Below are 144,179 nucleotides of genomic sequence, written 5' to 3'. Positions count from 1 at the left end.
TATATATATATATATACATATATATATATATATATACATATATATTATATATATATATATATATATATATATATATATATATATATATATATATATATATATATATATAGTATATAAGAGTAAGAAAAAAGAATTTTTTTAGATAGGAAAAAAAAGATCCCATAGAACTACCAAAAACAAATTTTGAACTTTTTTCATTCCAGTGGATATGATAACATTTGCCATGTTATCATATCCACTGGTAACTTTAACATCCTAATATATAAGATTAAATAATGTAAACTAAATTGTAACATATACCTTTTAATGGGTTTTTACGCAGATATTTAGTGGCTCAAAATATGTTCACCTAGACACTGATGATGGAATATGGATTCCGAAAACCTTTTGTCTTCATGACATAGCCCGTTTGGGTTTCTTAATTTATATACCTTTTATAAAGGATTTTAACAAACATTTTTTTTGTAATGATCTTTCTTTTATCTTAGTAGAGATTGTTAGCTGTACGTCAGTGGTAAATTTACTGGCTTCATTTAGAGGGTCGTTGGTGCCTAAGGAATTTTCGAGAAATGTTTCAAGATAATTCTAGAAAACCCTAATTTTTGTGTTTATATAGGATTTGAGTGCAGCTTTTAGTTCGAAATAGTTTATAGAAGAGTTTGGATAATTGGTATCTTGTGAAACTGAGCATGAATAAGGAAAAGGCGAAGGAAGAAAAGAGTATATATGGTTAGGTCCAGATTTGTTGCAAAACTTTTATTTTATAAGTATAACCTTTTGATTAAAAAAGGGATTGGATATTTTAAGGTTATTTTTTATTAACAATTTTTTTTTCAAACTAGACTTGGGCTAGTATTTGAAGTACATAAAGTTTTCTTACTTAATTAAATATCGTGTCTAAATTTGGCAAAAGATGAAGTAAAAATATACATAGAGCAGGAAAAATTAATAAATGCGAGAGAAACAGAGAAATTCTATTCATCATGTATGCTGTGATTAGATTTGACATCAGAAGATTTATCAGAGGATGCACTTATATATACTCTTGTAAGTCGGAGGTAGGCTGTTCTTTTAACTTTTTTAAGATTATAGTGATAAGGTTTTTTAGTGATCTTTTCCTTGTACCTATGTAGAGCTGCAATAATTTCTTTTAAATATAATCTATGTTGTAGGATTTTTAAGCTTCTTGTAGTGGGGTGATACATACAAAAGAGATCTCAAGAAATGCAATAAGTTGCGTGGAATTGAGCGTAAAATGAGTCGGATTATCTTAATAGAGATAAAAGGAGGAAAAGGACTTAATAGAGCAAGAATACCGGATGAAGATAGAATGGTAGGAGTATCAGGAGGACTCTCATTGAAGTGTCCTCTTTTTTGTCCTACTGCCAACATGAGCTTTGAATTAGTACGACGAGGGATGGATAAATCCATAATGGCAGCCAGGATGGGTGTGTAGTTAACGGAGATGGACTCAATTTCCGAAGATAGAAGTTCTTTTGATGAAGTTAAGGATTCAGGATTAAAGACTTCTTAGAGTTAGCTGAAAATGAAGGAGAGGGAGAAGCATTAGCTGCAATGAGTGTGTGATCTGGTCAACTGGAGACTTTGCGATCAAACTCTACGGTACGACCCGTAAGATTACAAAGAAAACACTATAGTCTGTCAGACAATAAAAATATGCTAAAGGATGTATTTTCATGGTTAATTAACAGAGAAGATTGCACTTCGAAGTCCTCCTTGTCAGGGATTACAAATGTTACCCTAGGACAACTCATGATAAATGCCTATTGATCATCTGATGTTCCGTATCTTTTATGGACTGTTCGATTAGTGAATGCGGGATGAAAGGATTTGAAATTGCATTTGAAATAAAGATTCTTTTAGTAAAATTAAGTTTAATTAGTTAAGTAATATTTTTTGGATAAACTATTTCACCAATTTCTTTAATATATTTAAATAAAACAGTATTCAAAATGGAGTGCATGACAATAACTTGTTCCCTTTTAGAAAACGAACGGGAAGGAGGTTTAGAGACTGCGGCAACGACATACGATTTTGGGTTGGAACTGAAGTTGTTTTGTGTAAATGTAAATATTTAATTGCTGTTCATGATGTGTAGTCCTGGTTACCCAGACCGTAACACAATACCTAAACGTGACTACCTAATGGACCCTCTCCCAAACTGGAAAGAAAGAAACAAAGGATCTCACCTATTTCTTGGGATTTTCACTGGTTTTCTTTAATTACACCAATATAGCCACAATTAAATTCGACTATTGAAATACAAAACCAAACTTGGTACTCGTTTTCTTATCACATTGTGATTAAAGAACTTCGCTTCGTATCGTTAACTCGTCGATGAATTAATTTATCTGTTTAACACTGTTTAAATCTTTAAAATCCATGAGGAACTTTAAAAAGGGTGTTTAACCTTTGACAGTTATTTGATGTTTTTTGAGTCGATTATTTGAAGCTTTATTTATAAACTTTAATATTTTATTAAACTTATTATTAAAAAAACAGTTTGCAAAAGTGCTTTTTAGCTTCTAAACATTTATACTACTTTTGATATTTTTCATGTCATACGGCTGTACGTAGGTCTAATGAAAAGCTGGTGTAAAAGCACAATTAAAAAAAAAGACAGAACTTTCCATAACCAATAACAAGAAACAAGCTAAGATATTGCAGCGGACAGATCTCCCTTGCATTTTTCTTTGGCGATATTTTACGAGTACCATTATTTTAATGTTTTAAAACTAATTTACTTCTTCACTGCGTATGTCATTTATAAATCGAATTATAAAATTTAGATATTCTTTTACAATGTGTTCAATTTTCAGCTCTTAATGTTAATAAACAAAGAAAATATTTGCAATTTCTTAAACAAGAAAAAAATGCTATTTGATTTCCTCTGGGCCATAGAAGGTTTTGGTTTTTTTTTAATGTTTTTTTTTATTAGCTTTATATTGAGCCTACAAAAAAGTATATGACATAAAAAAGTCAAAGTTATTAGAAATTTTTTATGCTAAAAATTTGTTATTCTTCAAACTGATTTTTAAAAACATTGATATTGATGATAACAATTTAATATAATCTTGATGTTTTTTTTAATAATTTAAAACGAAGCCATAAAAAATCAATTGCTATTTACAAAATATCCCTAGAGTGACTGTTTGGACAGTTGTTTAAATAATCGGTCTCCTGGATAAACAAATTGAATAACTCATAAACTGTATGGTCGTTCTGTATGACATTTAGCACACTTTAAAAACTCATTAACTGCCATAATTTTAAATAGTTGTATTACATATCGTTATGCAAAAAGAAAGTTATTAACATTTATAAATTATACTTTAAAAATAAGGGTTTTTAAATTATCTCGGTCAATTCTTTATGTATTTTAATTATAAAAATCTCAAAATTAGAGAATATTTTATGATCTATAACTTTTATTTTAACCATATATCTCTAACATGTATAAGAAACGTTTTATGCGCATAAACTTTTTTCACTTTTTACGATTGTTTAATAAAAAAGCAAAACAAAATTAGCTGAAGTCTTTAGATCATCAGCTACCCCTCATATACCTTTTAGAGACTTTAAATATCTGTTTAAGATTTTTTCAGCTTTTTTAGAGTTGTAGATCATAAAAAGTTATGTAACTTTTGAGAGTATCCAAATTAAAATACATGAAACTATTAATCGAAATAGTTACAAAAAAACCTTATTTTTCCAGTTATTTATAATTTAAAATAACTCTTTTTTGCCCAAAGACATGTAACATAGCTCGTTGAAATTATGGAAATTAATAAGTTATTAAAATACGCTAAATATCAATCACAGCAAATAGTTTATAGGTTATTTAATCTGTTTATAAACATTTATATTAACTTTGATATCGTTTATGCCACAAACTTATATAGAGGCTTAATGAAAAAGTGATGAAAAACACACTTAAAAAAAAAGAATCTTCTATGACCATTACGTGCCAAGAGAGCATTTTATATTTAAAACCAAAGCATTTTATTCTTAAAATCATACTTCCATTGTCTATTAACAGTAAGAGCTGAAAATTGAAAGGATTCTAAATAAAGATCTGAATTGTGCGATCCAACTTACAGATGGCATATGCCGTAAAGAAGTACAAATTTATAACCCGTTAAAATGATGGTATTCGTAAAATACCGCTTCGGAAAAGTAGAATGGAGAACCATCTGAGCTCCGTTTTTTTTTACATTTAAACTTTTTTAAAATGAATCGCGCTTGCAAAATTTGCAATATCTTGGCTTCTGTGGCACGTAAAACATAAATTTTTTTTTAACTGGGGTAGCTCAACAAAAAGTTGTTGAAATAATCGCTTTCAATGATAAACAAATCGTCACTATTTTTATTAGTTACATTATATACCATTATGCAAAAACAAAGTTATTAAAATTTATAAAGTTCTGCAAAATCAAGGGTTTTTTGCAACTATTTTGGTGAATTCTTTATATATTTTAATTTAAAAACTCACAAATAGAAGAACTTTTTGAGATCTACAATTTTTATTTTAACTATTTTTCTCTAACTGGATAAAAAACGTTTTATAGGCAAAATAATGACCTCTCACTTTTTAAAATTGTTTAAACAAAAACAAACCAAAATCACCTGTATGTCTTCACAGATTTATTGTTAACTAACCCTCATAAATCTTTTAGAAGATTTTTACGTGAAATCAATCATTTTTTCCCAGATGGACTGGTGTACAAATTAGTTCTCCGATAAAGATGAACTTATTTCTACTTTTCAATACTTTCAATTCAATACAAACTAAAAATAGCTAAAGAAATACATATTTAAATATCTAATAGACGATTCGACTCTGAACATAGTAGCTAATACGTGTTTTAAATCGAGCTCTCATAATTAATTTAAAAACTAGTGAAATACTAAAAATATTTTCGTTAATTAGCGATCCAGCAGTGAAATAACAAAAATAAACACAACAGAGATAGTAAGTTACTTTAAACATAACAGTTTTTACTATTATCAAATATTATTTTGGATAACCTACAAAATCTAGGACAGGTATTTATACCAAACCTGTTCCACTACAGACTAAGAAGGTTGTTTGCCAGGACCGTACTCCAGTTACAAATGATAATTAAAAATGGATAGTTCTATTCAATCTGAAATTCCTACAACTAACAATACACCAAACAGCTCCTCATCATATCAATTTAATGGATCACCTACATATTCTTCCGTAACCAATCAAACACCACAATCCAATATATTTCCATCAAGAAAACAAGTTATTTTTTTTGGACTCAATTGAAAATACCAAACTAGATGATTACTTGTCCGCTTTGAATCATCTGATACAACCAACCCAGATATGCTTCTGTTCAAAATTATCAAATAATAGAGTATGTATTTATTTAGCAAACGAAAAACTAGTTGAGGATTTCATAAACAGAAATGAAAAAATTCAAATAAACCATCAACTCTTACAAGCTCGTAGACTAATTAGCCCTAGTCAGCGATTAGTATTGTCCAATGTCTGTCCCTCAATCCCACACTCAGTCCTAATATCCGCATTAAAATCACATGGATTAAATCTTCTGTTACCTATAACATTCCTAAGAATAGGCACATCAACACCACAATTCCAACATATTTTGAGTTTCAGACGCCAAACATACATATCTCCACTAAATAACCAGCCCTTACCTGATTCTTTTCTTATCACATATGAGGAAACGACATACAGAATTTTCCTTTCATTAGATAACCAAGCTTGTCAAACATGTAAACAAACCAACCACTTAACAAAAAATTGTCCAATGTCTACTGCGATTACAACAGATAATTCAACATCAAATAATCCAGTTCCAAATATAAACCCAATTGAAAATACAACTAATCTATCAACTCAAAAAAGCCAGACAAACACTAAACAACAACAATCAAAAGAAGAAAGCACACAACAAGAAACCCAACCACAAAATAACCAACAAGAAAAACCACACATGCAGCTAACCAAAGAAGATTCAGAAACAACAAACTACCCAAAAATAGATATAGAAAATAAGGCAACGCATATAAACACAGGGAAAGCACAAAACAAACGCACAATCTCCCAAGTCTCTCCACCAGCTACTACATCTACAGAGGAACCTACTTTTATTACACCAAAAAATAAAGAGAAGAAAGTAAAATCAGATCAAAATGTCAACCCACAAAAAACACTAGAAGAAATGCTAAGATACTGTAAACCTTTATTTGAGAACCCAAATTCCAACTACCCTATAACTTACGAACAGTTATTAGACTTTTTCGAAAACTGTGAGAACTCACCAGACCCGTTAAGTGTCACCAAAATGTATACAGAAGAAACAGCAGAGGTTACAGATCTATTAACTAATATATACCCTTACCTAAAGGACCGAAAAATTAAAGTCAAATGCACTCGAATAAAAAATAAAATATTAAAGCAAATCAACTTAGACCTTCAAACAGACTTAGAAAGCGACGCATCAATAGAAAATTAATAACACATCATTTTCAACTCTCTAATTCAATGGAACATAAATGGGTATTACACCCATTTAGAAATGTTAAAATTACTAATTTCAAAACATAAACCTAGTCTGATATGTTTACAAGAAACCCACTTCAAAAACAACAAAGCTCATAACTTGAAGAATTTCAATTGTTTTTTTAGAAATCGAGAAAATTCGAAAATTGCAAGCGGAGGGGTAGCAATACATAAAAGATAGCTTTGACGCTAAACTGATAAAACTCACAACAACTATTGAAGCAATTGGAATTAGAGTCACAGACACAATTTCTTTTTCAATTTGCAATATTTACATTCCCCCCAATAAAGATCCCGATTCAAAAGAAATTTCAAACTTATTAAATCAACTACCTGCTCCAAGGATAATAATTGGAGATTTCAATGCACATAATCCGTTATGGGGTTCAGCAAAACTAACATCTCTAGGTCGAAAAATAGAAAAAATAGTAGAAGAAGTCAACCTAAATATTCTTAACGACGGACAACATACGCGCTTTGACACAAGAACAGGTGAAGGCTCTTGTATAGATCTATGTATTTGCGAACCATCAATTACACATACTCTTACGTGGGATGTGTTACCAGATCTATATGATAGTGATCACTACCCTATCATAATAAGTAATGAACTACAATCAACTACCCCGCAACAACTAAAATGGAATTTAAAAGGCGCAAATTGGACAGAATTTCAAAATTACGTTGAAAACAACCTGCAAAACCTAAATGACAATGTAGATATAGACAAAACAATATACTCTCTGACAAACGTAATCACAGAATCAGCAAAAAAGTACGTTGGAATAATTAAGTACGATCACAAACATCAGTCGGTACCTTGGTGGAATCATGACTGCAAAGAAGCATTAAAACAATCGAAACAAGCTTTTAATAAATTCAAACGACAAAAAACTCAAGAAAACTCTATAGAATTCAAAAAATTAAGGGCAGTCGCTAGGTATACCATTAAAAAAGCCACACGTGACTCTTGGAGAGAATATGTCACCACAATACATAGTTCAACTCCTATAACAGCTATATGGAAAAAAGTCAACAAAATGTCTTGTTCCAAACCCTATAAATCAATAAACTTTTTAACTCAAAATAACACTATTTATAAAAGCCCAGAAGAAATATCCAATATACTAGCATCTACTTATGAATATAACTCAAGTAACTTAAATTATACTTCCAATTTCTTAAAAATCAAAATAAAAGAAGAAAAAAATCCTATAGAATATTACGATCAAAACAATAACGATCTCAATATACAAATAACAAAGGAAGAATTAGAAAATGTATTTCAGAATTGTAAGAACACTTGTCCTGGACCCGACAATATACCGTTTATATTTCTTAAAAATTTAGGCCCTCAATCTAAAGAACACCTACTCAATATCTACAATATAATCTTATCCAGAAACGTATTTCCTAAATCATGGAAAAATTCAATCATAATACCTATTCAAAAACCAACTAAACCAAAATCAGATCCACAAACATATCGACCGATATCACTCACATGTAGCATAGGTAAAATATTAGAAAAGATAATAAACAATAGGCTTATGTGGTATTTAGAAGCAAACAAATTAATTATTCCAGAACAATGTGGTTTCCGAAAACATCGCTCAACTTTAGACAATCTCGTTGACTTAGAATCAGAAATCCACGAAGCATTTGCAATAAAACAGCATTGTGTTGGAATATTTTTTGATATAAGCAAAGCATATGATACAGTTTGGAAATATTCAATCATTAAAACACTCAGCAGCTGGTTAATAAGGGGTAACATATTAAAATACATTTCAAATTTTCTTGAAAACAGACAATTTCAAGTTCGAGTTGACGGAACATATTCTCAAACAAAAATTCAACAAAATGGTACACCACAAGGATCAAATTTAAGCACAACTTTATTCTTAGTAGCAATAAATTCGATATTAACACAAATTGAAAACCCCGTCAAAGCTAGATTATACGCTGACGACCTAGTTATTTTCTGTAGAGGAAAAAACATAGCAACGATTCACAATCACATTCAAAAAGCGTTAACACACATTGAGAAATGGTCAGCTACAAGTGGACTTCAGTTTAACACTACAAAAACGAAAGCAATCTGTTTCTCAAAGAGAAATCAAATCCAAACAAAAGAATTATATCTACACGAACAAAAACTAGATTATGTAGAAGAAATCCGATTCTTGGGTATGACGTTTGATAAAAAATTAACTTGGAAGACACATATTTAACAGCTGAAAAAATCCTGTCTACCTGGTATAAATTTACTACGATCCCTTGCCTTTAAAAACTGGGGTGCCGATTATTCAAGTTTAATACTTATTTACAAATCCATAATTCGATCAAAACTTGACTATGGAGCCATCGTCTACAACCCCTCCAAAAAAACACATTTGAAGTCACTGGATATTATCCAAAATAGATGTCTACGTATCTTTAGGTGCTCACTACACAAGTCCCATTCAAAGTCTTTATTGGGAAAGTGGAGAACTTCCTCTTTCTTTTAGAAGACAATATCTAAGCCTAACATATGCAGCGGCAGTGTCATCAAACCGAAATAATCCAGTACTGCATAACGTTTTTGCTGATCGATTTACAAATAAATTCCAACAAACACATCAAATTGATCATCCTTTTTACTTTCGTATAAAATCATACTTATCCAAATTAAATTTTCAATTTCCAAAAACCTATGATACCTCTTCAATCCACAACCCAGCACCATGGACAATATCTATTCCTGATATCGACATCAGTCTAACAAGCCTAAGAAAATCAGAGATATCATCAACCGTCATTAAACAAAAGTTTTATACACTATTAAACAGATATGGCAATACCTACAACGTATACACCGATGCGTCAAAAAATGAAGACAGAGTTGGAGCAGCAATTTATTCGGAAGACTCCTCAGTTAGTTTCAAGTTGCCATCAATTACAACCATCTTTTCGGCTGAATTATTTGCAATCCTAAAAGCACTATTGTTAATACAAAACAAAAACAAAGAAAGATATATAATAATCACAGATTCTTTAAGTTCATTATCCTCACTGACTCAATTGTACTGTGACAACCCCCTTCTACTTCTTATTAAAAAAGAACTTAAAAACATTGCAAATAAGAACATCCAAGTTTACTTTTTATGGGTGCCTTCTCATATAGGAATTGAAGGTAACGAAGTTGTAGATAAACTGGCTAAGAACGCACCAACTAACCCGATGTCCGAAGAAAGTAATATATTGGTACAAAACGATTTAAAACCATACCTAAAACAAAAAATAATTCAAAAATGGCAAGAAACTTGGAACAACACTCCATCAAGGCTATACGAAGTCAACAAACATTCACATCTTTGGAAACCAAAAATAAAAGACAGGAGAGAGCAAGTGATACTTACCCGTCTCCGTATCGGCCATACACGACTTACTCATGACTATTTATTACAGCGCAAAAATAAACCAGTGTGTGAAGTGTGCAACAGTGTTCTAACGGTTAAACATTTTTTAATACAGTGTCCCAAATATAATAGTGAACGACTCAAATATAACATACCCAACTCCCTAAGAGATGCCCTAGAAGAAAATACAGACACCCGAAAAATATTTTCCTATCTTAAAGACTGCCAACTCCTTCAAAAGATCTAAAACGAACATTGTAACACAAAGATATTATTATTATTATTATTGTAAACTAATGTATATTTTACTTATTGTATCTATATTGTAATAATCTAAATACGCTAATGACCCTGCGTGGTTGATGCGTTAATAATAAAAAAAAAAAAATATCTAATACTTTGTTTATGTTTATTAACTTGATATTTATTCACTAATTTGTTTTTCCGAAATTTATGATATCATAATTATATTACTAACGAGAACGTAAAATTCAAATTAATGCATCTCGAATATGACGCATTCACCCTGGCGATAATAAAAAATGAATGAAAAAAAAATAAACATTTTTTTAAGTTAATTACGTAAAGAAAACGGTGTAAAATAAAAGAATATAAAAAAAGTTTCTATTTACTTACCAGAGTGTAATATCCATGTTTGACAAGCCGAAGGATTTTTTGTCGGAACTCTGAACATTCTTAATCCATGAATTTTGTATGGTGATAAACCACATTTGTAATAACAACAAATATTTCTAACCATCTAATTATAACTTTGTGTTTTGAAAAGGAGTTTTTAAAAATTATTTTATTTACTTTTTGAAAATACAAGTTTACAAAAATTAACAAACAAAAGTTATGAAGCAAAAACTATGAAGCAAAAGTTCAGTAGCAAATTTAATCTTAAATTAATTGTATGGTGAGTGTTATTTTTACTAAAAATTACGTATTGAGTTTTTTCTGCAGAAAAATTGAATCCGGTTTGTAATGCCCAATTTTGAAGTCGATTTAACATAAGTTGTAATATATTTGTTGCTGAAACTAGGTTATTAGATTTGGTGTAAATAACAATATCATCCGCGTAAATGCTAGCTTTAATAGGAGCTCTGATTACATTTATGATGCTATTAAAAGACACTAAAAATAGGGCTGGACTTAAAATGGATCCTTGAGGGATTCCATTATCTAGCGTTTTTGGAGAACTTATGATTCCATTTATTCTATTTTGTATAGAACGATTACTTAAAAATTTTTTTATAAAAGCAAGCATGTTACCTTGAATTCCATAATTATTAAGTGTTGCTAATATAGAGTGTTTCCATGTCCTATCAAAAGCCTGGGTTATGTCAAAAAATATTGCAATCAACTTCTGATTGTTTGCAAAGGCTTCATTGATTGAGGTTTGCAGTGAAATATGATTATCTAATGTAGACCGTCCCTTGCGAAAACCACTCTGAAATGGGGTAAGGAGATCTTTTGTTTCTAAATACCATGTTAGACGGAGATTTAGAATTTTTTCCAGTATTTTGCACATGCTGCATGTGAGAGAAATAGGACGGTACGATGAGGGTATATCTTTGGGTTTATTGGGTTTAATAATGGGAATAGTTATTGACTGAGACCAGAGTTTTGGAAATTTATGATTTAAAAAACAGGTATTGAATAAATCTAACAATATTATTTTTGCTCTTAAAGGTAGGTGTTTTATAAATATTGGTGGAATATCATCATGTCCTGGGGATGTGTTTTTGGAGTTTACAATAGAGTATTCTAGTTCTTGAAGAGTTATGGTAGCATTTAATGGATCACCAGATTCCTTATCAACGATTTCGAATGATTCTATATTTTGCTTATGTAATAAGAATTCCGGCGTTATATTTTGGTCGCTAGAATTTTCTTGGTAAACTTCGGCTAAAGTTTCACCAATAGCTTTTTTACAGGTGATGATCTCATTATTATATGTTAGTGCATTGATATGCCTAAAGGAGTTGGTACCTTTAAGTTTCCGAATTTTAGACCAAATAACCTGTGAAGGTGTTGATGAATTTATGGACGATACGTAGTCTTTCCAAGTATCTTTTTTGCTTTTTTTCATAAGATATCTTGATTCAGCTCTGAGTTTTTTAAAATTAAGTAAGTTTTCGTCTGTATTATGTTTTTTAAGTTTATTAAAGGCATGTTTACAAGATGAGAGTGCTTTTGCAATTTCACTATTCCACCAAGGTACGGGTTGCCTTTTACAGGGTTTTGTCTTTCCTATATTTTCTAAAGCTGCTTCTATAATAATATTATTTAAAGAGGTGATATCATAGTTTATATCATTGGTTAAATGGAAGTTTTCAAGTTTATTATTGATATAGGATTGATAGGATGCCCAATTTGCATTTTTTAATTTCCAGGACTGATATATTGGGAAATCAAGGGGATGAATGTGATCTGATGTTATAGAAATTGGAAAGTGGTCACTATTATATAATGAGTTCAAAGTGTTCCATGATAATGTAGTTGAGAGTGATTGACTTCATAAGGATATATCAATGGCGGAAAATGAACCGTTATAAGAATTAAATCTAGTTGGATTCCCTGTATTAAGTAACAATAAATCAGAACAATCAATTAGGTTTTTCAATAAGTTACCGTATTTATCAGTTTTGTGACTTCCCCATGCCGGGTGGTGGCAGTTCATATCTCCTAAAATTAATTTAGGATGTGGAATTTGGTCTATAAGATTATTTAATTCGTGCATATCTAGATTACTAGGGTGTGGTAAATAAATGTTACATATGTTAATCTTTTTATGATAGGTAATAGAGACTGCTACAGCTTCAAGATTAGTACTTAGCGCGATCGGTTTAGCTTCCAAATCAGTTCTGGTGAAAATAGCTACTCCACCACTAGCTTGTTGAGCTATTCGATTTTTATTAAAACATTGAAAATTTTTTAAATTTATGTTATTTTGTTTAAAGTGGGTTTCTTGAAGACAAAGAATTAAAGGGTAAAGCTCGCCGATTAGTAGTTTTAACTGTTCATAATGGGTATAAAACCCATTTATGTTCCATTGCACTATAAATGAATTAGTCATCCGTTAATTATTTTTCAACTAGTGACGATTCGTCAGTTTCGTCAGCTGAAGAAGGGTTAGGGTTTATTTTTTTCTTTAGTCGGGTGATATTATTTCTTAACCTAGAATTTTGGGTGTAACAATAAACAAAATTAAGGATTTGAATTAGTTCCTCTGATTCATTGGAGTAATCTTTAGAAGTTAATTCAGGGTTATGAGAGTTTAAAACATTTTCCATAAAATCACATATTTCATTAAAGTTTAGTATAAATGGAGGTGATCTATTTTCGATTTTGTCTTTGATGGATTCTAGGGAGTGGATGACATCTTCGCGGGGGGTTTTGGAAGAAGTTTTGGGTTTCTTTTTTGGTTTATTTTGTTTAGGGGTATTAAAAACGGATGAGTCGGTTTTTGGGTTGTCATCGTTAATTTCAGGAGATGATATGCTATGTCTTTTTAGCTGTTTAGAATTGACTGCATTATTTAAGGTTATTGATGTTTCTGGTGTCGTAGTATTTTCAGTGTTATTTACAGCTGGTGCTGTTGTTTTGGAAGAAGAAGACGACGTGTTTGAATTATCTTTAGATATGTTTTGGATGATGTCGGTTTCCGTAGTATTTTCAGTGCTATTTACAGCCGGTGATGTTGTTTTGGAAGAAGAAGACGAAGTGTTTGGATTATCTTTAGATATGTTTTGGATGAGGTCGGTTTCCATAGATTGAGATATTTTATCATTAGGTTCATTAGGATTAGATAATGACGATGTGATTAGAGTTGAATTTGAGAGGGGAGTTGAAAGGGTATCATTAGGTTGATGATGTTTAGATAATGTTGATGTGGTTTGAGTTGAATCTAAGAGGGTAGTTGAATTAGTTTGGTTTGAAATGTTAGCGCATTCTGATTCTTGATGACCAATGGTTTTACATTTGGAGCAACTGAATCCGTCTATGAAGAGAAATACTCGGTAGGAAGTATTATCATGAGTTATGGTAAAAGAGTCAGGAATAGACATATTTTCCAGGGGTGTAATGAATGATTACCTTCTAAAGCTCAGAACATGACTGTACTCACTTTCAGACATACCTACTCGAAGAAAAGTCATTTTAGATACAGTGTGAATACCAAGTTTTTGTAATTCTTCTTCAATTATTTCGTTCGGGATTGTAGGACATGCATTAGATATTAGAAGTCTCTGGGCTGGAGAAATTAATCTTCTTACTTCGACTTGACCTCCATTTATTTCGATATATTTATGAGAATGAAGAAGAGCATCAACAGTGTTTTTTGAAGAGAGATATATGCATATCCTATTGTTAGCAATTCTTGAGGCAAAAAGTACATTAATTGGACCCACCAGTGATCCAACAGCTACGACGTAATCATGGATTTTTGTGCCTTCAATGCTAGAAATGACTATTGCTTGTTGTTTTGTTGGATGTTTAAAATAATTTACGACATCTGAGTAATTGCGTTTAACGGAGTTGTGTGTAGTATTATTGTTGTATGAAGTCATTTTAATTAATTTTCTTGATCAGAAGTTGAGCCGGTCCTGTGGCCGGTCCAAAAAACTGGTCAAGACCCAACTGGAATTTTTGTTATCTCTTTACGTAGGTATTATTTAAAGGTTATTTTGTTATTGTTACAAAAATAATACGAAAAGAAGTGCTACTCACTTGAGATAATATTTTCAGCACTAACTAATGCACTTAAATTTGTCGTAGAGGTATAAAATATTAAATTATGATTTGTTTTTACCATTTAAAATGACTATATTTCGGGACAGCCGATAACGTTGTAGATTTAATCGCTATCAGGGCCGAACTCCTATTTTAATTTAAAATCACTTTTTTCAAATATTATCGAATGTATGTATTATCCGGTAAAATTTATTTCTAAATACCTAATTTGTTCATTTCTCATACAAATGTTTTTTGTTTTAAACACATAGAATTAAAATGTTTTACTTACCTCGGACCAAATTTTTGTAATACAATTCCAAATAAAATAAGATATTTAAATTCTTTAAACATATTTAGATATAGGCAGATTTAGAAGCCACAGCACGTTTATGTACAATTTTAGTTGACACGATATTTACTAGTTCTATTTTAAATGAATAATGTGATTCATGGTCTGTCTTTTGTAACATTTTTATTTGTAAGTAAACCTGTTGCTACTATGTCAGTGAAATATTGCAACGCTGGTGAATTTAATTCAGGGGATCAAAAATGGACGTTTAGTTTAGTACTTTTTCACATAGCACCATCTAGTATAACGTATATCAAACAAACAATGGTATATTAAAATCTATTGAGACAGAAAGAGTGGTGACATCTCTTGACTGTCTCAATTAGAATCAAACAAATTTATACATTGCGTTGGCTAACTAGTCCTATTTAAACAATGGTATTAGCATTTTATTATATATCGTGGCTGAATGGATCAATAATCCAAAGCCATTAAAAAAAACAAAAAAATAACAGATAATGGTGTTATTTGATTAATAAATTCTTCCTCTAATGTACTGTCAAAGCATTTTGTGTTCGATATTGGTTTTCTGTTTATTTTCCTGGCTTGATTCCATAAAGTTGATGATGGAGTATTTTTATTTAGGGCGGAAACAAAATTTTTCCAACTTTGTTTGGCTATTGCTTTTAGTTTTTTCTTACCGTTTGCTATGGTCTCTTGGCATTTCAAGTAATTTTTAAAATTCGAATTATGTTTGTACATTGAAAGGGATTCTTGCCTCTTACTGATGACTCTGTCGCCGTCTTTATTCCACCAAGAGGGAGGGTTTCAAATTTTGTTTTTAAAAGGTTTATACTGTGGAATTAAAATTTCTGCTGCCTGGTTGATCCCAGCTTTCAAGAAACTGTATTTTTTTGATATATTTTCCATTTGGTACTGCTTATCAAAAAATTGTTCAACAGAAGATGCATATAAATACCAATTGGTCTTTTTTTATTCCACTTGCTTGCAGGATTAATCTTTTCAATTTTATTCTTGCAATTCATTTCCATGTTGATGATAAAATGGTTTGAGCCTAAAGTATCTGGATAGACGGACCAGATTATTTTACTAGTTAGTTCAGGCGAGGCGAAAGTTACATCGATGGCTGAAATATTTTGATCAGGTCAGGTAAGAATAGTTGGTTGGCTGTTATTCATTACTATATAACCCAAATCATCTGCAGCTGTTATAAGTTGTTTTCCAACTACGTCATTAAAATTCGATCCCCAAATTGTATGATGAGCGTTGAAGTATCCACCTAAAATTGCTTGTTTACTTACTTCCGAGAAAATATTCATCCAATCAGATACTGTGCTTTTACTTTTAGGCGATCTGTATATAGATAATATGCTTAATTTACTTTTTTCGTATTTAATCTTTGTACCACAAACTTGAATATCTTTATTAAAATTACAATTTAACTTTAATTCGCTAAAAGAAATTGAATTATGAATTAATATGGCAACGCCGCCAAAACCGTCGTGCCTGTCATTCCTGATAAGATTGTAACCATTAAATCTATATTGCAATTTTTTTTTTAAACCATGTTTCACTGAGAAGAAGAATGTCTATTTTTTCTTTGTTTAAATAATTCGTTAAGCTGCCTTTATTGGCAACCACAATAGCGTTCCACTGACTTATTTTAAAAAAATGTTTATAGGACATTAAAATTACTATTATCCATTGTATGAAATACCTGTTCTAAACCTGAAATTATTGTTTTATCGTCTATCGTTTTAATGTCGTCCAATGTATGAATGTTACTTAAAAGCTTGATTATAAAAGTTGACACATATTTAGCTAATTCATTTTTGTTATCAGTTTTTCTTTAGTTTGGTTTGTATGGGTTAGGAGGTAAGGGTTGTGAGGGTCCAAATGTGAACCGAAATATTGGTTGCTGTACTGTTGATTGAATAGGAGAGGATTTGGCTTTTCTTTTCTTTCCTGTAGGAAGATTTTCGCTGTCAAAATTAGTTTGACGGTGTGTTGGAATTTGAGTTTGTCTTATACTCATATTTGGGCGAATTATAGAAATATTTTTATTATTTACAGGGAGTGTGGAAAATTCTTTATCATAATTTGAAAGAACAGAAAAAGGATTGTGACTAATTTGGCCGAAGAATAAATTTTCGCAGTATAATTTTGCTTCTAAAAAGGTAGTTTGATGCTCTATCATAAAGGTCTTAATTTTTTTCTGCTTTTCATAAAAACGGCAGTTTTTAGATATTGTTACATGGTCAGTATTGTTACAGTGTATGTAAAACTTGGTGGTAAATATTGTACAACTCTACCAACAAATTGCTCAATGGGAAATTAAACTCGATTAAAGGCTACGAAACTGGGAAGAATATTTCCCTTAAAAGTAATAACTACAGTTTTCTTATCTACCTACTCTGTTGTTGATTCTTTTTGACTCTTACACTTTGTTCTATACATACTTAAAACTTTAGACGTACATTCAATATTCTCCATTAAATAATTAACATCGTACCGAGTATCTACGTCCCTAACTAACCCTATCACTTCCAACAAGTGATTTGGTATATATGCTCTTAAATTATGTTCTTTTAATGACTTATTATTAACTAATTCATTAGCATCTAAACGAGAATTTACTAGAATCTTTCCGATTCGATTCCGACCAATACTCTTAATTTCTTTTATATTACTAAGTTTTAATATCTTAAACAGTATATGTCCTACATCAATTACCAATGCACTGTTCTCACTTATCACATCCATATCTATTTCTTTCGTCGAAGAGGACATCTTTAGATTTTTATCAATCCCCAATGGGGATTGCATTCATTTGAAAACAAACAATATAGGTATATATAAAAATACACCCCAACACAAGTAAAAAACTGGAAACTAATTAGCAAGCTGTTAAATCGAAAACGATTAGTACGAATGTTCTTATCGTTTGAAGGTAAAATCGAGACTGGAATATTTCGTTGATGTGAGTAAAAATATAACATCAACTATTTTGCCATAAGATCCTATTTCCTGTCTCCCCAATTCAAAAAAATGTTTCGAATTTATTCTTTATAAGACCAGTTGATAAATCTGAACTGATTCAAACAATCAATAGTATCAAAAGCAAATCTTTCTGTATAGCTGATGAACTATCCATAAAAATTTTCCTAAATCTCCCAAAAATATGTTGGATGTTCTGGTCTCACTAATTAATGGTGCCTTTGAAAAAGGTATATTTCCAGAGTCCTTAAAGACAGCCATTATTATTCCTCTTCATAAGGGTGATGAAAAATCGAATGTTTGGAACTATTAACCTATTGCCTTACTACCAGTACTATCCGAAATTCTTGAGAGACTTATGTCCTGTCTCGTTGAAAACATTATCACAAAATCAGTTCGGCTTTTTATCTAATAAATCTACCAGTAATGTTATGTTTTCTATACTATATGAGGTATACCACGCACTAATAAATAATCTTTATATTGCCATTGAATTTTGCCACTATGCCAAAGCTTTTGATTGTGTAAATCACATTTTTATAAAAAAAACTAAATTTCTACGTTAATTCACGGTATTTCTTTGAATTGGTTTTAATGTTACTTGGGAAAGAGGAAACAACTAGTTAGAGCAAATGATACTGACTCTAGTCACAAAAGCGTTGTATATGGATTACCACAAGGTTTAATATTGGGTCCTCTAATTTTCCTTATATTTATAAATTCTAATTGTAACTTTAACATCATAACATATAAGATTCAATAATTTAACCTAAATTCAAATTAATAACATTTACCGGGTTTTTACCCACATATTTAGTAACTTCAAACATGTACACCTAGACACACTGATGATGAAATATAGATTACAAAAACGTTTTGTGATGTAGCCCGATAGGGTGTTTTAATTATATTCCTTTTATGAAGAATTTTTAAATAATTTTTTTTGGTATTTAAATTTTATAATAATAATTATTATTATTAAATTTTTAAAAAGAGTCTAATACCTACGCCACTGTTCAGAGTAATAATTCAACTTTCGCTTATAATATTGTTGCCATTTTTTGGCGTCTTACTCTAGCGTAGGAGATTTATTAGTACAATTCCTTGCCAACAGGTAGATAAAATATACTAAAATACCCTGGTAAATACAAATTTTATTGGTTTTTCCACGAAGATAATGAAGCAACAAAAATTCTAGTTAGTAAAAACAGCAATCTAAAATATATTATAGTACTAACTCAGTAAACTACTGCTACTACTCCTAGTACTCAGCTCTTCTGGACTCAGCAAGTCAAATGAACATTATTAATCGTTGTTTTGCGCAACGAATAAATGTACGTTTCCAAAAACAAAATGCAAATATTTCCGGTTCAGGTAGTAATAATTGTACCTATAGCGGAGAAGTGGTAGACATTACTTTCAATTCTCAAATAGCTCCTCATCTTATATTTAGTATACCTTGTACAGTTATAGACAAAATAACCAATAACTTACCACAATTTTCTATCTCTCCTTCTAATTTTAAAATTCCGGCTCACATGAAAGTTGAGCTTGCCGATTCTTTCTTTTTTGAATTCAGCCAAATATATATTCTGATTGGCTGCGATTTATATCATTATTTACTTAAGTCTACCGTGATTATTATGGGTGGTAATTTAGCGCCTTTTATAGACACTGATCTCGGATACGTCATAGCAGATCCTGCACCTCGGAAAAATGTTAATTCTTCTAATGCCAATACTTTGGCTTCTACCTTTTTAACGGTATATGATGATCAATCTGATCAACAGTTGGAACTCTTCCAGATTATGGAAAGTTTTTGGGAGCTGGAAGAAATCCCTGATTGTAACCCAAAATATTCAAATAAAGAATATGTGGAAAACTTATTTCAAGATACAACTCTTATCCTTTCTTCCGGGCGATATCAGGTAGATATGCCTTTCCTGTCAAATCAAAATAAAAAATTAGGCCGGTTTTGGTATGGCCACTTAAAGACTCTTTACTCTTGAGCAAATTTTAAAAATGATACAAAGCTTTTTTGCAGAGTATCAGAGTGTAATTTCAGAATATCTGACACTCGGACACGCTAAGATCATTCCTTTATCTTTTTATCATAGCTTATCAAACGAGTTCAAATATTTCATACCTCATATGTCGATAATACGAGAAGAAAGTGTGCCCAAAAAACTCGGGGTCGTGTTTGATTTTTCAGCTAAAACTGACTCTGGTGTGTCCCTTAACGACTTAACTTCAGAGGGTTATCAACTTCAGGACAATCTTTTTGACATTTTGTGTCGATTTAGATGCTACAAATATGTTATTTGTGCTAACATCAAAATGATATATCGATTTATAGACATCAACCCAAAACATAGACATTTACAGAACATACTGTGGAGAGACGAACATACTCCCGATGAACATGTTAAGTGTATTCAATTATCCTCTTCAAGTTTCGGTAAAAATTGTGCCCTATTTCCAACCACTCGTGTCTTAAAAGAGATTGCTTTAAATAATCCTGAGTTTCCCAAAGCACAGCATTCTATCCTCCATCAAACTTATATGGATGACATTCTGACAGGAACTAATAATAAAAATGACTAAATAAATAAATAATAAATAAATAAATAAAAAAGACAATTATTTAAAGAAAATAATGATAGCTTATACAAGCGACAAAGTATTTAAAACAATAGTAATGAACATAAAATTGTAAAACTGGTTTATACATACGAAACCAATACAAGAAATAATATAGTATCATAAGGCACCAAAATATTTTATCTGAGTAATATCAGTAATGTTACGTATACGATACGTTATGGACCGTTAATGGATTACATTTTAAGTAGGCGTTATTTTCATGTATTTGTCGTTAATTTTAATATAAAAATTTGTTGTCATAATATTATACATGTTTAAAAAAGAACTCAGATTCGGAGATCGAAACGTCAAATAAAATATGTATGTAAAATTAACTATGAATACTTCTAGCATACTTTCAGGGTTCTACACCAAAAATATTTAATTAGTTAAAATTAAAATTACTCACGTAGGTGTTTATTTTTAATGCAGCTCTTATCTATATCGGCAGCTCTTATCTATACGGTAGCTCTATAACATGTTATATTTACAATTCTTTCTGGAACGAGCTGTAATTTTTCTTAAATAACCATATTGTGTGGCTCTTTAACGTATTCGTCAATACTAATATCGTTTGAAAAAATTTTTCCAGATACTTCCGTTTTGTTACTTAATCTCTTATTTGACTTTCAATCTACTTTTAATGTTACTTTAAATGGTCAAGTAGTGTATTTGTACAGTCTAGTTATAAGCTAAATTAGGTGTTGTGATATGCCTACTTCTTTTATCCGCCATAATTGTATCGGTCTGTTCATGTGTATCCAGTGTACAGTGGGATATTGGATTCCCTAAAATTAAAAATCGACATTATTGAAATTAAACAGTAAAAATTATAATAATATTGATTTATAAATTATTGTGATTTAAATTTTACTACTTCATGAAACAAATATTGCACGTCATAAACTGTAGCAATCGTAAAGTTACTATCTCCTTGTTGTACAGAGTTTTCTATAATTTTATGTGGTAACAAATATTAGAGTACTATCACTTTCTTAAACTGTTACACGAAAACTCTACTCGATATACGAACATTTATACAATAAATGTTCCAGTGACATGCATTAAAAGAAAATACTAATGTATAAAAATGGAAACTTTTCAAGTTTATAATAGACGCTTACTTAAGTTTAAAAATAATTAAAGCAAGTAATATAAATTTTGACCTTGCTTATTAAACATAAAAGTAAAATAAAGTTATATGTCGATTAACATATTATATTATAAAATTTTTACCTACATTAGCCAAGTATCTATGAAATTCGTCGATAACTAAATTGATAACTAATAAAATTATTGGCAACATTGCAGGAGTTTAGTTGTGTACGCGAAAAGGTGCATAGGGACCCCAAAAATTTTTTTAACGTATTACGAAGTCCACTTGATCCTATGCGTTGGTCGGAGTCTACATAAAACGCTACTTAGATAATAATATATACGGTGTATATTATCCTGGAGTTCGTATAATACTGTTTTATCAGTATGAAGCCCACATTAACCGCTAGATTTAAATATAGAAAATAAATAAATAGATAGGAAATAAATTTGGAAAACTCCAATATAGTTATATATATTGGAGTTTTCCAAAACCATATTTTTAAAAAATATTTATTTAACACAAAATAGTAACAATACGTTGTACTATGATAAAAGCAGAATCTAGACTAACTTATAATATGATTTTTACACAGAATGAAATATAATAGCAATATAACGTTCCGAAGAAATAGAAACAAATCCAGTTTTGGGTCAAAATCCACACCGGTTTTCGAACCGGTGACAGGGCCGGACTTAAAATTAATCAACCATGACTTCGAATAAAACTATGAATACTACTCACACTTCATCTCACGTCTCATATTCCAGTATTGTCAACGCATTTAAAGATCCAACTGAGGAACAAGCTATAGTACTTTCCAGTATTGAAGGAACCAAAGTTCATGACTACATCATCGCCGTTGATTCACTAGTTGGTCCACGTAACGTATCCTGAATGCTCTAACCAAGCAAACCCCACTACTTCTAATGTACACTCAGAAACTTCTCAAAATATATTACCTACAGTAAATACATGTAATAACCAAACAGAACTACAAAGTTCTGACAAAGCTAATTCATCCACTGCTAGTGCACACCCTGAAACTTTTTAAAACACATTAATTACAATAAAATCCTCTAATAACCAAACAGAACAAATTATGAAAACTGGCAATAACCTGACAGGACCCATAAGTAATAGAAGTGAAACATCTTTTTTAAAAGCTTCAACATCATCAACCTCAAACAATATCAGAAATCCTACTCCAGTAGAATTAACAGCAAATCCAATTACTACAAACGTCCCTAATCAACTAAAAAGGTTCATCTCATTTTCTCCAGACATTAACGAAAATACCCCACAGAACGATTCACAGATATTAACTTCTCCTGTAATAAGCAAACCAAAAAAAAAAGTCAACCAGAAATTCCCGCGAAGAACTTTTACTTTCACTAGAGTCAATTAAAGACAAAATAAAAAACAGATCACCACCGTTTATCCTAAACTATAATGAAATATGTGACTTTCTAGAAAACATAATATATGCCAAACACCCTGAAATAATTTCAAAAGATTACTCGAATGAAACTGCCGAGCTAATTGAGATCCTTAATTTTGTTCACGCTTATACCCACAATTCAAAATTAAAAAATAATATAACTAGATTAAAAAAAAACTAAACCCCAATAATATCTCTTCCACAAAAGAGACAGATGAACAATTATCTCAGGCAGAATTCTAACATGTCCAATTCCTTTATTTTACAGTGGAATCTTAATGTGTTTTATACCCACTTAGAACAGTTAAAACTATTAATAAATGAATTATGCCTAAAGATCTTATGTCTTTAAGAAACTCATTTTAAACAAGTTAATATAAATCTTAAAAATTATCAATGTTTTCCAAAAAACAGAGTAGCTCAACAGGCCAGTGGCGGAGTAGCTATCATCGTAAGTACAGACCTAGAAGCTAAGCCAATTACATACATTAAGTACTAATCTCGAAGCTGTAGCAGTGAGTATAACATACCAAAAACATATTAATATATGCAACATTTATTAACCACATCCTAGCAAGCTAGACCTACAAGAACTAAATAACCTTCTTGATCAAATTCCACACCCAGAAATAATTTAGGGGATATGAACTGCCATCATTCTACATGGGGAAGCTCTAAAACAGACAAATACGGTAATCTAATGAAACATCTCATTGACTCTTCTGAGCTACTATTACTTAATACAGGAGAACCTACCAGATTTAACTCCTATAACGGCTCTTTTTCCGCCATAGATTTATCATTATGTAGTCAATCCTTATCAACGTTTCTTACGTGGAATATTATAAAATCGTTATATGACAGTGACCACTTTCCTATCTGCATATCATTAAATCAAATTCAATCTCCTAATTTTCCAATCTATCAATCCTGGAAATTAAAAACTTCAAACTGGTCGTCTTATCAAGATGACATTGAAAAGAAAATTGAAAACTATCATCCAAGTGATGATATAAACTATAACTAATATTATCTCCTTAAACAATATAGTTATAGAAGTAGCTTTAAATAATATAGGTAAAACAAAGCTCTGCAAAAGACCTCCAGTACCTTGGTGGAACAATGAAGTAGCATATGCTCGATCTTCTAGCAATCATGCTTTTAATGTACTTAAAAAACATAATACTAATGAAAATTTACTAAATTTCAAAAAACTCAGAGCAACAGCAAGATATCTCATTAAGAAAAGAAAAAGAGATACCTGGAGAGATTACGTATTATCTATCAATTCGTCTACACAAAAATACAATCGCAAAAGCTTTAGCTAATGTCTATCAACAAAATTCTAGCGACAAAAATATTTCTGACCAATCCCTACATCCTGACATACAAGAAAAACATAGAAGCTTCTACAATATCCATTAATAACTCTGACAGCCCCTTAAATGCTCCTATAACTCTTCAAGAATTAGAAGTTTCTCTCTCAAATATAAAAAACACATCTGCAGGACCAGATGAAATTCTAACAGTCTTCATTAAAAAGTTACCATTCGGAGCCAAATTAATTCTGTTAGATTTATTTAATACATGCTTCTTAAAGCATGAATTCCCAGATCTTTGGTCTCAAGCAATTATCATTCCCATTATTAAGCCTAACAAACCAAAAGACAACCCTACCTCTTACCGACCCATCTCTCTTAAATGTTGCATGTGCAAAATCCTAGAAAAAATTTTAAACTTCTGGCTTATATGGTACTTAGAAAATAATAACTTTCTTACTCCCTTTCAAAGTGGTTTTCGAAGAGGCAGGTCCACATAAGATAATCACGTTGCAGACTTCAATTAATGAAGATTTTGCAAATAACCAAAAACTAATAGCAATATTTTTCGATATAACCCAAGCCTACGATAGAGCATGGAGACACTGTATTTTACAAACATTGAAAGATACTGACATTCAAGGTAACATACTTGCATTTATAATTTTTTTTTTTTAAATGGCTCAATTCAAGTTAGAATAAATGGTGTTACAAGCTCATCTAAGATGGATCATAGCTCACTAGATAATGGAATTCCTCAAGGTTCGACTGTTAGTCCAACTTTATTCTTAATCGCTTTTAATAGTATTATGGATGTCATTAAAGCACCCATTAAAGCTAGTCTTTACGCAGATGACATTGTTATTTATACTAAATTAAATAATCTAATGACAGCAACTAAAATTATACAGAGTTTCTTAAATCGGCTTTGTAATTGGACGATAAAAACGGGATTTGTTTTTTTCTACTGAAAAAACATGATACATTATTTTTAATAAAAATAAAACCCACCTCACAACTAGTTTAACATTAAATAATTTACCTTTAGAACAGTCAAAAGTAATAAACTTTCTAGGTCTAACTTTTGAGAGAACTTTAAATTGGAATTCGCACATAAATAAATTACAGCTTTTCTGTCAAAAGAGATTAAATATACTCAAAATATTATCCAACAAAATTTGTGATGCTGATCATAAAATATTAATTAGGCTTTACAAACCGCTCATTAGAACTAAAACCGGCTATGGTTGCATATGTTAGGATGGTGCATGTAAAACCACTCTAAAAAAACTAAACAGTATTCAATCTACAGCTTTGAGATTAGCTCTGGGAGCTTTTAAAACTAGTCCGGTTAGTAATATGCAAGTTTTAACTGGAGAACCTCCATGACATATAAGATGACAGCAACTATCCTTGAACTACATGCAAAGATATCATCCCAGAAACAGAATCCTGTATTTTTCCACATCTGCAACCCTGGCCTTCTTCCTAACAATAATGCTAAAAACTCTACACCCCTCATAGAAAGTATAAAGCTCACAACTTTTGATTTGAATCATCTCAATGTATCGCTACCAACACGCTGGATGGACGACATTGGACGAATATCCAAGAAACGGCAACAAGAAGCACAGAACCGTGAAGAGTGGCGAAATATGGGAGAGACCTATGTCCAGCAGTGGACAGAAGAGGTTGCATGATGATGATGAATGTATCGCTACATATAAATGCAATATATCCCCCATGGACAAGCCACCCAGTAACTATTGACGTAACACTTACCAAGAATCTCAAATCAATTACAAATTCCACACTAATTAAATCTCTATTCATGGAGATTCTAGACCACTACCCTAAGTATTTGCAAATCTTTACCGATGTCTCTAAAACTCCCAATGGTTACGCTGCTGCCTACTACTGTATCTAAAGAAAATATTCTTATAGCATATCGATACCAACCAACTGCAGTATACTAACAGGTGAAGCTACAGCTATTTTGGAAGCCCTCATCTTCTTCGAAAAGAGTAGACCGATGAAGTGCATTATCGTAACAGACTCATTAAATTCATTACTGGAACTGAAACAAATATATACCAACAACCCTATTATACAGAGTATAAAAAACGAACTAGAAAAATTTCGATCGTTAGGAAAGGAAGCGGCTTTTATTTGGGTACCTTCACATACAAGTATTTACGGAAATGAAAAAGCAGATCAACTGGCTAACAAAAGTCGAATGAACTCAAACCATCCTGCAAAATGGAAGACATATCCGTATACCGATCTAAAAAACCTGGTTAAAATCCACTACATTAATACTTGGCAAAATTATTGGAAAAAATTAGGTACTAAATTAAATGTAATCTGCCCAAAAATAAACGATGTTCTGGAGACTCCTTTAAACAGAAGAAACCAAGTCATTATTAATCGTCTAAGAGTTGGCCATACTTCCTTAACACACAAATACCTACCTAATATCAAAAGAACCACTACCAATCTGCTCCAGCTGCTCTAGCCGACTGACTGTCAATCATATCCTGCTTGATTGTCCTCAATTCATGGAAATAAGAAGATCCCTCAGATTCACAGATGATGATCTCAAGACAGTTCTCATCAAAAAAATTTCAACGGTGTTAAGATATTTAAAAGATATCAAGTTATTCAATTTTATTTAATGTAATATTTCATGTATTTGGTATATCCACTAATAACCCTGCAAGGTTTTTTTTTTCAAAAAGCCGCATCAACCGTAAAAGTTTATTACAATATGGTAGTGTACAGATTATAAGGTTAGGTAAAATAAAAATTTATCAACTAAAAGAAAAATTACATTTTATGAAATAGGTTAATGTCCTTAAGATATTTGATCGTATTGGTTAAGTTACAGTTTAATATATTTTTAAGTTGACCTGGTTCTTCAGAAATGTTGTTGGTGCTTTGTTCATATGAGTAAAGTAGACAGTCTGTAAGTATGTGTTGGACTGTTTTTTGTCATCTACAGTATGAGCATTCTGGTGATAGCTGCTTCGTTAATAAGTGTTGATGTGTTAATGTTATATGACCACTTCGTAGTCGATTTATAACCACCTGTTTTCTTTTTTTTTCTGGAAGTTGGAGCCGGACACCGGTAGAGGGTTTAATTACTTTAAAATTTGAGTTATTTGAATCCCAGCATCGCTGCCAAACTTCTGTACAGTATTGTTTGAGATTACGGTAGATATCTGTGACTGGGATTTGTTTGATAATATCGATGCGCTCATTTGAGGTTGTTTTAACCGCTAAGGCGTCAACCTTTTCATTACCTGAAATACCTATATGTGATGGTATCCAGAGGAAGTGAATTTTTATATTTTTGTTTTGTAAGTAATAAAGCATAGATTTTATGTTTTGGATGATTTTATGTGTTGGATAGACTTGTTTGATGATTTGGAGTACAGATAATGAATCTGAGATAAACAGAAGATTAGTATCTGTATATTTTTGACAAAACTCAAGTGCTTTTAAAATTGCAATAGCTTCACCAGTAAATAAACTGCAAAAAGTAAGTATTCGTATAGCATATTCGATATCATATGTTAAAAAGGCTGCGGCACAGCCGCTTTTGGTTTTTAATGCGTCGGTGAAAATCTTAACATAATTGTCATATTTTGATAGAATTTTTTTATATAATGTACGATCGAGGGTAAGATTTGTGGTATTCTTTGGGTAAGCTACTAGAGATGTATTAATAGTAGGAGTATTAATTGTCCAGGGGGGTTCAGTTGGGTATGTAGATAGCGAGTATGTCAACAAATTGGTATTATATCCACAATTCATTACAAGTTCTTTAAAGGTTAAATATCTGGATTGTCTGTTACTTTTGTGGGTGGTGTTATTTGTATGTAGGAGTGGGTAGTTAGGGTTGTTAATATTGCTATATAGTTTAGCAGCATATCTTAGTGTGGTATATTGTCTTCTTATAAACAAGTTTATTTAGTGCAGCTTGAAGACTTGCTACCGGACTAGTACGGAAGGCATCCAGCACAAGTCTCAAAGATGCACTTTGGATAACGTCCAAGACTTTAAGAATTTTTTTACTAGCAGAAGAATAGCACGTTGCACCGTAATCTAATTTACTACGGATGAGTGATTTATATAAATATAGCAGAGTAGTTGTATCAGCACCCCAATTTCTGTTAGAAAGTATTTTAAGGAGGTTTATTTTTGGCTGACAGGATAAGGCTAATTTTTTTATATGGTCTGTCCATTTCAAATGACTGTCGAATTTCAATCCTAGAAAGTCTGTTGAATCTACTTGTTTTATGTTAATATCATTTAGAATTAGGGTAGGTTTGCTATTGGTTTTATTTTTACTAAAGATAATAAAATAGGTCTTTTCACTTGAAAAGGTAAAACTACTTTTGTGGGACCCTATTTTCAGTTTGTGAAGAAATGCCTGAAGGATTTCTGTCGCGAGAGAGATATTACAACTTCTAGTGTAAACTATTAGATCGTCAGCATACAAATTTGCTTTTAATGGTAACTCTATTTCTTGCGCAATATTATTAATAGCTAATAAGAAAAGTGTAGGGCTTAAAGTGGAACCTTGTGGAATTCCATTTTGTAAGTGCTTAGTCTTTGAATTGATGCCATTAACACGAACTTGAAATGTTCTGTTACTCATAAAATTTTTAACAAAGGCTAGAAAGTTTCCTTGTATGCCGCAGCTAACCATTATTTTCAGAATGCGATGTCGCCATGCAGTATTAAAGGCTTTTTTTATATCGAAAAATAAGAAAATTACTTGTTGATTGTTTCTAAAAGATTCACATATATCATTTACGAAAGATATTAGATTGTCATTTGTCGATCTTTTCTTTCTAAATCCATTTTGGATGGAGGTCAGTAGCTGGTTTTTCTCTAGAAACCAAACTAATCTATTAGCTAAGATTTTTTCAAGTAATTTACAAATATTATTTATAAGAGAAAGTGGTCGGTAAGAAGAGGGGTCAGTTTTTGTTTTATATGGTTTTAAAATGGGGATGATTATAGATTGACACCAGATTATAGAAAAGGTTTTTTTAATGAAAATCTGATTAAATATATGTAGAAGGATTAGTTTACTTGAGAGTGGGAGGTTTTTTATAAAAATAATTGGAATATCGTCAGGGCCTGGAGAAGTATTTTTTGATTTTTGCAAAGCCTCTTCAAACTCTTGGTATGTGATAGGCAATTTAATTGATCATTATTGTCTATTATTCGGATATTTCCTTTTTCATTCTCACATTTAAAATTTAAAAATTTAGGGTTAAAATTTGTATTGCTAGAATTTGTTTTATATACATTTGCCAGTGTATTACAGATTTCTTGTTTAGATGTTATTAAATTATTACCATTAAGCCAGGTACTAATTTGAGTTGGATTATGTTCTCCTTTTAGTGTGCGTACCTTGTTCCATATAACTGGCATCGGAGTTGATGAATTAATCGATGAAACATATCGCATCCAGGTTTCTTTTTTATTTTTTTTAATCAGATATTTAGTTTTACCTCTCAAACTTTTAAAATTAAGAAGATTCTCAGAAGTTTTATGTTTTTTTAGAATATTAAATGCATTCTTGCTAGCTTTTATAGCAGCAGCTATCTCTTGGTTCCACCATGGAACCGGTTTTCTTTTACATAATTTGGTTTTTCCTATGGATATATTAGCAGCTTTTATAATGATATCATTAAAATATTGTATGTTAGTATCTATATTTTCTTCTGGAGTATAGTCCAACATGTAATTTCTTACAATATGTTGATATAGTTTCCAATCGGCGGAATCTACTTTCCATTTTTGATAGATAGGGGTGTTTGGTGTGTCGGTTATAGTGGTTTCCATTATTATAGGATAATAATCACTATTATAAAGATAATATAGACTATTCCAAATGAAGGAGGTTGATAATAAGGGCTCACATAGAGGTATATCTATGGCGGAGGAAGTACCATTCTGAGAGCTGAAATATGTAGGCTTACCAGTATTCATGAGTATTAAATTTTGGGCATCTATAATATCCATGAGCAATCGACCATTTTTATCTGTTTTGTTGCTACCCCACGCGATATTGTGACAATTCATATCACCTACTATTAATTTGTGATTAGGAATTTGGTTAATTAGATACTGGAGAACTTTTAGTGTGGTTTCATTAGGATGAGGTAGATAAATATTGCAAATATTGATGTTTTGGCAGTTGATATTGCATGACACTGATATAGTTACAGCTTCTAGATTAGTATGTAGCTTAATTTCTTTGGTCTGAATGTGATTTTTTACAAAAATACCAACACCTCCACTAGCATATGTTGCGTCTCGATTTTTAAGGAAATGGGAATAATTTTTTATATTCAAGTTATTAGTTTTAAGGTGGGTTTCCTGTAAACATATTATAAGAGGAGAAAGATCGTTTATAAGTAGATTAAGGGATTCTCAATTATTAAAATAACCATTAAGATTCCACTGTAACATGAATGTATTATCCATTTTATTTTACAACGTGGGAAAGGGAGTTATCGCTTTCAATATCCGGGGATGAATCGGTAACTGAGGATTGTATCTTTTTTCGAAGTCTTGTTAGTTTATTTTTTATTTTGCGATCAGGAATATGGTCGTGGGCAAATAGAAGTATCTCTTTAAAAGAAACCATATCGGTTGTGTAATTTTCTACTATGGGGTTAGGATATCTTGAGTTTAATGCGTTACATATCGCGTCGCAAAGAACTGTAAATTTAAGAGGAAATGTGGGGTATTTAGATTCGATTTTACCTTTAATAGATTCAAGTGATTCGAGGATATCAGGTGGTGATGATTTTGGCCGCTTAACCGTATTTTTGGGTCTGGTAAAAATTGTTGGATCGGGTGGCTGGCGTTTCATGTATCTCAGGAGAGTCAGCCGATATTTGTCTCTTTGTTTTTTGATGGGAGGCATCAGTGTTCAAAATAATAGGATTGCTATTTTTAGTCGTTTCGTTGTAAATATCTTCTGCTGTTATTTGAAAGTTAGTGGTATTATTAATAGAATTTCCTGCTTGTGTTGTAAGATTTTGAGGTTTAGACGGGAGTGATATTGTAGATTGAGATTCAATGGGTGTTTTAGTTGATGTCAATTGTGATAGAACAGGGCAGTCTGTTTTGCGATGACCTTTTGACATACATTTAGGGTAATTTAAGTCAGTGGATAGGTAAATTTGATAGTTGGTGTTGTCGTAAAATATTATAATAAAATCTGGGATAGTGATATTTTCAATGAGAGTGATAAAAATTTGTCTTCAAAAGCTTAAAACGTGGTTATAGGTAATGTCCGGCATTCCAACTCGCAGAAAAGTCATCTGAGATACAGTATTAAGTTCTAATTTTTTCAGCTCAACTTCAAGTACTGAGTTTGGTATTGGAGAGGTAAATACAAATTCTGTTATTCGAGATGCGGGATGCAAATAACATATTTTTTGGTTTTACTATATTTCCTATTGCTATCACATATTCGTTTATTTTTATTCCATTGAGAGCAGATAGGACAATGGCTTGGTTTTTGGTTGGATATTTAAATGAAGTAACAGCGTTGGAATATGAACATGGTTGATTGTTGTTAGGAGAAGAAACACAACCAACAGAATCTTCATCCATTTTTAAAAATATTATTCATATTTTGGCACCTCTATTCTTCAGACGGTCCTGTTTCCATAAAAACAGAATCAGTAATGAGGTACCAAAAGTTGTGTAGTTGATAAATCCGGTGCCAGGAACTTGTTTTGATATAAGTATCTCTAATTATATTATAATAAATACTACTTACAGTTTTTCTCCAAGTAGTTCAAATTTATTTTTATAGTAACACTACACTTTATTGCAATTTTATCAACTCAACCCTGCGCAGTTGATGTGATTTTGTCTTTAAATAAAAAAAAATAAAAGTATTCAAGTTTTAAACAGATTTCGGATAGTATTAAATATGTATTACAATTCTTAAATAGTGCAAAATATAAGCACAAAATATTATTTTTATCATGTAGAACCTGTTATAACTAGAATTAGTCCTCTAATGTTCTTATTGTGAACTGCTTTCTAAGGAAGCCTTACAAGCATTTCCATTATATACATAAGTATATTTTATGGCATCCTCAAAACACGCTCAAAATCGGATTGCTCCCTAACCATAAAATAACTGTCCTAGTCACACAAGAGAAAAATTTGAGGACTTCTTTTTCTGAAAGTTATAATAATAACAAAGATATTTCCAAATGCTGATATGATACTCAGATGATTGCCTAATAAAAGTAACTTTTAAAATTCTAACTAAAATTGATAAAAAAAATATTTGAAGTTATTAAATAGATTTTTGGTCGGTTTTAAGGGGCTCTCTTCTAACTGGCGGAAATAATTTAAAAAACGACACTCACAATGTAACATTTGCTACTATAATTAGAGTTAGTTCTACAATCTGCTTGTTATGAACTACTTTCTAAGAAGACCATAAATGGAAATCGATCATACGCATGACTTCATATTTATGGCCTCCTTAAAAAAGAGCTCAACATAGGTAAGGTTTCCAGCCATAAAATGTTTGTCCCAGTCGCATGAGGAAAATCTAAGGACTTCTTTCTGAAAACTATAACACAGAAAATATTTCCAAATGCTGAAATCTATTTTCGGTGGTTGGTTGGCCGAAAGATTTAGTTTTTAAAATCATAAATAACATTGATAAAAATAATTATTATTGAACAGATTTCGGATAGTATTAAAATGTATTATTTTTTTTTATTTTAGTTTGATGGCCTTGGCCGAGCCAATTAGACAGACAAATTTAAAGACAAACAATTTTTACAATCAGAGGAATTTTTTTACAATTAGAGGAATAAATATACAATCATTCGTACAATTTAACGTACAATTTTTAATAAATTAATTTTTTTTCCTGCGCTTCAACATCTCGGAGGTTTACATCTTCCTTTTCATTTTTTAATTCCTTAATATTTTTTTTGTATATATATTTTTTATAATTATTATTTTTATTCATGTATATATATATATATATATATATATTTTTATATTTTTTTTTTATTTTTTTTTTTGCTATAATATAATACAATATTTACTTAAATGTAAGGGTCAGTTTTAAAGCTTCAATTTATATTTACAGTTTTTGATATGTTCGTAAATCGTTTTTAATATATTGATATCTCTAGAGAAAATCAAATTGTTCAGGTAGATGGGAAGTGGAATTTTTAATATAATAAGATTATCATATAATTTTCAATTATGTATATTCAAAATATGTAATACTTCTTTTCCATACCTGCAATTAGGTGACTCCGTGAGACCCAACTTGTACATATGAAGGGGGGTAAGAGCATGATTAGATCTTAATCTGTTTTTAACCCTTATGAAATGGCGATTTGATAGAGTGTGAAACCATCTGATTATGGATATTTCAGGCTGTATTTGCTTGTAATTATTTCCAGTTCTCGTGTTTCGATAATATGTTTGCCATTTTTCTTTTTGATGCCGTTTACTAATTATATCAATGTCTGAAAAGGGGAGTAAGTTCAAGGGAGATTCTCCGCCTATCTTTAGGGCAGATTTGGCTAGGCTATCTGCTATTTCATTGCCCTTAATGCCCGCGTGTCCCTTTATCCATGATATAATAATGTTTTTTCCTAAATTTGTAATTTTATTGTAAATAGTCATAATTTCTAGTTCTATATGATTTAGTTGTTTGGACCTATGTACGTTTGTTAATCTGTCGATGACAATCTTACTGTCTGTAAGTATTATGCAGCTGTAGGGTTCGTTACTATGCATATGCCTTAATGCAAGAAGAATCGCTGTCATTTCAGCAGTGTATATCAATGATTCAGCTGGCAATTTCAATAATTTTTTAAATCCACTTTGAATAATATTTAATGCACATCCTACTTTGTTTTGTACTTTAGATCCGTCTCTATAGTAAAACTAATAATGTGGCCATTTATGCCGTATAAATGATTGAAAAGCGACTGGATCTAAATTACTGTCCATAAAAAAGGTATTAATATGTTTTGAGAAAAGCTCTTCTAATACATGGGAATACATAGGTGAAACTTGATATTCATACGTATAGAAAATATGTCGGTATTGAGGTATCCTCAAGTAACTATTTATCAGAAGAGAACAAATTGATAAAATATGAATATCCTGTAGATAGTTAGTATTTTTTCCTATGGATCTAGTAATGAATTTATAACTTAAAAACTCCCGTCGAAATTTCAGGGGTGGTTCTATTGCCTAAACTTCCATTATATTAACAGGTGTAGAATTCAAATATCCAAGACAAAGCCGAAGGCATTTATTTTTTTTTTGTATTTCTAATTTATTTAAATCTGTGTTTGCAGCAGTTCCATACAAATGACAACTGTAATCGAAAATGGGACGAATCATAGTACGGTAAAATAAAAGTGCGACATTTGGATCAGCGCCCCAGTTAGTTCTACAAAAGGCTCTTAGAATATTCATTGCAGTTTCAGACTTTTTTATGACTTGATGGATTTGATCCATCCATAGAAGTTTTCTGTCTAAATAAGTACCGAGATATTGTATACAATTTTGAATAGGGAATTGAATTTGACCTACCACTAGATGACCTTGTGGAATTTGATGTTATCTAGAGAAAAGACAAATTTTCGTTTTAGATTCTGATATTTCTAAACCAATACTTTCATAGTGATTAAGAACAGCTTTAATTGAGAGATCAAAATTATTTTTACATATATCCAATGATTTGTGGGCTGTGTAAACTACTACATCATCAGCATATTGAATAATTGTTGTTGTGCTATTAATACAATTTTCTAAATCCATATTATATAAAATAAATTGTATTGGGCTTAATATTCTACCCTGTGGAATTCCTATATTTGTAAGACGTGGTGGAGAGATGGAATGGTTGATTCTTAAAAAAGTTTATCTATTAATGTACAGTGTCCTTAGAAAGCTAGCTATGGTGATGGGGAACCCGATGTCTAATAGGTTTTTATGCATAATGTCCAAGTTAACGGTATCGAATGCAGAGGAGACATCAAGAAAAGCAGCCATAGTATACATATTATCTGTACAGTTTATTAGTATGTATGAGACTAAGGCAGTTATGGCATCTTGAGTTGATTTTGATTTTCGAAATCCATACTGAGATTTTGGGAACTAACCAATGTTCAATTCTATTTTTTATTAATCTTTCTAACGTCTTTAGGAAACAAGAGGCTAAGAATATTGGCCTATATGATTTACTGCAATTTTCTAGTTTCCCAGGTTTTTTAATAGGTATTATTCCTTCCAGCTGTCTGGAATTTGTGACGTATCATTCCAAATGTCATTAAAAATATTTAATAATGATATTTTATAGTGGTAAAGAATATGGTATATCATGGAATATGAAATATCCTGGTCTTTACCTGGAGCACTACTATTTTGTTGACTAAGTACTCGCTCTAATTCCCACATTTTAAATGGTTCTTCTAAGCCAAACCTACCTCTTGACACTATTTCGCTGTATTCTAGAAAATGTTTTGAAGGTACCCACTGTGAAGATATTTTCTTATGAAATTCATCTAGCCAGCTGGATTCTGGATCTATTGGAATCTTCTTGGACTGTTTGCGATTTTTAAAAGCGTTTACTTTCTTCCATACTTCACTGATTTGTGTTTTTGAATTTAGGCTTTCGCAGTATTCTACCCAATTCTGTTTTTTCTTATGTTTGAAGAGTTTTTTTGCGACAGCGTCAAGTCTCTAAAATTCAACTAAATTATATCTTGTAGGATTTTGTTTATATTTTCCATATGCAATTTTTCGGTTATCAGCGGCGGTTTTGCAACTTTCACACCACCATTGGTTCGAAATTCGTCTCTTATGTATTCCGTCAGATGAAAACTTTGATATTGCTAAATTGGCTGCTTTATTAATGTTTGCTATTAGAGTTTGATTGATAGTTTCCAGGAGAATTTTCAGCTTCTAGTACAGATGTGTATAATTTCCAATCGGCCTTGTTAAGATTTCAGATCTTGTGACAGTTTTGAGTTGGAAATGAAGTTATATGATCTGTTTCTATGTTAATGATAATCTAAAGATGATTGGATCTATGAGGGTCTTGTAGGACTCTCCAAGTAAAAAATTTTGAAATATCAAATTTTGAAATACAATGATCAATACATTCTAAAAGTTTTTTACCATAGCTGTCTTCAATTTCACAGCCCCATGCGATACTGTGGGAATTAAAATCCCCACCAATAATAAACGGTTTAGGTATGTCTTCAAAGAATTCCAACCATTGACTTTCAGATATCTTGGTCTTTGGTTCAATGTAAACTAACACAATATTGGTGAGATTTTTACCTCGGAAAATTTTAACTGAAATATATTTATGAGTGAAAGGATATCTATTTTTAAGATTTATTTCTTCGCATCTAAAGTTTTTTTTTATTATTTAAAACACTTATACCACATCAACCACGCAGGGTTATTAGTGGAATGACAAACACAATAGTTTTAATACGATTATGTACATTAAATAGTATAATACAATTTTATATCTTTTAAATAACTTAATACATTTAAATTTTTATCTGTCAAGATGGATTTGAGGTCGTCTGGAATTCCATACAATCTTCTTTGATTTTGGAAACATGGGCAATCAAGCAGGAAGTGTTTCACTGTCAATGAAGTGGAGCAGTTATTGCAAATTGGCGGTGGATCTTTAGTGATTAAAAATTTGTGTGTGACAGCAGTATGACCAATTCTTAAACGGTTTATAATTACTTGATCTCGTCTACTTGTGGGGTTATTCAAAGAGCTGTTCACCTTTGGGCATATTGGGTTTAATTTGGTTACTGAATTTTCCCAGTAATTTTGCCAAATGTTATTGCAATGATCTTTAATTAAATGTTTCATGTCACAATAAGGATATTTTGTCATTTTTGTAGTATCTTCTAAGTTGATACGGCTTGTAGTTGCTGGTTGATTTGCTTTTTCATTTCCCCAGATTCCAGTATGCGATGGTACCCAAATGAAAGCTATGTCCTTTCCCATGGAATGAAGTGTTTCTAATTCATTTTTTATTGCTTGTATAATGGGATTTGTTGTATAAATTTGCTTTAATTTCAATAACGCATTAAGTGAATCTGTAATGATGACGCACTTCATATTGTTACTCGTTTTGAAAAAAGTTAAGGCTTTTAATATAGCTATGATTTCACCTATGAGTATACTACAATTTGTTGGTAAGTGTATGCTGTAGGAGATTTCTTCATCAGAATAGTAAGCAGCAGCATGTCCATCTTGGGTTTTAGAAGCGTCGGTAAAGATTTGTAAGCAGTTGGGGTAATTTGATATGATTTCTGCAAAAAGATGTTTAATTATCGAGAAGTTTATATATGATTTGGGATACCTTCTTAGTGTTAGGTCAATGGTAAGTAGGCGGGTTGTCCATGAAGGAGATATTGCATTTGTATATAGCAATAGACTAAGTTGATCCATGTTAAAATTTGTGACTTTTATTCTTTCTATTAAAGGAATACAGTTTGTTGTCTTTTTAAAAGAGAGGATGCCAGGGTGGAAAATTTGAGAGAAAAGAGGATGTTGTTTTTGAATTGAAATTTTGGCAATATATTTTAGTGATAATTGTTGTCGCCTTATGTTTAGAGGTGGCTCTTTGGCTAGAACTTGTAGACTACTAGTGGGACTAGTTCTAAATGCACCAAGTGCTAAACTCAAAGCTGTAGATTGAATAATACCGTTAAGCCTTTTTAAGGTAGTTTTGCTTGCAGAGTTATAACAAATGCAACCGTAATCCAGTTTACTCCTAATGAGTGATTTATATAAGTTTATTAATATTTTAGTATCTGCTTCACAAACTTTATTAGACATAATTTTGAGTATATTTAAGCTAGATTGACAGGAATGTTGTAGATTATTGATACGCAAGTTCCTATTTAAGGTTCTGATAAAAGTTAAACCTAGAAAATTAACTTCTTCTGATTATTTTAATGCTAAATTATTTAAAGTTATGTAAGTTGAATATCGAGATGTTTTTATTAAAAATTATGTAATGTGTTTTTTCTGTAGAGAAGTTAAACCCAGTTTTTAACGCCCAATTTTCAATCCGAGTTAAAAAATTTTGTAAAATTTTAGTTGCCGATTTTATATTGTTTGATTTAGTATAAACGACGGTGTCGTCAGCATAAAGACTGGCTTTAATTGGACTTATGATGGACTTAGGATGGAACCTTGAGGGATTCCATTATCTAATGTTCTTGTTGAGCTTTTAAGGCCATTTATTCTAATTTCTATTGATCGATTCTTTAAAAAATTGTTTACAAATGCTAGTATGTTACCTTAAATCCCGTTATCGCTTAGATTTTTCAAAATGCAGTGTCTTCAAGTTTTGTCAAAAGCTTGGCTTATGTCAAAAAAAAAATAGCAATCAGTTTTTGGTTGCTTGAAAAAGCTTCATTAATTGAGGTTTGTAAAGTAACATGGTTATCTGACGCCGATCTACCTCTTCGAAAGGCACTTTGATAAGGGGAAAGGAGATTATTATTTTCCAGGTACCATACTAGACGAAGATTTGAAATTTTTTCCAAGATTTTACACATACTACAGGTAAGCGAGATGGGGCGGTAAGAAGTGGGCTTATCTTTAGGTTTGTTGGGCTTGATGATGGGAATTATTACAGCCTGGGACCAAAGATCAGGAAATTTATGTTTTAGAAAACAAGTATTAAATAAATTTAGTAAAACTAGTTTAGCTGTAAATGGCAAGTTTTTTATAAATATTGGTGGTATGTCATCTGGTCCAGCCGAGGCGTTTTTTAAATCAGAAATAGCAAATTCTAATTCTTGAAGAGTTATAGTGATGTTTAAAGGATCATTGGTATCGTTTATGGCGATAATAGAGGATTCTATAGTTTCCTTGTGCGTTAACATTTCCTGAGGTATATCATTATTGCTAGAATTTTGTTGATAAATATCAGCAAATGTTTCTGCAATAGCTTTGTGACAAGTAATTAGTGTTTGACCATGAGTTAAGGAGATTATTAGTTCAAAAGAGTTGGAACCTTTGAGTTTACGAATTTTAGACCAAATGACATCTAAAGGGGTTGTGATGGGTAGCTCTTTCGGGGCGACAGACTCAGTAAAACACAGGTTGTAATAAAAAAAATAAATCTATTAATTTAGCATATATACAATAAACAATAATAAAATGAATTCTACGCCGTACATACAGTAAATAAAAATGAAGTGAATTCTACATCCCCGTCTGGGTCCCGCGATGAATAAACGCCCCGGCGAACGTCTATAAAAGAAAAGAAACTAATTATTACTAATAAAGAAAAGAAATAGCAGACCAACGGTAATATTCAATACACAATACCGACGGGTTCCGCTTGGCTAAGGACAGAGTACAATCCTCAATACGGAAATCTCTCTGTCCGGGTTGGCTCTGTGCAGATCCATGGTAATGTTCAATACACAATACCGATGGGTTCCGCTTAGTTAAGGACAGAGTACGATCCTCAATACGGAAATCTCTCTGTCCGGGTTGGCTTGCAGGTTCACTACACTGGCGAGTCAGGGAGCCTAGAGCGCTAACTACAAGACTGTCTAATTCCGCTATTCACACGCCTTAAATAGCCGGTCCGAATCCCACTTCGCCGTCCCGTTGTAGAAGTGGATGCGCAAATATTGACACTCTCACGGTTCGAACTGTTAAACGATCAGAACATCGTTACACCCTCTTCTGTTTGGAAAAAAAAGTAACTTACCTTTTTTTTGTGTTTATGGTGTCTACAGCCTTGTGATGCCATCTATCCCTCTCGGTATCACAATATTCCTCCCCATGGTTTTAAATCTTTTACATGCGCCGTCATCTGCTTGCGGCTACTCCATCGGCCAATTTGCGTTTTACTATTACTGGTGATATCACTGACGTTACTATGTATGGTCCTGAGTACTTCGGCGCTAGTTTGCTGGTGAAAGCTGCACTAGCCGATGATAGATGGTGTTCCGTTTTCATGACTCGATCTCCTGGATGTGGCTGCCAGTCTCTTCGTCTTAGATCGTAATGTTTCTTTTGGTCCTCGAAAGCGTGTTCCATGTGCACTTTCGCCAGTTCTCTTAACGCTTCTAACTTGTTTAAGTTCTCTGCATACCCCTGTATATCTTGTCCATTTGTCGCCTCTGTTGTGTCTAATTCTCTTCCGAAATTAAGAAGCGCTGGTGAAAATCCTGTTGAATCGTGTCTTGACGAATTTATGGCGTAGCAGAATTCTGGTATAAATTTGTCCCAGTCTTTATGGTTATCCTCCACGTAAGTAGCTATCATCGTTTTCAGTACTTTGTTTATTCGTTCTACTGGATTGCATTGAGGTGAGTACGGCGGTGTTAGAATGTGATGTATGTTATAGGATTTTAGAAACGCCTTAAAACTTCCGCTTGTGAACTCCGCGCCGTTGTCCGAGATGATTTTCTTCGGAAGACCGAATTGCATGACTACCTTTGATCGTAGAGTGTCGATGATTGAGTTGGTAGATGCTGATCTTATTAGCTGGGCGATGACCCATTTGGTAAACCGGTTTTGCACGACTATTAAGAAAATGTTTCCTTTTGCAGATCTTGGGAATGGTCCCATTAAATCAACTGAGATAGTATGCCAAGGCTGTTCTACAGTGAACGGTTGCATTTTCCCGGCTGGTTGCATTTGAGACGGTTTATATTGGAGGCACTTCGTACAGGCTCTAACCTAGTCTGCAATTTGTTTAAACATCTTAGGCCAATAGTACTTTTGCGCTATTCGGCAAATTGTTTTTGCAATTCCTAAGTGGCCTGCTGTGGTCGAGTCATGATTTTCCTCCAAAATATCTTTCCTTTTATATCTTGGTACGCATAATTTCCATGGGTTATTAAACTCTGGGTCGGCTAAATTACGGCTGCTCCAAAAGTGTTTATATAATTTCCCGTTTGATATTTGTAAATCCGGGAAATCGTCTGGATTCTGGAGTACATTCCTATATAAATTATCGTACCAACTGCATGATTCCAGCTCTGATGCTAATAATTCCGACTCTGGTTCTTCGCTCTGGTTTTCTTGTGGTTGTCGTGACAAAGCATCTGCTACCTTGTTAAGGACTCCCTTTCTATATATTACCTCGAAATCGTACTGTTGCAGTTCTAAACTCCACCTGGCTAACCGACCTGACGGGTTTTTAAGGTTTTTCAGCCATTTGAGGAACTAATGGTCTGATATGACCTTAAAATTGTATCCTTCTATATATGGCCCCATTTGCTTTATCCCGTACACGATGGATAGACATGCTTTTTCCGTTGTGGAATATTTTGTCTCGGCTGGTGTGAGGGTTCGACTAGCATATGCAATTACTTTATCCTGGCCGTTGTATTTCTGTGTTAGTGCAACCCCAAGTCCACAGTTCGACGCATCTGTTTGCAGGTAAAATGTTTTTGAAAAATCGGGGCATGCTAATACTGGGGCCAATGTAAGTTTTGATTTTAGTTCTTCAAACGCGTTTTCCTGTTTATCGGTTCATTTCCATCTTATCTTCTTCTTCAGAAGCATGTTTAGCCGTCCTGCTATTGTCGAATAGTTCTCTATAAATCGGCGGTACCATCATGTTATTCCTAGGAACCGGCGAAGTTGACGCACATTTCTCGGTGCTGTAAGTCCGGTTATAGCGTTGGTTTTCTCCGGGTCAGTTTTTATTCCTTCTGCTCCAACCACATGTCCTAAGTATCTGAGTTCTGATTGGCAAAACGTGCATTTCTCGAAGTTCAGCTGTAATCTGGCTTCTTTCAGTCTTCGGAAGACTTCGTGTAGGTGATTTAAATGCTCTTGGAGCGTTTTAGATATTACTACGATATCATCCAAGTAGGCAAACGCGAATTCCATATCGGGAGGTATTACCTTATCCAGTAGGCGTTGGAAAGTGGCTCCTGCCGAATGCAGTCCGAATGGGGTGGTTTTGAACTGAAAATGGCCTTTTCCGGGTACGCTGAATGCTGTCACTGGGCGGCTTGTTTCTTCTAGGGGTATTTAAAAATATCCCTGTTTCAAACCGAGGGTCGATATAAAATTTGCTTCCTTAAGTCTATCCAGAATTTCCGATATTCTGGGTAACGGATATGCGTCCTTACCTGATAGTTCGTTGACTTTTCTAAAGTCAATGCAAAATCTGTATGAGTTATCCTTTTTCCTAACTAGTACAATCGGTGAACTCCAACCACTTGTGGAGGGTTCGATGGTTCCTTCTTTTAACATCTTGTTTACTTCTTGGTTGATGATCTGTAGCATTGCGGGACTGTGCCGCCTATAAGGCTGCTTGACTGGATCGCACTTTTTCTTTAATTTTATTTCGTGTCTTATTAAGTTGGTGGGTCCGGTTATGTTCTCAAACTCCCTTAGTTCTTTTCTTAGGAACCTTTCTAAATCCGTATTTTGAGTGGAGTCTTTTAAAGTGTTACATGTCTCTTCTTGATGTTGTATGTATTGTTTGGTCGTATGTTTATCGAATTTAAGTTCGATAGAATGGTTCCTAAAGAAATCCACTCCTATTAATGCATCTTCCGTCAACCCTGGCATTACTATGAATGTTTGTCCGGTTTGTAACTTATCGATCTCGCATTCAATTGTCAACTATTGGTTAAGCTTCATTGACGCTCCATTTGCTAGTCTTGTTCTACCGCTGTAGCTATCTAGAGAGTCCTTGTATATATGAGCTATTCTATCCCCGACGTAATTTTTAGTGGTTCCTGTGTCGATGAGCGCTCTGTATGTTCTTTGCCCTATTTTCGGTGATGCGAACAGTCTAATGTCATTGCTTGCTAGCTGTGTAACGGCGAAAACGAATGGAGCCGAATCTTGTCATACAGACTGGGACGACTCCTTGTTTCTCCAGTCTGTAATTCATTTCCTTGACGCCTGAAACAGCAGTCACTGCTGTAAACCCCTTCTCTGCCACAACGCGAACAAAACTTTTTTCATGGGTTTTTGTTGTAGCACTGTTGCAGCTACAGCTTCAAGACTAGTACGTATTGCAATTGATTTAGCTTGTATATCTGTTCTAGTGAAAATAGCTACTCCGCCACTGGCTTGGTGTGCGTTTCTATTTTTTGGAAAACATTGATAATTTCGGAGATTTATATTGGTATTTTTAAAATGGGTCTCCTGAAGACAAAGTGTTTTAGGAGATAGTTCATTTATTAAAAGTTTTAATTGTTCAATATGGGTGTAAAACCCATTAAGGTTCCACTATACAATAAAAGAATCTGACATTAGATTTCCGAGTGGGATGGCGGTTCATCGGACTCTTCAATTGAAGATGTTTTATTGGGGTTTAGTTTCTTCTTTTAACGGGTAATGTTGTTTTTTAGTTTTAAATTGGAGATATAACAATGGACGAAGTTAAGAATATCGATTAGTTCAGTAGGTTCATTGGAATAATTTTTGGAGATTAATTCGGGAGGTTGGGAATGTAGTGTGTTTTCTAGGAAATCGCAAATCTCATTATAATTTAGCATAAATGCGGGTGATCTGTTCTCTATTTTGTCTTTTATTGATTCAAGAGAAAGAAAGAGTTCATCGCGAGAAGTTTTATCTGATTTTTTGGATTTTTTCTTGGGTAGGAGTCATAAAAAGTTCTGTGTTAGTTTGAGCATTGTTTTCAATAATATCTGGAGAGGACGATATTTGTCTTTTAACTTGATTGGTTTAACTGTCAATGTTTATAGAAGGTGAAGATGTTTCTTTTGCTAAATTTTTGGTTAAATTGTTTGAGTCTGATGATGTATTGGGAGAAGAGTTTTGGGTAGTGTTGGTTATAGGTGTTACTAGAATAGAGTCGGTTTCCATTGTTACATTTGTTTGCTCATTAGATTCCTGAACTGTTGTTCTAGATAGGATAGGTACTAGGGAAGGGTTTAATGGGGCGAGATCAGTTCTGTGAGGACATTCTGCTTCTTTGTGACCAATAGTTTTACAATTTGAGCAGTTATATCCATCTATGGAAAGGTACAGACGATACAGGGTGTTTTCATGTGATATATTAAAAGAATCGGGGATAGAGAGATTTTCTAGGGGAGTGATAAATATTTGCCTTCTAAAATTAAGGACATCGCTGTATTCTGTTTCTGGCATACCTATTCTTAAGATAGTCATCTTAGACACAGCAACGATACCCATCTTTTGTAGTTCTGGTTCTATAATGTTGTTAGGAATTGTAGGACATGCATTAAATACTATGAGTCTATCGGATGGAGTGATCAATTTTCTTATTTCTATTTGTGATTCTTTTATGTTTACAAACTTGTAGGTGTGGAGAAGTGAGTCGACCATGCTTTTTGAGGAAAGATAAATACAAATTCGGTTTTTAGAAATTCTTGATGCGAAGATGACATAACGTGGTCCTACTAGTGATCCTACTGCTATGATGTAGTCGTGAATTTTGGTATCTTCCATACTAGACAGGACAATAGCCTGTTCTTTTGTTGGGTGTTTAAAAGAATTTACTACAATGGAATAGGAGTTTAAAGATGAGCTTTGTGGTTGATTCATGTTGATTGAGTAAGTGTTATTTAAAATAATATTGTTAGAAGTCATGATATTTTAAGATGCCGTAAGTTCGGCCCTGCAGCCAGTTCGAAAACTGATCGTCGTTCCGGATCCAGACTCAAACTTGTTTATAACTTGTTTATAAAATTCAAAATAATTTTATTTTTGGACGACTTTAAACGTGGTATATTATACCTTAGTCAGGACAGTACTCCGCATCTTAAGTTTGATTTTAATAAAATGGCAGTTACACTATATCCGTCTGCCCGATATGATCTAAAGCAATTGTAACCTTTAAAATTATAATAGTATTTTGATTTAAACCACGTTTCTGAGAGAAATGCTATGGAAACATTATTTTGATATAGCAGATATTCTAGATTTACTTTATTAGCTACTGCTGAACGACAGTTCCATTGCAGCAAATTTATGTTTGCGGTTGTGTCTGCGAATTTGAAGACAAGCTATGGTTTACGTGTTTACTAATTAATTCCACTATTTCAGATTTTGATACATCGAAATTGTTTGTTTGTTTTATATTACGTATAATATTGAAAACTACTTCTAAAACTAAACTTATTGTTGCATTTAATTCCTCTGATTGTAATTTTACTCCAACTGAGTTTTTTAAATAATGTTGACTATTAAAAATTCCCCCTGAGACAAAAGAGATATTTGGTTGTGTAAGTATTTCTTTTCTTGAGATTTTAATAAGATCGGGCTGGTTGGCTTGTGCCTTTTGTTTGGGTTTGAAGTTGTAGGGGAAGAAAACATATAATTAGTAAAATTATTATTATAGGATTTGAGTTGTAAATTGTGAGACTGTGAATACTGATGTTGAGAGGAATGATACTGTATTGTACTAGAAGGGGTAGGTCCAGATTAAAAGCCGTTGGGAATAATTTGTCAAGAATATTTGACCAATTTCCATGGAAGGGGTATTATGAGCGACAATGTTTGCGTACGTATTTCTTGGGACCTGTTTATTTGCATCAAAGAAATTAAAATTGCAAGAGCTCATGGTTTCCTTTACAATTGTTTGTCTTTTAAATTCTGGTCAAGCAGACAAATTAGTAGTAAGATGATTTCCTTGACAGTTAAAGCAGCGTGAATTATTCTGAATTATTACAATCTTGTGTGGTATGGGAGTCGTGACATTTGCTGCATTTTGGTTTACTTCGACACTGACCTCCCAGGTGACCAAAACGGAGGCAGTTATAACATATTATATTCTGGTTATACGGCTCTACTTCCTTAATAATTTTATTAATAGAAATATATTTTGGAAAGATTTGTGATTTGAAAATAACAATGCAAGACTTTGGGGTTACATATTCTACTATTTTACCTTCATCTGTAATTTTTTCTACTTTACATTTTATTCTTTTGACATTAGATACTTCAAAAGTGCAATGTTGATCAAATTGTCTTATTTATCTTTTATGTACGCCTCTATATCTGAAAAATCTTTTTCTATATCTCTAATAACACCTTCTCTATAAAGAATGAATTTTGGGATATACAATACAGTTATTTTTAACAAAAATGTTTTCGTATTTATTATTTATTATAAAATTTGCTTATTTATAATCCTTTAACTTGATTCTAATCCTATTCCGACCTATAGAATCAATACTAATAATTTTATTGTCTATCTCCGGAAAGTTAGAAAGAATTATATCTCCGATTGTAAGTGCATTTAATTTACCTTTAAATTCGACCGAATTATTCTCAACATAAATATGATACGGGCCTAAATCAGTACTTACATACAAAAACTCCTCTCTCTCTCTTTCGATGTGTTATCGATGCTCATTGTTGTTGTTTGTATTTTTTGACGAAGTTGGATTTATTATTAGATTATTTATATTACTTACTGGATGATCTTAGTTGGGGATGCTATTCTTATTAAAAAAAATCACCAAAAACTATATTTTTTGACGTATATCTGGGGGCGCAGGGTCGTCTGGGGGTTTCCCCCCGACTAACTGGTCCATTTAGTTGTTCTTAACTTACTATATAATTTTATTTTTGACACCAAATTTGAAGAATTATAAAACACAATTTTTAAACGAATACAGTTTAATTTCGTTTCGCTTTGTTGATAGACACGTCCGATTCGTAGGTGAACTAGAACACGACTCCGCAAATATGTATTAAAAGTTTAAAATAGTTTAAAATTTAAGACCAAAATATGGTTCATATCATGTAGAACCTGTTATAATTACAATTAGTCCACTAAATGTTCTTATTGTGAATTGCTGTCTAAGGACACCGTACAAGCATTTCTATTATATACTTAAGATTGTTTTATGGCATCCTTATAATACGCTCGAAATTGGTTTGGTTCCTAGCCAGATAATGACTTTTCTAGTCACAGAAGAAAAATTTGTGAACTTTTTTTTCCTGAAAATTATAACAAAAGCAACGATATTTCCAAATGCTGATATATTATGTCGATTACTGACTGATAAAAGTAACTTTTAAAAGTCTAACTAAAATTGATAAAAAAAAATATTTGTAGTTATTGAAAAGATTTTTGGTCGGTAAATAGTTTACAAACGATACTCACAATGTAACAACTAATACTATAATTAGAGTAAGTTCTATAATCTGCTTGTTGATAACTACTTTCTAAGACGACCTCAAAAGAAAATCGATCATATACATGACTTCATATCCATGGCCTCCTGAAAACACAGCTCAACATAGGTTAGGTTTCCAGCCATGAAATGTTTTTCCCAGTCGCAGAAAAAATTAAGGCATTTAAGGACTTCTTCTTTTTAAAAATTATAACTAAACAGATATATCCAAATGCTGACACTTGATTTCGGTGATTAGTTGATCGAAAGATTTAGTTTTTAAAATCATAAATAAAATTAAGAAAAAAATGATTATTGAACAGATTTCGGATAGTATTAAATATATATAAAAAAATAAAAATAGTTCAAAATATAGGACAAAAGTATGATCCTTATTGTGTAATTCTTGCTATAATTAAAATTAGTCCTCTAATGTTCTTTTTGTGAACTGTTTTCTAAGGACGCCGTACAAGCTTTTCCATCATATACATAAGTTTACATATTTTATGATGGCATCCTTGCCATCATAAACTCTCCCGACATTGGTTTGGTTCCTAGATTATAATAAAGATTATAATAAAAACAAACATATTTCCAAGTGCTTATATAATATTTCGATGATTAACTGATAAAAGTAAATTTTAAAATTCTAACTAAAATTGACAAAAAAAAATATTTGTAGTTATTGACGAGATTTTTAAACGGTTTTAAAACTATCTCTCCTAACTGGTGAAAATAGTTAAACAACAATACTCACAATGTAGCAAATACTACTATAATTAAAGTTTGTATTTTAATCTGCTTGTAGTGAACTACTTTCTAAGAAGGCCATAAAAGGATATCGATTATATACATGGCTTCATATTCATGGTCTCATTAACCCAGCTCAACATAAGTTATGTTTGCAAGCATGAAATGTTTTTCCCAGTCGCAGGAAAAATTAAGGCATTTCAGAACTTCTCCTTTCTAAAAATTATTACGAAACAGATATTTCCAAATGCTGAAATCTGATTTCGGTGATTGGTTGGTCGAAAGAGTTAGTTTTAAAAATCATAAATAAAATTCATAAAAAAAATTATTAAAAAGATTTCGGATACTATTAAATATCTATTAAAGGTTCCAAATATTTTAAAATATAACAATAAAATATGATCCTTATCATGTAAAACCTGTTATAATTAGAATTAGCCCTCTAATTGTGAACTACTTTTTAAGGACGTCGTACAATCATTTTCATTATATAAATAAGTATATTTTATGGCATAATTAAAACAAGCTCAACATCGGTTTGCTCCCTTGCCACAAAATGACTTTCCTAGTCATAGAACGAAAATTTGTGGACTTCTTTTTCCTGAAAATTATAACAAAAACAAGTATATTTTAAAATTCAGATATAATATTCCGATGATTGACTGATAAAAGTAACTTTTAAAATTCTAACTAGAACTGATAAAAAAAATATGTGTAGTTATTGAATAGATTCTTGGTTGGTTGTAAAGGTCTCTCTCCTAACTGGTGGAAATAGTTTAAAAAACGGTACTCACAATGTAACAACTGCTACTATAATCAGAGTTAGTTCTACAATCTGCTTGTTGTGAACTACTTTTTAAGGAGACCATAAATTGAAATCAATCATACACATGACTTCATATTTATGGCCTGTTTAGAACACAGCTCAACATAGGTGAGGTTTCCAGCCATAAAATGTTTTTCCCAGTCGCATGAGAAAAATTTAAGGACTTCTTTTTTCTGAAAATTATAACGAAGAAGATACTTTCAAATGCTGAAATCTGATTTTGGTGATTGGTTGGTCGAAAGATTTAGTTTTTATAATCATAAATCAAATTTATAAAAAGCATTATTATTGAACAGATTTCGGATAGTATTAAATATGTATTAAAAGTTCAAAATAGTTTAAAATTTAAGACCAAAATATGGTTTTTATCATGAAAAACCTGTTATAATTACAATTAGTCCACTAATGTTCTTATAATAAACTTCTTTCTAAGGACAGCGTACTAAAATTTCCATTATATACTTAAGTTTGTTTTATTGCATCCTTAAAACACGCTCGAAATTGATTTGGTTCCTAGCCAGAAAATGACCTTCCTAGTAAGGAAAATTTGTAGACTTTTTTTTTCTGAAAATTATAATAAAAGCAAAGATATTTCCAAATGCTGATATATTATTCCGATAATTGACTGAGAAAAGGAACTTTTAAAATTCTAACTAAAATTGATAAAAATAAGATTTGTAGTTATTGAAGAGATTTTTTGTCGGTAAATAGTTTAAAAACGATACTCACAATGTAAAAACTGCTAATATAATGGGAGTTAGTTCTATAACCTGCTTGTTGTGAACTTCTTTATAGGGATGCCATAAAACAATATCGATTATATAAATGAGTTCATATTCTTGGCATCCTTAAAACACAGCTCAACATTGGTTCGGTGTCCAGCCATGCAACGTTTTTCTTAGTAACATGAGGAAAAATAAGATTACTTTTTTTCTGAAAATGATAAAGAAAAAGATATTTTAAAATGCTGAAATCTTATTCCGTTAATTGACTAGTAGAAGGAACAATTCTTGGAATAGTATCTAAAAGAATAAAAATATAATGAAAATATTTTGATAAAAGTTATTTCCAAATCCTGAAATCTGGTTCCGATAATTGGCTAGCAGAAAGCTTTTGTCTTTGGAACAGTAAATAATATTAATGAAAAATTATTCACCGTTATTAAATAAATTTTGAAAAGTATTAAAAATGTATATTTAAAAATTGAAAATAGATTATGAAATGATACTCGCAATGTAAGATGTACAGCTTTAATTAGAGTTAGTCCTATAATCTGCTTATTGCGAACTGCGTTTTAAAAATGCGATGACAAAAGTCGATTATATACACGAGATTCTGTCATGGCATCCTTAAAATACTGCATAATTAATTATTAACTGCATTAACAGAAACAAAGATAATTTTAAATGCTGAGATCTGATTTCGATAATTTGCTGGCGGAAAGACTTAGTTTTTGGAATCATAAATAAATGAATAAAAAAATTATTTGCAGTTATTGAACAGATTTCGGATATTATTAAAAATGTGTATTTAAAGTTAAAAATTGTTTAATTAGAATTAATTCCCTAATTTTCTTATCATGAACTGCTTTCCTAGAATCCTAAAAATGATTTTCCTAGTCGCAGGAGGAAAATTTGAGGACTGTTTTGTAAATGCTAAAATCTCATTCCGTGAATTGACTGATAGAAAGAAAATTTGTTGGAAATGTATCTAAAATTGTTAAAAAAATATTTGCATTTATTGAACGGATTTTGGGAGGTAATTAAAATCTCTAATAAATGTTGGAAATAGTTAAAAAAACCGCTACTATTTCTTATGGCGTGTTTAAAACACAGCTCGTCATTGATTTAGTTTCTATACATGAAATATTTTAACTAGTTCCAGAAGTAAATACAATGATAAAGAATTTTCTAATAATATACCATGTATAGCCTGAAGCAGTTCAGATAGATACTTATTCGCCAGTTCAGATACCATGTAGTACATAAACGTTCGACAAAAAACTTAAGTAACTTTTACTAAAATAAAATAAACTCGTGCTAATATATGACTGAAGGTGAGTTATTCATAGAAAATAGCTCTAAATTATATTATAGGGATGTACCATTGCAGACGCACAGCAAGGCTATGGTGGCCAATGAAAACCTAGATGTCAATTTTTACTGAAATTCTAATTTTTCTTGCGGTATAATTTGATACGATAAGGAAGATATGGAAAAGAGGATAAGAGGATAAAGGAAATCATAAATGAGGACTAATACGTAATACCTAAAAAAATTAATATCTTAGCATTGGAACAGACACAGCAAATTTTGTGCTAGATAACAACTAGAAGATGGAGACTGTTGATAAATACAATTATTTAGGAATAGTATTTAATCGAGGAAATCGAACAATTGCAACAAATTCGACAAAGAATAAGGACAAGATTAAATTTGATGAAGACAGCAAGGAAAAAACAACAAAAGATAACATAACGTTCAAAGACCATGAAGCAAAAGGGATAAAATATAAAGGAAGCAAAAAAACATACTATAAATAGCGACATGGAATATCAAGACATTATTATCGCCACATCGAAAATAAAAATGAAAAAACTCCATTAAGTTTATATATGCTCTAACTGTCCAATACAACAAAAAAATATGAATTTTATGAATACTGTTATATTATTATTAATCTAATTTATTGTTTTTATTTATTATTAAAGGTTCTACACTTATAACACTTATAAGTTTATTAAAAGTCTTTATTTGTACAATATAACTAATTTATTTTACACTAAGAATTTTATAATTTATCTACGTGCGTTACATTTTAAAAACTCGACGCGATGTTTAAAAACTAACCGTTTCTTTAAATAAAGTAAATAAATGTCCCATATATATATATATATATATATATATATATATATATATATATATATATATATATATATATATATATATATATATATATATATATATATATATATATATATATATATAAAATACAGTTATTCTGGAATTACGGCGAAAAATCGATGACCTTCCATCCAAAGCAGGTTTTTTTATATCGTAGGGAGACTCATACGTCTAGAAACTCGTCGGCCTTCCTGACCGTTGGCGAAAAGACTGGAAGATTACGCCAGACTGGTTTTTTATAGCGGCTTCTGCCGGCTGGTATATGATCTAGAAAAGTCTTGAATGAAAAGAATATTAGTAATAAATATGTTTACAGTTTTGAGTCATATGACACGTCATTTTCTATTCCAACAATACCTAAATAATGTATACAACAAAATACCAAAAAGATATGGTACTGATACTGGCAGACGCAAAGTCACAACTGGGAGAAAAAAGGATACCTGAAAGACCTAGTCAAAAAATAAAATGGAACTCTAGACGAAGAAATAAATGACAATGCCCACAGAATCTGTCAACTCATAGCAACACTAAGTATTAATTTAATATTGACAAAATTTAAGCATCCAAGAAATTCTAAGGCAACCTGGCGTCCATCCATCTAGCATTGAAAATCAAATCAACGACGTCCTAGCAACCAAAGAGTTAGTACAAAAACACTGGAGACTAGATCTTAGGGTCCAATGTAGTAGCAAATGCGGACACGGATCTCTCTCTGAGAACAATAAACATTAGAGCGCTCAAATGGAAAAAATATTAAGCTTAAACAAACTCTAATAAATGGAACCTAGAAGCATTAGAAGAGACTGAAGTTGGAGACAAATTTCAACAACAGATGAATTCAAATATATCCAACCTTATGAGTCAACTCACAGATATAAACTGAAGATGGCAAGAATTAAAAAGAAGAATAAATGAAACACATAAAGCAATAGGACAGAAAAAACAACAAAATGAAATAAAGGCCGGTACGATCAAGAATGCAAAACAGAGAAAACACCAAATTCCGCCAGAATTACATGCATCAAAAATCCATCAGAACAAAATAGAAAAGAAAATACAAAATACAAAAAAGCGACAAACAAAGCCAACGTAGCAAAGGAAGAGAAGAAAAATGAATGGTTAAATCGAAAGCTACAGGATATTAAAAACACAGAAAAAATCATAAAATAAAACAATTTTACAAAAAAGTCAGACATACGCTTAGCAATAAAACAAGAAGACTAAAAAACCAAAAAGGAGAGACCCTATTTGAAGATAAAAAGATCAGGATAATATGAGGAGACTATTATGAAAAAATGCTATTCACTACGAAACAAACTCACTGCGATGAAGATGTAAAACAAATAGTGCAAGATAATGAAGAAACAAAAATTACCACAGAAGAAAATACTAAATATCAGAACAGGTTCAAACCGGGGAGATCGACAATTAATTTCCGTTAAGTATAAGAACAAAAATAAACCTATATAAGATCTTAATAAGACCTATTGTTACACATAGGAAGGAAACAACGACGACTAACAAGAAAGAGGAAGATAGCCCACTTAAATTTGAAAGAAAAATAATGAGAACGATACTGAGCCCAAATGTAACAAGAGAGGGAGAAACAAGAATAACAACAAATACCAAAATTAAAGAAGAATTAAAGGGAGAAAATCTAATCAGATACATAAAATCTCTTCGCTTAGAATAGATAGGACATATACAGAGACGCCCACACTCCGATATGCTGAGAAGGATAACTAAATGGATACCAGTATGGCCCAGTGTAGAGAATGGTCTAGAAGAAGATGGATGGACTATGTAGAAGATGATATAAGAACAAAGAATGTTAAAGACTGTAGAGTTCTGTACAAGAACAGGAAGAAATGAAAAAGAGTCACGGCAGCAGCAAAGACACACAGAAAGCTATAAATAACATATAGGAATAATCTGTCTCATTTAAACATGGGATTTTGAACGCCATGGCATTAGCTGTAATCCCTAGAGATTGTAAAGCTTAATAAAATAATGAATGAATGAATGAAAATTAACACCAGAATAACTCAAGCCAGAAAAGCTCAAGGATACCTTATTGGAATTTTCTGGAATAAAAATATAACTAAGAAGAGAACGTTTGAGATCTATGAGACTCTGGCAAGAAGTCTAAGGCTAAGGATTTCGAAGGGAAAGATGATAAGAAATGAAGATATCAGGAAACATATTGCATTGGAAGGTGTGGTAATGGATAACATACAACAAAATTACCTCGATTGATACGGAAATTCCAGTAAAAATTGAGATATGAGTCTTCCCACCATCAGAGAGTTCCTGCTATTTGGTGGACGCGGCCTTTATTTTTCTAGGCGTACCCACTAAAAGCGCGGTATCGTAGATCCTATTTTATGAAATGGTGCATGCTAGAGGACTTGCTGAGATAAAATCACCCATCGTGAGGGGCGACGTGAAGCGCCTTTCTGAATTTATGTTCTTGCTAAAGATTGTTACCTCTTCTAAGCGTATCTAAACTCTGTAAATTGTATTATTAATCATTGACTCTGCGTTTTTCTAACTGCTTTCTGCAAGTTGCAGAAACTTAACATAATCAAATATACGAGTTTTTACAGCTAACAGAAAACAACCCAAAAATGGTTCCATTTCTATCCATTCCACAATTGTCTTTGTCAAAGAAAAATTAAAGAGTTTTATTTATCTTTTCTGCAGATAGTGCACAGACGAATAAACAAATGCTGTATAACTAATTCCAAGATTTGATTGGTTGAGGAAATTGGTTGACGAAATCGTAGCTAAAATTTGTAAAAATAACAAGTTTACTTTAAAATTACTGTTAGTCATCCGTTATTAATGGGTTGGCGACACTATATCTGACATTAGGGCTTTCCACAATTTAACAATTAATGCTTTGATTATATAATGTTATTATAAATAATTTTTTGCATTATGACATCTGTTTTAAAAATTTAAATTGTAGATTTCTAAGAACGTGTCTCGACACAGTCGTCCTGAGGAAAGGAGTAAAAACCAACAGCTTTTTGTTTTCTGCAAAGACTAAAAAACTAAACTGAATATCTAAAATAAAGTGACGGTGAATATTTCCTGGTAATATCTGAAAAACGACATGTACAAGTGTTATTCCTCTTTGGAATTATTTTGTAAATTTTATGGTTTATTGAAGGGAGTGTTTAATCTCCCTTCGTGTAAATAAGAAGTATGATTCAGAATTTCTAGTCTTCTTCCATTTTCGTATTTAACTTTTCTCTATTTTCCTTCGTTGTGGACTTGGCAACAGTGTGTGTGTGTGTGTAGAAATACGTAAACATTATTTCGCTTCAACAAAAAGTCGAAAAATAGTTATAATTAAATAATTATATATATATATATATATATATATATATATATATATATATATATATATATATATATATATATATATATATATATATATATATATATATATATATATATAGAAAGCAGTATCGAGATAGGAAGAAGTGCAGTGAATATAAAATCGTGAGTAAAACTATAAGCAAACATATAAAAATAATGTAAACTACTAAAAAGTAAGTGGGCATCTCAAATTGACAACTGACAGTAAAGGAACGATAAAATCAGAAAACCTAGCCAGATAAACGGTGACGTTGCCGAATTGTAAGAGAAATCCGCGAGAGTGAGTGTGTTAAGGTTAGTTAAGTTCTACGCTATAAGACTGAATAAGAGCAAAGTATTCCGAACCGGTAGGCTTCTTTGAAATGAACGATATTTTGTCGTTGTCGTATACGGCAACGACATATCCACGGTACGACACAGTACTGCACGACAGCGACAAAATACCGTCCGTCTGAAAGAAGCGTTAATGTGAGAAAGCTCTTAACGCTATCTGAGAGGTTTGTATCTTTGAGTAAAAATATAGGAAACTATGAAAAAAATAAGTAAAAAATTAGATCGTATGGAGAAGAGAGATGTTTGAATAAAACCAAAAAAAAAAGATAAAATGCAAAATTAGATCCAGCTAATGAAAGTGGAAAGCAGAATTAGAAGCCTAAAATGTAGCATTAATATCAGAAAATAAAGCTTACGAGAAAGAACAGTTAAAACAAAGAAAATCTAGAAAGAGAATTAAGAAAAAAACAAATAAATACATATAGGATGCAATAAAAAAAGCATGAATGCTGAAACATAAAAAATATTTCATTTAAAACCCATGTTTCACTAAATGAAAATACCGACATAATAGATGTAAAACACGTTGGTAATCAAAATGATAATAACACGAGACCTATAGACTGAAACTTAAAAGTGGTGCCAAAGTAACAGAAATAATGAGGCAATCGAAAAAAACTAAAAGAAAAATTAAGCTTAGTGAATGTTACTTTCAAAAGTACAGGGAGATAAAAGCCCACATAAGAATACTTAAACAGAATTTAAAAGAAGCAAGAGAAAAGGGTCAGAAAAAATTGTTAAATTTTAATAAGCTTAACGTAGACGATAAAACAAATACTGTAGATAGCTTGAATTATAGGAGAATGCAGACACAAAGTGAAACTGTGAATACTAAAAGACCTCAAGAAAAACCTAGGAGAGTAACATATACTAACAGATTACCAGGAGGCAATGAATATAAATCAGAAATCTTGGCGAAAACAACCAGGACCACAAAAAAACCGGTGTAAAGACTGATATTATAGGTAAAAGTGAAACATAGAAAAGATAGCAAGAGAAATGCAAACCATATTCTAGAAAAAACAATGAACAGGTACCACAGAGCTCTATATTGGGTACCAAATTATTTACAATTTAAAAAGAACCAGTTACAAAGAAACTAAAAGCATTATATGACATGCAGGAAAGTAAACTGAGAACAGAAGGCAAAATAGAAATCAATAACTGAATATTCTGTTACTGATCTAAGAAAAAATAACGAGGTAAATACAACAGTGAAAGAAAAGTAAGATAAAGAAACAGTATTGAACAAGATCTATCTAACGAGCATGATCATTTTAACAAACACAAGAATGGATAACAAATTAGTAAGATCTAGAAAGAAAAAGCATAAGTTATATATTAACTAAAAATGACAAAAAACGAACTACAGAGGAGAAGGCTTCTTTGCAATATCTATAAACAAGCACATATTCTTTTTACCACAGACAGGTTGCTAATCTCACCTGTAAACCATCCTTTATCCGGGCTTGGGACCTGCAGTGTCGGCAAAAGATTTATATATATATATATATATATATATATATATATATATATATATATATATATATATATATATATATATATATATATATATATATATATATTGTTATGATGTGTTTTTTGTTTGAATGATGAGCAATGAGTAATTTTAATATTATAGGGTTTTTATCGCGGTTCTCAAAGAATTAGCTTGTAAGTACTTTTTTAAATAATCTTTATTATAACTATTATGAAACACACATATATATCTAACTTAGCCAATGTAAATTTAAAATAAACTATCTTTAAATTGATATTCTTACAAAACTAATTAAATTTTATAGACAATCTAAATTTAAACAAACTATCTTCAAAATTGAAATTGTTATAACACTAACTAAATTATATTAACAAAATTTTGTACCTTTCTTTCACTGAATGCCTAAATGAACTGTTTTCCACTATATATATTCTAATCACCACTGAATGTCTTCGTACTTCGGTTATCCTTGTTTTTGTGAAATTTCTTTTTCCAATTATCAGCTTCTACCAATTTAAGATATATTTTTCTTCACCAGCATTTATATACCACCAAGCAAACCAGCAAATAGCATTTATATTTATTCTTCTTTTCAATATACCAATATCCAATTATTATAAATTGATTTATACTAATCTCCAACCATAATATAATTTAATTTCTTCCAATATACCTTTTTTTATCTTCAATAATTATTTGTGTATAATTATAAATGTGCATTAAATTATATGCATAATTTTTAATCTTCATTTAACTCACTATATTAAACAATTTGACTATTTGTACCTGATTCACTGACTCCAACTAACTTTCATATTTCTTACTAAACTTTTCTGACTGACTTCTTGAAAATTCTGAACAATTTACTTCACTAACTAACTTTCATAATAAACTGGCCTGACTTCTGACTAAAAACTTCTAAAAACTGCCATCTTGAATCCAAATCACGGGTATTTATATGTTTTTGGATTTCTAGAACCATCTGGTAAGAGATCATGTTCCAATTTGTTCTATTACCTCTATATAGATGTTCTCGAAAAAAATATCTGTTCGATCCACCGCCATAATCATTATTTCGAGAATGTTCGACCGTAAACAATAGTCAAATTCTGCACTCTGGAGAAATCGTTAATGTTCCATTGATAATTTTGTTGACATTTAGGCTTTTCAGATCAGAATAAACATTTAAATCATCAAATATATATAAATTAAACACCTCAAACCAACATTATTATTATAACCCCACTTATATTCGTATTATGATTAATTTATATCTGTCAATCCACTGTATAGTTGGTTGCCTAAGCACATGGCTCACTTAAAAATATCTACAAAATCATAACTACTAAAATACAACTTTTTACAATTATTATATGCTAATTTCTTAAAATGCCCTCACATAAATAATTTTTATAAAATTCTCTAGTATATAACTTATTTAAAACAACCAAATATCTAATATTATGTAGTATATAACTTATAAATTATTTTCTATAAACCCTAATCGTATCAATACCCCAAAATAATATTTAAAATAAATAATTTACTTATTATTTTTTTAAATATTAATTTTCTCATACCTTATTAAATTTAATAAATCAATTTTTTTTATTTAAAATGTGTTAAATACATCCCTGTTCGCTGTCTATGTCAAAACAGAGAACAACGGAGCACAGTTCGGCTATTCTATGGTCAAACTGTCATGTCAAATGGAGCAATGGATGCAATATCAGAGAATAAAATATAACCTTAATTAAAAATATAATAGATATGGTGTTCTGTTTATTTATAGACAAAATCTAGGAATTATTTCCATTCAAAATAACTTCATCAATATAAATTGGTAAGTTTTTCCACTTTATTATATTAGAAAGACATTTTTATAGCAATTATAGTATCTAACCCCAAATTATGATTTTTAGGGTACCAAACAATTTCCATATGTACAAAATTCAACAAGTATGATGTCAAATTTATTCACAACAAAGAAATCTACCATTTATCTATGAAATGGATCTATCAGTAAGTTATTAGTGTTATTATATTTGTGTTAAAGGTATAGAAATCATTATTCAATCTCTTCATGATATTGAAAAATGTCGTTGATATGAAATATGCCTCTTAGTCTGTTCTCTGCATCTATTAACACATAACTATTTAGTCCATTCTGATTTTCAATTGTATATGGACCTTCAAACATTGGTTGTAATTTCTTACAACGGTTTTCTTTAACATTACTTTTTCTAAGTGAACGAATTAACACTAGGTCTCCTTTTTGAAATGTGATTGGTTTTTTTATATTTCGATTTTGTCTTCTGATATATTTTTCAGCTTTCCTCCTAATTCGGTTATTCACTTTCTGCATTACTTGTTATTACATTACATTACAACATATCCTGATTATATTCACTAATCCACTTTCTGTTTCCTATATGGCCAAACATTAAATATTCTGGTACTTCCTCTGTATTCAAATTATGTGTATTATTTAAAAAATATTCTACTTGTGGTATATGTTGCTGCCAAGTTTCGTGTTGATTTTGACACAGTATCCTTAAATATTTTATAACTTCTTTAATATATCTTTCTGCAGGATTTGCCTGAGGATGTCTGATACTTGTAAAATGAATGTTGATTCCCTTTTTCTCACAAAATGTCCGAAATTTTTGGTTGTTAAAATATGTAGCATTATCTATTATGCAATTTCTAAATGGTCCTATTTCTTCGAAAAATTGATTAATATATAATTTTAATGTTTTAACATTTGTTCTAGAGCAGGGATATAGTTTAATAAATTTTGTATATAAATCAACTATCACTAGTATATGCTTTTTTCCTGTTGGACTGAGAACTAAATTTGAAATAAAATCCATGGAAACTGTATTTGGTTTTTCATATACAACATTAGATTTATATGTGTTCTGGTTTTTGAAATTCTTTTCTTTGTTTAGTTGACATATTGGGCATTGGGTAGTAATTTCTTTTGCTATACTTATGTCATTCTTTGCAAAATAATTGTCCCTAAATAGCATCCATAGCTTTCTTGAACCAATATGCATATAATTGTTATGTAAATTTTTCAATATTTTCTTTGCTAAAGTTCTAGTTATTACATATACTTCTATGCCATTTATTATTTTATAATAAACTCCATCTTTCTTAAGGACTTTTTGTTTTTCACTCAAATTGATCTGATCTCTTATAATTTCTTCTCTAGAATATAATCCAGTACTGTCTACTAATTGATTTAATCCAATTTTTATTGTTCGCTGCCCTTTTTGTGATGTATTTTCTAACCTTGATAAAGCATCTGCCACTATATTGGATTTTCCAGAAATGTATTTGATTTCAAAGCAGTATTCACTAAGTATTAGACTCCACCGATGTATTCTACTGTTTCCATATTTGTTATTTAATATAGATGTTAAAGCTTGGTGATCTGTTTCTATTGTAAATTCATTACCCAACAAATAAAATCTTAATTTTGTGACACAGTGTATTATACTTGCTAGTTCTAATTCTGAAACTGAGTAACCCTTTTCATGTGGCTTTGTAATTCTTGAAATGAATTGTATTGGGTATTCGACCCCATCATGTATTTGTAATAATACCCCTGATAATCTCTCTATTGATGCATCTGTTCTTAATATGAATGGCTGTGTGTAGTCAGGATAGTATATTTTCAAATTTGACAGAAAAATGTTTTTAATCTCTTGGAATGCTAGTTCTCTTCTCTGATCCCATCTCCATTTTACACCTTTTCTCAGTAGTTCAAGTAATGGAATTTCTTTTATACTTAGATCTGGTATCATCCTTTTATAATAATTAATTATTCCAATAAATCCTCTTAAAGTTCTTAAATTGTGTGGTGTTTTATATTCCTGAATGACTTGTGTCCGTTCTGGATCCATTTCGATTCCCTTAGTGTTAAGTTTATAACCTAGATATATTACTTCTTTTTGAAAAAATGTACATTTTTCTTGATTTATTTTTAGTCCAACTTTGTCTAATCTATTTATTATAATTTTTAGGTGTTTCTCATGATCTTCAGCCGTTTCAGAAAAAATTAAGATATCATCAATGTAGTGAATTACAAAATGTTCATATTGATCCAAAATATCATGAAGACATCTACATAGAGCACTGCAAGATGATTGAAGTCCAAATGGTACTACTTTGAATTGATATACTACTCCATCTATCTGAAATCCTGTATACTGTCTACTTTTTCTTTCTAAAGGTATTAACCAAAAACTATGCTGTAAATCGATTTTAGTGAAAAATGACATTCCTGTAATTCTTCCTAATATTCCATCTATACTCATTGGTGCTTCAAATTGCTTTTAGGTAATCTTGTTAATATTCCTTGCATCCAAACATAACCTGATTTCACCTGATCTTTTTCGTACTACTACTATGGGGTTAATAAAACGTGTGTCTGCCTTCTCAATGATCCCATCTTCTATTATATTATTAATTGTTTTGTTTACTTCTTCTCTGTATTTATATGGTATTGGGTATGATTTTGTTTTAAAATCTTTTTCTTCTTTAACTTTTATACTATGGATATAATTTTGTGCAATTCTATTTTCTTTATTGACAAGTCCCTTGTGTTGCTGCAATAAGGAAATGACTATTGATTTATATTCTTCAGGGCAATTTAAAACTTTCATCATATCTTCTTCTTTACAAATCACATTATTCTTCAATATGTACTCATTATTCCTTGCTTCCAATTTTACGCACTCCGCCTCGTAGGCATCCATCTGCTTAAAATTTCCATTCCTTAAATATTCACTACAATAATTATTCTTTACATTCTTTTGGGACATTTCCCTATTATCAAAATACATTTTTTCTTCATAAACATCATTATTTTTTTTTAATAATATCCTATCAACTCTTATTCCTTCTTCTACCTCATCTTTCTGCATAAATTTAATTATTTGCCCTTCCAAAGTTACCAATTTTTCTTCAAAATCTATCTTTACTTTCTTCTTTTCCAATTCATCATTTCCCATTAATATATCAACACATAAATCCTTGACAATAAATCCTTGCATATTAATTTCTTTATTAAGAATATTAATTTTAAAATTGGCTAGTTTATCAATTTCACCCAACTTCTTATTATTTGCACCAACAATTCTAATTTTTGGAATCTTTATTATATCTGATAATTTTAATGTAATAAAAATAAAATTCTCCGAGACTAAAGTACTTTCTGAACCAGTATCTATCATAATCTTAATCATTTTATTTTTGGCCAAAGCATTTATATAAATTAAATTAATAGATTCAATAATTTTCTCTTCATCTAAAGAAATAAATTCAGAAGGTTTTTCATAATAGCAATGGCCTAACTTGTAATTCAGAAAGTTTACTGCACAAAATTTTGATTATTAGAATTGTCAGATTGTATCTGATCACTTGGATCTGATGTCCTATGTCTTTCCCTACTATGACTTCTACTCACATTTTCTTGCCTTGTACTATTTCGTTCCCTGTCTTCGCAGCTTCTATTCCTTCGAACACAATTTACCTGTCTGTTATAGTTAGGTCGCTCTGTATTTCTTCTATTGTTAAAATCTTGTCTATTATTATTAGTACTGTTATTAAAATGTTGTCTATTATAATTACTGTTATTATTATTAAAATTTTGTAAATTATTACCATATCTATTATATGATTGTTTAAATTGTTGATTATCATTTTTATTATATTGAAAGTTATTATTGTTTTTTCTGTTGTTATTATTACTTGTCATATTGCCTCTTTGTATTCTTTGAATAAAATTAATAAAACTATCTATTGTTTGAATATTTTGTACAGTTACGGTTTGCACAACATCAGCATCAAAATGTCTAGATACATTTAAGACTGTTTCATCCTCTCTAAGTGGTGGTTCTAAATATTTTGCAACTGTTATCAATTTCAATGCATAATCTACCATATTTGATTTTAAATTTTGATTATACTTTCCAAAATATAGAATTTCTCTAAACTTTGCTTGCTCTAATTCACCCCAATAATAATTTAAAAATTTATTTTCAAATGTTTGAAAGTTATCTAAATCATTTTCAATACTAGCAAACCAAGTTGCTGCATTGTCATTTAATGTCATTCTAATATAATCTTTAATATCATTAATATTATTCACAAATCTTAATTTATGTTTTAAACTATTTATGTATACTCTAGGATGCAAATTTTTTATATTACCAGAGAATTTAATCCCAGTCTCATTTGTTAAATTTAAGTAAGGTCTCCCTATGTCTCTCATTTGTGAAATATCATCTATTCTCTGTTCCACATTTCTTATTTGATTACTATTTATTTGGATATTTTGTTGTATATCGTCTAATTTTTCTTCTGTGTTTCTCCTGTCTTCATTAATTTTTACTTCTAAGTTACATTTCTCCAACTCTATTTTCTGTTCTATATCTATTTTATTATCTTGAATAATCCTCTTTACTTCTGTCCTCTCATTTTCTATCCTTTTCTTGTAGTCATTCCGTATACTTTTTATTTCATTTGCTACTTTTTTCTCTGCAGTTTGAAGTTTTTTATCCATTTGTTTTTCTATTTGCTTTACAATTTTATTATTATTATCTTCTATTTTCTTTTCTAATTTTCTATAATTCTCTTCCAATTTCTGTTCCATTTTTTTCATGTCCTCTTTGACTTCTTTTGAATTCTCTTCCATTTTTTTCTTATTCTCTTCCATTTTCTGTTCTATTTTTTTTATGTCTTCTTTGACTTCTTTTGAATTCTCTTCCATTTTTTTCGTATTCTCTTCCATTTTTTTCGTATTCTCTTCCATTGTCTTGTTCATCTGCATCATTAATGACATCAAAGCTGCCATATTGACATTTTCCTCTCTTTCTGGATTCATTTCTGCAGTATCTTGTGGAACTTGAACTAAACTCTCCTCTTGTATAGGTCGTGTTTCTACTTCCACATCTTCTTCATTCTTTTTGCTTCTTGTACATTTCTTTCCTTGAGACATTTTGAGACTTTACTTGTTCAAATATAATTAAAATTAAAATCTATACTTTTTTCTTTCTACTGATAATTAATTTAATTATATGAGAGCACTTATCTTCCCAAACTAATTCTTTTAAATAGAGAGCCACCGCGTTGGGTGCCAAATTGTTATGATGTGTTTTTTGTTTGAATGATGAGCAATGAGTAATTTTAATATTATAGGGTTTTTATCGCGGTTCTCAAAGAATTAGCTTGTAAGTACTTTTTTAAATTATCTTTATTATAACTATTATGAAACACACATATATATCTAACTTAGCCAATGTAAATTTAAAATAAACTATCTTTAAATTGATATTCTTACAAAACTAATTAAATTTTATAGACAATCTAAATTTAAACAAACTATCTTCAAAATTGAAATTGTTATAACACTAACTAAATTATATTAACAAAATTTTGTACCTTTCTTTCACTGAATGCCTAAATGAACTGTTTTCCACTATATATATTCTAATCACCACTGAATGTCTTCGTACTTCGGTTATCCTTGTTTTTGTGAAATTTCTTTTTCCAATTATCAGCTTCTACCAATTTAAGATATATTTTTCTTCACCAGCATTTATATACCACCAAGCAAACCAGCAAATAGCATTTATATTTATTCTTCTTTTCAATATACCAATATCCAATTATTATAAATTGATTTATACTAATCTCCAACCATAATATAATTTAATTTCTTCCAATATACCTTTTTTTATCTTCAATAATTATTTGTGTATAATTATAAATGTGCATTAAATTATATGCATAACTTTTAATCTTCATTTAACTCACTATATTAAACAATTTGACTATTTGTACCTGATTCACTGACTCCAACTAACTTTCATATTTCTTACTAAACTTTTCTGACTGACTTCTTGAAAATTCTGAACAATTTACTTCACTAACTAACTTTCATAATAAACTGGCCTGACTTCTGACTAAAAACTTCTAAAAACTGCCATGTTGAATCCAAATCACGGGTATTTATATGTTTTTGGATTTCTAGAACCATCTGGTAAGAGATCATGTTCCAATTTGTTCTATTACCTCTATATAGATGTTCTCGAAAAAAATATCTGTTCGATCCACCGCCATAATCATTATTTCGAGAATGTTCGACCGTAAACAATAGTCAAATTCTGCACTCTGGAGAAATCGTTAATGTTCCATTGATAATTTTGTTGACATTTAGGCTTTTCAGATCAGAATAAACATTTAAATCATCAAATATATATAAATTAAACACCTCAAACCAACATTATTATTATAACCCCACTTATATTCGTATTATGATTAATTTATATCTGTCAATCCACTGTATAGTTGGTTGCCTAAGCACATGGCTCACTTAGAAATATCTACAAAATCATAACTACTAAAATACAACTTTTTACAATTATTATATGCTAATTTCTTAAAATGCCCTCACATAAATAATTTTTATAAAATTCTCTAGTATATAACTTATTTAAAACAACCAAATATCTAATATTATGTAGTATATAACTTATAAATTATTTTCTATAAACCCTAATCGTATCAATATATATATATATATATATATATATATATATATATATATATATATATATATATATATATATATATATATATATATATATATATATTGATATGATATAGGAGAAAGAAAAATAGTGATTAAAAATAATTTACAAGTTATATATTAGATATTAAAAGTAGTTGGTATTTTAATAAGTTATATACTAGAGAATTTTATAAAAATATTATTTATGTGAGGGCATTTTTAAGAAATTAGCATATAATAATTGTAAAAAGTTGTATTTTAATGTTGTAAATATATTTAAGTGAGCCATGTGACTAGGCAACCAACTATACATGTGAATATACATACTCTCCAAGTGACATTTTAAATTATTAGGAATAAAAAGTGGGGTTATAATAATAATGTTAGTTTAAAATGTTTAATTTATATATATTTAATGATTTAAATGTTTATTCTGATCTGAAAAGCCTAAATGTAAACAAAATTATCAATAGAACATTAACGAATTCTCCAGAATGCAGAATTTGACCTTTGTTTATGTTGGAACATTCTGGAATAATGATTATGTCGGTGGATCGAACAGATACTTTTTTCGAGAACATCCATATAGAAGAAATAGAACTAAATCGAACATGATTTCTTACCAGATGGTTCTGGAAGATTGAAAAGATATAAATACCCGTGATTTGGATTCAAGATGACAGTTTTTTTTGTCAGTCAGAAAGTTATAGTCAGAGTTTAGTAAGAAAGTAGGTCCAGTCCATTCAGTTAATAGTCCAATTGTTTAATATAGTGAGTTAAATGAAGATTAAAAATTATGCATATATTTTAATGCACATTTATAATTATACACAAATAATTATTGAAGATTATAAAAGTATATTAGAAGAATATTGGATGGATATTGAAAGGAATTAAAATTATATTATGATTGGAGATTAGTATAAATCAACTTATAATAATTGGATATTGGTATATTGAAAAGAAGAATAAATATAAATGCTGTTTGCTGGTTTGCTTGTTGGTTTATAAATGCTGGTGAAGAAAAATATATCTTCAATTGGTAGAAGCTGATAATTGGAAAAAGTAATTTCACAAAAACAAGGATAACCGAAGTACGAAGACATTCAGTGGTGATTAGAATCTATATAGTGGAAAACAGTTCATTTAGGCATTCAGTGACAGAAAGGTACAAAATTTTGTTAATATAATTTAGTTAGGGTCATAACAATTTCAATTTTGTAGATAGTTTGTTTAAATTTTACATTGTCTATAGAATTTAATTAGTTTCATAAGAATATCAATTTAAAGATAGTTTATTCTAAATTTACATTGGCTAGGTTAGATATATATGTGTGTTTCATAGTAGTTATAATAAAGATAATTTAAAAAAGTACTTACAAACTAATTCTTTGAGAACCGCGATAAAAACCCTATATTATTAAAAACACTCATTGCTCATCATTCAAACAAACAACACATCATAACAATTTGGCACCCAACGCGGTGGCTCTCTATTTAAAAGAATTAGTTTGGGAAGATAAGTGCTCTCACATAATTAAATTAATTTTCATTAGAAAGCAAAAATTATAGATTTTATTTTTAATTATATTTGAACAGTAAAGTCTCAAAATGTCTCAAGGAAAGAAAGGTACAAAAAGCAAAAAGAATGAAGAAGATGTGGAAGTAGAAACACAACCTATACAAGAGGAGAGTTTAGTTCAAGTTCCACAAGATACTGCAGAAATGAATCCAGAAAGAGAGGAAAATGTCAATATGGCAGCTTTGATGTCATTAATGATGCAGATGAACAAGACAATGGAAGAGAATACGAAAAAAATGGAAGAGAATACGAAAAAAATGGAAGAGAATTCAAAAGAAGTCAAAGAAGACATAAAAAAAATAGAACAGAAAATGGAAGAGAATACGAAAAAAATGGAAGAGAATTCAAAAGAAGTCAAAGAGGACATGAAAAAAATGGAACAGAAATTGGAAGAGAATTATAGAAAATTAGAAAAGAAAATAGAAGATAATAATAATAAAATGGTAAAGCAAATAGAAAAACAAATGGATAAAAAACTTGAAACTGCAGAGAAAAAAGTAGCAAATGAAATAAAAAGTATACGGAATGACTACAAGAAAAGGATAGACAATGAGAGGACAGAAGTAAAGAGGATTATTCAAGATAATAAGATAGATATAGAACAGAAAATAGAGTTGCAGAAATGTAACTTAGAAGTAAAAATTAACGAAGACAGGAGAAACACAGAAGAAAAATTAGACGATATACAACAAAATATCCAAATAAATAGTAATCAAATAAGAAATGTGGAACAGAGAATAGATGATATTTCACAAATGAGAGACATAGGGAGACCTTACTTAAATTTAACAAATGAGTCTGGGATTAAATTCTCTGGTAATATAAAAAATTTGCATCCTAGAGTATACATAAATAGTTTAAAACATAAATTAAGATTTGTGAATAATATTAATGATATTAAAGATTATATTAGAATGACATTAAATGACAATGCAGCAACTTGGTTTGCTAGTATTGAAAATGATTTAGATAACTTTCAAACATTTGAAAATAAATTTTTAAATTATTATTGGGGTGAATTAGAGCAAGCAAAGTTTAGAGAAATTCTATATTTTGGAAAGTATAATCACAATTTAAAATCAAATATGGTAGATTATGCATTAAAACTGATAACAGTTGCAAAATATTTACTTAGAGAGGATGAAACAGTCTTAAATGTATCTAGACATTTTGATGTTGATGTTGTGCAAACAGTAACTGTACAAAATATTCAAACAATAGATAGTTTTATTAATTTTATTCAAAGAATACAAAGAGGCAATATGACAAGTAATAATAACAACAGAAAAAACAATAATAACTTTCAATATAATAAAAATGATAATCAACAATATAGACAATCATATAACAATAACACTAGGTATGGTGATAGTTTACAAAATAATAACAGTAATCAAAATAGACAGAATTTTAATAACAATATTAGTTATAATAGACAACATTTTAATAACAGTACTAATAATAATAGACAAGATTTTAACAATAGAAGAAATACAGAGCGACCTAACTATAACAGACAGGTAAATTGTGTTCGAAGGAATAGAAGCTGCGAAGACAGGGAACGAAATAGTACAAGGCAAGAAAATGTGAGTAGAAGTCATAGTAGGGAAAGACATAGGACATCAGATCCAAGTGGTCAGATACCATCTGACAATTCTAATAATCAAAATTTTGTGCAGTAAGCTTTCTGAATTACAAGTTAGGCCATTGCTATTATGAAAAACCTTCTGAATTTATTTCTTTAGATGAAGAAAAAATTATTGAATCTATTAATTTAATTTATATAAATGCTTTGGCCAAAAATAAAATGATTAAAATTATGATAGATACTGGTTCAGAAAGTACTTTAGTCTAGGAGAATTTTATTTTTAATACATTAAAACTATCAGATATAATAAAGATTCCAAAAATTAAAATTGTTGGTGCAAATAATAAGAAGTTGGGTGAAATTGATAAACTAGCCAATTTTAAAATTAATATTCTTAATAAAGAAATTAATATGCAAGGATTTATTGTCAAGGATTTATGTGTTGATATATTAATGGGAAATGATGAATTGGAAAAGAAGAAAGTAAAGATAGATTTTGAAGAAAAAATGGTAACTTTGGAAGGGCAAATAATTAAATTTATGCAGAAAGATGAGGTGGAAGAAGGAATAAGAGTTGATAGGATATTATTAAAAGAAAATAATGATGTTTATGAAGAAGAAATGTATTTTGATGATAGGGAAATGTCCCAAAAGAATGTAAAGAATAATTATTGTAGTGAATATTTAAGGAATGGAAATTGTAAGCAGATGGATGCCTACGAGGTGGAGTGCGTAAAATTGGAAGCAAGGAATAATGAGTACATAATGAAGAATAATGTTATTTGTAAAGAAGAAGATATGATGAAAGTTTTAAATTGCCCTGAAGAATATAAATCAATAGTCATTTCCATATTGCAGCAACACAAGGGACTTGTCAATAAAGAAAATAGAATTGCACAAAATTATATCCATAGTATAAAAGTTAAAGAAGAAAAAGATTTTAAAACAAAATCATACCCAATACCATATAAATACAGAGAAGAAGTAAACAAAACAATTAATAATATGTTAGAAGATGGAATCATTGAGAAGGCAGACACACGTTTTATAAATCCTATAGTAGTAGTACGTAAAAGATCAGGTGAAATCAGGTTATGTTTGGATGCAAGGAATATTAACAAGATTACTGAAAAGCAATTTGAAGCACCAATGAGTATAGATGGAATACTAGGAACAATTACAGGAATGTCATTTTTCACTAAAATCGATTTACAGCATAGTTTTTGGTTAATACTTTTAGAAAGAAAAAGTAGACAGTATACAGGATTTCAGATAGATGGAGTAGTATATCAATTCAAAGTAGTACCATTTGGACTTCAATCATCTTGCAGTGCTCTATGTAGATGTCTTCATGATATTTTGGATCAATATGAACATTTTGTAATTCACTACATTGATGATATATTAATTTTTTCTAAAACGGCTGAAGACCATGAGAAACACCTAAAAAATTATAATAAATAGATTAGACAAAGTTGGACTAAAAATAAATCAAGAAACATGTACATTTTTTCAAAAAGAAGTAATATATTTAGGTTATAAACTTAATACTAAGGGAATCGAAATGGATCCAGAACGGACACAAGTCATTCAGGAATATAAAACACCACACAATTTAAGAACTTTAAGAGGATTCATTGGAATAATTAATTATTATAAAAGGATGATACCATATCTAAGTATAAAAGAAATTCCATTACTTGAATTACTGAGAAAAGGTGTAAAATGGAAATGGGATCAGAGAAGAGAACTAGCATTCCAAGAGCTTAAAAACATTTTTCTGTCAAATTTGAAAATATACTATCCTGACTACACACAGCCATTCATATTAAAAACAGATGCATCAATAGAGAGATTATCAGGGGTATTATTACAAATACATGATGGGGTCGAATACCCAATACAATTCATTTCAAGAATCACAAAGCCACATGAAAAGGGTTACTCAGTTTCAGAATTAGAACTAGCAAGTATAATACACTGTGTCACAAAATTAAGATTTTATTTGTTAGGTAATGAATTTACAATAGAAACAGATCACCAAGTTTTAACGTCTATATTAAATAACAAATATGGAAACAGTAGAATACATCGGTGGAGTCTAATACTTAGTGAATACTGCTTTGAAATCAAATACATTTCTGGAAAATCCAATATAGTGGCAGATGCTTTATCAAGGTTAGAAAATACACCACAAAAAGGGCAGCGAACAATAAAAATTGGATTAAATCAATTAGTAGAAAGTACTGGATTATATTCTAAAGAAGAAATTATAAGAGATCAGATTAATTTGAGTGGAAAACAAAAAGTCCTTAAGAAAGATGGAGTTTATTATAAAATAATAAATGGCATAGAAGTATATGTAATAACTAGAACTTTAGCAAAGAAAATATTGAAAAATTTACATAACAATTATATGCATATTGGTTCAAGAAAGCTATGGATGCTATTTAGGGACAATTATTTTGCAAAGAATGACATAAGTATAGCAAAAGAAATTACTACCCAATGCCCAATATGTCAACTAAACAAAGAAAAGAATTTCAAAAACCAGAACACATATAAATCTAATGTTGTATATGAAAAACTAAATACAGTTTCCATGGATTTTATTTCAAATTTAGTTCTCAGTCCAACAGGAAAAAAGCATATACTAGTGATAGTTGATTTATATACAAAATTTATTAAACTATATCCCTGCTCCAGAACAAATGTTAAAACATTAAAATTATATATTAATCAATTTTTCGAAGAAATAGGACCATTTAGAAATTGCATAATAGATAATGCTACATATTTTAACAACCAAAAATTTCGAGCATTTTGTGAAAAAAAGGGAATCAACATTCATTTTACAAGTATCAGACATTTTCAGGCAAATCCTGCAGAAAGATATATTAAAGAAGTTATAAAATATTTAAGAATAGTGTGCCAAGATCAACATGAAACGTGGCAGCAACATATACCACAAGTAGAATATTTTTGAAATAATACACATAATTTAAATACAGAGGAAGTACCAGAATATTTAATGTTTGGCCATATAGGAAACAGAAAATGGATTAGTGAATATAATCAGGATATGTTAGAACAAGTAATGCAGAAAGTGAATAACCGAATTAGGAGGAAAGCTGAAAAATATATCAGAAGACAAAATCGAAAAATAAAAAAACCAATCACATTTCAAAAGGGAGATAAAGTGTTAATTCGTTCACTTAGAAAAAGTAATGTTAAAGAAAACCGTTGTAAGAAATTACAACCAATGTTTGAAGGTCCATACAGAATTGAAAATCAGAATGGACTAAATAGTTATGTCTTAATAGATACAGATAACAGACCTAGAGAAATTTTTCATATCAATGACATTTTTAGTATTATGAAGAGAATGAACAATGTTTTCTATACTTTTAACACTAATAATTACACTAACAGCTTACTGATATATCCATTTTATTCAATAGACTTGATTTGTTAAATAGATTGTAGATTTCATTATTGTGAATCAATTTGACATCATACTTGTTGTCTTGTATATATGGAAATTAATTTGTACCCTAAAAATCATAATTTGGGGTTAGACACAAAATTAATACTATAATTGCTATAAATGTCTTTCTAATATAATAAAGTATAAAACTTACCAATTCATATGGATGAAAGCCTGTTGAATGGAAATAATTCATAGGTTTTGTCTATAAATAAACATAACACAATAATATATGATTATGTTTATTTTCTCATATAATAACCTCCATTGCATTGATTTTAAATAAAAAAAAAATTAAATTATTAATTTATTAAATTTAATAAGGTATGAGAAAATTAATATTTAAAAAAATATTAAGTAAATTATTTATTTTAAATATTATTTTGGGGTATTGATATGATATAGGAGAAAGAAAAATAGTGATTAAAAATAATTTACAAGTTATATATTAGATATTAAAAGTAGTTGGTATTTTAATAAGTTATATACTAGAGAATTTTATAAACATATTATTTATGTGAGGGCATTTTTAAGAAATTAGCATATAATAATTGTAAAAAGTTGTATTTTAATGTTGTAAATATATTTAAGTGAGCCATGTGACTAGGCAACCAACTATACCTGTGAATATACATACTCTCCAAGTGACATTTTAAATTATTAGGAATAAAAAGTGGGGTTATAATAATAATGTTAGTTTAAAATGTTTAATTTATATATATTTAATGATTTAAATGTTTATTCTGATCTGAAAAGCCTAAATGTAAACAAAATTATCAATAGAACATTAACGAATTCTCCAGAATGCAGAATTTGACCTTTGTTTATGTTGGAACATTCTGGAATAATGATTATGTCGGTGAATCGAACAGATACTTTTTTCGAGAACATCCATATGGAAGAAATAGAACTAAATCGAACATGATTTCTTACCAGATGGTTCTGGAAGATTGAAAAGATATAAATACCCGTGATTTGGATTCAAGATGACAGTTTTTTTTGTCAGTCAGAAAGTTATAGTCAGAGTTTAGTAAGAAAGTAGGTCCAGTCCATTCAGTTAATAGTCCAATTGTTTAATATAGTGAGTTAAATGAAGATTAAAAATTATGCATATATTTAAATGCACATTTATAATTATACACAAATAATTATTGAAGATTATAAAAGTATATTAGAAGAATACTGGATGGATATTGGAAGGAATTAAAATTATATTATGATTGGAGATTAGTATAAATCAACTTATAGTAATTGGATATTGGTATATTGAAAAGAAGAATAAATATAAATGCTGTTTGCTGGTTTGCTTGGTGGTTTATAAATGCTGGTGAAGAAAAATATATCTTAAATTGGTAGAAGCTGATAATTGGAAAAAGTAATTTCACAAAAACAAGGATAACCGAAGTACGAAGACATTCAGTGGTGATTAGAATCTATATAGTGGAAAACAGTTCATTTAGGCATTCAGTGACCGAAAGGTACAAAATTTTGTTAATATAATTTAGTTAGGGTCATAACAATTTCAATTTTGTAGATAGTTTGTTTAAATTTTACATTGTCTATAGAATTTAATTAGTTTCATAAGAATATCAATTTAAAGATAGTTTATTTTAAATTTACATTGGCTAGGTTAGATATATATGTGTGTTTCATAGTAGTTATAATAAAGATAATTTAAAAAAGTACTTACAAACTAATTCTTTGAGAACCGCGATAAAAACCCTATATATTATATTATTAAAAATACTCATTGCTCATCATTCAAACAAACAACACATCATAACAATATATATATATATATATATATATATATATATATATATATATATATATATATATATATATATATAGATAATAAATATATATATATATATATATATATATTTATATAATATATATATATATATATATATATAATAAATATATATATTTATATAATATATATATATATACACACACATGTCCAAAAGTTTGGAATATGTACAAATAATATATCTACGCCTATGGTGGTTTTAAAACTGTTGTTGATATTCATTCTAGAACGTTTTTAAATGAAAATGATAAAAAATTTTAATCGTTTTTGTATGATTTTCAACATTACATGTCACATTCAACTGATTAGCGTATTTACACATTTTCTCAGTCATTGTTGAAATTTGAATTGAACCGTTTAAAAATGCCTAGAAACATGATATCTCATTTTAACAGATCTAGAGTAGTTACTTTATTACAACAGGGCTTTATTTAAAGTTATATTGCGAATATTGTTGATGTTACTCAGAATACTGTATCGAAAATTAAAAAAAAATCCAAGATACAAATGACGTCAAGGATCGTTCCAGAAGTGGTAGAAGTCGATGTACAATAGCAGTACAAGACCGGCAAATAAGATTGATAGCTCGTAGAAATCGTCTGGAATCTACAAGTGGTATATCCAGAGAAATTTCTATGCTTCAAGGACTGAATATTTCATGGCAAACAATAACACGCAGACTAAATGCGACAAATTTGTATCGTAGAAGACCGCTACATGTTGTTAAACTAACCTACCAACACAAAATAGTAAGGTTGCAATGGACCAGAGAAATGGTGCATCATGGTCCTAACTAGAATAACGTGATGTTCTCTGATGAGTTAAAACTTGGCTTGGTATCTGATTCGCGAAGAACACTGGTTTGGAGGGCCCCAGGACAACAAGCCCGATTAAAAACAGCCCAACCGGGTGTCCCATTTCAAGGTGGCAGTATTATGGTTTGGGGTGGTATTATGAGTAGTACATGGACGCCACTGCTGGTTCTGAAGAGAAGAGTCACTGGTGCTGTGTACATCGAGGAAGTTTTAAATACTGTCGTACGTCTATTCCGAGGGGCAGTAGGTGATGAATTTGTATTTATGTATGACAACGCACCTCCTCATCGAACAGCAGCAGAACAAAATTTTCTGGAAGAAGAAGGAATATCTACATTACAGTGGACCTCGACTTCCCCCGAAATGAACGTTATTGAACATGCTTGGGACATTCTCAAAACACGTATCAAAAAGCGAAACAATCCCCCTATTACACTTTGAGAACTAAAAGATGCTACTCGTGAAGAATGGGAGAGAATTCCGCAGGCCCAGCTCGACCAGTTAATCGGCAGCATATCAAATCGCCCACATGCATGCATACAGGCCAATGGAGGAAATACTAATTATTAGTTTTATTAAAAATTATTTTTTTCTATACTAATTTATTTTTAAATGTAACTTGTACATTGTAAGTTTTTCACTCCAAGAGAATAAATAATTTTTCTGCATATCGTCTATCTGGTTTTGAGATTTATTTAGTATTGTTGAGAATTGAAACAAAATGATGTTTAACTATTCAGAAGAGTTTATATATAAAAATCAATAAAAAGATGAAATATTCCAATATTCCAAACTTTTGGACATATGTGTATATATATATATATATATATATATATATATATATATATATATATATATATATATATATATATATATATATATATATATATGCAAATAGTTTTAGGCCATTGCCCAAGCCGCGTCTACTGTTTCAACATGGTTACCGGTTAGCTAGAATTACATTTAAATAAATCTTTTAAAAAATCGATATACCGAGTGTTCCAGGTTTATTGGCGCAGTCAGTAGGATAGATAAAACGGGCTTTAATGAATATAAATCCCGGTTCGTATTAACGATTTAATAATCTATCGAACTAATAAATAATTGGAACCGCGAATAAAGACTCTTAGTTTGGTGAATTGAGTAGCCTAACTTGAAGAATAGTGTAAAGGAAAATTCAAGTGAATATTGAAGTTCCTGTGAGAGTCCTGTTCCTACCGTGTCAACGTGGACTCAGAGCATAGATGGGCTGGAAACTATTTTTCATTAATTCAGATAGTTCAAATAATTCTGACTCAGATTCTGACTCAAACAACAATACATTATCATTTAAAACTCAACCAAATACTTCTAATATTTGTCCTAAAGTTCTTTTATCAAAATCCAAATTAACTACGGCTTTACCTCAACTAAAAACAGAATATCTGGACATGATCCCAGAATTCCATGGAGATGTTGCGTTACTTCCACGCTTTATAGATATTTGCGAAAAATTAGTCAATAAATTCTATAATATAATCGACCCAACCGATTTTCAAAATGAATATTTGACTTCTAGCATTTTAGCAAAAATTAAAGGTGATGCCGCCATAAATATTTCTTCATGTACTATAAGAACTTGGGAAAATTTAAAAGATGCTCTATTAAATACTTATGCAGATTAGAGAGACGTATATACACTTAGTATAGAAATCACATACCTTAAACAAAGCAATGAATCGCCATTTGAATTTTTCCACAAAATACAGCATCTCTTAAATATCCAAATATCTTTGTTGCAAACTCGTTCTAATATTAACGAACAAGAGATACTTGGTAGTTATTTCAGAAACTTAGCTTTAAGAGTATTGCTACGTGGTCTTAAGGAACCCTTGGGTACTTTTATGCACACCAAAAACCCTATTGATATAAACACAGCTATAAACGTTCTAACAAATGATTTTCAAATTATATGGGACAAAGTAATTCTACAAAAAATCAAAACCCCTCATCATCATAATTTTTCGCATCAAAACAAATCAAACTCATCTAATTATGTTCCACCAAATAAATTTAACTTCCAGCATAATTATCAAAGAAATCATAATTATTCTCAATCCCCAAAAAGTCACTATCAAAACATACAAACCCGAACTTTTAATAATAATCAAAACCAATCTGGCAGTAGCAGAGATAATAACGTTTTTAGACCAAATCAAAACCTGAATCTTCCAATCCCAACTCCGATGACTATTTCAACAATTAATACTTCCAGACCGAACCAAAATTATCAAAACCGATATAAACCTCGTAATCAAACCTATTTTTCAAACCAATCACAAAATATAATTCCAGAAAAACTACATAATATAGACGAAATAAATATTTCTGAAGATAATGACCATTTTTTTAGAGCAACTTGCCTAGGACCAAATAGAATAGAATTATTAAATTTAACAAATAAAGAAAGTGAACTACCGTATATAATTTTTCCTGAAAATAATCTGAAAGTTTTGATTGATACCGGTAGTACTAAATCTTTTGTTGTTCCAAATGTAGCGGAAAAATATTTCAAAAATTCCATTTTTCGGAAACCTTTTCGAGTTTCAACAGCACTAGGCATGACCCAACAAAATTTTTGTACTGTAATTCCTACTTCTAAAATATTTGAAACCAAAAATACTATGAAATTAAATTATTGTATATTTAAATTTCATGACTACTTTGATTGTTTATTAGGATTAGACAATCTTAAGAAACCTAATGCAAAAATAGACCTTACAAATAATGTCTTAATTACAAAGAATAGTCAAATTAAAATTATTTATCATAATATTAACAAGGAAAGCATGAATTGCATAGTAGTGCCTCCTAGAACAGAAAAAATAATTTCGGTAGACATAAAAAATGTCAATAATGGTGATGTAATAATCCCATATACCAAAATTGGGAATTCAGAAATCCCACAATGTTTAACAAAAGTTCAAAATAATAAAGCCATTTGCAGTATTTGGAACTCTTTTGAGAATGCCTGTAAAATTACTTTCTCTTCACCTATCGAAGCTGAAAGATTCTCAGAAAACTATAGCACAGTTTACCCTAATTTAAATAATATATACGTAGACAAATTTAAATTCGATATTTCCAAAGTTCGTACCGAACACATGAATATCGAGGAACGGGAAAAATATTAAAGCTAATCAAAGAATTTTCAGATATATTTCATGTAACAGGCAATATGCTATGCTGAAATTACTTTAGGAAATCGATATCCCCTACCTAATATTTCCGATTTACTTGACAAACTAGGTCGTTGTCAGTATTTCACAACTTTAGATCTTGCTTCGAGATTTCATCAAATAGAAATGGCCGAAGAAGATATACCTAAAACAGCTTTTAACACCAAAAACGGTCACTACGAATTTCTTAGAATGCCCTTTGGATTGCGTAACGCCCCGGCGACCTTCCAAAGAGTAATGGACAATATACTTCGAGGAATACAGAATGAAAAGTGTCTTGTGTACTTAGACGATATTATAGTGTTTAGTACTAGTCTCAAAGAACACCTTACAAATCTAAAAGATGTTTTTAAGAGTTTAAGAGAGTCAAATTTTAAAATTCAGATTGATAAATCCGAATTTTTAGAAAAGAGATTGCATACCTGGGACACACATGATGATGATGACCTGGGACACATCGTTACACCAGATGGCGTAAAACCCAATCCCGATAAAATTAAAGCTATAGTAAACTTTCCTATTCTAAAAAATACTAAACAACTAAAAGGTTTCTTAGGATTATTGGGATACTATAGGAAGTTTGTAAAAGATTTTTCAAAATTAACTAAGCCTTTAACTTCTCGTCTTAAAAAAGATGCAATCATAAATGTAAACTATTCAGATTATTCTCAGTGTTTTGAAATGTGTAAAAATCTTCTTATTAATGACCCAATACTGCAGTACCCTGATTTTTCTAAACCATTTAACTTAACCGCAGATGCAAGCAACTTTGCTTTAGGAGCTGTATTGAGCCAAGAAAAATCGGACCTGATTTACCTATAGCGTTTGCTAGTCGAACTCTAAATAAAAGCGAAACCAACTACTCAACAATGGAGAAGGAACTTCTTGCAATTGTTTGGGCAGTAAAAAACTTTCGCCCTTATCTTTTTGGTCGTAAGTTTACAATTGTAACTGACCACAAGTTATTACAATCTCTATTTTCTTTAAAGGACCCTAACTCAAAGATAGTTAGATGGCGCCTTAAATTGGAAGAATATGATTACAATATCATATACAAAAAGGGTGCATTAAACACTAATAGTGATTTTCTATCCAGGATAGAATTAAACGTAAATGAAACAAATGATGCACAACTAAATACCGAAAAAGAAATTGATTATATGATTAATTTTGACGAAGAACTTCTTAATACTCCAAAAAATGATATAGAGAACGAATCACTCATAGTTGAATGCGACGAAAGAAATGAAGACCTAGATGACGAGAATAACATAATACACACCAATCAGGAAAATCTAACTATCGGCATTCCTATCGCAGAATATGTCGTAAATGTAGGAAAAAACCAAATAATAATTTCCGAAGTAAACTTCGAACCAGCAACACCCAGTATTATTAAATTATTTAATAATAAGTTAAGGATTCTAGTGCAATTTTCGAAAAACAATTTCGAAAAAGATGTCATAAAATTCGTCAAAGAATATATTGTTCCAAGAACAAAATATCATTTATATTTTGAAAATTCTGTATACGAAAAGTTTAGCGTAGTTCTCCAAAAATTCTTCAAAAATTCCCAAATATCCTTCATTAACTGTTTAAAAAAACTTATCGATGTTTCCCTCGATGAAATAAAAGAAATATTTAAAAACTACCATGAAGGAAAACAAAACCATAGAGGATTGGATGAGACCGAGTCACGTATAAAAACTATATATATAATATGGGCCCAATCAAAGGGCTTCGATTCAAACCTATATAAATGAGTGCGAAATCTGTCAACTAACTAAATACGACAGAAAACCAATCAAACCATTTTATAATGTTACACCCACAGCAATCAAACCCTTCCAAATATTACATCTCGATACAATTACATTAGAAAATACTAAATTTCTAACGTTAATCGATTCATTTTCCAAATATGGCCAACTCTACAAATTAAACTCCGCCCAAGGAATAGAAGTTGTAAATGCCCTAATAAAGTACTTCTCTGATCATAATACACCCGACCAAATAATCTCGGAGAATGGTACCGAACTTAAAAATTCTCTTGTCCAAGAACTTCGTTCTATTCATAAAATCAAGATCCATTTTATATCTTCACAACACCCAAAATCTAATGGAATTGCCGAAAGATTTCATAGCACACTTATCGAACATATTAGATTATTTAATAACCGCGACGAATTTAAGGATGAACCAATAGAACAAAAAGTCAATTACGCTCTATTGGCTTATAATAGTAGTATACATTCAGTGACTAAATTAAAACCTTACGAAATAATAAATGGACATTTAGAAAATACTTCTACATTCGACTTAGATTTTGAAAAGCAACTTAATAATAATTATAGAATAAACCATAAATAAAAAATGAAGCTACTTTACTCAGAAATAAATAAAAGTATACAAGAAAATAAAGAAAAAATAATTGGAAAAGCAAACTTAAATCGTGAAGAATTACCTGAAATAATTCCCCCCAATATATTTGTACGTAACAAACAAATTAAAGGAAAAACAAAAAATAAATATCAAAAGGAAGAAATAAAAAATAACAATCGCGACAGAAAAACAGCCAAAATCATTACTCGACATAAAAATACAACTGAAGACATACACCTATCTAATATTAAACGTCCTAAACGAAAACCTTATAATTTTATTGCAGATGCATCGCAGTCGGACATGCAGCGATCAACATAAAGGATATTAGCAACAATATGGGCATTCTACCCATTAATCTTGGACCTGCCAAATTACAAAAAGCAAGTCATACTTTTATCCATTTTTATGATCTTAATCCATTATTAGACGAATACAATAATCTAAATATTCAGTACAGCCATCTTAAAACTAATATTTCGAACGATACCTTTTTTAGGTCAGAAACCGAAAATTTTATTAATTTAATTCAGTATGTTAAGAATAGTATAAATGATTAGTTAGATAATTTTAATATTCATTCTACTAGTAAACGAAACAAAAGAGGGTTGATAAATGGTCTTGGATCGATAGCTAAAGCTATTACTGGTAACTTAGATTCACAGGACGGGGAACGTATAAATTCAATGTTAGAACATTTAAAGGCAAACCAAATTAATTTACAAAACCAACTTCAAATGCAATACTCCGTAAGTCACAAAATAATTAAAAATTTTAATCAAACTGTAGTCGACATTCAAAATAACGAATTAAATCTTAAGTCTAAAATACTAGAAATCAACGATATTATTAACTTTCAAGGATATCTTGAAAATGTCGTCTATTTAAAAGATTTGTTCAATGAAATGCTAATTATTTTTAATTCAATACTACATGTTTTAGGAAACATCGAAAACTCCCTCACATTCTGTAAACTTAAAACCTTACACCCCAAGTATACATTACCAATCCCAACTTCCTTTTGAAGTCAAATATGAAAATATATTAAATTTTGAATCCCTATTAGAAGTTAACTGTAAAATAGACAAAAATATAATAACCTATTTTCTTTCTATACCTATTGATTTTGAATTGGAATTTGAACTTTTTTATTTATTACCTACTCCCACAGAACATGAATCAGAATTTTTAACAATAATACCAAACACAAAATTTTTGCTGAAATCTAAAAATATAATAAAACCTCTAAATGACATATATACTAAAGGTAAAATATTCCAATGCCCTGGTCACCTTCAAAACAATAAAAATTTTAAATGCGAAGAACAAATAATAACCAATGGAAATTCTTCTGAATGCCAATATATCAAAGTTGAAATTTAAAAAAATCGTATAGAAATTATCCCAGAAGTAAACCAATGTTTAGCTATATTTCCTTGGCCAGAAAAATTAACTATAAATTGTCCACAAGAAACAGAGATTAAAACATTAACCGGAATATATCTTTCTAGAAAATTCGAATTCCAAATAACATTTAGAAATCAAGAATTGGTCTTTTTAGAAAAAACATATGGACAACCACTTATAATAAACAAACCAAAAATTCAATTTAATCCCACAAAAATTGTACCAATGAAAATTAACCTTAAGTCACTGGAACTTAAAGAAATGCATACCAATGGACCATTTCCTATTCTGATGATATATACAAAATTCCACATTCCAAGCGTATGGACTATTCTACTGTATATTGGTATTATCCTATCTTTATTATATTTTATTTACAAAAGAAAACAGCAGAGGAAAGCAGCAAGAACATCAAAACAAAAAGAAAACAAAATTCAACTTCCTGAAGGAGCTTCATTTTAAGATGAAAGGAGTTATAGTGAATAACCAGCAGTGTATGCAAATAGTTGTAGGACATTGCCCAAGCCGCGTCTACTGTTTCAACATATCTCCGGTTAGCTAGAATTATATTTTTATCATTTTGTGTTGTTAGGCATGTAAATATTAATTTTATAATCTAGTTTAGAATTTGTTCTCTTCAATGAAACTTGTTTTTGTAAAAATTGTTTAAATAAATCTTTTTAAAAATCGATATACCGAGTGTTCCAAGTTTAGTTATATAATATAATGAATTTATAATAACTATGCGGGGTCTGGAATATAGTCGATATGCTAGACAGAGAGCCAGAGAGTGAAGAGACTACATCAGTAGAACGGACGATGGGAGCTTCCCAAAAATTGCAAGTTATGAAAAAGCCAATGTATCGGGGCAACTTAAAAGTCATTCTAAACGGTGATACGAGAGCTTAAATTTGGAGTCTGAGGATTTAATTGCAATAATGGACAGGTCTTAAATTAAGGGAAAATAATCAAAATCGTAGAATTTGTTTTAAACAGTTTTTACTGTCAGACCACATAATTACCGATATCGCCAAAATATCTTCCCTATGAATAACAACAAAAAGCACTTAGAGAAAGTTAAGTGGGAAATGCTAAATAATAATGAAGAACTTGTTAAATTAATTATTTAATTACATATTGGAGATTTTACACTGGAAAAACAACTTGCAAGTTTAAAATTTGATTTAAACAGGTTACTTATATAGCAGTTTGCCTAAGAATGAACAGATGAGTGTTCTGAGAAATGACACCGGAGAAATTGTGCAAATGTGCAATAAAGTGCATCTTGTTTTAAGCAGTTTACTTATAAAAGTTTATATATATATATATATATATATATATATATATATATATATATATATATATATATATATATATATCTATATTATATGAGAAAATATTAACTTTGAACTAGCTTAAGTTCGCCGACTTCAGATTTTATCATCCCATTCCCATAGTTTTATATAAATAATGTAAATATGTTCATAATCATATTTTTTTTTCTCTTGCGAAATCTATCGGGAATTGTCCGTTCTCATCTATTTCATTGTGCTTACTATATTTTCCTGTTGCCGGTCTAAATACTTCTTACTTCCATATTTTGGCATTTGCGTCGCATAAAATATGTTTTATATCATATCTGGGTATAGTTTCGATTGTTCTGTTTAATTTACTGTAGAAAAATTATTTGACAGCATTAACTTTTTCTTCTGAAGGCGCGTGAATATTTATGAGGGTGATTTTTTGGTATTTTCCCTTAAACCTGATACTACACATGCGGTCTCATACTGATTTAAACTCAAACTATTGCTTCTTTTAGCTCTTTTTTATCACAAAACCTGTGTCTAACGTTCGATTCTTTCCGCCGCTGTTAAAAATACTGTACCTTCTATTTCTAATATATAAGCTGTTGTTTCCCATCTGTTTTGTCTCCTGTAAAGCTACTATGTATGTCAAAATGAAACTTTTCGATTTCTCTCGCTAAATGTTTAAATAATTTAAGTATTCTCCATATGTGCCTCTTACATTCCATTTTCCTAAAACTAAGTGTTTGTTTCGACATGTTTTCTTGTGTTTTGGTCCGGTTTTTATTTTTTTCCTTTTTTCCTTTTTTTGTATTATCGTTAAAATTGTTATGTGCTTGTTTCGTCAACGTTATTTCAGTAGTACATTTAGTTGCTAGTTTTTTGATGATTTTTTAACTATTGCGCCTTCTTTGTCATTCCACTTCCATTCGCTGTTATTTACCCATATTATTTTTACTCCAATCTTGACTTCATTTCCTTTAATTCTTTCTTCTTGAGCTATGTTTCTAATTGGTTTCTGTATTTCTCGTTCTTTTATTTTTGTATCTTTGTTGATACATACTTTTTACTCTTTAATTTCTTTTAACTTGTGCTTTTTTTCCATTATTTTTCTTTTCTCTTTTTGGTTTTCTAATTTAATTAGGCATGTTTTTTCGCCTAACCTGTAAGCATTCCTTATTTTAACCTCTACCCCTATAATATGTTGTTTGATGAAATTGTTGATTTTTCTTTTTAACCCTGTTTGCTCATATGTGTCTATCCTAAGGCCGTTTATAACTATGTTATAATAAATTAATAATAAATAATATAAATATAATAATAAATTTTATTCGTCGGTGTTTTTGTTCCATGTTTTTTGTTATTTCTTTGAGTTCTTCATTGATCTCTATATTTTCTTGTTTTAGTTCTGCATTTTCTTTTCTCAGCTCTTTGTTTTCCATAATAAGCTTTTCTCTTGTTTACTTGCTTTCTTTTTGATTTCTTTTTATTTCCTTAATGGCATCGGTAAGATGGCTCATCATTATTAGTAATTGATCAATTTTTGTTTCCTCATTTTTTTTCTCTGGAGTTTTTGTTGGTGTTCTCGAGAACTTCTTACTCTTTCTGAAAATGTTATCTTCTTCCTCGCTGACTTTATATATGTCCTTCCTTTTTGATCCTCCTTCTGAAAGTGTGTCATCCCAGTCTAAATATTTCAGATATTTTTCCATTTTCCGGCGCCAAACACTGTCTTCCACCTCAACAGTTTAGAGAAGACAGCGTTTACCGTATTTATTTTATGTTTATTAGCCGTTGTTATTTTTCTGTGTCTACCCCGAAAGTCTACTCACAACGATAACGTCGCAATTTCAAAGGTCAGAGTTTCGTTTCTATGCTTTGATGTTAATTAGGCTTATCAATTATAGCGATCTTACTTTTTATAGGCCTTGTTGTTTTCGGATGTTATTTCATTGATTTTAAAGTTTTTTCTTAGCACTTTCCTTCACTTAATATCTTATATTGTTCACTGGATATTTTCAATAATTTATTTCCCGTTACAACTATCAGAAATTGAGTTTATTGCAGACGACAAATAAAATACTTGTTTACGTTTTGGTTACCGTGTTGCCAGTACCTGTTTATATATATATATATATATATATATATATATATATATATATATATATATATATATATATATATATATATATATATACAGTGTGGAAACCACTTATGGAATAAAATTGTTTGTGTCCTTATTTTAAAAAATAATAAAAAACTTGCGCTTTTAAATATAAATTTGAATATACAGGGTGATCCACGAAAGTCTGGCATGGTCTATAATCTGTATTTTAAATGAAACACCCTGTATTTTTTTATGTTTTTGAAAGCTCCTTAACAACCTGATCTCAACGAACTATATCATGTATGGTCTTTTAAGAATAATACAAGGTTAAATTTTGAAATTAAATATAATTTTCTTCAAGACAATTATTTTATACAATACCCGAGGTAATTGATTGGATTACATTAAAATAAATGCTCAAAATGTTCTCCACCTGGTCGCTGGCTAAAGCACAGTCTCCTATAAAACTCGTCCCGACCTTTGTTTAAAGATTGAGGTGAAATAACTCAGTATTTCTGTAGTTATCCTTTTCTTTGAGGTCTTCAATGCTAGTTGGTTGTATTGCATATACTTTGCTCTTGAGACAACCCCACAGAAAAAAATCCAAAGGCGTAAGATCTGACGACCTAGCTGACCACTCAATAGTACCCCTTCATCCAATCCATTTATTGAAGAAGACTTCATTTAAGTAATTTCTCACCATTAAAGCACAATGGGGTGTTGCACCGTCCTGCTGGAATCAGACAGTTTCATGCGGTAGGTTCGGATCTATTGGATTGAGATATTAGTTAGCCAACTGATGAAGAACATAGTCTCTTAGTATGCTTAAATATTTGTCCGCTGTCAAATTACCATCTACAAATATAGGACCAATAATACGATCTCCCATAATACCTGCCCAAACATTCAACTTTTGACGATACTGAGTGTGTCTCACGCATCCAATGATGATTCTCCGCTGACCAATATCTACAGTTTTTTCGGTTTACCTCTCCGTTATATTAATGTAAATGTTGATTCATCAGAAAAACGAATTGTGCCAAGAGCTATTTCATTTGTGTTAATTGTATCCATTATTCTCTCGCAGAAATCCCTTCTACGATCTGGACAGTCTTCTGTTAGCTCCTGCACAAAAGTCAATTTATATGGATAAAGTTTTTCTTAATGGAAACACCTTAGGATAGTTGTGTGACTCACATTATTTTGACTTGCAATTTGACGTGAACTTGACACTGACGTTGGATTAGCTTTTAATTGGGAATTTATTATTTTAATGTAAAATGTCAACACACCAACAACTGATTGATAACAATCTGCATTATTTATCATTATTTATCGATTTTGTTTAATTAGAAAAATTAGCAAAAAATGTTAACACGGTTACTAAAAAGAAATTTTCCCCAATATACTGACACTTAGAATAGAAGTGTGATGTCTGTATTTAGCTTATTTAAAATAATACCATAACATGTGATAAATTAATAATTTCAAAATTTCACCTTGTATTATTCATTATAGACCCTACATGATAGAGTTCGTTGCAATCAGATTGTTAAGAATCTTTTAAACACATAAAAATTAACAGGGTGTTTCTTTAAAAATAAAGATGGTCTGTTGTCGGTAAATGAAACTACTTAACTATTGCTTAAACGGCAAACGTTTAGGCAATTTGACATTTTCAATAAGCACTTTATTTTATAAACATTGTAAACATGTTTCCACTTTTTTAAAAGTTTAACAAAAAGAAAGTGTACAGACCAATGGATTAAACACAACAGCACTAGCAAAACATTCTCTAGAAAATAGCCATTCTTTTGATTTCGCAAATGTATAGATTTTGAAAAAAGAACAAAATTACAACAAAAGATGCATATTGGATATGATTCACATAAAAAAGATCCAAATTATATCAATAATAAGACATCAAAGATCTTTCCAATATGTCTCATAATTTAATAAATTGAGTTGTTTGTAAATGCACCATGGCAGAAATTTAAGATACGACCCTGAATCACTCCTATTTAGGATACCTGTCAGATGTCATCTGTCAATGTTAGATAGTTAAAGTCAGTTAGTCCACGTTAAACTTTTGAAAAAGTATAAACATGAAATATAATTGCACAATGTAATGTTTATAAAATAAAGTGCTTGAAAATGGCAAACTGCCGAAACGTTTAAGCAATAGTTAAGTAGTTTTACTTACAACAGACCGACAAACCCAGGAAATAAAAAAGTTTCTATATATATATATATATATATATATATATATATATATATATATATATATATATATCTGTTTACTATCAATTAATTTACAAAATAAAATGTAACGACTATACATTTTACTCTGTAAATTTACTGATGTCAGAAGGAATTAAAAAAGTTTTATAAACACGTTTATTTTACTGCCATACGTACTAGTTTCCGTTCGGAGAATCATATATCAGTATCTCTGCAAAAGCAATATTTATAAACTACACAAATTTTAAAAATTGCACTTTAAAAAAAAATATTGTCTGAGCTATTTAGATTTTTAACGTTATATAGATCAATAACATTATACTCTCTAAACTCAATTTGCTATAGCAAATAACGATAATAATAAATAGTGATAACGATATTTTTTAGAAATCTAATATGAATCCTCCGAAATATCGTTATCACTATCTTCTATTTGCGAATCAGTGTCGGACTCATTGTCGGCATTTGCAACAAAAATTGTTGCAACGCCGACACTGAATGCCTCCGTTCGTTACAGGTAAATATATACGAGGATATTACTGCCAGCATCCCACACCTAGGGTGTAGGGTTGTGTTATGCTGGATGTATGCATCAAACTCCGCTGATGCTACATCCTTACCAAAATAATGCGTACATGTACTACAGTAATATAGTACTCTCACAAGTGGAGCACAAAAAGGAGTACATGTACATTTAAGCATCTTAAAAAGCAGTATGATAAAAAATAACGCATATCTACATTTATAAGCTTGAGCTGTAATAAAAAAACTGCTAACAGTAGAGAATATAATATGTAGAAACATGAAATCTTACCCCTGTAAATAGTAACGTATACCAACCAATTCTTTTAATATATACGTGACTTTTGGCCAGTTACGTGACTTCAGGCCGCACGAATAATATAAATATGATACAATTGTAATTGATAATTTTGAGATGGATGTAGATTAACACAAAGTAAGATTTCAATAAGCCAACTCTTTTCTAAATTTATCTTCATTATTTGATTGACTTTAAGATGGATGCTAATTGTATATTGCCATTTTTTTTTAAATTTAACTTATTAATTGCAACTACAATATTGTAAAATACTTTTTTTCATTAGATATATTCATTTTATCACCGTTTAATATCACTAATCGTTTTTTTTATGATAATTTTAATAATTCTTACTTTTGTATATATTATTTTTAAATTAAGATACTTAAGATTAGCATATTTAAAAAGATGTTAAGTTATGACCGCTAAAAAAGGTATCTGAAATGGACCACTGGCGAATTAATGACCGTTCTGGTTAACTCCAGAGCTATGTGTTCGTGCAGCCTCCCTAACAATTTAAGACAACGGTTACCTTTACCTCAATTTAGTTTTAAGTCTTCGATAGCTTATCCCAAAACAGGAGTCGAAGAATTTCCTAGTTTTAATATCAGATGACCATATTTTTTTTGTACGTCGCTTTAAACCCATTCCATCACTTCGATACTAACATTAGGGGAAATTGTTGCCTGATAGCAATCGAAGAACCGTCTATGACCAACATATATTCTTACAGAGACCAATGTTCATTATCCACTTTAAAACAATAAATTACTTGCCCGTCGTAGATAAACTATAGTATGCAAATATTTACGCTTACCTTTTGCCATTCAGTTAACGTCTTGTGCTTCAAAATTAGATAAATAACAACGAAGATATAATGTAATGGTCTTTCGGTACGTTAGTTTGTTTGAACATAATTTATGGATGGAAATCATTCGTTGGTTAGTCTTCGTCATAATTGGATTATATCTGAATATATTTGTAAAATTGTTGTAGATAAAATATAGTAGCAACAAATCCAAAAATAGCCATATTGAATATTTATGTATGATAGTGGATATTTAGATAAGACTCTTGACTAATTATACGTTCAGATGAGATCTGTGTGTACTACTGAGTGTTCAGCGGAGACTCTTGTCGAATTGTACGTTCGGTGGAGATTTGTGTATAGTAGTGGTCGTTCAGATGTGGCTTGTAGAGAACATTTAGGTCCTTATCGGTTTGTGATCATCCAACTCATATCTATGTCGAGTAATATACGTTAGTTGTTTGAACATACTGGAAGAATGGTAAACATCCGTTTGTTAGTCCTCGTTACAATTGGATTATACACAGTGTGTAAAAGCCAAATGGAATAAATTCATTATTTAGGTTTCTGTACATATTTATAAAAAATCCCGAAACACGTCAAATTTAAATTATGACTTGACATTCTTTAACGTGAAAATGCAACCCCTACCTTCAACCCCCTTAGAATGACAGGTACATCCCCCAATTTTTAAAATAGGAAGTATAGGCTTATGATATATCGTTTGAAAGGTCTTTTCATTCTCCATTCAAAAATGTTGTCGCTTTCAAGTTTATTAAGATTAATTAAGATAAAATAAATTAAAATCATGTGGTTACCGAAATTCGCTAAAATATACTCAAAACTTATTTCCCGTTTAGGTCTTGATAATGAGAAAGTGAATAAAAACCATAGCAATGTGGTTTTTAGATGGCAACCATTAAAAAACTTGAAAGAATTTCCGTAGCAACGTTATTTTAACACGCATTAGTAAATTGTTTTATTTAAGTTGTCAGTATTTTAATTTAAGTAAAAAGTTTGTTCAATTAAATTCTGAAAAATGGTTAAAATAACGGAAATGCATAAAATAACAGTTTTACAAATGATTGATTACGGAGATAATACCCGAACCCAACAGGAAGTAACTCGCCTATTTCATGAGAAATTTCCTAATTTACCGCCTATATCCCAAGGAACAATAAGTAAAATAGAGAAGCAGTTTCGCGAGTTTGGTCATGTAAGGCAGATAAAAAAAGCAGCTGCCAATGCACAGAGTGATGAACTCAAATTAGATGTCTTGCTTGAGTTTCAGGAAAATCCTCATACATCGAGTAGACAGGCTAACATATTAAAAGAAAATAAATTGCATCCCTATAAGATGATACCTACTCAGGAGCTCATGGAAAACGATTTGGATAGGACAACTTTTTTTTGAGAGCAAATGATGGACATGTTGGATAACAATATTATCTAATTAGAAGACGTTATGTTTTCTGATGAGTGTAGTTTTTCACTTAACGGTCATGCTAATCGGCAAAATTGCCGCTACTGGGCCATGGAAAATCCTCACTGGATGAGAGAAGAACACACTCAATATCCTCAAAATGTTAATGTTTGGGTAGGGATTGTAGGGAACAATATCATTGGTCCCTTTTTCATTGAGGGCAACTTGAATGGCAACAATTATTTGGCACTACTTCAAAATGATGTCATTCCAACGTTGGAAAATTTATATCCTGATCCAGGAAACCCTAAAGTTCCAGCGAATACGATATGGTTTCAGCAGGATGGAGCACCACCACATTACCAACTTAATGTCCGGCAGTACCTCGATACAATATTTCCCAATCGGTGGATAGGGAGGCGAGGATCGATTGAATGGCCAGCGCGATCACCTAATCTTACATTATTAGATTTCTTTTTATGGGGATATGTGTACAAAACTAAACCTTCTGATTTAAATGACTTAAAAGAACGAATAACGCTTGCGATTAGGTCGATCACGCCTGTTATGTTAAATAATGTTAGAAGACAGTTTTATTTGAGATTATAATGTTGCCAAGACGTTTGCGGTAAACATTTTGAATATCTACTTCATTAACATTCATAGTTCTTTTTCGTGTTTTACATTTTATTACGTTTTGCATTACATTTTAGATTTTGATTGTATTATACTGAATTTCGGTAACCACATGATTTTAATTTATTTTATCTTAATTAATCTTAATAAACTTGAAAGCGACAGCATTTTTAAATGGAGAATGAAAAGACCTTTCAAACGATATATCACAAGCCTATACTTCCTATTTTAAAAATTGGGGGTTGTACCTGTCATTCTAAGGGAATTGAAGGTAAGGGTTGCATTTTCACGTTAAAGAATGTCAAGTTATAATTTAAATTTGACGTGTTTCGGGATTTTTTATAAATATGTACATTAACCTAAATAATGAATTTATTCCATTTGGCCTTTACACACTGTATGAATATCGCTGTAAAATAGTAATTGTTGTAGATAAAATATAGTATGCAATAAAACGTTATCGTATACCAATAATCATATTTGTGAGTTGTGTATAGTAGTTACAGTTCGGAGGATACTTGTAATGACTGCTCAGATGAGACTTATATATTTATGTATAGTAGTTGTTGACTTCCCTCGTCTTTCCTGCGGTGTCCAATACAATACTTTTTTGTTATTTTTGTAATAAATAATGCTTCACTTATGGTCTCGTATGGTACATTTATTTAAACACACTAGATACTCATGATTTGGTTTATTAGTTATCTAAGTACAATACTAGATAGTACTCAGTTGACTTTAACAATATTAACCTCGACCAGTCTCTTGATTCTTTATTCTTAACAATAATGATAATACTAATAATCCCGTGATTTCCATCTATTTAACACACGTGAGTTTGTTATCATAATACGTTTGTTATTTGTTAATTGATACACGTTATTTAATAATCTTTCGACTACATTGCAAATTTCACTAGGTCAGAGTGTCTCTCGTTACAACGATATTTTCAATGTCGTAAACAAATAATATATTTTCGCAAATGTGTGTCACGTTATTAAAAAGATTACTTAGATCTGATGCTTAATTAAATCCCGTTACATCCCTATCCCTCAGAAGAAAAATTTTCTGAGTGCTGTTCGTTTTCAATCAATTACATGAACTGTTTTTACTCTTCCCTTCCGAAAGAAGAAAATTTTTCGTGTCATCATCAACTGATTACTGTACATATATACATTATTTACATTCAGTATTTACATATACATATTTATAGAACTATACAAATTTTTGGTACATATTTCCTTATTATCTAAAAATTTTTTTTTATTTTTTAATTTAGTAACCTCACCTAACATCAGCATATTATAAGGTTACCCTGATTGTTCCTTTGTAATATGCTATCTAGTATCCTTTATTATGCCTTATATTATCTTAATATTTTACCTACTTTTTTTTTAAACGTTAAATCATTTAGATTATATTACATATTAACCCCTATTATGTTATTATGTGCACATAATATTTACAATACTATTTACATATTAAATCAAAATTACAATAATAAAATCTCATATTAATTCTTGGTACCAAGTTATAGTTCTGTTTTCAGTTTTCGTATACACGATTAATCACTTTGACATCTCACAATAAAGTTTTGCCGTTTTAACCATTTATTCATTTATCCCTATTTCTTTTGTTTAACTAATATACAATCTAACATTTTCTTTTATTATACACATTTTAAATATATTATATTGTACGAACTTAAAAGTATATTTACACATTATATTCATTTAAATATAATTTTATATTATTTGCATTCAAAAGTACATTTATATATTTCGAGTATATTCATTGACTCTTTTTACAGCAATGCCAAGTATTGCTTCCTTAATAATTATTCTAGCCATAAACTCTGTGCCTTGGTCTGCTATTATTTTTCTGGGTACTCCATACCTCAAGATAAATTTTTCTACCAATGATTTGGCTACTGTTTCGTCTTATTTTATTCTGTATTATGTATCTTTCTATGTAGTTGCTTAATTCGTATTGTAAGTCAATATATGTCTGTTCCCATTTTCATCCATGGACATGTTCATGGGTTCCTTGTTAATAATTGAGTGCTTATGCCTTTGGCAGTCGTCGCATCTCTTTACATTTCACATATTTCTCAACATGTCTTCGTAATTCGATTTAGAAATAGTATTTCCTTATATTTCTGTACTATATATCTTATTTATTCTTCCATATCCTTCCTGTAACATGTGGAAGTCGTTAATTATAGCTCTTCTTGACCTGCTTATCTTGTACTATATTATGTATTGCTTGTATTATGTTTATCTTATACTGCCTATACAAATTTTTATACCTTTTCCTTAAAAAAATTATTTTTTCTAATATTTTCGTATTTTATTAAGAATTGGCTGATTCTTTTTTTCATCTCTTTTTATTTTCATTTTTTAAGGGGATGTGTAGGTTGGGGTGTGATTCTCGAGAAAGAAGGGTTTATTTCGTACTAACTTCACTGCAAATAGGTAGCAACGCACACGTTGATGTAATCGATAATAAAACACATTGCTTGATGTGGTGTATTCAGATGAAAAATAAAACAATTAAAACTACATTATACAGATACACACATGTTGATTGCTATGACAATATGACAATGCCAATGAAATATGGCAGACAACCGTTGACACCATCCTACGTCACAATAGTTGACAGGGTTGCCAAGTATAATCTTGTTACAATTTTTCATTATTCTCATTTTCTTTATAATCTTCAGGGTCTTGATATTTCCTCTTGCATGGACTTGCCAACTACGCGCATTCCAACTATATCATCTAGACTACTACAGATTGAACGAATTTAAAACGGAACATACAATTTAATATATGTCTGTTTGAACTGCATTTGAAATAGTGGACCAATATAAAACTTGGACAAAAATAAATCCATACCCGGTGATAGACATTGTATAAAATATCGTTCAACTATCTGTCTCCTTTAAAGGAAAGAGGAGCTTGCCTAATAGTCGGAGAGATAGAGCCGAAATTTTGAACTGATCAGTAATATGACATTTCTCTATTGGAATATATTCATTGTAACTGGGTTAAGACTTTGTCTTACAGGCGGACGCCTCTCGTGGTACAGGGGGTGGCTATACAGGGATGAAGTTGTAATTTTTTTTCCGAAAAATTAACGATCGATAATATGGCTGAAAATTTGCCCAGAGTAAGATCATGGTATAACTAGCCGAAATCCCAAAGGGCGGACACGAGAGTGGATACATAAGGGGTGGCGGACAGGGATGAAATTGCAATTTTTTGGGGAAAAATTAACGATAAGTAATATGTCCGCATTTTCATGGCTCATTATTTAGCCCCTAAAAACTCTAAATCCAACAGAAAAATAAAAATTTCATCTTTTTTCTCACTCTCACTGATGTGATCACATTCATCATCTTCGTCACTTTCACTTTCAATAATATCACATTCATTATCTGCTTCATTTTCAATCACTACTTTTCGAATTGATTCTGGCATCTGAGGTCCACTAAACCATTTGAATTTATATGTTTCATCTTCAAACTCCCAACCATGTTCTTCAACAATCAATTCTGTTGGTACTTTTTTATGAGCATTTGTCCAAATATTTGAAATATAATGGGCTCGCAGTAGATGTTGGTGTAATTCATCTTGACATGGTGGTAAGCTTGAAACATCGAAATTTTTTAGTTTTTTTTTAAAAGGCTCGTTCATATCATGCAACTTATACTGCCGGTTAAATAATGAAAATCTGACATCGTTTACTTTTCTTTTTGGAATTGTTCTCGTCAGTCATGTTCCATATAAGTGACATATGAAAGTTTCTAAGGTTTCAAAAACTTCATTACAATCGAAGTCAGTTTCACCAAGTTGGATAAAAGCATCTTGATACTTATTACATTTAGCGCATGCGTCTAGAATTACTGATCTAAATGGAACGCGCATCATTATTATTTTAATATTTTAAAATAATAATGATGCAAAATTAATGTCCAAACAACATTTGTAAAATTATAATTAACTAATGAAAAAAAAATTCAATCAATTTGAAAGTTAAAAAAAATATTGAAAATATCTAAGTACAAAGTAAATTTCAAAACTTAAAAAATTGATAATTCCACTATTAAATTGATTTTTATTAATAATTATTTGTAAAATGTTAAAGGAATTCTACAAATTGAATTTTACCTATTGATAAATAGAAATAATATATTTTGTATTTGATTATTAATGTAATAATAAATCAAATTTTTCTTATATCTGAACAACCATTATTTATGCAATATAAATTTAAAAACCTTTTTATTGTAATAAGTAGACGGTGAGACTCGCAACTGGAAGGTTGACCATAGTATCACAGTCTATTTTCCTGCTTCTTGGCTTAGGTCCGAGCGACTGACGTCAAACTGTCCTCGACGCATCAAGGAATTTGGATATCGGTTAAAATACTTGGGAATTCCAAGGTTGGCCAAATCCAAATTTCTAATTGATTCGATGCAGGGAAATTCCACTTTCGCTAAGTAAAACAAAGGATTTGTTTTACATAAAAGCAGGTAGATTTTCTCTCATCGGTCAGTCGAGCTTGCCTCTTCTACTGTAGACCTAGTCGGTGCTATTATTGTTCCAACTAAGTTATTGTTTTATTTCTGATTTTCTGTATACCTTTTTATTTTAGCATTATTGTATATTCAGACCTTTTCAGGTTAGAATAATACATTGATCTATATTTGTTCATGTACTGATTGTTTGATATTTTATTTGATTATTTTGATTGTTTATTTTTCTTGTATTTTGTGTCTAAGTTGTTCTTCCGTAAGTTAAGAACACTTAGAAATATTTATCTTGCTTTTTCTATTTTATATTTTGATTTGTACTTTGTCTAAGTAGTTCTTTCCGGTAAGTCAAAGAACACTTAGAAATATTTCTCTGAATATTTGACTTGTTATTTTAATTGTGCGTCTAAACCGTTCTTTTCCGGTAAGTCAAAAGAACACATAGAAATATTTTCATAATCATTGTTGCATTATTATTTCCGATATTTTATCTAAGATATTTTCTTCCTTAAGTTAAGAAAATACTTAATAATTTGTTTTTTTTTTCCTTTCTATTTTATGCTAAGTTGTTTCTTCCGTAAGTCAAGAAACACTTAGCAATATTTTCACATCTTTTCTGTATTTGATTTTTCGTATTTGTAAGTCGTTTCTTTCGTAAGTCAAGAAACACTTATAAGTATTTGTATTCTTATTTTTCCATATTTGATTCTCTTGTTTGTTTTTACTCTAAGTTGTTTCTTCCGTAAGACAAGAAACACTTAGGAATATTTCTGCACTTTTCTATTCTTTTATCTTGTGTATTTTACTTTTAATTCTAAGTTGTTTCTTCCGTAAGTCAAGAAACACTTAGAAACATTTTCTTTGCATTGTACTTTTATACCATTTTATTGTTCTTGTTTACTAAGTTATTCCTTCCGTAAGTCAAGGAATACTTAGACTATTTTACCTGTTCTGTTTTCTATTTTTGATCAGTTATTTTGTAACTGCTCCTTGGAACTGTTACCTATAACAGATACTTGTCACGGTAACCGTTATTTTATACCAGTAGCAGTATTAAACCATTTTATCAGTGACAAGCAAAGATGGTCAACACCCGGTCTAATTCCGAGGACAGGAAGAAGTCCGCAGAGCCGGCGATGGGTCCTACAGGCCCAAATGCCCCCTCTCGGCAACAAAACAGCTACCCCAACCCAATCCAGTCGGCGGTAAACTGAACGGTTTACGTTGACTGAATTGTTCTCATGTAAGAAAAATCAGGATATCTCTGATTTAGTCTTTTTCAAGACTAAAAAAGACGATAAAACTGTTATTACTAATAAAATTGCAGATCTAATTTCAGCTTCCAGTCCAATAAGACGAGAATTCCCACTACACAGGAAACTATTCAAGAATAGAAGCTTCAGGCCCACCTCAAGGAGAGGTGGACCCGCCCAGGATAAGGAACAGTTACAAGATACCGAAATAGGACAAGTCGAAAATTCAGTAGAAGAAACCACAGCAACAATGGCTTCCAACAATATTGAAATCATGGAGGAGGAACCCTTCCAAGCAGTTAAATGTCAAAGAAGAAACTCCCACGAAAACATCGCAGGTGCAAGACAGCGACCAACAACTAGCGGAACGGTTACAACTAAAAACCGTTATCAAGTTTTAACTACAGTCGACACGGAAGAAGCCACTCCAACAGCCAACAACAGGAAAGAAAGGGTACCTCCCCTTGTCATAGCAGGACAAATAGGGAGTTACTCAACTTTCATCAAAGAAATCACGAAGTTATTGGGGCACAATAACTTTCAGATATCACCGTCCGGAAAAGCAGGTACAAGGGTGTACCTTAGGACCAACGAAGATTACGAAAAATTAAAACAGGACTTCATCTCAACCTCTACGGCCTTCCATACCTTCACAAAGAAGTCTGAGGTTACGAAGAAAATTGTCATGAAGGCGGCTCCAGGAATGGACCTCGACGAGGTCGAAGCTGATCTACGAGAGCAAGGCATAATCGGAAAAGTTACCGAACTTAAAACCAGGAAGCCAGGAGCACAAAGCAGCTCCTACTTACTGCAAGTCGACAAACAGCAAGATTTAAAGGAGATTAAGAAAATTAATGGAGTGCAAAACATCAGAGTGAAATGGGACGCCTACTCCAAACCTTCCAGGGCAACGCAGTGTTACAACTGCCAGGAGTTCGGACACTCAGCAAGAAATTGCTTCAAGCAGCCCAGATGCATGAAGTGTGCTAATGGACATCAAACGAGACACTGCCCTCTGCCGAAAGGACAGATAAATAAAGTGAAGTGTTGCAACTGCCAGGAGGCACACACTTCCAACTATCCCATGTGCAGCAAGCACATTGAATATCTCGATAGACAGGCAGCAAGAAGAGCGAGGAACCAGCCTCAGAAGACAGCTCCACCAGCGCCCCATCCATCAACATTCAGGAAGATCTCTAGTGGCATATCATATGCACAAGCAAGCAAAGGAGAACAACAGACACCAAGGAATGATGGAGTCAAAAGCACCTGGGCGGAAATTAACGAAATAGTTAATGTCCAAAAAATGATGGCAATTCTTCAGGATATGAAGAAAGAACTATTACAAGCAAAATCATTTGCTGAAAAAGCAATGGTTTTCATGAAGTATGAAGAGATCTACAATGAACCATAAACACCTGAAGATTCTCCAGTTCAACATAGCATCATTGAGGCTAAGGATCAGCGAACTTCGAGAGACAGTGGTAAGACATAACCCAGATGTCATATGCCTGTCTAAAACAAGATACATGACGGAATCCCAACTTCCAAGAATAACAAACTACGATGGATTCGGAAGAAGAGACGAACCAAACGACAGAGGAGTAGCCATCTATGTTAAGAACAACATAGAATGGAATCAAGTTTTGATAGACACACACCACTTCGAAAGTGTTGGAATCAAAGTAGGTATAGCTAATATTTTTTCAATTTACAGGAAACACTCGGAAGAACTAGCCATAGAAGAACTGGATGCCTTACTTAACTCTGCACCAACCGTAGTCGTAGCAGGAGATTTCAACGCCAAACACACAGCATGGGGATGTATGACGGACACAGCACCAAGAACAACTCTACTAAGATACTGCGAGGACAGAGATAGGATGTTATTCGCTCCAGACGAACCAACAAGGATCAATCCAATAAGAGAACACAACAACTCAACACTGGACCTGTTCATCACCAAGGATGTAATAATGGAAGACGTCAGAACATACTTCGAATGCAGTTCGGACCACAAACCAGTAATAGGAAGGATGACATCGAGAGTCGACTTGCCAAGGATAGAACCAGTAGAAAGATGGAGATGGAAAGATGCTAACTGGCCTAACTACAGAAGACAGCTAAACCAAATGGAAATGAAGAGAGAATTCCAATCAACAGAAGAAGTGGAAGAAAAGATCGAAGAAATCACAAGAAGAATCCAACGAGCAATGGAAGCCAACATCCCAAAATCCATGACGAACAACAGAGGACTGATCATCCCAACAGAACTACAGGACATCATCAAGGATAGAAACAAGGCCAGACGAGCATTCCAAAGAACCAGAAGACAGGAATTCAAGGACTACGGAGACATCCTATCCGAAGAAATAAGAGTAAGACTGAGAAGTCTTACTGAAAACCAGTGGCACAACAACATCAGAAGAGCTGAAGAAAACCATGGAAACGTTTGGAAAATGCTGAAGGCAAGAAGAAGAGGAAAACAAAAGATGCCACAAATCATGGACAACGAGGGAACACACTACGACACCCAAGGAAAAGTTGATGCAATATCAAGGAAGATGGCAGCCACACACAGACAAAACCAGGATATGTCAGATGCAAGAACAAAGAGGAAAGTCGAGCAAGAATACAACAGGATCAGAAGAAGGAACGAGTTCCAAATAGACGAAGAAGACCACATCAGCCCAAGTGAAGTTGCAAAAATCATCAGGAAACTGAAAGGAAGCAGAGCACCAGGACAAGAAGGAATCCACAACATCACCCTCAAGGAACTTCCGAAGAAGATCATAGTACAACTGTACTATATCTTCAAATACTGCCTGGAAAAAGGACATTTTCCAAACAACTGGAAACACGCCAAGATTATACCTCTTCTGAAACCAAGGAAAGATGGAAGAAGACCGGAAAGCTACAGGCCCATATCACTCCTGGAAATGATGGGAAAGATCTTAGAAAAAATCATCTACAAGAGACTGGTGAAGCATACAGAAAGAAGAGGAGTCATCCAAGAAGACCAGTTTGGTTTCAGAAAAGGAAGAAACTGCGAACTCCAATTAGCAAGGATCATCAGCGACACGAAGATAAAATTCAACAGGAAACAGAAGACAGGATTAGCCATACTGGACATAGAGAAAGCCTACGATACGGTTTGGAAGAAGGCACTAATCTACAAGATGGACAAGGCTAGACTTCCACACTACCTCATCAACATCTGCGACATGTATCTATCTAATAGAACATTCCAAGTTTCAGCTGACCAAAAGATGTCGACGATTCAAGAAATCCAGGAAGGAATGCCTCAGGGCAGCATTTTATCACCCATTTTATATAACATTTTTGTTTCAGACCTCCCTACAGATCCAAGGACTTCTACAGCCCTGTATGCAGACGACACAGCAGTGTATGCATCCGGAAAAGACGAAAGAAGAATCATAGATAACATGGAGAGCCACCTGGAAAGAATCACGGACTACACCGAAAAATGGAAAATTAAGATCAACGCCGAAAAAACGCAGTTCATCATTTTCGGCCAGGATAGACGAAAACTACGGAAACAGATCACAGTAGGAGACAACAGAATTCAGGAAACAGAGACGGTCAAATACCTAGGAGTCCACCTCGACAGAAAACTCAACTTCCGGGTGCATACACAAAAAACTAAGGTAAAAGCTAATGCAGCTAAAAAACTAATACTTCCTTTCATTTTTAGGTCCAGTCCACTCTCGAAGGCGAAGAAAATTCAGCTCTACCAAGCATATGTTAGGTCGGTGATTCTGTATGCTATTCCAGTGTGGAGCTCCATTGCGGAATCACACTGGAAAAAGTTGGAAGCAACTGAAAACTCATGCTACCGAATCATCGACGGAACAGCATGGGAGGATAGAGTTACGAATGCTACAATCAAGAACAGGTTAGGATACACGCCACTAAGGGAAGTGGCCGAGAACAGAACCAGGTGGTTCTTCAACCAGGCCACTCGAAGACTGCGAAAGACCAGGGATATCCTCGAGAAGAACAGGATCCAGAGGATACACAGATCCACCCATAGACTGATCGACCACCTGATCAGGGTCTAACCAGGCGTGTGCAGGGAAGTAGGTACGTTTGCCGATTTTAGTACCTACAGAAGCAGACGAGGACACCACCCAGGAAAATCCAGGAACCGAAAGGAGAAATCTTCAAGAGCTGGCGGTGCACGAGCGGGACGTCGAGGAAGAAAGAAGGCTAAAATATCTTAAGTTTTGAAATGTAAATATCTTAGAATGGCAATAAACGTTTTTATTTTTATTTTATTTTTTATTTATTATTATTGTAATAAAAAATAAGTAAAATTACTATTTGTTATACCAAAAATATTTAATAGTTAACATTATAAAATTACTTTAATTTAATAAAATATCAAATATCAAACATTTATTCAATTAAAAATTAATTCGTAAAATATTTATATTTAAGAAAAAAATGTGATTTGTAAAGTAAATATGACTTTAGTTTGAAAAAAAAAACATTATCATAATATCATTTTAAAACTACAAAATATTCTATAAAAGATTCAGACGATGACGTAGAGTTTTATCAAATGTTTTAGAAAAGTTTTTCTAATATTTTTTTCTTATCGTAAAAATCGTTTGAAAATTTTTGGAAAAAAATCATGGTATAACTTACAGAAAATCGAAAGGATTCTATAAATTAGATTTTACCTCAAAAAATTACGGAATTTTTTTTGGAAAATTTTGAGGAAAACTCTACTTGACGCTTCTCAGAATAGTAACAGAAGTGAGCATACAAATTTTCAAATCAATCGGTATAAAAATATCATAATAAAATCAGTTTGAAAATTGTTACCGAGACCTAAAATGCGCAGGCAAGTGGTACATTTGACCCCGTTTTATGGCTCTCTGTACCAACCCAGCTGTCCGCCCTTTTGGATTTAGAGTTTTTAGGGGCTAAATAATGAGCCATGAAAATGCGGACATATTACTTATCGTTAATTTTTCCCCAAAAAATTGCAATTTCACCCCTGTGCGCCACCCCTTATGTATCCACTCTCGCGTCCACCCTTTGGGATTTCGTCTGCTTATACCAAGATCTTACTCTGGGCAAATTTTCAGCCATATTATCGATCGTTAATTTTTCTGAAAAAAATTACAACTTCATCCCTGTATAGCCACCCCCTGTACCACGAGGGGCGTCCGCCTGTAAGGCAAAGTCTTAACCCAGTTACAATGAATATATTCCAATAGAGAAATGTCATATTACGGATCAGTTCAAAATTTCGGCTCTATCTCTTGGACTATAAGGAAGCGATAAGTGGTTTGACAGCATATGAACTGCTTGTGTAGTCTAGTTTTCACAGTGATTCTAGGCAACCCATTTGGGTGGAGTTTTGACTTGTTCTTGAATGAATTCAGAATCCAGCAGCCCGCTGAAGTATTGGATTTTTATAATATAATTATTTGACAACCTTTTGTTGGCCAACCACCTAGAGCGGAGTTGAGCCGAAATACATTGATTTCGTATGTTCCGTTTTAAATTCGTTCAATCTGTATATCGCTCCTTTAAAAATAAACCGAAATAACTCTAAAATCACATTTTTTTGGGAAATTGCGTTTAAAGTTTTGCATGTTTGACCTCACCTATATTTAGAGGAATATTATTGAATGTATATGGTTTAAGGAAATGTGATAACGTTTGGCGTATTCATAATGAAATTCTCTTTTAATTCGTACATATAAATACCTGTTATCGTGCATGTTTCAAAAGGTGCGTTAGTTTAAAAAAAAGATTGGGGACTTAGTTCGTTTTATAATAAAAAATAAAGATAAATATCTAAATTTCGGATTACACGAAAACCTGTTAATGCAATTTCGCTTTTAAAAATATTTTTATATTCTTTTAATTTTAAGATTACATTCTTTTTATAATTTAAAGTAAAATGAAATATATTAGACTTTCAGTGTTATTACTGTTTAAGATTATTAAAAAGTAAGTGTCTTATAATAACTAAAGTTTAATTCTATTTAACGTTATAAAATTGTTAAAACTTGCAATTTATAAAGAAATTACTAAAAAGTTATTGAGCAGGATAATCCTTACATGGTATAAAATAAGTCGGATTTTAATGCAGTTTTCATCAATAATAGACAGACTAATATAAGGGAAGGTTTGTTTCTATAATATAAACCCGTGGAAAGCCGGGTGGGTGCTAGTAATAAAATAAAATACAAAATTATATATAAGTATTTTATTAAAAATCAAGTTTTTGTAGAAACATAACACAAAATGAAAGTCTTTAAGAAAATTGACAAAAAATAATATAAAGGAACTTTGCTTAATATTGAATACAATAAAATTGTCTTTGAGCTCTCTTATTATTAGCAGTCTTGTACTCTTAATTATGCCGTAATAATAATGAGATCACGTACATAGGAATACAATAGTAAATTAACAGGGTAATTTATATTTTACCTATTATAAAAATTAGCGTAGTATGACGGAATTAATCCTTTAGTAGCTAACTCCTTCAGATTTTTCTTTTTATTAGCGCTTTATATTCTTTTTTTGAAGTATAAGCTTTTTTAAGCAGAATTTCACTGAGAGGTGTCATTTTTCTTCTTTTATTTCGCACGTTTACTTCCTTAAACTCTTCTTCTTTATATGACATTTTATATTTAAACGTAAATGGGTAGTCTTTAGACACCTTTAATTGTTTAATATCATTCCAGTTAACGTTTTGCCCATTAGTGTTGATACTGAAATTATAGCGCCACTCCTCTTGTAATTATTTCAAATATACGAAAAAATCGAAAAACAGCTCGTGTACGGCTATTGCTGGTCGTGTCTTTTTTGCGTTTTTGATTAAGGCAATATACTAAACCGGCGTGTAGATAGGGCCAGGTTTTAAATTTTTCTTGACCTCTTTCTGTATTAGACTATGCACACTATCTGCCTCGTTTTGGGTGTGACCCCTGATCAAAAATTTGTGCGTTATACTCTTAATATTTAAATTAGACACGGCATACATATATAAGGTTAAGACAAACTTATTTTTGTTTTGTCCACAACAATTATCTGAATAGAAGATGACGTTTTTCGCTTCTTCATTGTCAGAGCTTATATTTATCAAATATTTCCAAACACACGAACCAATCTCGATTGCACCACGTTTGGCGTCACATTCTGTCTAAAAGTAGCAATGAACGTTGTCGTATGGAGGCTTGTCGTCTTTACTATTCAGTTCAGTTAATGTTAGGTTGTAACTATATATAACTAACAATTTACTTTTATAATAAAATGCTGAAGTTTCACCTCTAGGACCTTGTTTTCGTTGTTTATATTCATTCTGTCATTAAATTTCTCCTTCCTACTTGGTTATTTTTCTTTAATATGGCTCTGATATTTTTTATCTTTTACTGCTAAATTAGGACCATTGCGATCAATGTGTTCGTATGCAGTACATTGGTCCTGATCCTTTTTTGGTTTGTGGAAACTTAAGTTTAGCTCATTTGTAAAAATGTTATAGTAAGTTATGTAACTGCCAATTTGTTTATTTTTTTCAGTTTGTGCAGACTTAAAGTCACTATATAAATCCTTAATTGTCCTACCACCCTCGACATATTGTCTTAAACTGTTAGCCCTAACGTAGTGGCCCTCCATTCTTGGAATTGTATCAATATGTTTTCTGATATCATCTAACAATTCAGGATCCAATCTATGATTATTGCCGTGTTTTTCGCGTTTGTCAGCAACTAAGCCCATCTCATCAGTGTTGGTAATTATGGTGTAAATCATTCTATCAGTGATGTCCAACGTACTTCTGAAAAGGGTCTTACATACTCTTATTTTGTCGCCTTGAAAATTAAAATAAAAAGCCTTATTAGGGCGACGAGGTTTCTTAGCGTTTGTGTACTTATATTTTGGTTCTATGTCAACCATGCAATTGTTTATGTAGATTCTTTGCTTATTTAAATCACCTAACTTCCAGAATTTATCGAATAATTCGTATCTACCTTGAGTATCTATTTTATTTATGCATTTTAATTTATACTTGTCAGTACAAGCAGTCTTTAGACAACGGGCTCGCTTCTTTGTGTGAGTTTTTGACATGGACACATAACGTCTTCCTTCATTGCGCAACTTTTTAACTCCATTTTGCCTCCATTTAGAACGATGTTTTACCCTCTTACGACCTCTTTTAAGTTGTGTTGCAATGCCATTATCAGAGCTAAAAGAATCCGAGTACGATCGTATTAGCAAATTTTTTCCCCATGAGGACTTACCAAATTTGTCCTCTACATTAAAAGTAGGATCACCTTCGTCATCGTCAAAGTCACTATCATCAGTGTACATAGGAGAAATGGTTATGGGAGAATTCGTCGCACAAGATCTTTTACAAGAATTTCGTGATGCAGTGGCAGTCTGAAAGAGAAGGATTTTTTTATTAAATTTATAAATTAATAAGTTAAACAAATCTTTTTAACGTCTACACAATTAGTTAATGAAATATGATTTAATTATTGAATTAATTTCGTTAAATAAAAAATTATACAGTAAATTATTCTAGAATATGACATAGTAAGTACGTACACGGGATCTGTAATCACTTTCTTGTGTGATGACATCTACATTAAATCCAGCAGCTGTTTGCACAATAGCCGAAGCCAAATAGCCCTGTGACTTGATTCTCTCTCTAGTCTTTTCGTTAGAGCTTTCTTTTGACGTGGAGCTATCTGAATTTGAAGACGAGGAAGAAGATAAAGAAGAAGTAGAAGACCTCTAAGAAGAGGAGGATGAAGAAGAAGTCCGTCTCGGTGTTACTCTAATTTCTTCAACTGTTTTGGCATTCTCTATCTCGTCTTTATACGAAAAACCATCATTGTCGTATTCGGGTACAAGATTCGTTTGTACTTCTATTGACTGTCAAGTAAGGATTCATTTACCGACGCTTCAATTTCCATTGCAGTCCATGCTGTAGAATCCTGTAATTAACGGGTTTTTGGTGTAATGTAAAATCAATATTTTTTTTAGTTTTTTCTACTTACTTAATTTCCACTAATGTACATAGGTTCTTCAGTCGTCGAATCAAGGTTCTCTTGCCTTTCAAAAACCTCGGAAGGTTGAATAGGTTCTTCAGCCGTCAAATCAGGGTTTTCTTGCCTTTCAAAAACCTCGGAAGGTTGAAGTAATCCCAAAATTTTACGGCTTCTCCACGCCTGTTTCATCTAAAACAGAAACAAATCGAATAATGCTATTTATCATTCCCATTAAATTAAAAAGAAAGTGCATTAACTCAAATTCATATAATTTTACTTCATTTTTTTTAAGTAAACTAAAGTAAACTCTAATGATACAAAATAAATTCTCGTTTTTTAAAAATAAAGTGCAATAAGTCTAATTATTGGTTTAAATCTTTTTACGTTTTAATCGTAAAACGAATTAAGTCTAAATTTGTTTGATTAATGAGTGCAACTTTTAAAAAACAAAGAGTGTTAAGTTCTAAAACTACGGTTTATTATAAAAAATAAATAATAAGCATGTCCTTACCTTTAAATCATAAAAAGAACTATTACGAAATCGTCCACGAGGACACCGCGAAACCACAGTCTACCTTTTAACACTGTCGGCGCCTTTGAAGTATAAAGTATCCAGACGCCATATTGAAAACAAACCAAATCAGTTACGGACTGGCACAAGAGGTTAGAACAGAGACGTGTTTATATTATTTCAAAGTTAGTAAACAAGTTAATTTAAATTAATAACAATGGAAAATATATTCGTTTTAATTTTTATCCTCAGCTGGTATCGTTATTTTATAAACACACAACTGGTATCGTGGGGTGCGTAAATACTCCAAAATTAAAGTGACCAGCATTTATCTCTGCATTGAAAAAAAGAAGACATGTCTCATACAATATTTATTATTAACTAAAAAATACAAAAGTTAAATATAATTATTAAAAATGTTTTATTTATTTTATATAAAAATAAAACTTTTTTACCATAACCAAATAAGAAACTGAAAAACTTCTATTCCTATTAAAGTAAAAAACAACTCTAACAATTATTTCGGGAGGCAATTGTTTTGTGTAAACTAACTTAAATAGACTTACTTTTAACTTCTACAACAATAATTTAACAAAAGTAAACTTACAAAAAATTTTAACAATTAAAAATTATATCGGAAAAATTAAGAGGGAGTGATGAATACGTATATATCTTAATTTCTAAAACAATCTTGACAAAAGTTTCGGGTGACACTACGTTCCTTACAACTTGCTCTCTTACAGTCATCACATGATTTCACTTTTCTGTCTTTATGTTTCGGACATCTTGTTTGCTTAGCAGGTTGTCGATTTGGAAGTTCCTCAGTTGGGTTTCTTGAACTCTTGTCTTGACCTGTTCCAAGAATTTTTATGATTGTGGTTTTTAAATCATTAGAGAGCTGTTTCATATCTTTTCTTCTTTTCAGATGTTCATTCAAAATAGTTTTACCGAGTAATATCGTGAAATGTTTTTGAGACAAAGAACATTGACTATTTGCGCTTTTATAAACAACATGCATTTTTTCTTGTTATATCTGAAATTACATAAAAGACAGCCAGAGGCCATCTTTTTTATTATAAGTTTTTTACCTGCCTTTTTAAATTGCATTCACTACAGTTTCTAGTGGAATAGTTGTGAATTTAAAATTTTTTTAGTAGCAATGGTACTTATTTGTTTTTAAAGTATTTCGTACAGTTCTAGCAGTGATACCAGTTTCTGTTGAAATAAGGGCGTTGTTACAAGGAAAATTGATTTCAGTTAGACTACTTACGGCAGTTTCACGCTGTTCCTGTTCTTGATTAATTCCACGAGCTGGTTAATTTATCTCTATCACTATCCGTGCATTTTCTAGAATTCTTTTTTCACAATCAGTTTTTTTAAATTTAAAAATAATGTTGTGAATTGCAGATTTTGATGGTACAGGGCCTTCGAATAAAAACGAAAACGTACCGATTATATCGTTGGCACTACTTCCAGAATAATATCATTTAATAATTTGAATTTTATGTTCAGTTGTAAAGGTTACCATTCTCCTAACTGGAAATATCAATTCCATTATTTTTTTTTGCGAATAAAACCAGAATTATTATTTATTTATTTATTTATTAACGGGATGTCCCCATTTTTTACAAAATAATTAACAACGTAAAATATCCTAACCATAACACAAATACTAAAACTAAATACTAAATAATTATTAAATCTTGTTAAACAATTATTAAATTTTCCTGAGAATCGTTTTAAAATGAAATGGATACCTTAAGTTCTTATAAAAATGAAATGAAAACTCTCAAGTTAAAGGTCACTCATCTTCGATCCCTAATATACTCAGTCAAACAGTGCTTGAATCTTACAGATTTTATATCCAGCAGATCCGACACCCTGATAGTGTAAAAGGAGGGGGAGAAAGAAAGAAATATCCAGCAGATCATAAGATTGACTAAAGTCATTTCCCAGTATCTGAATTCTGATATGGGAATTTGGCATAGTTAGTGTGATAGTGCTTTATAGAGAACAAAGACATTTCAGGTATGCCGATGATACAGCCATAGTGGCAGATAACATCGAAGATCTTCAATGCCTTTTGAATGATCTAACTCTTGCAAGTGAAGCTCAGGGTTTGAAAATAAATATCAAGAAGAGAAAATCAATGATTATAAGTAGAAATGATTACCCCAACGCAAAGATATATGTCTCTGGAGAAGAAATCGAACAAGTCAGGCAATTCAAATACTTGGGATGTTTGCTGAATGAGGGTTGGGACCCCGAGAATGAAATAAAGAGCAGAGTTGAACAAGCCAGAAATGCTTTTTTGAGGCTTCGTAAGTTTCTGACTGATCGCAAATTGGACTTCAACCTCCGATACAAGATGCTTAAGTGTTACGTGTGGCCTGTTCTCCTGTACGGAATGGAAGCATGGACGTTAAAGGCCAGTTCCATTAACAAACTTGAAGTGTTCGAAATGTGGTGCCTGCGTCGAATGCTCAGAATATCATGGACGGACAGGGTCAGAAATGAGGAAGTACTCAGAAGAGCGGGCTTACAGGATAGGGAACTTTTTAATTATGTAAAAAGTAAGAAGACTGCATACTTGGGGCACATTATACGAGGAGAACGATACACTTTTCAGCAACTGATACTCGAAGGGAAAATAGAGGGTAGGAGAGGTCTCGGACGTAAAAAAATGTCATGGCTGCGCAATATTCGACAATGGACAGGAATCCACAGCTATGAAATGCTTCGCAATGCTGCTAAAAACAGAATTATTTAATCCAGAATATTTAACATCTCACCTGACAAGACGATGTACGGTGGACGCCTACGCAGAAATGCATGGCACCTTAAGAAGAAGAAAGACATTCCTTTAAGAATTCTAGTGCTACATCTAAAGTTGATAGGACCTAATAAATCAGAAGAGTCAGTTGTATGATTAAGTAGTTTATAGAGAAAGACTAGATCGCATTTTAGTTCTATAGTTTTCTAAGGAACTGATATTTAGCCTTGACCTTAGTTAAACCAAAGACAAGTTCTTTAAGTTTAATCTATAAGCACAAATCCGGAGAAACTTATTTTGAATTTTTTAGAGGGTGTAAATATGGTTAAAATAGTATGGTGACCATTCTCTAGAAGCATAAGACAGGATGCCACAAATAAAAGTAAGATATAAAATTCTACACACATGTCCAAAAGTTTGGAATACGTACAAATAATATATCTACGCCTATGGTGGTTTTAAACCTGTTGTTGATATTCATTCTAGAGCGTTTTTAAATGAAAATGATAAAAAATTTGAATCGTTTTTGTATGATTTTGGTCACATTCAACTGATTAGCGTATTTACACATTATTTCAGTCTTTGTTTAAATTTAAATTGAGCCGTTTAAAAATGCCTAGAAACGTGATATCTTATTTTGACAGATCTAGAGTAATTGCTTTGTTACAACAGGGCTTTAGTCAAAGTTATATCGCGAATATTGTTGATGTTACTCAGAGTGCTGTATCAAAAATTAAAAAAAAAAATCCAAGATACAAATGACGTCAAGGATCGACCCAGAAGTGGTAGAAGTCGATGTACAACAGCAGCACAAGACCGGCAAATAACCTTGATAGCTCGTAGAAATCGTCTGGAATCTACAAGTGGTATATCCAGAGAAATTTCTAGGCTTCAAGGACTGAATATTTCACGGCAAACAATAACACGTAGACTAAATGCGGTAAATTTGTATCGTAGAAGACCGCTACGTGTTCCTAAACTAACCTACCAATACAAAATAGTAACGTTGCAATGGGCTAGAGAAATGGTACATCATGGTCCTAACTGAAATAACGTGATGTTCTCTGATGAGTCAAAAATTGGCTTGGTATCTGGTTCGCGAAGAACACTGCTTTGGAGGGCCCCAGGACGACAAGCCCGACTAGAAACAGCCCAACTGCGTGTCCCATTTGAAGGTGGCAGTATTATGGTTTGGGGTGGTATTATGAGTGGTACACGGGCGCCACTGCTGGTTCTGGAGAGAAGAGTCACTGGTGCTGTGTACATCGAGGAATTTTTAAATCCTGTCGTTTGTCTATTCCGAGGAGCAGTAGGTGATGAATTTGTGTTTATGCATGACAACGCACCTCCTCATCAAACAGCAGCAGTACAAAATTTTCTGGAAGAAGAAGGAATATCTACATTACAGTGGCCTTCGAATTCCACCGACATAAACGTTATTGAACATGTTTGGGACATTCTCAAAACACGCATCAAAAAGCGAAACAATTCTCCTATTACACTTCGAGAACTAAAAGATGCTGCTCGTGAAGAATGGGAGAGAATTCCGCAAGCCCAGCTCGACCAGTTAATGGGCAGCATGCCAAATCGCCTACAGGAATGCATACTGGCCAATGGAGGAAATACTAATTATTAGTTTTATTAAAAATTATTTTTGTCTATACTAATTTATTTTTAAATGTAAGTAGTACATTGTAAGTTTTTCACTCCAATAGAATAAAATTTTTTTTGCATATCGTTTATCTGGTTTTGAGATTTATTTAGTATTGTTGAGTATTAAAACAAAATAATGTTTAACTATTCAGAAAATTTTATATATAAAAATCAATAAAAAGCTGAAATATTCCAATATTCCAAACTTTTGGACATATGTGTATATTATGTGGGTACCGAAATATCTCGAGAATTTCTTGTGATAAAACCTAGATTGATTGTGATTTCATTATTAATGAAAAAATAGATGTATATTTGACGTTTCCCTTATTAAAACTGAATGTCACTTTAACAAAACTACAATTCAATCTAATGGGTGTTAAAAACAAGCTCGTATGTCGGTACTAGTTTCATACTATATTCGGCTTCTCTTTGCTAGTAGAACAACCTAATACTGTTCTTTTCACACTAATTATACGTGCTATATACAGTTTTCAGATTACCACAACTGTATAGTATTTTTTTGCTACTAACATTTATATATTAGCATATTCTTAATGTAAGCTTAATTTATTCTAAACAAAAAAAAAATGAAAAACAAACAATTATAAAAAACTATTATTTGTAATATTTGGAACATGAACATGTATTTAACCAGACTTGGAACATGGAAATTTGGTTAAAATTATAATTAATTGGGCAGTTGTTACAAACCATTATGTATTTCTGCATTTCCTGTAACAGAGTTCTCTGAGGGAATATTTACTTCACTATTGTGAACAGTGTCGGCAAAAGAAGTTAAAGGCATTGTAATACTTTTATTAGAAGTAAATCAACAAATCAAAACAACTACATGGCACTATACGAACATTTATTTTGCATTATTTACCTAGGTAAAAAAGTAAATACTGTTTACCTACAGAGAGAAAATTTACTTCTTGTAGTAATTAAATAAATAATAGTAATTTTTCATGTTAGTAGTAAAAAAATCTATTTATTGCTCCAAACGATTAATTTATTTTTTATATATTTATTTGACATTTTTTTATAACTTAATTCTCAAGTTCATTTATTTTTTGGGACAAACGATAATTTTCATTTGTCAATTCCTTTACTTTTGATCTGAGAACTTCCTTCCTAGGAGTATGGGAAGATAGAAGTAAAGGTGTTTAAGTGCTCAATGTTGGAGAAAATTCTGGTAGTGGTGAAGTTGATTTGTCTACATTATCTGTAAACAAAAAAAACTGTATTATACATAAGTCAATACTCTTGTAATAATAAAAAAAAGTCCAATTTAAAAATGTTATAATCTATTGTATATTTCTTTTGGAAAAATAGTGCTAATTCTATCACGTGTTATGAATGAATCCTCTGAATGTTTACTACTAGTATTAAAATTCATATAACTTTTAACAACTTTTATTATTAACTGTTTTTTAAAAATAGGATTATACATAGAGTGGATCAAACAGACTAAATAACCCTGTATAACCTGTAGAGCACTCTTAACTTTGATATATAATAACATAAGGAACACTATTTAAAATTGAAACATAGGTTTCAATAGTTTAGAAACCGCCTTTTAATTTTAATAACGTTTTGCACTTGATGTCTTATAATGAAACATTAATGTCTGATATTAAAGATAAATATCTTTTTGGTATAACCAACATATTTAAAACTTCACTGTCCAATGAATCACATATGATTCAAATAGCGTGGTTATATGCTAAATGGATTATATAAAATCCATTCATGATTCAAATGTGATTCAAGAGTAGGTCATGATATTTAATATTAAAATAACATTGGACTGAGAGACTCTTCGTAGCTATTACCATTTGGACAGTGAAGTTTTAAAAATAATAGAAAAGTATTTACCAAAAAACACTAATAGAAAATGACTTACCTAAAAGTGAATATGAATGATCACAGTGATTGTCTGAGGATCCCTGCATACATGAAAAAATGGTAGGAACTGCAGTAGGCTTAAGCCTGTTACGGAGATAATTTAAGAAGCAATTGTCATCAAAATGTAGATGACAAAGTTGATAACTTTTATGAAAAGCTGGAAGCTTTACATATAAATCCACCCGTCCAGCAGCTCGTGCCCAGGTTTCTGCCCTGAAACAAATATATTTTGAGAATTTGAAAATTATTGAAAATTGACTAGATAAAATGGATAAAAAATATTACTACGCGAAAACTTAATCATTATAGATTACAAAATTTAGCAAATTTGAGTTTTATGAACTTTCATAACAAAATAGAAATATCATGTCTATATAATATATAATATATATATATATATATATATATATATATATATATATATATATATATATATATATATATATATATATATATATATATATATATATATATATATATATATATAGATATATATATATATATATATATATATATATATATATATATATATATATATATATATAAATTATGTTTCTAGGTCCAAGAACGATATTTTTAAAAAAGAACTTTATTTACAAGGGACTACTTACTACAGTAAAATGCAAAATAAGAGTGACGCTATACAATGCAAAAGTAAATTTATAAGCTCGGTGACGCCGAGATGTGGCATGCTGACGCTGTCCTTTTATTATAGCTGAATTAGCAGTTCTGGTTTCTTAACTCCTCCGGGGATAGATGAGAACTATGGGGTGGCATAGTTCGAAGAAATGGAAAATTATCTGGTACCTTTTTTTTCTCGTACTGTGGATTCTTTTGGTGATTCTGTATTTGTCCTTTTTGTGTATATTTGCCAAATGGTGTAGACAAGGAAAATAATTGCTAAGACATATAAAATTATGGTATAAAAACTGACATGTTGAAAATGAACAGGAATTGTGTCTAGATTGTCTATTTTGTTTTCTTGATCTGCTAAAGCACTTTGCACATTATTTAATTCATCTAATTTTATCGAGTCTATTTTTATTGGTTTGAAGTTTAGATCACTGACCGGCATTTTTAGTAATACTTCTAAATTTGGCAGTTCCATTTTAACAAAATTTGGAGTTTTTAGGTCAAATCTTTTTAAAACGTAATTGTCTATATATATATTTCGCACGCACTATTGAGTTCGATTAAGTAACTACCGTTTAATGGAATATTGTCCGAATTCTTATCGCATTTTTGAATGCTGATCACTTTGTTTAGCGTTATTACGATCCACTTATTATTTTCTAGTTTTTGAATTTTTATATTATTAATTTCTGTTGGCACTGATTGACATTGATTTACAAACTTTGAGTACTGTATGAGTTGAACTTCGCAAGGGGCTGTTGGTGTTACTTCAATTGACTGGACATCGTGGCATAAATATTCTTCTTCTACCAATTTTTGACATTGAACGTTGGCAAGTGCATATTGGTATCGATTGGAAAGTAGGAACTTGGATTTTGGAATAATTGTTCTAAAATGAGTTTGGTATCTGGTCGGAAAGGAATAAAGATGATAATAACCATAGTCATTGATCTCAACAATAGGTAATTCAAGTACAAAAATTTTATTATTTGCTTTACTATAACTTTTTATCTTAATTATTTTTTTGAATAACAAAATATTTTGCAAAGATAATTCAAAAGGGAGTTTGTTATTTTTAAGAAGTTTACTAACGTTTAAAATTTCGAGAAATAGTTCATTTGGGTCGGCTATTGAATTATGAAAGGTATTTAGTTTTGAAAAGCTGATAGTAACTTCGATTTTTTCTAATAGGTCATAAATAATTTGGTAACTAGTGTAAAATTGCGATACAAGTTTTTCTAGTGCAAAATAATGAAATGTCTCAACTTTTTCTATCTTTATATCTTTAATTAAGTTTTGAACTTCTGTTATTCGTGAGCTTAAAATTAACTGGTTATGGGCTAAGATTTTTGTATTATTTTCAAAATTCTTTATTGAAGATCTTAATAAGGTGATTTGATTTTTAACTATAGTTTTAATATTATTTTGATTATTTGTTAGAGTTGATATCGACGGTGTCACGACAGAAAGGCATAAGCGCCATTGACAGTTTTTTTCAGGAGACACAAAAAACGTTTAATATCGCTTAATATTTCTTTTTTTACATTTTTTTTTGCATTTTATTATTATCGAACTGAGGCATTCTGACTTACCATATGTTATTTATAAAACAATTATTATAAACATGAGATATTTAACATTTTGGTGCTTACGCCTTTAATGTTAGGTTCTGTGGTGTTTAAGCCTTTTTGAAAGGCGGTTACCATATTTCGAAAAAAGTATTTTGATCAAAAAATGTCGCTTAGGAACTTGTACGCCTTTTAATTTTACGGAATTATAACAAAAATGGAGAATAAATCTTTTCATTTTAAAGCATAACAATTAAGTAAAAATAATACAAATTAAACAATACACAATAATATATTTATGAGTTTCTTAGAGATATATTGGTGTAAAAAAATACAAAAATAAAAGTTAATATAATTATCACGTTATATTAAGTAAAAAACAACAAAAACTATTAAAACGTACCATTTTTTCTACATTGATAACTAAGTAAGTCGTATTATAAAACTAATAGAAATAAAATGCAAATCAAAATTTGATAACAGAAAATAACATTTATCAATCACAAAACAAACTAATAGAAACGAAGAACCGATATAACAGAAAATTGAGAAAGTTAAAGAGCTAGAACGTAGTGAGCTAGAACTAATGCTGTCAGTTTCAGTCATATTTTTAAAAAATACTGTCAAGGATGATGAATCTGATTCGGAGTTTAAATAATCATTTTGTTGTATAAAATCATTACAACCTATCTTATCATCAACTAATGAACTAAATACTATTGCGGCATTATTACTACTATCATCAGTATCATTACTATCTGAGTAAGGTACAAGCTTTTTATCACAGGTTAATAAATCAGTCTCTTCTTCGGCAGTTTTATCAATATTCGAAAATAAACGGCTGTCAATATTCAAATTTAGACTTAAGGAAAACTGAAATCCACAATGGCATCATCATCTAGAACAGAACTAGGCATTTGGAGTTCTTGTTCATGGTCTTTTAGTACAGGCTCTAAAATAATATAATGCTTTGGCGCTTCATTGAGGACCTCATTTTCAGTGGAAAATGAACCATGGTTTTTATTATATCCGCTGGATTCCTGCACATTGCTCTTCTGATTTTCACAATGCAAGATTCATTATTTTGTGTTCCCGAGAAAACCATTCTAAAAACCATTAAAAAAAAGAAGTAAGCGCCATTCAAATGTTAGTTTTTTAAAATAATATTACTAACAAAATATAACTTTAAAATTAAAAACAAGAAAACTATACAACAAAGTCAATATATATTTTATTTAGGTTCAAACCTTATTTAAGTCGGTTAAGTAGTAACTTTTCTATGTCAAATCTAAGTCATAGTGTATTTTAAATGGCCAAATGGCGGTTAGATAAACGAAAAATTTTTTTCTGAAAAGGCCTAACCGACAGTCGGTAAAATTGTACATTCTTATGGTATATTATGATTTCTTGAGATAAATAATCTAACTAAACGCTTAACAAAACATTAAATATTAATAATATTTCAAATTATTGTTTACCTTATTGATATAACCACGTTTTCAGACCCAAGACGTAAGCACCACCTTCCACTACGGATCTTGTCGCTTACTAATTTCGGTGTCTCATCTTTTAAGAAACTCGTTTGGCGGTTAGAAAATTCAAAGCTTGTTTTAGTCGAGTTGGAATTTTTTACAGCTGCGTCATTTTAATAGTCGATAGGACGTAAAATGTATTTTATTTTGATACCAAAACATAAATTTATAAATTTTGGCGCTTATGCCTTTTTGTCGTGACGCTATCGATATAGCGTCGTCGTAAAGTTTTGCATCGTTTTGGTCCAGGTTTCCGGTTATAAATTTGATTGCGGAACCTACACCATCAAATAGATCTGGTATTCCAAAAGGGATTTAATTGTTTTAACTCAAGATAAATTTTGTTTTCCAAAATTTGAATTAAATGATAGAAGTCTTGAAATTCTTTATTAAAGCTTAGAATTTGAGAAGTAATTGAAAGGGTATTGCATGGAAAGGGCATGGAATCATATTGATTTTGTAGAGTTAAAAAATTTGTAGTAATATTTGTAATGTCATAGATATGTATAAAAGTCCAAACATCTGTCTGAATTCGGGCTGTGCCTAAATGAAGGGGTAAAAGTCCGGGATTGTCGTTTAAGTTATGGAATTTGGATGTGTCTCGTCTTGCGTCGACGTTTGTTGTCCAGAGGATGAACCTGCAATGGGAGGTTTCTTTAGTTCTTTGATATGTATAATTTCTGTCTGGGTAATGTCTTTTTTATATTTAAGTCTTTGTCGTACAAGTTCTACTCGGTTTCTGTCAAGAATTTTAGTTATTTTGTAGGGACCTAAGTATGGTTGATGTTTTTTGTTACGTTTTTGGGTATTATCTTTATAAACTACTTGTCCAATTTTGAATTCTGGAGTTTCATGTACTTTTTGGTAAACGTGTTTCAATTTGTCTTTATGATTATTTATATATTCGGAATAGAAATTTTGAGAAAGAAATAGTTCGTTGGGGTTTCTAGAGTCTGTATATCCGAAAGTCAATTCAAATGGGGTAAATTTTGTGGAACTATGAATAGAATTATTGTAAGCTATAAGAGCATAGTCCATTAAATCATTTTCGTTAGGATATGTCTGTTTTAGAAGTCTTGAATGTTCGATTAAAGTAGAGTGTATTCGTTCAACTATTGAATTTGATTCATGGTGGCCAGGAGTAGTAAAGTGAACTTTGATTTTGTGTATTGCTAATAAATCTTTTATTACTTCGTTATTAAATTCTCTACCTTTGTCTGCTATTATTAATTGGGGAATGCCGAAAGAAGTGAAGTATTTTATTAAGGATTTCGCAATGTGAATCGCGTTTTTACCTGGAATACAATAAGCTTGGGCAAATTTAGTAAATGAGTCCGTCATAGTCAAATATTTGTTACCGTCATATGTAAAAATATCTATATGAACAACTTGAAAAGGTTTGCTGGCGGTTTCCGTAAGCATTAGCGGGACATAGGGGGTGTGTCTACCGTATTTATTTTTCTGGCAAATAGAACATTCGGTAATGTAATTAGTAATAGATGTCTTCATATTTTTCCAATAATAATTTTGACGTAATTTTTCGAAAGTTTCATTAATTCTTCTATGGTTAGTTTTTCCTTCGTGGTAATTTTTTAATAAAATGATTTGTTTTTCTTCGTTTGCTACTGTATTAATTAATCTAGTGCATTTAATTAGTTTCGGACCATGTTCAGAAAAATGTTTTAGATAATACTTATTAAAATCATTATACAGGTTGTCTTTACTGAAATATAAATAAAATGTATTGTTAAGATCTGTGTATGCCATAAGAAATTCAAAAATATATTTTTCATTATCAGTTTCAGGAATTTTGACTTTAATCATTTTATGGTTTTAATAAGTTTCATGAGTTATATCGGTTTTTGGGTAAACGTTTGGGTACACTAAAATTTGGTGAACTTTGTTATTTATTATTTCGTCTAAAATGGGTATTCCTTGATTCGTTGTTTCATTTGCGGTTGAATGTTGTGTAGATTCATCTGAGGTTTCATCTGGTGTATCTATTTTGTCTGGAGGTATTCTTATATCAGAAATAATGTTAATTTGTCTTGAGTCGTTATTGTTACTTGTTGAAGGTTGTGGGTCTAATGGATTCTATGCAAAATTTTGGAGGTATTTTAAAATATCTTTGTCTACGTCTCCAGGATTATTTACTATTGATTCATCTTCTAATGCGTTAATTGTAATGCGAAATAAACAGTCTGCGTTTGTATTGTGTTTTCCTTTTTTATAAATAATTTTGTAATCGTATTCTTCTAGTTTTAGACGCCATCGTATTAATTTTGAGTTTGGCTCCTTTAGGCTGAAAAGCCAAGATAATGGTTTGTATGGTCTAAAATGTTTACAGGCCCATACAATTGCTAATAGCTCCTTTTCTATAGTTGAATAATTTGTCTCTGATTTATTTAGAGTTCTCGAGGCGTATGCAATGGGTCGATCATTTGGAACATTTCCTTGTGATAATACAGCTCCAATTGCAAAATTGCTAGTATCTGTCGTTAAAATAAATGGTTGGGAAAAATTTGGATATTGTAGAATGGGGTCGTTTGTTAAGATTTGTTTACAAGTTTCAAAACGATCAATAAAATCTTTATCGTGGTTTACTTTAGAACTTTTTTTCAAACATTTGGTCATCGGTTTAGTAATTTTTGCAAAATCTTTTATAAATCGTCTATAGTAACCTAGTAATCCTAAAAAGCTTTTTATTTCAGTTTGGGTTTTTGGAATAGGAAATCTTTTTATGACGGAGATTTTATCAGGTTTTGGTTTAACGCCTTGAGGGGTAATTACATGTCCTAAATACATAACTGTTTTTTGTAAAAATTCTGACTTGTCTAATTGTACTTTTAAGTTACTCTTTCTAAGTCTTTCGAAAACTATTTTTAACTTTTCAAGGTGCTCTTGTAAACATGTACTATAAATTAAAATATCATCTAAATATACTATACGTGTTTCGTCTGTTAATCCTCTTAAAACATTATCAATAACTCTCTGAAAAGTCGAGGGTGCATTTTTCAAACCAAAAGGCATTCGTTTAAGTTGGAAGTGACCTTGTGGTGTACTAAAGGCTGTTTTTTCAACATATTGTGGGTCTACTTCTATTTGGTGGAAGCCACTTGCAAGATCTAGTGTCGAAAAGTAATTTGCTTTCCCTAATTTATCTAAAATTTCTGTTATGTTTGGTAACGGGTATTTATCATCTACGGTTCTCTCGTTTAACTTTCTATAATCTATTACTAGACGCCATTTTCTTTTTCCTGTAGCATCTTGTTTTTTCGGGACCACCAAATGGGACTCGAAAATGGGGAATTGCTGTCTTCTATTATACCTTCTGCTAACATCTTATTTATTTGGGATTTAACTTCTTCTCGGTGAACTTCCGGGAAACGATATGATTTTGTATATATTGCAGAATTATCAGTGAGTTTCATTTTATGTTTAATACTATTAGTAAAACTTAAGGGTATTCCTTCGCAATAAAATATGTCTCTATATTGGAAACAAAGCTTTTTTAGTAATTCTCTTTCTTCTTTGTTACAATGATTTATCCTTATATTTTTTAAATTCCTCTTTAACATGTTATCATCATTCATAGACGTTTCTTCATCAGTTTCCATCTTTCTTATAAAATTAATATTTACTATATCTAATGGTTCTATATCAAAGGGTTCAGTAATACTTAACGTTGTCTTATATTCGCTTATATTCGTAATAGTGGTTATACAAAATTATTTTTTACGTTAACTACTGCTTTAGGCATTTCGATTCCTTTACCGAAATTCTTATATTCTAATATACCTAATCCTACATTTAATTTTACCGGTATTTTGACTATTTGCTTAGTTCTAGGGGGAATAATTATTGTATGATTAAAAGTTGATTTGGGATATAATATATTCTTTTTACTGAGTTCAAAAATTATGGGTATCGTTACATAAGGCGTTTTCATTTGTTGCATGTTGACATTAATTGAAGCTTTTAATTTTTGTAATAAATCTATACCAATTAATCCACCAAAATTTTCGATAAATTTAAAAACATAAAACTTCTTATATTGATTTACTTTAAAAATGTTAAAAGCTGGATATTAAAATTTTCGTAAGAAATAAAATTTTTATAAAATTTATGCGCTAACTGTGGAGATATCAAACTTTTGGAAGACCCTGTATCTAATAAAAATCTGGCAATCTGGCAGGAATAATAATATGTGGTAAATCTGCTATAGTTGTATTTAAATATATTATTTCGGATTGTAATTTTCTTGGCGCATGCAAAAATTTGTGTTTTCAACATTTTGAGTGGGATTGTGATATGATCTTTCGTTTGTCTCATTTGGATTGCGATAAGGACTGGATTGAGTTTCATAATTGTTCGTAATCGTAAGGCGGTAATGAACTTTGAGTTGGGTGTACGTAATCAGTGGGAATATTATTTTCAAAGGGGTTTTTGAATTGTATTTGATCGTTATTAATTTGTTGATTAAATAATTGGGTGGAGGTAAAATGTGGTCTAGATCTTAAAGAAGTATTTCGTGAATTTGTATCCATCGGTTCTGGCTGGTATTGATTTTCATTTTGGGGTTTATTATTAACATTTCTTTGTTGAAAATTAGGGTTATTAGTATGGAGGTTCCATGGTCGGAAATTAGAATTATTATTGTCGGAATTTCTTGGGTTGAAATTAGAATTATAATTATTGAAATTTCGGAAGTGATTTTGGTGTGGTTGAAAAGTATTGTTGGGATAAAAATTATTATTTTGGTATTGCGGTCTGATGGTTTGATATTGGTAAGGTGGAAATCTCATATTAGGGCGATTTTGTTGAAAATTATTTCTAGGAATAAAAGTTCGATTAGGATTACTGTTTCTCGTAGGATTATGTATTGATGATGGTCTAAAAGAATTTTGTGAGTTTAAATTATTTTCACGTTGTAACGAATATAGAAAATTCTCTTCTTCGATAACGAAGCTCATAGCTTTCTCTAAACTGTCTGGGTTTCTCAATCGTATATTTGTTTGTAACGATAAGGGTAAGCCTCTAATGTAAGTTTTTAAACATAAGTCATCGTAACTATTTATTCTAATCAATTTCTCTTGTGCATTAATATTAAGCATATTTAATTTTTGTGTGACTAAACTACGTGATTCTTGGCATCGCATACCAAAATTATAAGGAGTTTCATACTTGAAAGGCCTCAACGTTATCAGGTCTTGGATAAGGCAATCGAGATCTCTCTGGTCTCCAAAACTAAGATTAAGGGCATCTTTTACGAGTTGCTGTGTATTTAATTCTGTCCTAGAACCTATTAACATTTGAGCTCTTCCATTTAAGTTACCTAATATAGCTCGAAGTAAAAATGTGTTTAAGGTGCCGTCTGTTTGGCTAGCAAAATTAGTTATTAAATTTTCACAATTGTCTATAAATATGGTTAAGGTATGTGGATTACCATCATATGCTGGGATAGAATCTAAGTAAAGTTTTAACAATTGGTAGTTTGTTTGAGCCATTTCGTTATTTTTATCGCCATTTGGTTCTAAAATTGAATTTAATTCTGCTACAAGGCTACTTAAATCTAATTTACTATCAGTTTCACTCATTAAATATTTATTCTTTTTATTCAGATAATATATCAAATTGTAATAAAATATAAAATGTGTTTCAATATAAAACTTTCAACTTAAATATAATCAAATAATTTCAAAAATATGATAATACAATATAGTAATATTAATCTTTCTTTTATTAAAAATATCTCATAACATCATAAAATCTTTAAAAATTGTTTACTCTCGTTAGCTCTCTGACTATAAGTATTTTCAAATATGGGAATAATAAAATGGAAAATAAAATGGAAAAAATAGGAAACACTTACATTAAAATGTAGATTTTCAGCATTTCTGCCTATAGGATTCGACGATTTTGTTCTTCTCCCAGGTCTCGTTGAAACTACTGCTTAAATCTGCTGCCTCTAGGGTTCGACGATTTTGTTCTTTCCCCAGGTCTTGGTGATACCTTGTCTAAAGCTGATCTTGGACACTTTCACAAAAGGTTTAAAAAGTTCGGTTTTCCGGTAAATCGTTAAAACGAAAAACTACGCGAAACGGTTCGATTTTTGTAACGGTTAGCGACGTAATTCCCGAAAATCTGTACTGACTGCGCCAATGATGTTTCTACCAAGAACGATATTTTTAAAAAAGAACTTTATTTACAAGGGACTACTTACTACAGTAAAATGCAAAATAAGAGTGACGCTATACAATTCAAAAGTAAATTTATAAGCTCGGTGACGCCGAGGTGTGGCATGTTGACGCTGTCCTTTTATTATAGCTGAATTAAGAATTAGCAGTTCTGGTTTCTTAACTTATATATACATAAGTAAGTACACAAATATTATTTTAATAGTTGTAGAGGTACAGCAAAAAGTAGGGGTCTTCAAAAATGAACCAGTCTTAAATCATTTAAACTTGTAATTTACCTTTATTAGTTACGGATATTGACAAAAGAAATACATACCTTTGAGGATCCTTGGGAAACGTAAAAAGCGTACCTCCCGTCTTCGAACGTGAATTTTTGCAAGTGTTTTGCACAATGGTCTCCAGGCATATTGAAATTACAAATATCTCTTGGAAACCACAAAACTACTATAACTAATATATACCTACGTATATAATATACGAAGTTGAAATTTGATAATACAATTTAGTTCTAAAAAGAACTATTTTTAGACTTAATTAAACGAAAAATAAAACGACACAAAAATAAACAAACAAATCACGACAGATGACTACACGTCACATTAATACCAGTCGGATGTCACTAGCGGTCGGTCTGTTTTCAATATGGCGATATGGCCTGCGCTAAATGATGCGCGTACTTTTTCCCGCCTGTCGAGTGTATTCATTGTGTTGGTCGTGTGTGTTTTTGGATGTTTTTCTTGTTTTGGATGGCTTCGCTGTCCTGTTTTAGGCTTTTGCCTCTTCAGGACGTGATTTCCTTGGTATTGGGTGTATGGCACTGGATTTTGGTATGTATCCACTGGTGTGCTGCGTAGTGTTTGTTGGTGGTTGTTGCTGCTCTCACTAGTCCTGGACAATCGGGGGCGAAAGGGATACAAGTGAACGGTTCCTTTCAGAATTTTTGGTCTATAACAAAATAAGTAAGTATATGAAAATTTTATATGTTTATTAATTAACAAAATTTTTAAATTATTGTAAGAATATCGCGACGCATGAGAGCAGCTGTGGACTGGTACCTCAAAAAAATCGACGGGGTATCGTTGTGCAATGGGATCGGAAAACCACAGAAAACCGATCCCCCCCGTCGGTGTCAGTTCGAAGTGAACATTTAGTATTATCATAAGCGACGGTAAAAGAGGGGAGTTGCCTCCTGAATGTCAATGTATTCGTCAGGGAGCTCGTTGCTGGCGAGTTCCAGCAGAATAGCGGGTAGAAATGGGAGTTTGGGTTTAGGTTTTCTTCTGAATACATTGCCGAGGGATGAGCAGGTAGTTTTGAGGATGCTTTGGGCTCTGAGGTTTTGGCCCCGGATGGTGCGAATTGTATAACTGCTGCTCAGAGAGGAAAGCCTCTCATTGATGGGCTGGATATTCGACAGGCGATGAATGAGTGCGAAAGGATAGTCACATCGTTTTCTGTTTAGTTTACGTAAGATTCTCCTTTCCAGTGTGAGTAGTCTATTGCTGAGATGTTTGGGCATCACAGCACAAATGCAAGATCTGTACTCGATGACCGGTCTGATAAATGTTTTGTATGTACGGATAAGTGTACGTGGGTGTGTGCGGCCGAATTTGCCACAAAGAGCGTTGAGGAGTCCTAGTCGGCTCCTAACCTTATTACAGGTTCTGTCAGTATCGTCTCTCCAGCGCAATGTCTGCATGAACAGTACGCCGAGATATTCGACCTGGTTTCGGAGACGGAGTCGTTGTCCTGTCGAGTGTCCATATTATTTCTTTTTATACTATGGTAATACTGATTCATCGCATCTCGTGATTTTCGAACAAAGCGACGCGTTAGTAAAAAAAAAAGACTGACGATCTTCTATCTCGCTCCTACGGCTCCGATTGAAGAGCGTGTTGAACTGTACCTACGCGTTTGGTTCATTTAATTCGTTTTATGATTAAATGTCCACATCCTCATGTTTTGAGTTATTTCGGTTTATTTTTAAAGCAGCGATATAATATCGCACCTTTATTCAGAAAAAGAAATAACTCAAAATTTCAATTTGGTGGGAAAACGCATTTAAAGTTTGATAATATTTTATAGACAACTTAATTTGCAAAAAAAAAAATATAAAAATGGTTTTATAGTAATTCCAAAAGTAGGAGTGGGTAGTGTAACTAATGCATTATTATATTGTGGTTCCATATTATTATATTTTTAAACTGTAATACGTATAAATTAATTTTATAAAAAAAGTTCATATGTATTTTACTCTTTGTTGAAAATTATAATATCATAATTTAGACAAAGTCGAAACAATTATAAATAATGCAGTTTTATATTAGTCACGTATCATGTAGGTGAACTATTTAGACTTATTGCGGTATTGGCTTATACTAAAAAAATAAACCACTGAAATATTAATCTTTGTTCACAAATATAATACGATTGTTGTAAATAAAAAGTCGTGTTTTTTTGTTTTATCTATAATTATTAGAGAAAACATTTTACATTGGAATATACAAAATTAAATAACACATTCTTATTAAACAATTAATACCTAAGTTTGATTATACTCATAATAGTCATAATCAATATATTTAAAAAAAACTTAAAATATAGAATTATAAAACCCAGCATAAAATGAAGGAATTAATCCTTTTGAAATTAGTTCTTGTAAGTCTTTTTTCTTATTGTCACTTATTTTTTGTTTATCACAATAGGCTGCTTGAAGTTCTATTTCTGTAATTAGTTTCATTTTCTTCCGTTTATTTCTAACATTTACTTCCCGGTAATTTTCATCTTTGTATGATGTTTTATAATAAATAGAAAAAGGGTTTTCTTTAGCGATTTTCAAAATTTTAATTTCCTTCCAATTAACATTATGTCCCTCTGTATTAGTTGAATAATTATATCCCCATTCTTCTTGCAATAATTTTAAATCGTGAAATGATTCAAAATTTAGTTCATGAACAATTATCGAAGGTGGAGACTTTTTGGCATTTTTAATTAAAGCAATATATTGGTCTGGTGTGTATATCGGACCAGATTTTAAATTTTTTTTAATTTCCTTTTCAATTAGGCTATGGACACTATCAGCCTCATTCTGCGTATGGCCCCTTATTAAATATTTATGTGTTATGCTTTTTATTGTCAATGTTTGCACAGCATGAAGATAAAGAGATGTTAAATATTTATTTTTATTCTGGCCACAACAATTGTCCGAATAGAAAATTACTTCCTTTTCATCATCGTCTTCATCAGTTATAGCTTTTATATATGCCCATACACATGATCCGATTTCTATAGCCCCACGTTTAGCCTCACTCTCCGACCAAAAATAGCAATGTACATTTTTGTAGGCTACCTTAAAATCCTGTGGTGTTAATTCGGTTAAAGTTAAGTTGTAGCAATTAAGCTTAGACTTATAGTAAAAGGAAGAAGAGTTACCTCTTGGGCATTGCAGCACCGCTTCTAAATCAAACACAACTACTTTGATATTTTTATTTATTTCTCTGCGATCATTAAACTTTTCAATCCTACTATAGTTTTTCTCTTTTATATGCGTTTGGTATTTTTCTTCCAGGTTCTTCTTTTGGTCAGGATTAGAATTATTATACGAGGTGCATAGATCACATTGACCTTTTTTTGGTTGAAAAAAGGAGAGATTAAATTCCGTTGTAAATATTTTATAATATTTACTATAAGTACCTGCGTCTCTATTGTCATTTTCTTATTTTAGCTTAAAATCATTGAACAAATCTTTGATATTTTTGCTGCCATCAATATATTCCTTTGTTGTAGAAGCTCGAAGGTAGTGTGATTCAATTTTAGGGATAGATTGAATGTGCTCAATGATTGCAGCTCGTAATTCTGGACTAATTTTTCGATGACTGTCATGTCTGCCTCTAAAATCAGTTTGCGAAAAATCGTTGTTGTTCATTTTATTCTGTACCGTAAATATCATCCTATCGGAGATGTCCAATGTAGCCTTGTAAAAAGTTTTACAAACTTTAATCGTCGCATTATTTACAATAAAATGAAATGATTTATTGTTGTGTCTGGGTCTCTGAGCATTGCTATGTTTGTATTTAGGCTGAATGTCAATCATACTGGCACTTATGTATGCTCTTTGTTTACTTAAATCATCTAAATCCCAAAACTTCTTAAAAAGGTCGTACCTACACTCTATATTAATATTTGTAGTGCATTTAAGTCTACATTTTTCTGTACATGGTTCTTTAAGACACCTGGCTGGAATAGTCTTTTTTGTTTGCGACATGGATACATATGATTTTCTGTATTACGCCTGCGCTTAAGATTATTCTGTTTCCATTGGGAAGGATTTTTAGTCCATTTGCGTCCCTTTTTTGGAATATAATTACCAGAAGAACGATAGGAATCTGCCGAACTGGTGGAAGAAGATCTCCAAAAAAGTAGTTTCTCTTTCTTTTAGATTCAATGTTAATGAATGTTGGATCTGAATCGCTTAAGTCAACATCACTTTCATCAGTACATAAAGGAGAAATACAATAATCTTGAACCTTTTGTAACTCCCTGGGACGACGATTTACTACCTAAAAGATCAATATAATTTAATAGTATAAATTATCTATAATAACTATCAACAGCCATAAATAATAACTTACAACGCAATCACTGTCCAGTTGATCAACAGTCACGTTTTGAGTAATATGGGTTAGTAAGTTTACTTTTGCTGGTAATGGAGAACAATTGGACGAGCCCGAAGATGAACTATCGGATGAATCCAAATATGAAGATGACGATGATGGACTATTTGATGCAGACTAAATAAGACGATGTCCTTTCTCCGTAGTTAAGCATCCAGTAACAATATCTTCATTGTCAGATAAACTACCGTCAGTGTCATCATAAGGTACTAAGGGTTGTATGTTTGCAAACTGAGATTTCTGTAATTAAACAGCATAATTATTATAATTTATGGTTATGGTATTAAAATACTAATTAAACAGTAAATTTGTGATTCAGTTTACAAGCTTTAAGTACTTACTACTATTACAGCTACTTCAACTGAGTTATCGTTACTATCCACTGGTTCCGGTACCATTTTAACCTCCATGTTAACATTCTTCTGGATCTCAACAGCGAAACTATTTTCACTTAATAACTAAAATCAAAAGAGGAATTAGAGGCAATGCTCAGGTAAATATTATGTAAAAATTTTAAATACTCACCTCATCATTAGATTTCTCGGTTGAATTATAACCCGATGACATATTTTTAGAATTCAGCACAGTATTTTCAACAACTAAGCCGAGTATTTTTCGTGCTCTCGAAGACATCTTAAAGTCTAAAAATAAAGATACCGCTGAAAATGTTTTATATAATAAAAAGTATTAAATAACCACTTACTAACAATAATTAGTTTTCAAGTTTAAATTATAAAATAATTGGACAATAATTATTAAACAGAAGTAACACAAAAAAATTACTATTTTTCTGATATCTAAATAATATAATACTGAATCAATACTTAATAACTCATGATTTGGTTAAATATTTTAATCAAGAAATGCATTAACTTAAAATGTTTTTTATAATCCTCTGATGTAATTTATACTAAACTGTAATAAGTCACAATGTTACAGGAAAAACGATGTCAACCTTTCTAATAAAGTGAAACAACTCTAAATTAATGCACTTTTGGAAAAAATAAACGTATATTAAATAATTACCTGATAGTATAACTACAGTGGCGCACCGAGGGGGGGGGGGGTTTTGGGGGTTAGAACCCCCCCCCCCCCAGGACCCTATTCCGACACTGTTACTTACACATTTTAAGGACTCAAAATGGAGGTAACATCATAAAAAAAATTTTGGTGACCAACCAAAACCCCCCCCAGAGGCAAATTCTAGGTGCGCTAATAACACCAAATGATTTCGAGTTACTTCACCTTTTTAACTCACTGCACAGCTCTTACCTCTCGTAACGCCGACTCATTACTAAATTTGATCACTTTATCGGTATCAACTTGTTCCCGCCTGTTAGTCAAAAAGAGAAGCACTGTCATCTATCTCCTCCATTTTTCATCGTAGGGCGCCAAAGGTTGAACTAGACATTCTCCTTGCATAGTTATTTCACTTTATGATGAAAACTCAATAAACGCAAATTTTTAGTTATTTCTCTTTTTGAATAAGGGTGCGATATGTCGGCTATAAAGTTAACCTAATGTCATTATGTAATGTTTATATTAGGTACGAATACTGTGTTTTCTGTTGTAATAAAATATTATAGGTACGGTTTTTTTTGTTTGGTTTCTCGTCTCTTTTGCTTTGTGCATATGGGTCTTTTCCTAAATAAAAACATCTGCATATTTTGCTTTTTTTTTCGCTGGGCTTTTTTTCTTCCATATAACAATTATAAAATTTTTCCTGGTTTTGTATTTTCGGAATAAAACTTCTAATTTATATTTCTCGATTATTTACATTTATGATTCCTATAGATAACATACCCTTAATCGGTTTATCTATTTATCCTTCTGTACATTCCTCCGCAACTTCTTGTTTGTATATTACTGTAACTGTTTCCTCTATTGTTCAGTTTGATCTCGAAATTAATTTCGTCAAATATGTAATAATACTGACATATATATTATTATATTATATATATATAATTTACTTAACATATTTTCTTCTCTTGCATATAAATACAATAATCGTAGGGAATCGTCTTTTATTGTGACAAACTTCTTTTTCAATAATTTTTTTATTTACTTCATTAAAAAAAATCATAATTCCAAATTTGTTTCTCCATTTTATTCCATTATGTAGTTACTATATTGTCGTGTTGGAGCCGCAGGACTCTTAGCGGGTTGGGATTCAAGTACCGCCCTAGCTTATCCTCTCAACAGCCTCCTGCTCGGCGTAGGTTTCAACCCTTAAGGTCAAACCATATGCAGTTTGCCTATATTCCTGTCAAAAAAATCTACTTCTGGCACTGTATTCGTATTCGCATGCGGTGCGAAATATGCTCTCGCTGTGCCTCTATTGCTGTGGCATCTCACCTGTGTCCATTGATTATTCTTTCTTCTTCGTTGTGATTGCCAATCTCCTCTGTTTCTATAACATCTATTACGATATATCCTCGTAGAATGTCTTTCATATTCACTTATATTTCCATAATTTTTGTTCCTATATTCTTTTCTTCCTTCGAATTTATTTTTATAATATCCATATATTGCATTCTTACCTTCTTTTCTCATATCAAAATCGTATTTCTTCCTGTAATTTAACAGTATTCCTTGTGTACTATCTTCTGTCTCGTCGATCTATAAAAATTTGGACATTACCTCTTGTGGGGTTATTAAAGTTGCCTGCCTCTAATATTAGCTTGGCTTTGTCTGTTCTGGCATTACGTTTCATTGTAGCCACTACTGCCTTTGTTGTGTATTTCTGAGCCAAATCTCCTGGCATTCCCTCTGCTATGTATGCCACTTTTAGTTGTTCGGCTAGTTTCTCAACCTCAGATGCGTTGACCTCTGCATCTTTATGTCCTTGTCTTTTCTTCGCCAATTTAGCTATTATTGTCTTCGGATTGTAGCCTCTTAGTTCTCTCTTTAGTGTCTCCACTATTCTTGGGATTGTATTCTCTGTAGTTATAAGGTTTCTGGCCTTATTGGTTAATCTTGTCTTTATTAATGTTATCGCTGTTTTCTCATGTCCTATCGCTATTTTCTCAAGGAGTTCTAATGCATCTAAAAATGACTGCAGTTTACCTGCGCTTCCATCAAACTCGCTGGGTAACACCTTGCTTGCGATATTTAAAAATTCGTTGATTGTAAAAGTTATACTTATTTCTTGCTCTGTGTCGGTATGCTCTTCCTTCTTTATAGGTTGTTGTTTCTTTATCACAGGTAAAGAAACTGGCTTAAAATCTTCTACATTTTGGGTATATTCTTCATCCGAAATTTCCATAATGTCATTATCGTTTAAAACTTTTCTATCTCCAGTGAGTCCTTGTATTTGCAATGATTCGGCCGTTTCAATGAAGGTATTTAAATCTTCTTATCTAATTTGTACTTCTCCATGGTATATAAATTGTACTAAGTCTCTTAGTGCTTCGTAAGTCACGTTTGTCAAAATTACTATAGGATATTGACAGGAATTTGCCTTAAAAATTTCCTTAAAATATGGGCTACAAACTGAAAGGACCATTTTATGTGCATTTATGCATTTTCCTTGCACTGCAAGCGTTACATCTACAAAATCTTGACTCTCCCAAAATAAATTTATTCCTGAACTCATATTTTCGCGGAAATTGTTCCAACATAATGAAAATTTTTCTGACGCCATGGTCAATTGTTTTTAAAAAGTTCTTTTAAATTCTTTTCCTTCCTTATAAATGTAACAATAATTCTAAATATCCTAATTTATTGTTGCTAAATAGTAAAATAAAAAGTCATATCCGATTTCTTCGTCTATATTAATTGAAGAATTTGTCATTTAAGCAAATTCATGTCGTAATTTAATATTTATCGACTTATGTCACAGTGTATTTTCATGGTCAAATATAAATATTTTTAAAACTATACCGTAAGCAAATAAAATTATATGGCACATTTTTTCATTAAAAAATAGAATTTGATATATAAACAGTTATTTAGCGATAATTTAAAAATAAATTATATTCTGTACTACTTTTAAAAGCAATAAAAATTGTGTACTCAACATTTTGAACTTGAATTAGTTAAATTCTTATATTCAAATACTAAGTAATAATTTCTGTTAGACTGCATAATTTATATAAGGGATAAAAAATAAAATTTACTTACATAATATATTTCATATATGGTTTTTGTTAATTCACTTTTGTCCATTTATCCATTTTTCTATTTATTGTCCATTATCATAAGCTGGGATGCTGTCGCGAGCTCCTGGCGGATTTGGTCCGGAATTTGGCGGGAATATTCTTAACTGCTGATGCATTTTCTATTTCAAAACTGGTACAATGGCTTCCATATATCATCTATTATGGTGATGGATACTTTACCCCATTTTTCCATTTAAATTTCCAGTATGTAGTTGCCATTTTTCATTTATTTCTTCGGATCAGAAGACTTCTAATTCAAAAGGTAGGATCGCCATGTAATAAATAATGCTTCACTTATGGTCTCGTATGGTACATTTATTTAAACACACTAGATACTCATGATTTGGCTTATTAGTTATCTAAGTACAATACTAGATAGTACTCAGCTGACGTTGACAATATTAACCTCGACCAGTCTCTTGATTCTTTATTCTTAACAATAATGATAATACTAATAATCCCGTGATTTCCAGCTATTTAACAGACGTGAGTTTGTTATCATAATACGTTTGTTATTTGTTAATTGATACACGTTAATAATCTTTCGACTACATTGCAAATTTCACTAGGTCAGAGTGTGTCCTCGTTACAACGATATTTTCAATGCCGTAAACAAATAATATATTTTCGCAAATGTGTGTCACGTCATTAAAAAAATTACTTCGATCTGATGCTTGATTAAATCCCGTTACATTTTGTTGTCGCCCATTCTGTGGACGCGTCCACACCAGTGTAGTTGCGATGTCCTTCGTTATTCTGTGTTTAATGCTCATAATTTCTTATATTCTTTCATTTCTTACTCTGCCAAATTTTGTTTTTTCTGACATATGTTCTTTAGCGATTGTTCTGTATCTTGCGTCTGGTATACGTCTGATATGGGTTAGAACGCGTCTGCTATATGTTCGATCGCGTTAGATATCTGTTACAGTTCGTTAGGGTGTCCGTACGTTACATGTTTTTTTGTCCGAAGGTGAAAATTGCTAAACATCGATAGATTAACTGTGAATTATTTTCTAGTTATTCGATGCGATATACCCATCGTATGTCCTTTGAGAATATCACGTTTTTTCTATATTCTATTACCTATTCCGGTATTTCGAGTATTACGAGTATAGTGTGGTAGACTGCAACAAGTGCTGAATAAAGCACGATATGTTGTTTATATGTATATTTCGATTTTATTATGGATATCTAAACATTACATTATAATTCATTATTCCATGATTAACACATTTAGATTTACCAAACAACCGTTCCGATTCTTTGTTGGAGCAAAATGCTGTGAATTGGTTATTTTTCTTTACATGTTCTATAAGTTTGCATGCGTATTTTTTTTTCGATGATGAGGTAATGTATATACGTAATCTAATACTCTTGGTACATCATGCTGTCCGAGCGGATCAAACGCGCACCTTGATAATAGAACAAACGATACTGGTTCTCCGCTGATATAAAAGATATCAGCGCAGGTAACTTCTGTGTTTGTCATCCATTGATCAATAAGTATGTCATCTAAATTTAAGCGTTTTATTTTTCTGACTGCGTTCGGACCTCTGAACAACTTGATTTTATCCATCTTACTTCTTAGAAGGCTTGATACATACTGAATTTTATTCAAATCATGTAACCTCTATCAGGTCGACTTTTATTCCACACGACTGCACGCCTCGGGGTGGAATCTCTTTGGTCATGACTTTCATTCTCATTGTGCCGAGGGGCGTTTACATGTAACCATTCAGGCGTTTACTTAGCGTTCCTATATCATCATTGGTCGATATATGTTGGGGCGTGGTGCATGAGGGTAAGTATTGGTTAGGGCGTGGGGATGTGAGAATACGTAGAGATAGTGCAAGCACTCCTGACCACGGCGCAGTAGACGAAATTTGGTTTAGTCCCCACTTCCATGCAAAACGCATTGTACTGTGCACTGTATAATTCCACTTACAATAGAACCTTTCTGCCTTTACGTGAATTTGACTCCGCCTTCGCGCAGCTCCATGGTCAGGAGTGTTTGTTTTACCTATAACACCACGGTTCGGGGTATTTACATGTCACCATTAGGCGTTTACATCTCGCCATTCAGACGTTTACTTGTGGATGTTCCTATACCACCATTGGTCGAAGTACGTTCCAAAGGGGGATCCCTATGTCACCATTGGTCGAGGATATGTTCTAACATCACGAGTGGGGGTGTTTCTGTGTCGCCATTGGTCAAGTGGCGTGGGGCATGAGGATACGTATGAGACGAGGCGTGGGGATATGTGACTCTATTTTGTAATCTCCATAAAAATGTTACGCATATAGCTATGTATAGTATATTGGAGACCTATGTATAGTAGTGATCGTTCAGATAAGATTTATGTTGAGCAGTGATCAAGCAGATGATATCTATATTAAGTAAGATGTGTTTTTATTATGTAGCCATACCTCTTTATAAAGAGCAGAGAAGATTATATAGTGAATGATTGTTGGTTTGGTCATATTTTAAGAATGGTGTACATTCCTATTCGTTTCATTTCCGGGCAATAGCCTATGGTGTACGTTATTCCTATTTCAATAACATGAATTGTTTCGAGATAGATAGAGAGAGAGGTTTTTTTTCAATGATGTCTGTTTTTATATATTCATTATACCGTCCTCGTTTATTTAACGCTTTTATCGTTAAAATCAAACAACTATCACAGAACATTCTAAATTGATGTGGATTCCACACCGGTCCGGCAAACTCAAGAATAGGTCTAACGTATATTGAGTAACGTTTACTCAATTTACTCAAGTTTACAGAACTTAGAAATATACGTGTAAAACATTTTAGGATCAAAAACAGTTCGAGTTTGCATGTTTACACATCGACACTATGTGATCAGACCAATTTTAGTCACTATTAATTATCACTTCGAGATCATTGTGGGAGGTTACCGAGTTTAAGGGATGTCCATTAATAAAGTACGGCAGTGATGGGTTGTTTTTGCCGATATGTAAAACAACGCAATTTTCAATGTTAAGCGAAAGTAACCATTCTGAGGACCATTTGAATATTGCGTCAAGATCTTGTTGAAGAACATGTTGGTTAATAGTTGGATTCACATATAAATTCGTTGGATTCGTGTCATCAGCGTAAATGGAAACCTTACTCGATACGATGAGCGAAAGATCACTAGTGTAGACACAAAATAGTAGCGGTCCAAGTACTGATCCTTGTGGGACTCCACTCTCGACTGGCTTATCTAATGAGTGGTCTTCCCCAACATGAACCCTGAAGTATCTGTCGGATAGAAAATCTTTAATCGAAATGTTCAACTTTCTGCGGATACCATAGTGATCGGATTTAGCTAGTAATCGACGTTTTGGAACTCGGTCAAAAGCTTTGGAGAACTCTAAGTAGACTACATCGACAGGATTCCGATTGTTTAAAAATAATGACCAATCATTTACACAATGAAGTAAGTTTGTGATCGTTGAACGACCTTTGATAAAGCCATGCTGTTGGTCAGGGATCTTCTTGAAGAAGAAACTCAGATATAGCTTCCGAAATAATCGATCCATGACCTTGCCGACAATAGGAACTAGGCTGACTGGACGATAATTATTGCAATCAAGTTTATTTCCTTTCTTGAATATAGGAGTAACCGAAGCCAATTTCCAGGACGAGGGGAAAGAACCTTGATTAAAAGAAGCATTAATTATAAGAGACATAGGGATGGCTACGGATTCTGCACATTGTTTGAGGAAAAAAGAGGTGAGTCCGTCTAATCCAGGTGATGAATTATTTCGTAGTTTCCTTAAATGATGTCAAGAGTTTTAGACAAACGTGGGCACATTGTTTAAGGAATAGTATCGTTAGGTTCATTTGTAAAAACCTGAGAAAAGAACAACGATAAACATTCCGAAGATTCGTTATTCGAAGAACATAAAGAGTCGTCAGCTTTTGATGTAACGGTATGGAGACTTTAGAAGATAAAGATGTACGAATATACCGATAAACTTTTTTACTATTACCACTTGCAATCATATATTCTTTAAATTCTGTTCTTAACTTTAGCACAGATTATTTGACTCGATTAGAAAAATTATGGTGGCGAAAAAATCATCAAGGGAACCAGTAAGTTTATATCTTTGCCAAAGCTTTCGCTTGTGTCGAATTAAATGGGTAGCCGAGAGGTTCATCCGAGGTTTAAGTCGATCTCTGTATAGCTGCCGTTCAGTTTTATGATCAGAAATTGTTGTAGTAGCAGTATGAAGAAAAGAGTCCCACATTGACGATGGATCAGAGTGATTAGGAAAAATAGATTTCCAGTTTAACTGGGATAAAACTAAATTTACATTAAATAAATCAGTAGTGGCATACGTTACGAAATTATTTTTGCAAGGCGGTGTTAAACTAAATTGAATGTGAGCAGTAATAAGCGAGTGGTCAAAAATACCCAAAGGAGAGGACACTTTAAGTGTAGAAATTAGTTGATCGTTATTTGTGAAAAATAAGTCTAAAATTAAAGGATTATTGTTGGCTCTAAATCTTGTAGGTTTAGTTATCAGTTGTAATAAATTTGAGTTCATGGCAAAGTTTTTAAACAAATTTTGGGAAGGTTCGGCCCTGATAGCGATCAAATCTACAACGTTATCAGCTGTCCCGAAATATAGTCATTTTAGATTGTAAAAACAAATCATAATTTAATATTTTATACCTCTACGACAAATTTAAGTGCATTAGTTAGTGCTGACAATATTATCTCAAGTGAGTTTCAAAAAACACTGTTGATGCTCTTCTTCATTCTTATAAATATATCGAAATAAATGGATGTCAAGTCGAAGTAAGAAGATTAATTTCTCCAGCCCAGAGACTTCTAATATCTAATGCATGTCCTACAATCCCGAACGAAATAATTGAACAAGAATTACAAAAACTTGGTATTCACACTGTATCTAAAATGACTTTTCTTCGAGTAGGTATGTCTGCAAGTGAGTACAGTCATGTTCTGAGCTTTAGAAGACAATCATTCATTACACTTCTGGAAAATATGTCTATTCCTGACTCTTTTACCATAACTCATGATAATACTTCCTACCGAGTATTTCTCTTCATAGACGGATTCAGTTGCTCCAAATGTAAAACCATTGGTCATCAAGAATCAGAATGCGCTAACATTTCAAACCAAACTAATTCAACTACCCTCTTCGATTCAACTCAAACCACATCAACATTATCTAAACATCATCAACCTAATGATACCCCTTCAACTCCCCTCTCAAATTCAACTCTAACCACATCGTCATTATCTAAACCTAATGAACCTAATGATAAAATATATCAATCTACGGAAACCGACCTCATCCAAAACATATCTAAAGATAATCCAAACACTTCGTCTTCTTCTTCCAAAACAACATCACCAGCTGTAAATAGCACTGAAAATACTACGGAAACCGACATCATCCTAAACATATCTAAAGATAATCCAAACACGTCGTCTTCTTCTTCCAAAACAACAGCACCAGCTGTAAATAACACTGAAAATACTACGACACCAAAAACATCAATAACCTTAAATAAGGCAGTCAATTCTAAACAGCTAAAAAGACATAGCATATCATCTCCTGAAATTAAGGATGACAACCCAAAAACCGACTCATCCGTTTTTAATACCCCTAAACAAAATAAATCAAAAAAGAAACCCAAACCTTCTTTCAAAACCCCCCGCGAAGATGTCATTCACTCCCTAGAATCCATCAAAGACAAAATCGAAAATAGATCACCTCCATTTATACTAAATTTTAATGAAATATGTGATTTTATGGAAAATGTTTTAAACTCTCATAACCCTGAATTAACTTCTAAAGATTACTCCAATGAACCAGAGGAACTAATTCAAATCCTTAATTTTGTTTATTGTTACACCCAAAATTCTAGGTTAAGAAATAATATCACCCGACTAAAGAAAAAAATAAACCCTAACCCTTCTTCAGCTGACGAAACTGAAGAATCGTCACTAGTTAAAGAATAATTAAGGGATGACTAATTCATTTATAGTGCAATGGAACATAAATGGGTTTTATACCCATTATGAACAGTTAAAACTACTAATCGGCGAGCTTTCCCCTTTAATTCTTTATCTTCAAGAAACCCAATTTAAACAAAATAACATAAATTTAAAAAATTTTCAATGTTTTAAAAAAAATCGAATAGCTCAACAAGCTAGTGGTGGAGTAGCTATTTTCACCAGAATTGATTTGGAAGCTAAACCGATCGCGCTAAGTACTAATCTTGAAGCTGTAGCAGTCTCTATTACCTATCATAAAAAGATTAACATATGTAACATTTATTTACCACACCCTAGTAATCTAGATATGCACGAATTAAATAATTTTATAGACCAAATTCCACATCCTAAATTAATTTTAGGAGATATGAACTGCCACCACCCGGCATGGGGAAGTCACAAAACTGATAAATACGGTAACTTATTGAAAAACCTAATTGATTGTTCTGATTTATTGTTACTTAATACAGGGAATCCAACTAGATTTAATTCTTATTACGGTTCATTTTCCACCATTGATATATCCTTATGCAGTCAATCACTCTCAACTACATTGTCATGAAACACTTTGAACTCATTATATAATAGTGACCACTTTCCAATTTCTATAACATCAGATCACATTCATCCCCCTTGATTTCCCAATATATCAGTCCTGGAAATTAAAAAATGCAAATTGGGCATCCTATCAATCCTATATCAATAATAAACTTGAAAACTTCCATTTAAGCAATGATATAAAATATGATATCACCTCTTTAAATAATATTATTATAGAAGCAGCTTTAGAAAATATAGGAAAGACAAAACCCTGTAAAAGCAACCCGTACCTTGGTGGAATAGTGAAATTGCAAAAGCACTCTCATCTTGTAAACATGCCTTTAATAAACTTAAAAAACATAATACAGACCAAAACTTACTTAATTTTAAAAAACTCAGAGCTGAATCAAGATATCTTATGAAAAAAAGCAAAAAAGATACTTGGAAAGACTACGTATCGTCCATAAATTCGGAAACTTAAAGCTACCAACTCCTTTAGGCATATCAATGCACTAACATATAATAATGAGATCATCACCTGTAAAAAAGCTATTGGTGAATCTTTAGCCGAAGTTTACCAAGAAAATTCTAGCGACCAAAATATAACGCCGCAATTATTATTTCATAAACAAAATATAGAATCAGTTGAAATCGTTAATAAGAAATCTGGTGATCCATTAAATGCTACCATAACTCTTCAAGAACTAGAATACTCTATTGTAAACTCCAAAAATACATCCCCAGGACATGATGATATTCCACCAATATTCATAAAACACCTACCCTTCAGAGCAAAAATAATATTGTTAGATTTATTCAATACCTGTTTTTTAAATCATAAATTCCCAAAACCCTGGTCTCAGTCAATAACAACTATTCCCATTATTAAACCCAATAAGCCCGAAGATATACCCTCATCGTACCGTCCTATTTCTCTCACATGCAGCATGTGCAAAATACTGGAAAAAATTCTAAATCTCCGTCTAACATGGCATTTAGACACAAAAGATCTCCTTACCCCATTTCAGAGTGGTTTTCGCAAGGGACGGTCTACATTAGATAATCATATTTCACTGCAAATCTCAATCAATGAAGCCTTTGCAAACAATCAGAAGTTGATTGCAATATTCTTTGACATAACCCAGGCTTTTGATAGGACATGGGAACACTCTATATTAGCAACACTTAATAATTATGGAATTCAAGGTAACATGATTGCTTTTATAAAAAAATTCTTAAGTAATCGTTCTATACAAGTTAGAATAAATGGAATCATAAGTTCTCCAAAAATGCTAGATAATGGAATCCCTCAAGGATCCATTTTAAGTCCAGCCCTATTTTTAGTGGCTTTTAATAGCATCATAAATGTAATCAGAGCTCCTATTAAAGCTAGCATTTACACGGATGATATTGTTATTTACACCAAATCTAATAACCTAGTTTCAGCAACAAATATATTACAACTTATGTTAAATCGACTTTAAAATTGGCCATTACAAACCGGATTCAATTTTTCTGCAGAAAAAACTCAATACGTAATGTTTAGTAAAAATAACACTTACCATACAATTAATTTAAGATTAAATGATTTACCTATAAAACAGTCAACAGAAGTAAATTTTTTAGGCCTAACTTTCGATAAAAAATTAAATTGGAATGTGCATATTAATAAATTACAACTAGCATGCCAAAACCGGTTAAACATACTTAAAATATTATCTAATAAATTTTGGGGTGCCGACTGTATAACATTAATTAACCTATACAATCACTTATTAGAAGTAAATTAGATTACGGTTGCATATCTTACGGTGCTGCAAGCAAAATTGCTTTAAAAAAACTAAATAGCATACAATCTACAGCTTTGAGATTAGCACTGGGTACCTTTAGAACTAGTCCTATTAGTAGCTTACAAGTTTTAGCGAGAGAACCACCTCTATATATTAGACGCCAACAATTATCCCTAAAGTATATAGGGAAAATATCAGCACAGAAACAACATCAAGTATTCTCCCAAATTTGCCATCCGAATATTGGTTCTAGAAAACCAACTAAAAATAGTACTCCCCTTATAAAACGAATGAAATCTTCTAACTTTGATATGGATAAGCTAAATCGATCTCTACAAGTCAGTGTAAATTTTCCTCCATGGATAATCCAACCACTTACCATTGATTTAACCCTCACAAAATACCCCAAATCAACTACAAATCCGATTTTCATTAAACACAATTTTCAGTGATGCCTCTAAAGCTCATGACGGACATGCTGCTGCATACTACTGTAAATACACTACTCACACTATATCCATACCTACATCCATCCATCCAATAGAAGGGATCAAGTAATAATTAACCGACTAAGAATTAGACACACTGCACTGACCCATAGATTCTTAATCAACAAAGAACCTTCTCCAACCTGCAGAAACTGTTCTCTCCCATTGACGGTGAAGCATATTCTGATGGACTGCCAGTACCACGAAGAAACAAGAAGAAAATATGGAATCTCAGATGACATCAAAACCACTTTTACCATAAACACTGACCATGTAATAAATTATTTAAAATATTTACGTTTATATACATATATTTAATGTAAATAAAATGAACTATTGATAATATTAGTTTTGGAAATAATGGGCCAGCTTATGTCTGGAAAATTGAAATCTCCAACAACAATAAGATTTTCAAGGGATGATAATTCCTCAAGTTTGTTAATAAGCATATTGTCCTGAGTAAGTACTGTATCCAGAGGTCGGTATACGCAAACTATACTAAATATGAAAGAGTTTTTAGTAATAAGTAAGTGGATAATTTCTATACCGGGTACGTCTATTATTTTATTACTGATGGAAAAAGTATTAATAATTTCATTTGCTAAATAGATGCATACTCCTCCCCTACAACGAGCACCTCTATCTCTACAAAATATAGTAAAATTATCAATGTTTATAATAGCATCGGGAATAGAAGAATTAAGCCACGTTTCTGTTAGGAGAATAATGTGAGGTTTTAAAAGTTGAACAGTATACATAAGAAGCCAATCCGTAAATTTTGGTGCAGAATTTTTGTATAATATGTCCAGATTCTTTTGTAACAAATTATCATGAACAATGGAAATTACCCTGTTTTTCATACCCAATACTGTATTATATTTTTGACGAGTGGTGTGGTTTGAAAAGTAATTCATATACCTGCCCGATGCTGTTGGCTTTTGGTACCAATCCAATGTCAGAATATTGTCATTTGATCTTATTACCTTTGTGTCTAAAAATGGTATACTAAGATCTGTCTCGGTTTCAGTTTTGAACTGAAGATGATGAAAGATTAAATGAATTAAAAATTTTTAATGTGGTATTGATGTGATAAGATGGAACTGCACATATGATCTCATCGACATATTTATATATAAATGGTAATTCAAAAGGTAATTGTGTGGTCACATTGTCTAAGACATGATCAGTTACAATAATAGCAAAGATAAGACTAATCGGGGAACCTATAGGCGTTTCAAAAATTTGGGAGTAAAATTTTTCATTGAAACTGAAATAAGTGTTATTAAAAATGAACCTGAGAATTAGTTAAAAATTACCTTTAGATAATGTCGTGTAGTCTTTTATACGGTTCCAATTTGATTCTATAATGTATGTGACCATATTTAGTGGAATGTTTGTAAATACCCATTTTATATAGTAAAATTTTATTCCCAAATTTTTGGAACACCTATGGGTTCCCCGATTAGTCCTATCCTTGCTACTATTGTGACTGATCATCTCTTAGACAATGTGATCACACAATTACCTTAGCTTAATAGGAATATTTTGAAACGGAAGGGGTACCGTTGTTTTAAAGTTTCAACAACTCAAGAGTTATTAGCCGAGGACAATTTCAAACGCATGGAATTTTGTGAACTGATGATGAATAAACAAAATAATAATGAACATTTTTTAAAAATCATTTTGTTTACCGATGAATCGTTATTTTCGTAAAATCGGAAACATAATCCTTCTATCGTATGATATTGGTCTCAGCATAATAAGCACTTGAGTATTCCGGTACGAACACAATCTCCCCAAAAACTTAATGATTTTGACAGGTATTTTAGGGGACTACATCGTCGGTCCATTTTTTATTGATGGTAATTTAACAGGAAATGAATATTTAGAATTGTTGCAAAATCAAAGTATTCCAGCAGTTCAATTGCTTCCTGACAAGACGCCTGTCCTGCTCACAATACACGAGCAGTTCAAAATTATTTAGAAACCATTTTTGGAAATAAATAAATTTCTTCTCGTGGTACGATCAAGTGGCCTCCCAGATCACCAGACTTATCCCCAAATGATTTTTTTCTTTGAGGATATTTAAAAGCAAGTGTTTATCGACACGATTTTAAGAGAGTCCAAAATTTAGAGGAATTGAGGGACAAAATAATTCATCTTTGTGAAAGCATTAAACCGGAACTGCTCAGAGATATGAGAGTATCTTTGTACAGATTTGATTTTTGCTCTGCAGAAAGAGGCGGAATATTTGAACCTCTATTACGTTTAATTTTTTTTTAATATTAATATTATGTTATTTTTAGAATTCGTTTTTATTTTAATTTTTAGAGGTAGGTTTTTGGCGAATTGGCATGTAGGTACCCCACCTATGTTTCGTTTTTATACTGGCGGCTTGGCGAGATGCGAGATTTTATCACAGTATATTGCTTATAAAGAATCAGTAGGTTCACTCTGCCGCCAGTCCTTTGTTCTTCATGTTCCATTTTTTTCACGCGCATTACTTCCACGCGCAGATAAATTCCAGTTTTTGATACATTGCTCAATATAATTTTTAATACACTGCTCGAAAATAAATAGGAAAAAAGTGACTTGTGGCGAAATAAAATTTAATTAGATTTTCGGAATAATGAATACTTTCCTAAATTTAGCGTTTTCGACAATTATCAATAGTTTCCCAAAATAATTATTACTGTTTGTCCTTCAAAATGTATTATGTTGAATCCATCAGTTTTGATTAATCGAATATTAATTTTTTGTATTCATTAGAAAATCACACTGTATTCACTGTTACTGGTGAGAAATCTCATAAAACGAAGAGCTAATGAGGAAACTAATTTCTATAGATGAAAAAATAATAATACATTCGAATTATAAATTATATTTTGAAAATTTGAATTTTACAATACCAGTTATAATAAAGATAGGATTATAAAAACACAAGTAGCGAACTATGAATACAAGTTAGAATAGAATATATGTAGTTTCACAATCACAACTTATTAATAACAAAATAATGAAATGAAAAAAGTCATATAGCCTAAAGATCCCACTGTAGGATCACTACGTTCATAACGTAGTTAGTCAAACTCATATTTTTACGTACATTTAAAATTGGAAGAATCTATCTATATAAAAGGCTAGGATGAAAAGTCACACTGTTTATTCAGTAAGGTAACTACGCCACCTAGAAAAGAAATCTGAACTACCAACATCTACCAAAATTAAATGTAATTAATTAAAAGCTGTA

General features: G+C 31.3%; 1 long non-coding RNA gene across 1 annotated transcript in view; it reads right to left on the bottom strand.

The window, feature by feature from the left end:
- Positions 1-143,396: 143,396 nt before the first annotated feature.
- The window catches only part of LOC140452963 (uncharacterized), a 2,320-nt gene continuing 1,537 nt past the window's right edge, over positions 143,397-144,179 (bottom strand). Inside the window, exon 3 of the long non-coding RNA XR_011952260.1 lies at positions 143,397-144,179. This exon is cut by the window's right edge and continues 973 nt beyond it. This is a non-coding gene — a long non-coding RNA (uncharacterized lncRNA).

The sequence above is a fragment of the Diabrotica undecimpunctata genome, chromosome 11 (assembly GCF_040954645.1).
Source record: "Diabrotica undecimpunctata isolate CICGRU chromosome 11, icDiaUnde3, whole genome shotgun sequence".
Classification (NCBI taxonomy): Eukaryota; Metazoa; Arthropoda; class Insecta; order Coleoptera; family Chrysomelidae; genus Diabrotica; species Diabrotica undecimpunctata.
Note: the sequence above shows the minus strand (reverse complement) of the source record. Positions and strands in the feature narration are given on the sequence as shown.